Consider the following 144179-nt stretch of genomic DNA (forward strand, 5'->3'; position numbering starts at 1 on the left):
TAGAGAAGTTACTTTAACTTTATACCAACACATCTATTTCTCTGCGTTTTTTTCTGGGCTAGTAATAGTGAAGAGTTCAGCTGTCCAAACCTCCAGAGGGTCACTCTCCAAGCTTCCCCATGAAGACAGGACATGGCACTGCACAGCATGGGCACAGAGGTCTCTGCTTGTTTCTTATGGGGCTCCTGTTGTTAACTCTGTGTGTGAAACTCAGGAGAGGAGGCAGAAAAGGGTAGAAGATAAACGACGTGGAAGTGTAAGAAGGGATGCGGGGTTATTGCTTTGGGACTCAGATTTGTGAGGCAATATTTAACCCATTGTGAAAAATCAACCATTGTGGGGTCCTGTGCTTAAGTTCATTTACATATGAAGAATGTTACTATGGTACTTTTATACATGTTGACATTTGTGAAATGATAAGAAACCTATTTGGAGAGGCTCTACAATATATGAGGAAATTTCAAATATTGGTTACTTACGTTTCACAACCACAGAGAATAGAGGTTTTTTCATAGCTCTTCAGGACCCTGCTTTTCTTTCATGATGACCCGACTCAGGACAACATGAGTGGGGTTGAACTGCTATAATGGCTTTTACCTTGATAATCAGATTTGACTTAAAAGGAAGGCAAGGATTTGGGGAAGACTAATGAAGAAAAGGGACATCTTCCCTTTGACCAAATAACTTTCCCCTGATATATCGGGTGTTTATTCCTGGCGGAGTTGGTTACTACCAAAAATGTTGATGAACCCATTTTGAAACATCCTCACTTCAGATCACAATTGTTCAGACACAATTTTCTTGTTTTCCAAGAGCACTCAGCAAAGGGTATGACAGAGACATTTATCTGCCTCGTAAAAGAGAACTTCATCCTCTAGTAATGTACACAGAGCCAGTTAAAGTATCCTTGTGCACTCTTGTAGACCTTGGAGCAGGGTAAAGAAAATTTGGCTCAAGAGCCTGGTAAATACTTCAAATACTGCAGAGGAATACAATGGAATTGTTTTCAAAGTGATTGTGATTCATAATCATGGTAGAATTACCAAGAAATTTATATATTGACCTATTATGTGGTTAATTTTCAATATTGAAAAATGAGACGGATTATAAATGGAAGCAAACATTCTCTAAATATTTTCTGAATGATAATTATGTATCTACTTCTGTTGATCAAAGATAGGGTGGATATTCCTGTTCATCAAGGTTTGCATTAATGCTAGCTGCTTTTAAAACTCTTGCTTCAAATGAGATAGTACATAATTGTCAGGTATCTTTCCTTCTGAATATTATCTCAATGACTGTAAAATCACCTATGGCATGTTCTCTAACTCCCTTCTTTTATATGTTCTAGCTAATTTGATAAGTACACAATATTGTTGTATGGAAGAGAAATAAACCTTGAGAGGCAAGAAGAGTAAATTACATAACTTTAGAAAAGCTTACAAAATCAATTTTATAATTGTCAAAAGTATAAAAGTAAGACCTGAGGGGGAAAAATGCAGGCTTTATATGGTAATTTAATTTAGCTCCTTTATTTTGCAGAAAGTGAAATTACCAGAGGGATCCAAGGTGATATCACAAGTGATGGACGTTGTAGGATAGAGTCCAGTGATCTTATCTCTAGTCCAGATTATGTTTCTTTTGTTCCTCATTAGTGAACACCCTGAGTAGATGCAAATGAATTTTCCCAATTCTAATACCAATGTTTGACTTACAAAAAATTACAGAGGGCATGCCCTTAGGAAAGAAAGAATTATATCCTTCTTTTTTTAAAAAAATGCATTTTGATGCCTTTGTTTTTATCTATTTAGATACTTTGATTCATGAGCCAATAGTTATCTGGCAACAAGTAGAACTATCAAAAATGTTTTCGTTTAGTGTAAGAGTTGCCTAAAATATTTTACTATGGGTAATATTGAAACAAAAATTAATATCACTTCACAAACAAACTTATCATTCTTAGCATTTCATGATTTGCTCACTTAATCCTATGAAGTAGATGCCGTTATTAAAATTTTTGTTTTATAGATGAGGGGCTTGAGGATTCATCTCTGGAACTTAATTTCTTATAATTTAACTTACCCAAGATTGCATAGTTAAGACATGACAGACCAGAATTTGGATCTTTATCTGATACAGACTTCCACAGTCTTTACCAGTATGTAAAGTATATTAATTCCCCTAATTTTGAATCCCAAAATCTCATTGGCTATTTAGATTTTTAGATGTTGGATGCATGTTCACACTGAAACAATGTTACCAAGTCCTTTTAATCCATAAAGTTGCCTAAATCATATAGTTTATCGCGTTTAAAAAATAATTGCTTTAGGAACCAAAGTATTTTTGTCCTTGTTTTTAAGAGAAAATTCATTCTCTCTTGAGAAAGGAAAATTTGGTGAAACTGGAACTGTTCTTTGGCTGCAGGTATCACGTGCTGCTCTCAGTCCTATGATCACAGCTCTAAATCGTTCCTCCCCATCCCGAGGAACTTGGTTTGGCACGTAGAAGAAGGAAGAAGCTACATGAACTTCTTCCTTCCCTTGCTCACAGCCATTCCCACTACAGGCCACTATTTATGAGGACAGACTCATCATTGGACTAATCCTTTATGCACCTCTGTGAAGCACCTACTTGCTTTTAACTCCAGATAGCCTGTCTTCAGATGGGTCAGACCTCCTTACAGTGAACTTTCAACATAATTGAGGGGCTTTCATTGGAATATCAAGCATGATCCCAAGTAGCCTGTTCTTTATAATAGTAAGTCTAGAACAAATAGCCTTCTAGGGTGATGTCTAAATGGAGTAAATTCATCTTTTACCCTTGGATAGGAGGTCTGAATTTTTGGAGAATGTGTTCAATACATAGGCTGGAGTTCATATGCTCTAATAATAGTTACCCATTATAGTTTTTCTCAGCATACATGAATTAGCTGAATGCTGGATCATTCAAAATGCCATCTGGAATATCAACACTTTATAGGGATATTTTAAAAATGTATCTGTTCATTTTAATAGAGCTCAAACTCAATGCAACCTGTTTCTTCCAGTTGTGTGGACTATTTAACTTATTTAGTACACTTATATATTTTTTTCTTTCACATTTTCCCTCTCTATATAGTATTTTTCCTAAGCAATTTGGCTGTCAGGAATATTTGTCTATTAAGTAATAGACACTCCTGTTACAGGAGAGACATATCAAAAGATTAAAATAAAGCTTATAAGAATAGAGTATTTTCTGCTTTAATAGGGAAATATCTTTCAATTAATGTTCTTAAAACTATTTTTCCCCCTCCTCAAAAAACAAAAAAACAGAAATAAGTAAATGATAATTCTTTGCTGTAATCATTCTATAGGTGATTTATTTATAAAAAGTAAAATTAATTCATAAACCAAGTGCAACATGGAGATTTAGGTGAACATTTTGTCATAAATTCTTATCTCTCCGTGTTTGGAAAATTTGTTTTGTAACTGATTTTGTATCTCTTGCATCAGAATTCTATAAGTGAAATAAATAGACATTAGAATAAAAGGTGTTTTTTCCATGCTGCTGCTAAATACTTCCTGGGTGTATGCCACCAAGCAATGGGGCTCATAAACATAGTTTTCTAACTCTTCTGTTGATCTGTATAATTCAATTCCATAAACGTTTTTGGAAGAAGGCCCTACTGTGCACAAGTCATGGTGCAAGATGTTCAATAAATATTTGTAGAATAGCAAATAACTGCAGTGCAATAGCATAACCTAACATGCTACAGAGCATACATGACAGTAAGTTTGAAGAGTGGAAAATGGAAGCTACTGAGCTTTTCAGCTGATCACAATCTAATCAGAGCACATCAAAACAGCTGGTGTTCTGTGACTCAGAATCAATCAACCGGTTTTGAATCACCTCATACTTCTTTATTTCTCTTTACAGTTTCACAGAAGAGATTTAAACCAGCATATGTCCTTCCCATTTGGTTAAATCCATGCTTTGAGCTGCTTTGCTTTCACATTCTAATACCAATGAATGAAACTGACTGTAATATAAAAGAGAGAAAAAAAGAGGCTAACATTAAATGATTTTTAAAATGATGCCGCTATATTTGTGTAAAATAAACCATATGCTCAAATAAAATGCCCTAAAAGAAACTTAAAATTTTAAGGCTGTGTTATGGAATAAGAATAATTCTGCATCAGCAGTATTATGTAGTTTACAAATATGGCAATTGTTATTGTAAGTTTAGAAGTGTATAATTAATATTTTAATGATTATACAACAATGATATCTTGAGAAAATTAATAGTAAATTAGTAAATGGAAGCTAAATGTTTTTATGTGTTTTGGTTTCTGACACTAGCTCTTCTCTTTGTTCTGACAGGTACCTATTCCACCATTCTTTGGAGAAGGCTGTCCAACAGTGGTGACCTCTTCCAATCCAACACTCTACAAATTATTATCTCTGGACTCTCAGTTGACACCCTGCCGGAGGCAAGAGCTACTAAGCCAACTGGAACTGTGCCTTTTCTTTTGTCAAGGTTTTTTTCTTACACAGGAAAAAGAAAGAAAAAAAAAAAGATGAAGTTGGGCAAAGTGGAATTCTGCCATTTTCTGCAGCTAATAGCTCTTTTCCTGTGTTTTTCTGGGATGAGTCAAGCAGAACTCCCAAAGTCCAGATCAAAGCCCTATTTCCAATCAGGGAGGTCCCGGACCAAGCGCAGCTGGGTGTGGAATCAGTTCTTTGTGCTGGAGGAATACATGGGTTCAGACCCCCTCTATGTAGGAAAGGTAGGGCATCTGGGCTTTCAAAGTTGCAAATGATGTTGTCAGTGTCTATGGTTGGATGGTGAACTGTTGATTTTTGCTTTGGAGATTGAAAACACGAACATCATTCCTATGAAAGAGTTTATGAAGTTTTTGGCGTTAGCCACTCTGAAGTAGTAATCAAGATACTATCCAGTACAGTGAAGCCATAACTTAGGGAATGATGTTTCACTCCTAGAAACAGATTCTACAGGGCCTAGTTTACCATGATGGTAGCACACTGGTAAAACTGTTATTACCAAAATTAGAATAATAATATCCACTGATAAATAAAGGGTAGTGGGTTTTCACAGCCAGTTGACTTTTTAGTTGCCTTTATTTTAGGACACTGGGTAAATGAATTACATATGAACATTTATGCTTATATATCCTGATACTTGCAGTTTAAAAACTGTACAGTGAAATCATTGAGCCTAATGGTTCTAAATTATGAGCAATTCAAACCCACTTTTCTTAGCAGTCTTGGTTTGATGGAACTTTGGAGTGTTTTTGTTTTTTAAGTTTGCTTTTTAAAATTTCCTTTTGTTTAAAAATGAATATGAACAGAAGTCAATTAGAAGTGATATTAGATAAATGATGAGCAGTTCATGGTGCATTTGTTGGATGGCCAAGTGGTAGCTAAATTGAGATGTTTTTCATAGCTTCCTTCTGTCTGAATTTTTGGACAGGAGATTTCGATTCAAGGGCCTCCTGAACTGAAAAACACTTCAAGAAAGCATGGCCTTTCTCCTGTTATCCTCATATTTTGTTCCCAGTTTCCAGTCTCTTGAAGGTTCAATTATTTTCATATTTGTAAAGATTTCCTGAATTTCTGAATTTGTTGCTGAGTACTGGTGAAGATTTTCTAAGTAAGATATATCTGCAAGAAATCTCTACCTCTGTATTTCCACTTATAACTCTACCAGTTTTATACTTGTATTCCTGATAAAAATGAAGCACAGCTAACTAGTGAATTTATCCATAAATCAATTTTTCAACTTTGAAAGATTGAGGAAGAATCTCGGTCATTTTTTCATTTGCATGTACCTTAAATAGGGGTGAAAAAATATTTTTTGTTGATGGGCATCTGCATAAAACAAGGTAATCTTTATTATACTTATTATTTCCTCTCAATACCTTTATATTTTACAAATACTGACCGGTACCGTGTTGTAAACAAAAGGATTTTAATAAATTAAAGGTTTCTAGGAATGTGGATTAGGATTGTTTTTGGCCCAACCATAGCATTTTCCTGCTCTAAACTAGGATATGTAAATATGCAAGTGTTTTTGTATATATATATTTTTATAGCCATTCAGTTTTATCAATAGCACCATCATATATACTGTATATGTGCTAAATTTCTCTCTCACTTTCTTTTAACGTATTTGTTTCTTTGTGATAAAAGTGAAGGCAGTAATAATAATGCAGTGTTATTGACTAAGTATCTAGCTGTTAATTCCATGCATTTTTAATGGACATTTAACAAGTTCATCAAGCTTTCTTGAATAAACAGATCAGCAATATTCCACTCATTTATAGAGTCAGTATTTGTGGGGAAATTATGTTTTTGTGACAATGTAAAATTATCTAAAAACAGTAAAAATATTCCTATTAATTCAGTTCTAAATGAATTGCTTAGATGAGGTTGACATTTTAAAAATCAATACAATTTAAAAATTTTTTAAACTTCCTTATTTTTAATTTTATAATCTTCACATAATAATTTAAAATGCTTATACCCAAATAATCTTTGCAAGTCAATTTAAATTATGAAAATATCTCCTTACGGTACTTAAATTCCAAATGTGTATGAAGTTTCTGGATAATGCTGTTGCTATTTTTCTAAGAGAAATTGTGTGGTTCCTTGATTAGGTAACAGGAAATATTCTGTACTTACCTTTCAATTAGTCAAAGAAGATTGCTTAACTGATTTTATATGACAGGAAAGTATTTATAAGACAGAAGGTGTTTCTCTCTTGTATGCTGTATTTTGGGAGCTCAATATACCCGTTCACAGTAAAATTCTCAAGATAGAAATGGGTTAAAAAACATGTCTCTTAAGTGACTAAAATACATTATGAAGGCAGTAAAATAATTTGAAGTGGAGAGAGGATTTATAGACAAGAGACACAGATGCAAGGCCTTACAGGAGCAATTTACGTTTCCTTGGGAAAAGGTAGCAGAGAACTTGAGTACTATAGTGTTTATACATGAGATGATGAAATAATTCTTTTTAGGTTGGTGATCTAAAAAAGCAAAGATATAAAAATAACTTTCACCTTAGTACATTTTTGATCACTTGGGTATGTAATATAAATATACATATTTTTTTAAGTTTAGGCAGGTGATATCTATGATTGGAATTGTTTATAGGATAGAGAAAACTACAAATTGTAGACAGAGATGTGTAGGAATGGACAGGGAGATAATGATGAAAAGAAAAGGAAGAACCTAATCTATTTTTATAGACATATTTTTAACCTATGTTAGTTAGATGGCCACACTTAAAGCCATGGTGACAAAATATAGCTATTTAGGTAGTTTGGAAGACATAAGTGATGACTTTGATAAACTTTGTGGGTTAATTTGATAACATAATGCATAAGGACAGTGTGTGTCAGATTGATGTTGGTTTTATTGCTCTCTGCTACTTCCTACTAGTTGTATAACTTGGAGAAAGTTGCCTAATATTATTAAATTTTAGTTTCCTCATCTCTAAAATGGGAATAATGATATGTATAATTCAAGTCCATTACAGAATAAATGAGATCAAAATATTTTGAACCTACATCCAATTAACCTAGCCATTATATTTTTTACTTCCTTACATTTTAATTATAAATTAACTGAGTTATGGATAATCTATTGTGTTATGCGTCAAATGTTATATGTGTGATCCCTCAGATAAAAGCATCCAATACTTTATGTAATAAATAGTATTTATATTTATTCTAATTAATTAAAAATGGTCTACTTTGGGTGTGTTTAGAAATCCAGTATGCCTTGTTATATGTGATTAAAACCGTGGCAGAAATATGCTTAATGGGCAAAAAGTTTCAATCCTTAAACACAGGAACTTCAAATACCATAGAAATTATGTCTGTACATTTTTTTAGACCTTCAAAGTTGGAGACCATACTAATGGTTTGTGGCAAACAAGATAAATTAAATGACTGTACAGTAAATAAAATTTTGTCGTTAAGACTTCAAAGATAGTGAGGCCACGATACAGCTTTCCACCTTACTGTTTTAGTTAATTTACTGGGTTTGTTTGACATACGATAACCCAAGACCAAAGTAGGACAGTCTGTTGAATGGGGCCAGGCATGCTCCTAGAACCGTCATTGAGAAATCACCAGGGCACAGACTTCTGTGCTGTGTTAGACTCTGATGATGCAGCATTCATTATTAGCTTTCCACCATTTCCTTGTGATGAAAGTTGTTAAACTGCTGACCCCAAGTGTATAGACTTGAGGAAGGAGTTCTCACACATCACTCTCATGGAGCTCTGTTTTAAAGAATAATAGTGCACCTTTCCCTGATTGTATTTCTTAATTATCATCATGCCTGTTTTCTTATCCTTGCAAGGGGAAAATAAAGCGGAGAGTCCTTTCTTTTCTCCCTTTGACTTTATATAACCCTCCTCCCCTGACCTGGTTTATTTGCAGCACATAGGAGGTCACAGTTTCCACCCATCTCCTGGCATCACTCCATACTTTTCCAGCCCAGTCTTTTTCTTACCTTGGCATTTCTCACTTGAAGTCCCTTAACCATCTGACAAAAAAAATCTGTCTACAAAACCACCCAGCCTCCATTCCAGGTATTAAGTGTTTTCCATCTTTCCTAGCCGTAATGGGCTGCCAGGCGATTGCTGTGCTCTAGGCCATCACTTTCCCAGAAATGTGTGCTTCGTGCCTCTTCCCCAGTCTGCTTCCCTCGCTGTTAACGCCATTCTTGCTTTTTTTTTTTTTTTTTTTTGCTACTCTGCTTTCTTCCCTACTCATTCAAGGAAAATTTATACCTATTAACAGAATAGAAATCAAATACATAGAACTGTGGTTTGCAGGATTCACTAAGCCTGCTTGAAACTGTTGGTGAACATTTTTGATGCATGTAATTACACCTCAGCAGTATATTTCACCCAAATATTCTCTATCTCCTGATATCAAAAGATGCAGTCAGTGTTCCAGAAAATAAACTTTTATCTTGAAAATAGGTTATGTTAAAAAAAATTGAGTTAAAAATTAGATTTCTTAACTGGGAAATTTCCTATTAGATACAGAAAAAAGAAAAAGATGAATCCCAAATATTAATTACTTAGAGAAGAGCATATCTGTTATAGTAAAATTTACATTTTATAGATTTTGGTGGAAAAACAGGAAGAGTGTCCTCTAAATATGTAGATTGCCTGAAGACAGATCAAATATTAGGAGAAAACAAAGACAATTTGGGTTTTGGGGGGAATGTATAGAAAACTCATTTTCATACTGTCTTTATAACCAAAGTTAATTTGTGACGGCCCTTCTTTTTTTTTTGTTAGCTTGCTGATAGAAGTGTGGAACTCCTGGTGGTTTCAAAAGGAATTTGGACATGGATCAGCCCAGTGGGAAGCAAATAAGTTCAGATTTTTAGAAATACTTTTTGGCAGTTATTTTTAGCTCTTATAATACTCCAGTATAACTATAAGGTGTTAAATGCATTTTTCTCCACATAAAACCAACAGTTCAAAATTTTTGTTTTGTTTCTTATTCACCATATTGAAAATAAAATATGACAGATTATTCCACAAAAATGCAGAAACCCCTCATTAATTCAGTTTAATACCACTAATTCTTTTCAGAGTTATCTTGGGTTAGAAATGAAGGTTGTAATAATCAAAGGCTTTATCAAGTGAAAGTGTACAGCTGAACTTTGGAAGAGGTGAAGGACTTTTTGTCAAATACCTAATTATAGCCAAACTAGACAGTCTAGAATGGACTCTAATTCCTAATTGTCTATTTTGATCAAAATCATTTAAAAATGCTTTCTTCTTTAACGTTTGTTTGTGTTTATACACACTCTACTTGCCTCCTGTTTGATGATGGAAGCAGCAAAAATAAAGAGTAAAACGTAGTCTATACCAGTTGTGCTTTTACATTGTATTTCTCTTGAGGTTTTAAGTGCAAAATATAAGATATAAACTAAAATGATGATTTAAGTCTTTCTGTATTAAGTGCACTATAATTGTTTTGACAAGCTCTATGTACAGTGCTCACTGATACAGAATCACAGAATCTGCAGCAGTCTCTGTGACTCATCAAGATAAATGACAGAATTAGATAAGCACCAGGATAGTCACTGAAACTTTTCTGGTTTAAACATATCTAGGCAAGCACTATATTGGAAGACATTTAATCCTAATCATTTTGCATAATTTGTATTGATTATATGTCTCGGGTTGATTACTGGAGAGAAACACTACTTTGTATAAGTATGCTTAACATTGTATACAAAAAAATTCTCTTTTGCATGCTGTTAAACCTGCCCTCTGTATTTTTTCTTCCTCCTTCCCTCTCTCCTTTCTTCTTCAAATACTTATAAAATACTTACTCTGTGATAGATATTGTGCTAGATAGAAGAGAGAGAGACTCTTTCATAAAATTCACAGTCTGGCTGATAAGCCACGCAGGTAAACAGATTGCAATGGAAAGCAGTAAATTCTAATGCTAACCTACAGCTGTGGAGGTGGGTAACAGAAAGGAACTGACTCATGGATCCATGAGCAAATGCTAGCAGGAGGATACCTGGCATACCTTTGTGATTTTACGTCTTTTTTATATACAATCTTCAAATCAAATTTTAAAAAGAGATTTACCTTCTTTGAAAGCAGGACAGAGTCTTCTAACACTGCCTTGGGAGAAGTTTTCTTTAGTAGAAAGATCAGTAAGTAGAAACCCTAGGTTATAGTTGTAATTTTCTTATTTTGAGCAAGGCTCTGAAGCAATACAAATTGATTTTATGATCTGTAAAATGGAATTATAGGTAAAATTTTAAAACATTTTTTTACTTTGAAATAATTTCAGACTTACAAATAAGTTGCAATGTATGATTCCCAAATTTAGCCTTCTCACATGTTAATATCTTACAGGACTACAGTAGTTATTTAAACAAACAAAAAAAATAACATTGGCATAATACTGTTCACTGATCAACAGTTTGTAATCAAAATTTTTTCTAATTGTTTAAATTAAGTACTTTTTCTGGTAGGAACCAATTCGATATTACACCTTTTGTTTGTTCTGTCTCCTTAGACTTTTCCAGTTTGGGATAGTTCTTTAGTTTTTTGTTGTCATTCTTGACCAGCAATTTGGTAGACCGTCTTGCAATCTGGGTCTGTCTTGTGTTTCTTCTTAATGCATACATTTGAGGAGATGTATTTTTGGCAAGAATATTATGGAAGTGATGCTTGCCCCTTCTTACTGCACCATAGCAGGAGGTATAGGATGTGGTATGACTCATTCATAGTGGTGCTGACTTTGCTTGGTTAAGGTGGTGTCGGCTAGTTTCCTCCACTGAAATCTTGAAACATGTAAAAAAAAATATCTAGGCTGTCATTACAGATGGGAATAAATACTGCTGCTGGTTTGAAGGAGATGCAAGGGTTAATTCAGTACAGTACTTTGTCCATTTCTAGGATGAGGAGTGGGTTCATCTGAAAAATGGGTCAAATTTAAATCTTTAATACTGTTAGGTAATGTCCATAATTTTATGTAGTAATTGATAGTGTTTCTTAAAAACATATCAATTTAGGATGTCTCAGAAAAATTGATTTTGTTTTTTGTATTTCTGAATGATACGATAACATTCTTTATAGTCCAGGATTCCAAGAAGTTTTCTACTGATTGAGAGTTAAAAATGAGTTCCATCCCCCACTATTGCTTACAAAATATAAAGAATTATTTTACATTATAAGGGGTTGGGCCCCAAATACTTAGACATCATAATTATAAACAAAACTTTGTCTTGGAAAAAAATAGATGCTTAGATATCTATAAGTTAAAAGAATTAGCCCAATACAATACAGTCTAATGTCTTACATTTTAATATATTCACAGAGTTGAACTCTAAGCAATGAATATTTAATTAATATTAATGTTGAAAGATTTAGAGCCTGTAATATTTCTGTTTCATAGTCAATATTGATTAAATCTTCAGAAAGCTTTGTGAGTTAGAAAGAGATGTAATATCTCTTATATTTGAGATAAGGTAATAGATACACTTGGAAGTAAAGTAAATAGGGTAAGAAAACAGCTCTTCATTGTAAGAGCTATTTTTTGGTGGCTATTGTAAATAGGCAGGCTTTCTTGATTTCTCCTTCTGCATGTTCACTATTGGAGAAAAGAAATGCTACTGATTTTTGTGTGTTGATTTTGTATCCTGCTACTGTGCTGAAATCATTTATCAATTCCAACAGTTTTTTTGTAGAGGTTTTAGGCTGTTCGATATATAGGATCATGTCATCTGCAAACAGGGACAGTTTGACTTCATCTTTTCCAATCTGGATGCCCTTTATTTCCTTCTCTTCTCTGATTGCTGTGGCTAGTACTTCCAACACTATGTTGAATAGGAGTGGTGAGAGTGGGCATCCTTGTCTAGTTCCTGTTCTTAAAGGAAAAGCTTTCAGCTTTTCCCCATTCAGGATGATATTGGCAGTGGGTTTGGCATATATGGCTTTAATTATGTTGAGATACTTTCCCTCTATACCTAACTTATAGAGGGTCTTTGTCATGAATGAGTGCTGAACTTTATCAAATGCTTTTTCAGCATCTATAGAGATGATCATATGGTCCTTGTGTTTGAGTTTATTAATATGGTGTATCACATTTATTGATTTGCGTATGTTGAACCAACCTTGCATCCCTGGGATGAATCCCACTTGATCGTGATGAATAATTTTTCGTATGTGTTGCTGTATTCTGTTTGCTAGTATTTTAGTGAGGATTTTTGCATCTATATTCATCAAGGATATCGGCCTGTAGTTTTCTTTTTTCGGTTATATCTTTACCTGGTTTTGGTATCAGGATGATGTTTGCTTCATAGAATGAGTTTGGGAGATTTGCGTCCGTTTCAATCTTTTGGAATAGTTTGTAAAGAATCGGTGTCAATTCCTCTTTGAATGTTTGGTAAAATTCTGCTGTGAATCCATCTGGTCCTGGGCTTTTCTTTGTTGGGAGCCTTCTGATAACAGCTTCAATCTCCTTTATTGTTATTGGTCTGTTCAAATTTTCTACGTCTTCACGGTTCAGTTTTGGGAGCTTGTGTGTGTCCAGAAATTTATCCATTTCCTCCAGATTTTCAAATTTGTTGGCGTATAGTTGTTTATAGTAGTCTCGAATGATTCCTTGTATTTCAGATGAATCAGTTGTAATATCGCCTTTCTCATTTCTAATTTTTGTTATTTGAGTCTTCTCTCTTCTTTTTTTTGTTAGCCATGCTAATGGTTTGTCTATTTTATTTATCTTTTCAAAAAACCAACTTTTGGATTCGTTGATCTTTTGAATTGTTTTTTGGTTTTCAATTTCATTCAGTTCTGCTCTGATCTTAATGATTTCTTTCCGTCTGCTAACTTTAGGTTTGGATTGTTCTTGTTTTCCTAGTTCTTTAAGGTGAAGTGTTAGGTTGTTCACTTGCCATCTTTCTATTCTTCTGAAGTGAGCGTTTAATGCAATAAATTTTCCCCTCAATACTAGAAAGCATATCTAGATATTTATATCAAATAACTATCTTCATATATTTTCATTTAATTGTTCTATTTTTAGAACAATTTGAACTAAGATTAACACTAATTTGTCATAAAACCAGCCAATCATATTTTGAGGTAAGATAAAGTTTCAGTATTGTATTGGTCTGTTTAATCTTCTATAACAAAATATTAGACTAGATGGCTTAAAAAACAGAAATTTATTTTAGTTCTGGAGTCTGGGAAGTCCAAGATCAAGGTGCTATAAAGATTGGTTTCTCATGAGGGCTCTTTTTGTAGCTTACAAACAGCCACCTTTTCCTTGTATCCTCACATGGCAGAAGAGAGAGATCTCCTTCACTTCTTTTGATACCACCAATGCTGTGGGATTAGGACCTCAACTTTATGACTCTTTTAACTTAATTACCTTCTAAAAGCCCTATCTGCAAGTTCAGTTATATTGGGAGTTAGGGCATCAGCATATGAATTTGAGGGGTGGGAGTGTCACAATTCAATCTATAGCAAGTATCTAAATTCATCTTAATTCATAAGAAACTGATGAATAAATAGCACGTAATTTTTGATGATAGTTAATAATATTCTACAGTTTAGTGGTAGTAAATAAAAGTTCACATTGCAGTTTTAAAAATGTATTGGAAAAATGGGGTCACAGGCCAAGAGACTGAGAATTAACTTCTGTCTTGTCAGCACACAAACAAAAAAGAAAGAGTTGGAAAGTATGGGGGGAAAGAAACAAGATAGTATGGTGAGGCCATCTACATTTCTAGTTATGCTAGAATCCTTGTCTTCTGTAAGATAAATGCAGAAGAGTAATTTCTCAAGACGAAGCTGTGTTACAGGAATGGTAATTAAAGTACCAGCACCAAAATGATTAACATCATTCCAGCAAGTTGTGTGTGTAAACAGCACACAATTATCTGATAAGAATGCTTCCCTTAGAGTGTTTACTTATCTTCTTAGTTAAAATGCTGACATGTTTTAAGGTATTTAACTGAAAACACACAATCAAAATTTGGCCAACACATACATAATGTTCAACAGATGTGAGTTTGAAAGATTCGATGATCACTAGTGAAATGAGTCAAACCGTGCTTAAATTAGATTTTTCTGACTTGTGAGTCATTTAGGGGTCTACATTGGAGCAGAATATGTGCACAGAGTGAAAGATTACACATTCCACACTTGGTTCTTTGAAACGAAGAAGAAACAAGATAAAAATCGGCATTTTCTTTCCCATAACATATCTGAAAAGCTCAGTTCCGTATCTCTAATCCTCCATATCCCTGACACAGCTTACATAATTTTCTCAACTGAAGCATAACAGAGCTGAATTTAGGTGGTTAGCTGATATGTTTTGCTTACTTAGGAAAAGTAGATATTGGTGATCTCTAGTGATTGGGGTTCAATTTAATTATACCTAAGAAGATTGAAGCCATCCACAGTTGAAAATGATTGCTAAAGAAATAGATGAGAATTATCACATTGCCACAGCAGATAGTGTGAGATTATTTGGAAAACTAAAGTCATGCATAGAGTCTATAAAGGAAACACAGAGCCATGTCTAAAATAAAAATAACTCTGCATTGTAGAGTACATACACTCCTTGGAAAAGTATAGTTTAAAACTTGACATCGAGATTAAAAAGAGAAGCTTTATTACAAAGGATGCTATCTTTTTTGTTGATCCTTCTAACAACTACAAATAGACTTTTACCTGTGGCAGAACAGCTGTGTTCAGTGAATTTGGGAGAGTAGTTGGGGAGTTTAATGATCTGAAACAAGACTGTTTTTCCCATTGATTAGACCATTTGTGGGAAACGTGAGTAAAATTTATGGTGGTAAGTATATACAAGTGAGTGAGGATTCAGGGTTAGGGTCAGAAGAAGTATATTCTGTTTCAGATCCAATTAAGATTGCACAGTGGATGTTTATGATCAAAAACAATATTTAAACGCTTAATATCTTATTTTTTCTTAGTGCTCTTCTCTTCACACTGTCATATTGCTTCTGATTTATGTTTAAGTTTGATTTGTCCGTAATCTCTGGGCACACTGATAAAGTCTAGTTTTTCGCAGCACTTCATTTTTAGCTTTCTACTTACCCAGAGCTAAAGCACGAATGGGAGAAATAGAAACTTAAAAGAGGAAGGAGTTTAAGCTTCTTCAGAGGCTTCCACAGTCCTGTCATTGCTCTTTTTATTGTTTTTCCAAGCAATGGGTTCTCTTGGAATTTAGCAAAAGCCATACAGTATGTTATATAATTATGGTCATGGAATACATATAAATCATATATAATGGTTTTATCAAATTACATTTGTCCTTAATATTAAATCTAAATATTATATTAACATCAAATATTTTCATCAAAAAGAAAAAAATAGTATATTTTCTTATTATTGTATTTTTAATATTACAGCTGCTTAGGGCTTGAAAACTCATTTACTCTAGTCTTCTTCTGAATTTAGGAACTCTTTGTACAACATACCTGATGGATGATCAGGCAGTCTCAGGTCCATTCTTAGCAGGAGCAGGGATTATTGTGGCAACACATGTTTCATTTCACAGTCGTATTATCTGGGTTTTGTATGCTGGCTTCACAACCTCCAAATGATGTGATTTCAAACAAATAACCTATTTTCTCATTTCATTTACTTATAGAATAGGAACAACAATACTAACCTCACAAGGCTGTTGTAAACATACAAAAAAAGGGAATGATTATGAAAGCATAAAACAAAATGTAAAAGAGAGCGTGTATTTCTAAAAGTTACTGAGCTTCGTGAGGAAAGAGGTTGTGTTCAGTATAAGCATAGTGTCTGTACGTACTCCATGGGTGGTTATTAAATGCATGGAAGCTCTTCAAACCATGAGGCACTGTGAGTGTTACGAGCGGGTATTGAGTTTATTAGGACAATTCTAATTTTTAGAAAGTTGAATTACATTTAGCTTTTGAAATTTGAAGGCAGCAATTTTCCATCCCCCAATTTTAAGTGAATGGTGGAAAAGAATAAATAATTCTTGATCTCAAGTATTTCATATATGACATGATTTTCAGAACTGTCTTCATACTTAGCTGGGCTTGGTTCTCAATGTCCTAATTTATGATTAAACCTCAATAATCTGTAATAATTTATGTCAGGTAAAAAAAATTAAAAATCCAGAATTTTATTTAGCTTGATATTTGAAATGAATTCTATCCCTCTATTAACATAAGCCACAATTGCATAAATGGTTGTTATTACTGTTATTAACATTATTATTATCATCTCTGGAGGAAAACAATGTGAGAATAATGAACTATGAAAGCCAAAATCTATCTATTTGAAAAATATTAAATGTGGAGCCCAGTATCTTTTTTTCCCATAGCAAACTCTGAAGACGTCCTGCACAGACTGTTGATATTTGCTTTGCTGACCCTTCCCTTCAGCTCTTGCAGCACTCTCCTTTGGTTTTAAAAGTTAAAACAACTTTTTTGGTGAATCTTACGCTCTCTCCTCCAGGCAGTGAAACAACCTATAACACTGTAGATACTTCACACAGCTGTGGAGCCCTGACACTACTTTTTCCACTTTTTTCCATTCCCCCCCCCCGTTATTTATTTACTTATTTTTGATTACACATATTTATAGGGCACAGAGTTGACTTTCAGTATTTGTGTAGAGTATGTGATGATCAAATCAATATCATTAGCATATTCATCATTAAAAATTGTAATTACTGTTTGTGTCCCTTGCCCAATTACTCCCTATCCCCCCTCCCCTTAATAAAAGATATTTTTTGAACTTTTTAAAAATGAACATTCATGAGATACAAAGCTAATTGTTACCCCTTGTGCCCATGATGTGAGGGCCAGATTCATACTGACAGCATATCCATTACCAGAAATTACTTTTATACCCTGTGTCCCCCCCCCAATTATCCCCCAATATCCCTCCCCCTCCGCCTTTCCTCTCACTCCACTTTGTAGCCCTAAGAATGTTCCCTCCCTCTGTAAGACCAATGCACTACTGTGGTCTTTCTTTCCTTCCTTCTTTCTCTCTTAGCTCCCACATATGAGTGAGCACATGCAGTATTTATCCTTCTGTGCTTTGCTTATTTCACTCAAAATGTTTCTCCAGGTTCATACATGTTGTTGCAAATGGGAGTATTTCTTTCTTTTTTATGGCAGAGTAGTATTCCATGGTGTATATATACCATAGTTTCCTTATCCAATCATCCATTGATGGACATTTTTGATGAGCAGAGTGGATAGTAGTTATATTTATAAAATATTAGAGAAGGAACAGAATTTGTAACACATACACTCTTTTTTGGTAATTGTTGGTAAGTAATATATTTATATACACCAAAATGCTTTTAGGATTTAGCTGCTGTTTTAATAGTTTATATATTCAGCTCAAAGAAGATTTAAAATTACATAGGACAGCTTTTCAAACCACACATTTGAAGAAAGGACAGGATACAGACACACACGCACACACACACACAAACAGAATTGTTCTATTTTCAAATACTTTAAAAATCTTTAAAGCTAATGAAATCTTTGAGAGTTTCCCTGGAGGCAGAAGATTCCGGCACCATTAGTATTTTACTGAAGAAAAGTGATACTTAATGGAACTAGATAAATGGGATTGCTTGTTAATCTCTCAGTTAATTTTCTTTCTTTCTTTTTTTCTTCTCTTAAGACCATGCGTTAGGTCAGAACTTCATTCAGTTTGAAATCTGGCTTAAACCTATTGCCAGGCTTTATTGAACCTATACTACAAATTTAGCAACTGAGTTTGACTAATTCATTTTAGTTCTACAAATGGTAGCATTTGACTTAAGTATTTAGAATTAATACTAATTAATAACATTTTTGGAGTAGTGAAATTCTGACACTTGAGGGGAAAAAGTTAATGATAAAGAGACATTTTTTTCTTTATGCCTTTGGAAAGATAAAAAAGTAGAAAGCAAATATTTTGCAATTCTAATAGTGTTACCAACCTATAGAAGGAGGGGCATAGAGCGTTCATAAAGGTAGATATTGTCAGGCTTCTAGGAACTTCCATTTGCAAAGGAACCAGTTTGGGTAGGCAAGTGTTCTAGAATGTGATTAAAGAAAAATCAGAGGGAAAATGAAAACCAGAGGTCATTTTTTTCCTTTTTCTTCCATAAATTGAATAAAGTGAAATACACAATGCTGAAATTCATTATCCAAAGCGCATATGATTCAAGGGGAGGACGAGCTTCTTGAAATTCAATTCTATATCATAAAGCTCAAGATAATGCTAAGATAAGTATTTCTTCATGTACAAAAATGATGTCAGTTGACTATATCCAGATGAAAACTGCATGATTTTTAGGGCAAACTACACATTTGAGCACAAAAATCCTAAAGATTGCCTGATAAAATGAATGCTAAACCCACCCACAAGCTCACAGGAGACTTATGATCTTTTCAGTGAGACTAGCCTACAGGTGAGAAACAAAACTCTTCCTCCCTGGAGCAAATTTACCCACTCCGATGGATAAATTCATGTTTTCCCCATCCAAATATAAGCATCTGGTTGATTGGTTGGAGAGAATACACATCCTGGCATCACAAACTGTTCACTACATAACTTGGGATAATGTGCTCTTTTCCACTTCCTGACATCTTTTCCTTACTTCCTGACATTCTCACTTCTTACTAGTGAGAATTCTAGTAAGAATTCATGCTCTCCTTCTGCACGCCACCTAAGTATAACTATTATTTACCAAAGTATAACAAGTATATAACTTTTTTTAAAAAGTATACATAAGAATATGGTAATTGCAAGTGTCACTTTTGTTGGTTTTGTAACAGTATCTGCTTAGAGAAGCCAAATTCTGGACTCAGAGGTATCATCAGCCACTTTCTGATTTTAATCTGTATTTTTCAGAGAGTCGAGTTTTCATTTGTATTTACGCTGTTCTACAACAAAATGTTAAGTACGTCCATTTCTATCATCATTTTTACCAAGAACTGGTGCCATGCTGATTCAAAATCACATAATCCTAAATTTACACAGAATTATATGAACACAATGGATTAAGTTACAAAAACAAAACAGGAAAAACTGCACAGAGGAAACTGATTTATTTCTATTCCTAGGGATACACACTACCTTTCATTTTTTTCCACTCTCAGAAGTTGCATGAATCTCAGAGTGAGTGTCTCTTTTAATTTCCTGTCTCTGGCGCTTCACTCTTAAGAAAGCTCACAGTCCCTGAGAAACACAAGGGCAGGGTCAGCACTTGCCCCAAACTGAGATTGGGTTCGTCCTTAAATTTTGAACCTTTAACTGCCTTCTTTGCCTTACTTTCCTTATGGCCTTTTGGCAGAGAAGAGAATAAGAGGATTTTCTTCCCCAAATCTCTGACACTGACTCAGTTGCATGAGCTATAGTTCCATCTTCACTCGAACCACATGTGCTCCTCATCAATACTCTGAAGGCAACAGAGTCATAAAATACAAATTAATGTCTGCCCAGGATGGTGTTGGAGTACGAAGAATTGCCACTCTTTTTCAGTGCTTTAGAAGGAACATCTGGCCAAACTTGCATTTATTTGTGTCTCATGGCCACTTTGTTGCCAGTTTGTCAGAGAATTGACACTGAATCCTGAGAAAGGAAGATTCAGGTGGTGCTAACTGCCCTTTTTTTTTACATTGGCCCTATTTTACTTTTCATCTTGTTATATATTTCAGATATATTCAATTATGTCAACCACTGTTAGTAGACAATAAAACATGATTGAGGAGAAACATTGATTTAGATAAGAAATCAGTTTAACAACATTTAAAACTTATGTTTTAAATAGCATGCATATAATCTGACCATACTAAGAAATTACATGTCAATATGTGCCAATGTATATAAGATAACTATTTTTACCCCAAGCATTTTATACACTTGATTGTGGCTTTTTGATATGAATTTGGAGTTATTTCAATTGAGAAAAAATGATTTTGCAATTACAAATTAACATTTTAGACATTGTAAAAAGTGATGTTATTGGAAAGATAAGGGATACAAAAGAGAATATATACAATCCAAACTCTTTTTACTTTTATCTTTCCCACTTCCTTCCCACTTCCCTCTATCCCTTTTTTCCTTACCATTCTTCCATCACATTTTAATAGTTGCCTGACTCTTGATGGAGAGCTACTGTCTTAAATAGGGTAAGCTGTTTTGCTGTCTAACTACTTCATTGGTTGATTTCTACTTGTAGGTAGAAATGAAATTTAAAAGTAACAAAAGTGGGCTGGCTGGTTAGCTCAGTTGCTTAGAGTGTGGAGCTAACATTCTCTAAGGGCCAGGGTTTGATTCCTGTACCAGCCAGCCACAAAAAACAAAACAAAACAAAAAAGTAACAAAGTGTTAAAGTGGAGCAAAAATTTGTCTTTGATGAGTGATTATTTATGTACAGTTATGTGCAACTGACTCTCATAAATATAGTTATTTCTATAAAGTTGCCATGACCACTGAATTAGTAAATACTCAGCCATTGTTCCAAGGGGAAATATAGGATTAGATTCTTGCAGTCCTCTGATCTCAATGTTGTTGTCAGCTGATAAACCCTTAACCTTGTTTTATGTGTGTTTCTGTTTAAAGACACCTTATTTAATATATGTTGTTGATTAATGAACATTGAACTCAGCCAACACACTTTAACTCATGCCTGAATAAAGCTTATTTAGCACACCGATTTTTTTCCCTATGGCATGTCACAGCCTTTCAGCACCACATCTGAGGGCCATTTTAATCTGTAAAATCATGAAAAAAAAAAATAAGAAAAATGTGTCATGAAGATTACAAAAAGGGTAATTGTTTACAGTGTGAGAGCTGAAACGAGGTAAGCATGTTACCTTGTTCAACCTTATTGAGAATGTGTGAATCAGGTGACTCAAAGTTTTGTGCTCGATGTATTTTCACGAATAAACCACAGACAAATAAATTTTATCAAGTAGATGAATTCCCAAATACGGAATCCGTGAAAAATGAAGATCGACTATATTTATTTAGCAGAGAGAGTAAGCATGAGTCATATCTGGACTGCAATGCATGAACACTTTAACATTAAGTTATTAGGCAATTAATTAATTCCCCCCAAATAAATAAAAAAAACCAGAGAACAGAAAATTGATAAAGATAAATTAACAGTAAGATAATTATAAAGCAAGAATAGCAATAGTTGAAAATTCTGAAAAGCTCAAAACATCACTGATAATCCAGCATCCTTTCTGAAAACAAAGCTGGATTTTTCAATTCATTGCATTTATATGTATGATCTAGGAGGTTGGCAAAAGAATGCACTGTGTCATGGCAACTGTGTTTCCTGCAGGACTTTGAGTTAGAGCCTATAAATGATCATTGTTTTCTGTCTTTATGAATGCCAAATTTAGTCAGGTAATTGTACTAACCCTTAGCGGTACAAAGTGTTTCTATGGAAAATTTAGTGGTACAGAAATTTCTATGGAAATTGTGAGGACTTTGGTGGGCTGAAGAAAGCACCCTGGGGATCACTGACTTTGACTTTGCAAAGTATGTTCATGCATGCTCGATGCCATATTTTAGCAGTCTTTTTATCAGAAATCCTTGCTAGTGTTAGAAAACAGTCATAATGCCTGAAACTGAAGAAGGAGAAAGACACCAAAGGTATAATGGAGTTTCTATCCTAGTGAGGGTCACAGGCAAAATCAAATAAATAAAAATAAAGCGTGTAGTAGATGCTCATGCCTGCTGTAGAGAAAAATACGTAAGAGAATGGAAATAAAGGGTAGATAAAGAAGTTATAATTGAAAGAGTTTGTCAGCCTCACTGAAAGTGATAGTTTTACAAAATCCAGAGGGGAGTGCAGGAATGCATAGAGTGGACACCTAGGGAAAGTGAATTCAAAAGAGGAAACAGAGCAGAGAGGCTTAGGCAGGAGTGGCCTGGTATTGTTTGAGGAAATACAAAAGGCCAGTGTGGCTGGTTTGAAGTGAACAGCAGATGAAAGAGAGAGGAAAGGGTGATCAGCTTCTCATTAAGTTGGTGAATTATCTGACCCACAATATGATTCCAGTTAGTGACGTGTTCTTTGATATAATGACAGTGAACTGCAGTTAAAACATGGCATAAGAAAAACAAATCCTAGAAAACACATCTATGTGTTTGCTGTGCAGATCTTGCCCATGACCTTGTTAATTGCATTCCCCATATTATTTTCATGAATTCCTTGAGAAAAGTCATCAGGTGGTCTTAATATCAGGAATTATTACACTTAATCTCAGTGTTAAGTCTTTAAATCTCTAAGCTTCTCTTATTTGCCAGAATGCTTAGATCTTAATTTATTGCCCAACAACAACATATGTCAAGACATTCTGTGTATAGCATAACTCTCTGTTATTACTAAATTTTCTGTGTCTCCACATTTGCAATTCTAACATTGTCCTTGCTCTTCATTTATGGTATATGTTGTATTTACTATTAACATAAGCCATTATAATTCTCTTCTGGAAAAGGTATTCAGTAGATAGACGGATAGATAAAGAAATATATAGATAATCAGGAAATTGAACTTATGTTTTTTTAAATGATATTTGCAGCAACTACAGTTCAATTAATGTTTTTTGGATAGATCTTTAGTTAACTAGAATTTGATCAATTTATTGCAAGTGTCTACTAGCAAGGCAGTGCATTTAAACTATGATTTTGCTGCATTCAATAGATTGTATCTAACATAGTTTTTATGAAACTGATTATTGGAGAAACATGATGTGTACAAACCAGACATGTCATATAATCTGTGTCATATAAAAAATACATATTTGTGTTGGGTAATTCTCAGATCAAGGGAACAAATATAACATGGTTTGCATAGAGAAAGCATGAAAACAGGATTATTTCCCTAGGATATGCTGACAATATGGTAGAGAAGATTATATACTGTGTTAAGTGCGATTTAGTAAAAATACATCTGGTTAAAGTGATAGCATGAAATGAATTGTGTCATTGTTGAGGCAAATGCTGTTCATTTAACAAATCACGTTATCTAACTCAGAACAGCTCTACCCAATGTAGTAGATTATATATGTATGTGTTTTTATTCATATATATGTGTTTTTCGTTCATATACATATATATGTGTGTATATATATGAATGAAAGTGTTTTTCATTCATATATATGTCTCTGTGTGTGTATACATATATATATATTTAAATATATATGTATATATATAAAACGAATGAAAACCTGAAAAAGAAAAAAACTAAATGACAAGATTTAGTTAAAAAAAAAATCTAATGGTCTTTAGGGGACTTAATATATATAGTTTTCCTAAAGGCATTAGTTTTAGGGTTCATTCTATACATCACAGAGGGAGTGTTTATTAATTTTATTCTGATTTTTATACTAAGTAAAAACATGAAAATTATGATTATAAAATACTTTAATACTTTCATTTACCAGAAGTTTCTTTTTACACAAAGAAATAAAAATTATAAGAAAATTAAACTTTTTAACATAAGAAATAAAATTTGTAATCGTAAGAAGAGCGACAGTATTTTAAGTAACGTATTCTACTAGGATATTGAACATTCAGTTTAAAATTTATTATAAATACTTGTGGTGTTCATTACAACTGCATGTTTCTTCTACATTTGCATGCAATGTCTTTGGTTCCCAAAGCCCCAAGATGTTACCTGGGACAAAGTAAATGGTGGTGGCTGATCTGAGTTAAAGATGCCCATTAATGTGGTTATAACATGAATTGGTAATGATGATATTTTCACTGTAACATTCAACACATATTCAATTTTGTGTTTCTACAGTGAATGTGCCTGATTGTATATTGGAGATCAATGAGGAAGTACTTTTCAAGCTATTTGATTTGACATATGACATCAGAAGCATACCTGACACTTAAACTGATAACCAGAGACAGATATGTTTTGTGGGCTCTCAAGCTGACATAAAATATATGGGTTCTAAAGCTTCAAAAAATTGAAAAATTTATTTTGGACACTTCACAAAATTATGATTACATTGCTAAGGCTACCACATTCCCCCAGTTCTTGAGTCTTAAAAATGACCTGTGAAGTGTGAGGCTTTAAATTTTAAGCTGCATTAGCTTCAAAGTAAATCTACCTCTGCATAGCAAACCATAAATCTGTACTGATAATGTTTAATTGAATATATTAACATAATGTTCTTGATGGGATTGGGTTCCTGCTTAAACTGATGTCGTAAAAAGATAGATTTAAGGGTTGATAACTTTCTGGGTCAGAACATTTCCTTGGTTCCATGCCCAACGATGAGAACTTACTATTTCTGACACAGGACTGTCACATTTTCGTGTTTTAACCAAAACAAATTAAGGTCATAATCATTAGCAACATTTATTGACACATGTAGGCTGAAGGTCATGCATGAGATAGAAAAAATTTACCAAAAGTTATGTATTTTTATATTTTTGTAGAGATTTTACACGCACACACACACACATCTATGTAGAGAGAAAGACCTTTTCTGGAAAAACATTTTATTTAATTAATGTTTTGAATTTACTGAATTAGCAACATATATTTAGTGGTCACAGGTATAAGAAAGATTATTAAAACTTTGTTGGGGGTGGTGCTTATCAACTGTTCTGAATTATTGTTTCTGTTGCTGCTGTTACTGCCACAGCAGCTGCTGCTGGGAGAGGCGATTCTGGCATCAGTTCAATTTAATTTAACAGGGATTTACTGAGCATTTGCCACTCATTCTACAAGATATGACAGGAGTTCACTTACTTGCATAAGGATGGAGAATAGTTACCAAATACAAGTAACATACTTTAAGGAATTCTTAGCCTAAATTTTAGAAGATTTGGGCTAAGTACACAGGGTGTAGACAGAAAGAATGAAATTAGAGTTGCTTTAGTTTTGAATTCTGTATCCTGAAGGACAGGATGAGCTAGCCAGATATACAAAGGCAGGAACAACAGTGTGATAAGGCAGAGATGTAATTACCTACTTCATGACTCTTCTCTTGGATGAGAGTGGATCTGCCTTTCATTTTTGCACTCTCAGTGCCTAGCATATAATCTAAGTATTTCTTAAGTATATTACACAGATAAAATATAGCTATGAAACTACAGTTTCTACGTAGTCTGAAACTAATAAGCATATATTCAGTACATATATGGGTAATATATTTCCTGAAAAAGTTGGTGAAATTTAAGACAAAACAAGCAACCAGTTAGTGTGAAGAATGGAGAAGAATAAATCACAATTACTTTTTAGCACATTACAACTTAGTAAAATAAAAGCGGTGAAATAATGTCTTAAAATATTAGGCACTAGCTGTAAGGATTTTTTTTTTTTCATTATTTTTACTGAACTCTGTCCTTCCTTTGAACACATTCTGAAAATAAGCTTGTATAATTAGGGATTGATCCAGATTCAACAAGTGAACAGTTTATTAAACTGCTGAGCTCTGTTCACAGAGCTGGCTAATTGCAAAGCATGGGCTAAGATGGGCATCCTGACTATGCACCAATGACATGTGGTTCTCTGTTCTCAAAAACCTTCAAACCCAATGGACATTATTCTTTCTTAGAGCCATTTCTACTAAACTTTATAGCAATTTCTACATCACTGTCTGAATTCACCAATGAAGTTTACAGAAAAAAAAAAAAAAAACTTAAAAAACAGGAAACCACTTGTGGTCTTCTTCACTGAGACAGTTGTCTTTGGAGTGCTTTATCTAATCTGCTTATCCTAAATAACACACAGAAACCTGAAATTCAAGGAAGGAAGGGAAAAGAAAGGAAATGAAAGGAACTCTATTTGTCACGTGGTATGTGCATGTCATTGTCGCAGCTGTAAGCCATGCTGTGCGGTGTGAGCAGGTATATTTACAGATAATCACTTGCAGTGCAGAGATCATAGGGGCCATGTGCGGGTTTATCAAGTAATACAGGTGCTTGAGTCTAGTGGCTCACAGCCTTTTGAAGTCACCATCTCATTGACCACATAGACTTTTCTGACGATGCCACTTGTCAGACATTTGTACAATCCAAAGAATAGAATGGGAAGAAAGAGAAGTGGAGTTTTACCTGCTTTATCTAAGATGGAAGTCCTCAGCTTATTAGCCAATTAGTGAGAGTCAAAGTTTTTAATAAGAATCTATTTTGGGCAGGTCTGCCCTATCCAAGTTAGATTTTATCTGTAGCTAACACAGTCTGCCTGGATGAAAACCAAATTTATGGATTAAGGAAGTATAAAAAAAAATCCATAGTTTATAATGGTCTTATAAGAAACTGTATTATTATGAATATTTTTTAGAACATTCATTAATTTACTCTTTGAACAAATATTTATGGAGTATTTAGGCTGTACACCCATGTGACTGTGTACTAGAAATATAAATATGCAAAGAAATATTATTGCCCTTCCTGTAGGTTGTAATATAATAAGGAAACATACAAATAATCTCAGTGTTGTCTGATAGTGAATTTTATAAATGTACAATGGAAGATTATGAAAAGATCGAAATCAGCCCAGAAACATCAGGCAAGACATTAAAGAGGAGGTAGTATTTTAGCTGAGCCTTGAAGAATGAGAAAGTGGACTCTAAATAAATGAGACAAGAGGAAAAGATATTCTTTCCTAGAGGAGTACCTCATGCAAAGGCACAAAGACATGAGAAAATACAATTTGTAAGTGATTCCGGTGGCCGAAGCCTAAGACAAAAGAGAAACAGAGGCAGCTATAGAGCAAGAGCTTTGATATAAGAGTTTGATATATTGCTAAGGTATTTTTTGGTTTTTTGGTTTTATTTGTTATTTGGTAATTTTAAGTTTTGAGCCAATTTACATTTCAGAAAGGTCAATTCTGGTAGAGTCAAAGGCTATATCATCGAAAGGGTAAGACTGAAGTCAGAAAACCAATTTGGTGATAGTTAAATAGTCCAGGCAAGAGATGGTGGTGACTGAAATACGGTAATGGGATGAGGATAAAAGGATAAGATGAATGAGAATTATTTGGAAGTGGAGTCATTATGAGATGTTTAACATTTAATTGTGGAGCTGAATATGTTGTTTAGGATTCAGGAAAAGGGAAGAGAAGTTGTCTCTTATTCATTGTGGTATCTACAACATCAGCAAAGATACTTTCCACATACTGAGTGCTATCCCATGAATGATAAATCCCATGTTTCTGGCTCCAGGCAGGAGATATCAAGTTAAGTTGCAGTTTGGCCATGTTGAATTTGAAGTTGCCTGGGGTATATCCATGTAGATATGAGTGTAAAAGAAATACTCAAATCCCTAAACATGGAAGATATGTGGGAAAAACAGCTAATTGAACCTGGTTGGTGGTGAAGCATATAGTATTCAATGTCTCTCAAAGAAGAATGGACTTTTAAATTTGGTTATTAACAGGCCCCCTTGGAAGTGAAAGGTAAGAGCAAATACTCTACAATACACTGAATTTTGTATTCTTTCCTTTCTCTTCATTCTTTTTCTGTTCACTCAAATAGTCAGAAATACTTCTTAAAAAATATTGTGTTAAATAGTCTTAGTCATTTTTTGTAGGGAAACCATTGGTGTGGACCATTTATGAAAAGTAATTGACTGGTTCAAAATGTGTGCACTAAAGTATGAAGTAGATACTATTAGTCACTGTGTATGTACTAGTACATTATTTAGACACCTTGAATGGAAGAAAATCTATTTACTTACAAAAGGGATTGCAAAAACATGAAAAATGTCTAAAGATTTCATTAATGTTCTTGCTTATGAAGCAACCTTCCTATAAATTTTTAAAATATTTTAAGTAGTATCTAACCTGAATATTACGAATGGCACTTTTATCTTTTAGTCTCTGTGCTTATCATCTCCATTTGAAACGTGAAACACTGAGTGTATGTGTATGTATGTTTATATTTGTATTATATATGCATACATGCATATTTCTATATGTATATTTCAGTGTTACACATCTAATCAGTCAGCTCTTTTCATATATTTATACATACAAAAAGTGATATAGTTTGGTCTGAAACCCTGTCCCTTTCTATGTGGGTTCTTAATAAGTAGCATTAACATAATGAAAACCATATTTAGTATTATGTGGTTTTTACATTATGTCACTGGAGTCTTGCAAAAAGTGATTGAGGTCAGGGGAGGTGTACTTATCACTAGTTCACCTCTATATATGAGAAAGGTAAAGCTGAAAGGAAGTTGTATATGAGGGGTCTTCAAAATGTTCATGGAAGGATTCATATTATCTTTTAATTTTATTTTTCCACATTTTTTTGAAGTGCCCTCATACATAGATAATAAGCAGTCGAGCCAAGCCTTGGCCCCAAGCATTCTGTTCGTAGACCACGTTTTCCTTTCTACTGTTCACCACTGTCTACTTAATCTGCAGACATTCTGCAGACCCTCACTTCAGGAACCAAACCAATAACATAACAGCGTAGTGAGTGTATGTCAAGATTTATTTTCTGCTCTTTACAGATACAGAAAATGCCTTATAGAATTCTTAGGAGCCATGTTACATCATATAATATATCTAATAGTTTAATGTTCACTCTGGGATTCTGTTCAGTAAATCCTGTCACTAGTGTTATAATTTGTTTAAAATATGACAGAATTATTGGGGAAGTAAACACAACTTGACTAGTTCAGATTTCTTCTGCCCTAATGGCTGTATATTCTCCAGTGTTCCTAATCCTTCATCTGTATCTCTTTTGGCCTCTGTTTTAAATTGCTATCCCTGGCTTTTAATTAAATGGCATTTGACTAAATAAGCTTTCTCTTTTTACTATACTAATTTGATTATACTGTACTTGGATACTGAGTTTTGAAAACTACATTAACTGTTTATTTTATAGTGGCTTGTTAGATATTTTTCTTAAGTCTCCCTGAAGCTGACATTCTGTGCATTAAAAAATAGCTGTTACTAGTTCTAGCCTCACTCCATGGAGACCCAGAGGGGCTGCTGCAGTCTTTCCTCAAGTGACCAAACACATGGAAGACAGAATTTGGAAGAGGGAAGAAGAAAAGGGGAAGGGAGGGTTTTCTGATATCCATACTCTGAAAGAGTGAATTGGTGAGCCCTTCAGGCCTCAAAAGGAGAGACATTGGTCTGTTGACAAGTGTAAAGAATCAAAACACCTAAACCTTTAAAAGGCTCCTTTGTCATCCCCCTCAGAGAAGCTATAGGTGAAACAGCAGGCAGTATTCAACCCTACAGCTGCACCTGAGCCATTTTATGTTATGAGATTTTTCATCTTATATTTTAAAAAAAGGATAACAGATGGAAGAATATGTGTATCTTCTAAGATAATATGTGCATTAGTAATACTGTATTCTACAGTAATAAGTTTTTCAGCCTTTTTTTGCATATGGCTGGAGAGTTGCATTCTAATGTTGTAGTGCTGTGCTCTCTAGAGCAGCATAGAAGAGAAAACTATTCTTCACTCTTTTCATTGTTACCCATTTTCCAGAAGCCCTCAGATCCACGCAGGCTGATTCTATTTGGCATGCATCAAAACTCAGCTCTTTGCCAATTTCCATAAAAAAGTCCAATTACATCAAGCATTTTGTAACATTTAAAAAGTCATTAAAAACTTAAGTGAGGTGGTGGAGAGTACAACCCAACCTCCCCCTTAACAAATCCTCATCTGACGTTCTGTCCTGGGCTATCCCGATTCTGAGACCGTGGAGGGTCTAATAGTGTTTTCTTTATTCCTTCCTCTATGGAGTATTCAGCTACTGGTTTATGTCTCTCTCTTTTATTAGTGCAGAGGAAGTTAGTAATTATCCTTTATAAGGTGAGCATTTGTGTGGACACGGTGGGTGTCTCATACTCCAGCCCACAAAGTTTAGGAGACATTTCTTCTAGATAAATATAGAGATGAGAAATTCCAGTGAACATACTTATTTCCATTTCATTACAAACCAGAAATATTTCTCGTTGCATTGAAAGACTGTGAAACAGTATTATTATAGCCCGGTCTGAACATCGGAGTTCTAGAATTAGGTATGGTTTTTCTGTTAATGGTGGTGACTATAAATTGTGTACAACATCTCATCACACCGTAGTTATCACCAAAGTATGCTATCACTCAGTGTGATTGCAATGGAGATTTGATTTTGTAAAGAAAATAAGAATGAGGTAGTCTTAAAAGATGTTCTGAAGAAAACACATGCAGTGGTAGTACTAAACAAAACACTGGCATTTACTGAGGCTGTTGTCATCATATTTCTTTGAGCAACGTATAATATACATTGTTTCTTCTGTTCCTTACACTTTTATTTGAATTTCCTTGATTATTATTTTAGATAAATGTAAAATATGAATAAATTTGGTATGGAATCTGATGGATTTGATTGTAGGAAAGCTCTGGGCAATGTGTTCTTGCTTTGCAAATCCTGGTGTATTTCCAAGGCAGAAGAAGAAATGTAAAAGAATCGAGGAGAATTAGAAGTAGGAAGAAGGATATAAGAACCAAAAATAACACATGCTATCGATTAAAAGATCTATCTTTTTTTTTCTTCTTCTTCTTCACATTTTACCCTCAGAAATCAAGGTGCTAGTTACAATAAATTACATCATAAAATTTGAATATACAGGGCTTTTTTTCTTTTATGGTGGTATATAAGATTAGTGTACAGTATAGTCCATGAGCTCATACCGTTGAACACACTGAATGTTAAGCTGATCTCTAATATGGGAAGTTGTAGGGAGTCACCCATAATTTTGAGCTGGAGAGGAATAAAATTATTGTGTTTTAATAAGATGTATGGGACAATCATGTAATGCTATGTGTTAGAGAAGTTAAAAACAGGAGACTAGTTAAGAATCTGCATGTTTTTTGCAAGTTATAAATTGCTATGTTGCTAATCCATGTGAGAAATAAAGAAATCCTGATTCAGGGCAGTAATGAATGAATTGGAAACAAGGAAAAATGGAGTTGGTAGGCTATGGAGGTGGAATATTGGGAATGGACAACTGATTTGGGGTGGGATAAAAGGAAAGGGAGGGGTCAGAAGCAAAAACCTGAGAATTCAGTGGCTCTAAATTCATGATTTGCCTTACTAATAGTTGGATTTTTTATATGGGATAATTCAAGAATCCAAGTTCTTCCAGCTTATCTGTTATGAGAATAGATGATGGGAGTGAGAATGGGTCTATCCAGGAAAGGACAGTAGGTACGAATACAGACTTCATTGCTGGAGAGGCCTCCATTTAAGTCTGCGAAATTACTGCGGGAACTTGGGCAAAATCTCTAATCCTTTTAAATCATTATTTTCTCATGTGTATAATTAGGACAATAATACCTACCACAGAAGTTTGTTAGAGGAATTAAAGGCTCCTTTACCACAGTGACTGACACATAATTACACTCAATAAATATTAGCTGTTACTATTAGCTATTTGACTAAAAGAGCTATAAAACAATATGTGAACCAGAGTGGACAAAAGTTGAGGTTGCAAATGTACAGTAAAGAAGTGTAAAGTGAAAGAAATGAATAGAGGAGCTACGTTCTTTGATGGTACTAATGGGATTTTTAATTTGAGTGGATCAAGTACAGGGGGAAACTTTCTGTTATAATTTCATCATTATTAAAATGGTCTCATTTCACATAGGATTGCAATCTAGGGTCAACTAGTTACAGTGATTATTACTAATTTTTTGTATTTGACATGTTATAACACATACCCATTCAGGTACAGCATTTTTTAAAAATCATAAGCAATGTAAAAGAAAGATGATTCAGTCGGCCATTTTTCCCCCCACAGCAAAAGATGTTTTAGTTAATGGAACACCATTGATAACAGGGGAGAGACACCCACCCAAAATGATGCCCTCCAGGAATATTTCTCTGTATTAATATCCCTCAGTAACAGGCTTCTACCAGGAAATCATTATCATCTCAGTACTGCTGCAAGGAGTTTTGGTTAGTTCAAATTGAAATAGAATAATACATCTTAACCATGTATCTATAAGTGACAGGATGAAGTACAGAAAAAATGAATAACATTGCAAATCTTAGAAAAAGAAAGAGCAAATTGGTTTTCATATATTTGTAAATGATACTAATTGGATTTGTATATAAGATATCAGATAAATTATAAGTACCATTCATAATATGCCCTTTTAAATAAGTGCACTTGTCTTGACAGTTGCACATTTAGGCAACATATTATATCGACATACCCTTAAAGATATTTTATGTATGTTCTTGACATACATTTTTAAATCAAAAGCTAATTACTTCTGTTGAATTACCTTAACCAAATTGCAAGCAAGCTGGTATACACAAACAAACATGGATATTCACTCCCAAGTGTCCCAGAAGAAATGCCTTAATGACTTTCTTTCACAAGCCATTACTATACAGACATTTTAAAATTATAAAAAGGAATCTCACAAATAATTCTTTGGGATTTTTTTGAGGATACAATAGTCTGAACATGTTCTAAAATACTCCCAAGTTTCCCAAGGTAGCATAACTACACAATTCTTTTATATAATTTTATAAACTATTTTAAACAAAGGCAATATCACACACCTGGTACTTATCTCCCAATGTCTTGTGCAGTTCCTAGAATCTACAGTATACATTCAATACCTACTACATATTTATTGACTAGATGAATGATTATAGTTCACCTGTATTTATTTGGAGGAGATGTATAGTTACAGGGTTAGAAGGGACCTTTAAGACCCCTTCGTTCAATCTGTTTTGTAGATGAACAAACCAAAGTCTACTCATTGCCTCAGTTTGTCTCACCTCAGAGTGGCTAGCCGACAGATACCTAGGTTCTTGTCCCATGTCTGTATATCCCTATGTCAGGGCACTGGCTGACAGATCCCTACGTCTCATCCTATGTTGGGTGGTGGAGGCATGTATGTTTTGATACTACTCTACCTCAGTTTAATTGTGATCATGTTGCGGAAGAGCTTGTTTTATTCATCTTGAATCCCTGTTCTGTGAATTAATGGCTCTAAAAGTTGATACTCATTTTGAGAAAGAGTGAAGAATCATACTATGAAATGGCTGTTAAGAAAATAACCAGAGGACCTATTAACATTTTTAAAATATGACAAAAATTTATCAGTTTAAAAACTAAACAGAATTTTACAAAACTTAGTCTTAATCAAGCAATGGTATTGTTTATCCTCCCTTGCCTGTTTCTTAGCACTGTGATGCAATCACCTCTTTCTAGGTGGTACTAGTGGAGCCCTCCTATTAATACCAGAACAGCCTGCATGCAACGACTTAAAAAAATCATGGCAATCTCTACTAGGATATTAGCGATTTGAGGATGTCCCACCCTTGCATCAACCTAACTATTGACTTTGCTTTGTGGTGGTTTTTGCCTATCCCTTTCACCCTACTCTCTTTTTCCTTCTGTCTTCCTATTCATTCACCCATCTTATTATATTTGTTTATGGAAATTTTTATCATTAGGGCATTAAACACTGAAATCCAGATTGTTAGTGTGTAGGAAGTCAGGAGATTGAGGTCTCTGTGGTAGCACAGTTGTGTCTCTAAGAAGGCTCAGGAGAGATTTTGTTTCCTTATTTATTTCTAAATTATATTTTTGCTTAAAGGAGAAAACATCCCTTGGGTCTTCTGACATTACCTGAGCCCAAGTATGGTCTTAGTATTCTTTATATCTGCTATTTTTAAATTAGACAAATACATATCCCACAGAGGGTCCTGCCATGTGAACCATGTTTATTTTTCATTTAGGAAGCTTTAGTGTTTATTCAAATTATGCCAGAGATTTTTCAAGGTATGGTTTTAACAATGTGTATTGTCTCAGGCAATTATTGCCAGAATTTTCCAAACAGGCTTATTTTCTTTCTTTTATATCTAGTTAATAAACCTATTTCTCCTCTGTTGTTCAAAATTATATCAGTACATTGGAAGAACATTTTCCTCAGAGTTCCTTTGTGTTCCTTTCTTCCTTTTTAGGCCAGTGTTTTTTGTCTTGGGTGTATTTGTATGTTAGTTTGACCCAGGGTGATTTTACAAGTAATAAAACCTGGGCCCATGAATAAATTGATCAAGTCTGATTGAATTATTCCGTAGAGGGGTCTGAGCTCATACCACTTGAGTGGACAGAAGATGCTCACCCTGTGTGTGGAGAACTGAGAGATGCATGCAGATTGAGTCCCTGGGTTTACCGAGCTAAGGCAATTTTGCTTCTTTTTCTTCCCAAATGGAAAACATTATAGTGAATCCCTCTCACTCTGGGGACTGGTTTATTCACAGTATAAAGTTTCTACGAGTCAAACCGTTTGAAGCATGGAAAAAATAAGTGTATGTCCGGTGTCTACTGAAAGAAACAAGCGGCACTCTGCCTGAGGCTGCAACCCTTATGCATTTTGCCACCCTGAAGCTTCTGCTTCAGCTGCTGCTGCTTCTGATCTGCAAATACACATCTCTCAACAAATTATGCAAGTGTTCCTCTTAGTCACGTGTGCCCCTGAGGGAGAGAGCATGCTATGCATGAGGACAGAGGTTCACAGAGAGCGTAGCTCCGTCACTTATCAGGTACTGAGTTAGTAACGTGCATGCATGTTGCAGGTTAGGTTCCACAGGTGACAGACTTTAAGACGGGGATTTGCCTGTAGTGAATTTATTTGAGTACATTCTTGGAATAAACACCTGTGAGGGAGAGAAGGAGAAAGTAGGATTGGGCAGCAGGAGTTGAGCAGGACAACCTAGGACATGGCTGATCTTTTGGAGAGCTCTGTAGGAGGATATGGACTTCAGAGTTGTCCTAAATTAAGAGGCAGAGGAGCATTAATGGCCCACATCAGCCAGTCGTTAGATGTGGACTGCCCTCAAGAAAGAAAGCCACCTTGGTCAAGGGAGCTCTTTTCAACTGAGGACAATTTTTGGAAGCTTGTAGCTGAGAAGTGTCAGCCACCAACAGACCCACTGCTTCATTGGGTAGGATAGAAAGTGGGCCTGGGAGGCTGCCATGCCATGGCCTGAGTCCACCCCTTGCAGAACTCATATCCACTTGCTTCATGTAATCAGTTCAGGGAGGAGTCTCTGCAAAGACCTGTCAGGCTTCTTCTCCTGGAGGATATACGAGAATGTTAGTGGTTTCCAGGTTGCAACTGTCACTCATCATTTCCATCTCATTTCCGAGCCTTCCTCAGGCTGAGACTCTTGCTTGCCCTTGCCCATTTACCATCAAAATGAACAAGGAAGCATCATGAGACACTTAAGTGCTTGGATGCCAATCCTATTCCTGCCCCTGTTGTGTCACAGAAACCTGCTTCCTCCTGATGATCAAGGTCAGTTATACCTACCAGGATGCTGACATCTGTCCTTGTCTGCTGGTACCTTTGTGCTAGGAGTGCAAAGAGAATTGGGAAACACAGACATTGTGAGCCTGGTAGGATCACCGTGCTCTAGAATGGGAAGCACACATTCCCCAGTGGATCGGTGGTAGCGAGGTGGTTCTACCTACCCCAGGAAGCTGTGTGACTTTACACGAGGTGTCTGTCTTCAGTGGAGGGTGAGTTTTAGTACAGCAGGTGAAAATGTGCTGAGAGGTGATAGACGCCAGCACTTGGAGCAGTTAGGAAAAGAAGTGCTTTAGCACTTGGGTGAAGGGGGTGGTGGGATAGGGATGGTGTAGCACAGGACCTCAAGGTGACTTTCGGGTTTTGGAATAAGCACTGAGGGTTAATTGACATCATAAATATTTTTTTCTACTCCCACTTCCAATGTTTGCTTCAAATTTCCAACTTTTTAAAAACTTAAACGTACAATAATTGAAAATGTTATTTCTTTTGATCAGACATAAATCATCTCTGTGGGAAAAAGATAGTATACCAACACAGAGTGACATGGATACTGCTGCTCTTCATTCTTGCACTATGTTGATCATTCTGCCTCCCTGATCAATATTAACATCTGCACTGATCAATATTAATATCATGTAAAATATAAGCAGGGTATTTTGTTGTCCTCAGTTTACCTTTCTGTCCCTAGAGGGATGCTAAGAGCCTAAGAGCAACCCTGTCTCTTGATAATAGGAATCTGTTATATACAGAAAATGTGGTTTACATTAATAACACACTGTACCTCCAAAATGTACTCCCACCTAATACTCCCCAAATTATCCTCTCTGTCCTTTCAGGTTTTCTGAAACATGAACTAAGGCAAAAATAAAATTAAGTTTGCCTTCTCTCCCCCATGGAAAATTGAAATAATTTCAGAGTGATCTAGAATTTAAATATAGCCATTTTTTAAAAGTATCAACACATGCTATTTAATGGGTACCATTTGTAGCTAGAGAAGGGACAATTTCTTTTTGAGTAAAATATATAAACAAATCAAGACACAGAGTAAACTTTATTTAACAACGTTATAGAGAAAAAAATATAAATACAATATAATTACAAGTGATTAACTATTTTCAACGTTAACATTGTTGACGAAACAGGTATGTGTGAGTGGTTTTCTCTCTTAGACCAGAAGCTTTCAACCTGGGATGCTGGTTGAGAATAGATTCCTGGTCTCAAGTCAAAGACATTCTGACTCAGTAGACTTCTGGCAGAGCTCAGGAATTTGCATTTTAACCCACATCCCAGGTAATTCCGATACAGAAAATCTATATACTAAACTTCCCCAAAATAGTACCTTTATTAGCAAAACAATGGGTAAAGGTTAATAAACTATTCTGCAGTTCTGTAAAAATGTTTAATTATTTAAGCAGATGTTTATGGAATGTAGATTGTAATATATTTATGCTATATAGCCTCTTTTAATATGTCACATGCCAAAATTATTTTCTGTTATAAATTAGTGGATTCCATATATTACTCAGTCAAAATATCCTCAGTAGAGAATTTATTCCATCAGTCAGTCAATTTTCTTTGTGGAAATCAAGTTCTGCCTTTTATTGCCAGGCTAAATCTTAGTTATATTCTTTTTGTCTCAAATATAATTTCTTTAAAATGAACTTCCCCGAACACCTGGGCTTGGTTTGGTTTTCCTGCCATATGATTTCTTTGTGCTCTCTGGGTGTCTTTCTGAGATTATCCAAATTGCAACTGTCTGTTCAACCTGCTACTCTGAGAGCTTACCACACTGTAAGCTTGTGAAGACAGAGGCTACTTAGATCAACCCTTCAGGCTCCTCCTTGCTATGTCTTCTGATTTTCACCCGTACACACCACAAACCAGGCCTATAATAGATAGTCCATTCACATTTTTATTAGATGGTTAATATATGTTGAATGTGTACATGAAGATAGAAACAGTCTAGATTCATGCTACATTTAAGTTGTCAGGGCAATCCAGTTTGAGCACCAGGATCATGTCGACTGTATCCATCTAGTCCACATAATTAAAGTGGACTAGATGGTACTTAGTACTTCAAATGACAGCTAAAAGGATACATATAATGTGTAATTTTTATAAAGATGCCAGAAAGGACAAATTATACAAACACTAAATACCCAATAAAGAATAATCAAAACTAATCTTACTAGATAGATAATACCAAATTATAAATACATATGCATACTTAGTATGGATTTAGAGTTAGCTCTCAGACCCTCCTTATCAAGATCTTACTAATAAGTTTAAATGTTTAACGGCCAGATCCCTATCCTCCTCTTGGGCCAGCTCCTTTTCTCTCTTTACCCACCTCATTCTTTATTATCCCTGATATTCTGTCTTTGTGATATCTTTGTCCACGCACTGGTTTCCATTAGACCACACTGGACATATATTATCCTTGTAATAGAATTAAGATACTCTAGAGAATCTTCTCTTTAGATTATGTAGTGTTGAAATTTTACCCCCAAATGTAGACTTCAAAATTCTATTTTCATTGCTTTAACTATTATTGTTTCTATTTTCCGATGCACAAGGCAATGCAATGCAAAACAACTTTGCTCCTCAGATCACTCTTTGAAGAGTGCTGCTTTAGCTTCAGTTATGTATATTTTTTGCTCAGCCCTCCCCATTTTAGAAAACAAAATTAAAAGTTATCCTCCTGAGAAAAAAGCTTTCCCTTTCCCAAGGTTTGCTTTTAACTGCTTCTGGCCCGTTTCCTGGAGTTTACAACTAACTAAGCAAGGTCTGTCCTATCTGGTGAACCCTGACGTAGGCAACATGAAGTGTTCACAATTTTATTAAGCAAGGATGAGAACTTGGCTTCAGTTTTGATCATTAAGAATTTGACTCCAGGCAGATTTCTTAAGTTGTGTGAAAGTTTTGGTTATGGCCTGGAGATAGAGATCAGAAGTAGGACGAGGACAGTACTGTGGAGTATTCTTCAGGGTGGTGAACAGCTGTGTGGAATCGAGAATGCTTTTCTGAATCGCTGTCTCTTTGTCCCTCATTAAAAGGCTGTGGCTTTGAATGTGAATCTCTGAGACACCACTCCATGGGTACAGACGTACAACCTTTTCAAACGAAAGCAATATTGTTTTCCCTAAGGGATGCAGATAATTCTATTGTATGTCTATCTGTAAACTTACAAATAAGAATAAAAAGTTTGGTTTTATGGCAATATTTCCACATGCCATGACTTCATCCTCACTTGAACATCCCAGGCCAAGTGTACATTTGCGGGTACTGATCTATTTAGCAGGTGAATAAACAGGGATTTAAAAGTGATCAAGGCAGCGCAGTTATAAGCAGAGTGATGGCTGTACCCATGGCTCCTTTGCAATGACCTTGCAGTTCCACCATTCTGCTCCTACGTAAATGAACTAAGACCCCAGAATGAATCTTTATCACAACTGAATTACTGTGAACTATTTCTGAGAATTAAAACAGTCTGAGTACTCCCTTCTTTTTATTTAGTGTTAGTTTTTTTAAAATAAGATTTTCTTGGTAATTGTAACATTACATATGCACATCCTGAATTATAACCCTTTCCTTTATTACTCTATGTATAATAATTAATATCTATCCTTCTTAAACCACACATCTTCATGAAAGATGCTTCACAAGTAAATCGTGTTTCTTTACCCTGGACCACAAAGGTAATTATAAATTAGGAATGGTTCAACTAGAAAGAGATAACTCATACACTTATTTTCATCTATAATATTTCTTCAACAGCTTGATTATTGCAAGGTATCTAATGGCAGGTGGAAAATATTTATTAAAAGGCATTATGAGAAAAAAAAAAGTGTGTGTAACGTGTATCTTCACACAGTTTTATTTCTGCCAATTATTGTTTAAATCTACCCTCCATACTTACAATTTTAACCTTGTAAAAGTTTAATAAAAGTAACCTGCATGGGTTCTAATAATCTGGAGTATACACTTAAATTTTAAAAGTCAGGAATCTAGAATGAGTAAATCAATGGTAGAATATCCACTGTAGATGTTTTTGCTAATATTTCATACAAATCACTTTCAGATTAATTAACTTGCTGCTCAAAGGAGTACATTTTTTTACACTGCCTTTGTTACTCCATTTTTTAATTCAAGTGCACTAGCAGTATAAAGTTTTATTTATGTAACAATGCTTTTTGAATTTTTCTTATCCCATTGTTCATTATTAGGAAAAATTGTATACAAAACTATAATTATTGCCATCCTCATTGTACATAGGTCAATAGCCATCACAGAAACTTTGATTTAGTTAATTTAGTTTTATTTTATTAGTATCAAAACTTTCACAACAAATATTATCTCTTTCCCAATAGTTTCATCTTATGTCTGGTTTTGCTCTTTTTCATGAAATGAAAATTTAGTGTGTTTTTCAAGTGCAAAAACATTAAAAAGTGCAATCCTGATATTACAGTAATTTACCTTTATGAGTCATATTTCACCGTATCATCCCGAGTAGTGGTCACAATTGTTCAATGAAGTGCAGGTGTGGATACATTTATCTCAATTTTACAGATGAAGGAGCTGAGAATCAGAGTAACGACAAGATTATTAGTTAGATCAAATAATAAGCAAACTTTAAAAGTACATAGAGGAAGGAAAAGTTGATCTATGTACTGAATTTACTTATTTTTACTTTAGTCTGATGAACTGAGGAATATTTCCCATTTCTGGATGTTTCCTTAAGTAGATGGATTGAAAGTGCTAGACCAGGCAGTTCATATCAGGCCCTGTCTGGTTAAATAGATGTTAAGAAAATCATCAGAACTGCAGTGCATTACTCTGTTTTTAGTTTTGGTCTCTGCAAACCAAAATTAAAATTAAAACATAAATGGTAGATTAAATGAATAAATAAATGGTATGGAGATTCTGGCATCCAAGGACATGCAAAGGTCTTTTCCACCCTCCTTAAGTGAGAGAGAGAGAGAGAGAGTGAGTGAGAGAGTGAGTGAGAGAGAGAGAGAGAGAGAGAGAGAGAGAGAGAGAGAGAGAGAAAGAGAGAGAAACTCCTGTATAACAACTGGGGAAGCAGAGAGAGATAAGAAGGCATGTCTGTCTCTGAGGACTCTGTCCTGGGGAACACAAACAGAAGTGTGACAGTACAAAATACCATGCCAAGTGTTACCATGGGCATACGAAGTGAGGTGCCTGAGCCCTATCTAGGCAGTTCAGAGGATTAGGGAGAAGAAACCAGAGATATGGAATGTTTTTTGTTTGCTTTGTTTTGTTTTATTTTTGCCTAATGCTATTGAAATTTTAAAGCATAGAAATTGAAATAAAACAGATACTACTGTTTTTACAAAGTGGAATATAAATTTACCAAATTTAATACAATCGACTGTTTATTGAGAATGTGGAGTATGATGACAAAAAGAACCTAGTTCTTAAGGAGTTTATAAATTAAACAAGGAGGTGTTGGATATGAAAACAGCTAAATTAAATTTCAATATAAAGTAGAATTTACTGAATTCTGTCACAGAAATTCAAACAAGATTCTATGAAAAAAAAGGTAGGAGGATAGTAAGGCTTCAGTAAAAGAGAACTCACATTAAGCCAAATCATATGTTAGTTAGTGGGCAAGACAATGAAGGACGTGTTGAAAAGGATGGAAATGCTGACTATGCTTGGGTGGTGGGGACTATGGAATACTGGGAGCATGGAATACACTGTGAGATGTGGTGGCAAAGTGAGGATAGGAAGGTAGTATATGGCCAAATTGAGCCCCATGCCTAGAATTTTGGGTTAAACCCAAAGATCATGGGAAACAATTAAACATGTTTGATAAGCATGCTGAAAAAGCCAAAGAATAAGGTTCAAGAGTCAGTCAAGGAAATATTCTATTTACTTAGACCTTTGAAGAGGTGATTTCTCAGCAAACACATGCTTTCCACAGGTTATTGAATGAACCTAACAACAGCGACAGATGCTCCCTGAATTAGGAAGCCCCTGTTGGCTGGACCACTAGGTGGCCCTGCACCTTGCCCAGGTGCTCATCCATCAGGGGAGTCCTTAAGTGCCAATGATGCTGTACAAATGGGAGATACTTTCACATCTCAATATTATGTTTTAGCACTCACTAATAAAAATACTCAACATGCAAAAAAAAAACATGTTTGATGAGGAACATGATATCATTTAATGTATATTTTAAAGAGAATAATTTCTGACAAGTACTATGACAGCCTAGGCAATGTGAATTATTAAAAGTAAAGGAAAATTGAGGAGTTTGATAACAGCCCAAGTGAAATGTTTTAAGATTTTGAACTAGGATTACAGTTCAGAGAAAATGAAAAAGGATCGGATATAATAAAGACAATGGGGGATGGGTGCTCTAAAAAGCAGGGCACCATAATGGATTATTAAGAAATATATATATATGTGTGTGTGTGTGTGTGTATATATATATATATATATACACATATATGCGTATACACACACACACACATATATATATTTATATATATATATATTTTTTTAGGGTTTATATACAGTGTGTTTTGCATTCGTGTCCTGTGTACAAGAATACCACCCAGTTTGATATCTCTTTCCTTTTTCTATCCACAACAAATACTTTGAAAAAAAATTTAGGAATCCAAGCAGTAAAAGTGAGTTTTATCTGATGATTAATTAATTGAGTTTTTTTTGGTTATTGTTTAGACTAATCTCAGGATCACTTTTACAAGGGCATTTGCAAGTGAAATGGACAGAACATCAGTAGTTCCATCCTGCCTCAAATAGAGTGCAAATATTTGTTTCGGGTTGTGTTTTTCATTTGTTTATTTGTTCATTTACCATATTGTGGGACCAAAATTTATTTTCAATATGTTTTCACTGTGGAGAGCAACACTTCTCAGTTTTATTTGTAATAGCCAGTTATTTACAAAGGGGTGTGTGTGTGTGTGTGTGTGTGTGTGTGTGTGTGCGTGTGTGCGTGTGTGCGTGCGTGCGTGCGTGCGTGCATGCCTACATTGGTATGTATCGATTTGAGAATGTCATTTGCTCTTTCTTGGCTGGAAACATTTTTCATCTTTGCTGAACATTCTTTCTTAGCAGGGAGAGATAACAGTTTTTTACTAATGGCATGGGTTTCACTCATCTATTAAGATTAGTGTAATGCAGTCTCGCAGATTAAATGTCTGAATGCATCCGATAATTATGCATCTATCTTAACATTTCAAAGTTGGTCATCCACTTTTAACTGCAGATGCTCACACTAACCTTGCAAGGACACAGAGTTTAGACTCCAAGCAATTTTCTGCTTCAGTTTTGGCAGTGGTAACAAGCCTAGTGATGGTCCCAGCTGGGAGAAAACTGTCAGTGATGGGGAGAATGGCAAAATTCAGGGCTCCTGAAATGTGGTGTGGTGGTTGTGGTGGTGGTGGTGGGGTGTGTGTGTGTGTGTGTTGGGGAGACTAAGAGAAGAGAAGGAACTGGAGAAACAAGAAATTTGAACCTTTTACCTTTAAGCTCTTATGCTGTCAGTAATGAAGAACAACTAACATCACCATCATGTAAAACATAGCATCAGAGCTCAGGCTGAGGTACCCTGTCAGGACATAACATGTGTTTTATATTGAAAAGAAATGTAACCTCTCTCATATACCTGGAATCCCACAGGAACATTAGTATTATCATGCTAAGAAGATAGCTTTCAGTTGACAGGAATTAGTTAAAGGAATTATAAGGGCTGGTTCTATAAATGGGAGTCCTTATTTGATTCAGAGATGTAGAAACGTTTGATTAAGTACATGACCCGTGTATCACTGATGTTCTTTATGGCCATCTGAATGTTCCTCTGACGTTTCACAACACTGTTCACAGCAGCATGTAAACCAGTCACCACAAGTGCTACCCCATAGGAGCACAAAGGAGGGCAGGTTTAGGAGACTGGTGTTGAAAAGTGGCACTGTTGAGAGACTGGAAGGTAAAGGACAACTTATTTTCATCCACCATCTGCATTGCTCTCAGGATTCAAGTTTTTTGCTATGTGTTGTTGAGTGTGGTAGAGTTCATTGTTGTTATATAATGGCAAGAAAAGACCCTTCTGGTAAGTCATAAAATGCACTGCTGGAAATCTCCTGAAGCACTGAGCTTCCTGAAGGTTTGGGAAGTGATCAAGTGAGCTTGGTTGCATATACTGTTCATTCCCCAATTTCTCCTTTGCAGCAACTCTTTATGTTGCTACCGCACAGGACAGCAGCTCTACCCCAGAGGCAGGATCTCATTGTAGGGAGTGGGAACTTGGGCCTTACACCAGCCTGCCAGTTTTCATAATCCTGACACTGCCAGAGAGCTGGCTGGGTGACCTCAGGCAAGGTACTTAACCTTTCTCTACCTCGGTTTTCTCACCTGTTAATTGGATTCATAAGGTAGTTGCAAATATTGAATGAGTTTCTATGTAGAGAATATTAAGCATGGTGACTGAAACCTAGGAAGTTCTCAATAATTCAAACTATAAATCATTCTCATATTTCTCCCTTCTTAAATTAGAGGAAGATACATAAGGAAGAGTAACCCTGAGAATGACTTAAGAATATTGTCATTCACAGCAGTTCAAGAACACAACTTCCCCATATGCTGGATTAACCCGTGGCACAGTAGATAATCCCACACTGAAAAAAACTTGAATCATAACTTGCATCAGAAATTCATTTTTTGGTATTATTTAGGCCTGACTAAAAACTACAGAAACCAAAAAATAAATCAGGTATTTAAGTACTCTGAAGCAGAGTATAAACACAGCTGTTACTGTACAGTCAGTGGAAGAATCACTTAAAGAAATCCACGGTGCAAAAAGCTGTATCTTTAACAGTTCCCAGGGAAGGATGAAAATGTACTGCGCCCACACTTTCCTAAGTGATTTTCCATATTTATTATTTTTAGCACCTTATTTTTTAAAAATGCAAACATAGTTCTGTAGGGCAGTGAAAAGCCTTGTTATTTGGTAAATTGGGTTTTTATTTTTATATTAACCAAAGTCCAGAATGATGGCAGTTATAGGGGATGAAAGATTGCTGAAATGACAGATTGAGTAGTGTGTTTCTCGGGTTATGAAGTTCAGGAAAATGTGTAATTATTTCTGAGTTTCCTAAGGTTCCCCTGTTCAGCATAATGTTCTGACATACAGCAGGGACACTTCCTGATATAAAATGCAAATCAAGAGGTGCTGCCCCAGCTGCCGATGCTGGGGTTAATCATGCAAATTTAATGCAATTCTTGGTATTTCAAGAAAGGTTTTAGTTGAAGTCCCATGCACGTATTGATTGAAAATTTCTACCTTAGAGAACACTGTAATCTTTTTCAGCTTCAAATTTTAAACTATAGAACAGGATTTGGAGACATATTTAGTGACTGGACATCCATCCATACTTGTTAATCATGGAAAGGAATGTCAGTGGGAGGCAGAGTAGGAGGGGGGAGGGAAGGGCACCATTAAAGATTGTGGAGATTTCTAAGCATATTAAATGATATATTAGAACTGAATTTACAAATGTTCCATAGGAAGTCCCTTTTCTTTTCATAAGAGCAAATCAACCAATTTTATACATGTTTACTGATTGTCTGCTTTGTTCAAAGAAGATGGCTAAATCTGGCAAGGACAGACCCAATCAAAAATAACCCTACAACAAGTTCTTAACTTTGGGAATGATATAAAATACCTTTGGAAATGAGACTGTTTACAGGAAGAAATGAAATTGTCTTGCTCACAAGTGCAAGCTGACACATTCTAATAGCCTTTCTGCTGTGCACAATAAGCGTTCAGCTTATCTTTCCAAGAACAATAAAATTTCATGTACTGCTGCCTGACATAAGAATTATTTTTACATATCTCCATATCGCTGACTCTCTTGTAAGTTAATCTCATCTCACATGAATTTTTCACCAGCTTCACTCTGATGTTGATAAAGGAGATGGTTCCATCAAATACATCTTGTCAGGCGAAGGGGCAAGTTCCATTTTCATTATTGATGAGAACACTGGGGATATTCATGCTACGAAGAGACTGGACCGGGAGGAGCAGGCCTACTACACACTCCGAGCTCAAGCGCTGGACAGGCTCACCAACAAGCCCGTGGAGCCTGAATCTGAGTTTGTCATCAAAATTCAGGATATCAATGACAATGAACCCAAATTTTTGGATGGCCCATACACGGCAGGAGTTCCTGAAATGTCCCCTGTGGGTAAGTAAAGAACACTGCTTTTGCAGTGAGTGTCTGATTTTAGATTGCTTGCATTCAAAATTAAATCGTCATTAAGTACTAACAACAACAACAACAACAACAAAAACAAACTCGTTAGTATGTGTTTAGTAATTGTCAGGGTGAAGGGAAAGTTTGAGGTATGTTAGTAGCCAATACCCATTAATTCAACGCATTATTTTATTTATATGGAAAATTATTTTTTTTCTTTTAACTTGCTATCTCAATATCTTCAAGAAATAACTTAGGTCTTACATTTCCTTTTCAATTTAATATTTATTTATATTGTTTATATGATTACAATTATGCCTGAAAAGTTAGAAAACAAAATCTTTCCAGATGCAACCTGGTGATGATCTTTTACTTTTTTCCCCCATGATGACAGGATAATGCTTCTCTGTTCTAAGTATCACTCTGTGGCCAATGTATCAAGAATGCCACCTGTGGCTAGCCAGGCTAACATCTGTGTGTGCTGGTCTATTTACTTATATTGAGTGTGCTTGAGCCCATAAATATCCATTCATATGCCACTGCTAATCTTTTTGTAACTTCTCCAGAAACTCAAATGCATGAAAATTTATAGTGAATTTATAATAATGATAAGGTGACACCGTGTTGTAAATATATAAATAATAATGAAGGCCGTTTTACTCAAAGGCCTTTGGCATTGCTCTGTTACTAGAAAAATAGCAAGTAAAGAACTTCTAGTTTGTACTTCATATCAAATAATATAAATTCTATTTTAATTCCATTTATTCAGGTACTTCTGGAACAGTTTACAGCCAGTATGTAATTTAAGTGTGGATGATCTTATAAAATAATAAAGAAAAATTGTGGGAATGAAAAAGAGACCAATTGATTGATATGTTTATTTCCCGTTGTTTTTAGTATTGAAGGAGGAACTTTCTTTAAAACAATAATGGAATTTGTATTTTGACACGTGGGCATTTTAGCCAGTGTAATTTGTTTTACTTTAAATAATGAAGATAATTTCTTTCAGACAATCATTCTATTAAGACATCTACTACACTGGGGAATGGGTTTGCAAAGATGTGTATTATATGTGCCCTTTAGGATAGCACAGTTCAGTGATGCTAAATTTCTGTCCCAATCAGATGGGAGAGAGAAAATTATTTGAAGTACCATGACTCTAGCTGCTAGAGAAATACAAAATAACAGTGAGAGAAGAAGTGCTTGTAATCAGGAAATTTCTAAATCCACAATGGCCGAATCTCTCTATAGTTAGCACACATGTAAGCATTTCCATGACCAAACAGGCTTATTTTAAGGGCTCAATACTGCCCACATTTTTGAAGTGCCTCGAACTTTTATTGCTTAACCACCACCACCACAATAAAAGTAGCAAGCGGTATTATGGTAGTAACAAGATTTTGGAGGTTTTAGATACAAGGGAAGGCATATTTTCCTCCCCAAATTAGTAACGTTTACTAAAACAGGAATTTTTGAAGTGTGTTTGAACAATTCAATTCAACTACACAGTTCTAGTTCTCATGAGCATTTTGGGCATTCTTCATTGGCTTACTAAGGTTTTCTTTTCTTATGTAGACTGTAGCTATGCAAATTGCATATATGTGAACATTGTTTGGAGGCTGAATTCGGCACTGTAGTTTACATCCTGATGATACTACTCCAATATCAAACAGCATGATTATTATTCACACATGTAGGTTATTTTATTTCCTTGGTAGATTCAAACAGTTTCTAAACTATTTAGAAAATGATTTTCAAATGTCTTCAGGATTTACATGGTACTAATTCAGAATGCAATTTGAACTTAGAACAATGAATATCTATCCTACATAAAATATATGCATTTATAGTGAGTCATAGTTCATCAAATGTTTAATTCTAACCAAATATAATAATGTCTAAATAATATGGTATATATAATGCAGACTTTTGGTGTTTAATACTCAGATATTTTTTTTTCATTGGATGAAATTTAAAATGAGACTAATTTAATATGAGATTTAAAATGCATTAATAAGCCCTTAGGACAGTTTGTCGATTACCAGAATAGCATAGATAAGCAGGGAAACTTAATTTTTTTTGTGTGAATATGTGTGTGTGTGTGTATGTGTGTGTGTGTGTTTCTATTTATTAAATTAGTTAATAAACACTTCAGAAAAAAGGTATTATTATACAAAACCAAATTTACTGGTTTAGTTTTTAAAATTTTTTAAAAAATTGTTTTCTTTTAAAATTAAGTAGAAAAACATTTTTGCTTATTATCAGAATAAATGTTGCTATAAACATGGTGAGTTATAGAGAAAATAGAGAACAATAATGTAATTTATTATAGCATTTGAAAATATTCAAAATTAAATTTTTAAAAAGATTTCAACATATACATCATTCACCTTGTTGGTCCTCCCATGTGGCATTCCACAGGGCACAATCAACTAAATCCATCAAATAAAAAACTTTAGGATTTAAAAAATGGTGTCATACACATAACTTCAGAATTTCCACCCAATTTTAAAGAAATGGACTTGGTAAGAGAAATTATGATATAGAAAATGGAATGGATTTGTAGCAAAATGGGCATTAATCACTTATTTAAGGCATTTGTTAAGAAAGGTCTATGTAGGAATACGTTTTTAAAAGATGTTCGATTTAAAATGCCATACTCAGGAAATTACTAGAAACAAACTGGGATATTAGGAAATATGTAAAGAAAGGATCTTGTCCCATATCCATCAGAAAGGACATAAATTATATGTGCCTAAATATAAGAACTTAGCAAACATGAGTGTCCCTAATATTTTAAAGATTATATTCCAAATGGAAATAAAAAGAACAGATCAGAATAAATGCTTTCCATACTGAATAAGTGAATACATAGTAAAATAAACAATATGACATTCTATTAAGTGCAATAGAAAAAACCAACTTGTAATGCAGTTTTTAGAGTTGCCATACTTTTTCTCCTCTGAGAGGGTTTGGTTTCAATTTTCATTTCATGTGTGTTTTTTAAAAAAAATAATTAGTAGAAACAAATAAAAAGTAAAACAATTTTCAAGAAGGTTGGGTAGCCACCTCATATCCAGTTAAATGGATGAAATATTATTTATACAGTGAATGAAATTTACATTTCTGTCTGGCTTTAACGAACTACAAAAGTGAGATGCCCACAACGATTTGAGGGTCTGAGATGCTGTTACTTGTCATGCTGCCGTCTGGACAGTGATCAAGTCTTGTAGGGACTGCTCTTGATTGAAAAGATAAGTTAACAATTACAAATAAATCTAATGTAGAATCTGCAACATTTTGCAAGTTACTTTGTTTTGTGGAATTTGGAAGTTTTTAATTAGTGATTTTTGGATTGGCACCTAGGGACCTCGGTGGTACAAGTGACAGCAACGGATGCTGACGATCCTACATATGGCAACAGCGCCCGCGTGGTCTACAGTATTTTGCAAGGACAGCCATACTTCTCAGTGGAACCAAAGACAGGTAAAAATGGAAATGTGACACTTGTGAAGCCATCATTTATATCTTGGCTTAGAATTAATATTAGTTATTTTTGTTAAAGGTGGTTGGCACTGATAACAGACATATGTTTATTGTGCTCTTAAAATGTCTACTTTGGAAATAAATAGTGTATTATTTATAGAGGAGTTGTCACCTTTTAAAGAATATTTAGTTACATTTATGATATCCTAAAGTAAGCAGAATACTATATGAGTGGACTTCAAAAAGTTTGTAGAAAAATTGAATTAAAAGATAATACGAATCCTTCCATGAAAATTTTAAAGACGCTTCATGTTTTCAAAAGTATTTCAGCTTCTCTCTGCTGACTGTATAAGATAATTTTGATTATTTACCTTTAAATTTTATTTTGGTTTTGTTTTTCTAGTGAATTCACGTGAGAAATTATACACGGAAAACTTTAATCTCACGCAGAGAAATCTCTCTGCCATGCAGTAGAATAGGTAGTAGGTTCAGTTTATCCTTCTAGAGGCTGGTATTTGCAGGGAAATTAGTTTAAACATAGCAATTAGCATGATGATCCTCTAAATAAAAAGTAAATTAAAAAATCATATTTTAATGTTAGGGGAAAATTTTTTCTGTGAGTTGTAAGACTGTATAGATGGAATATTTATGTGGTTGATTTGTTCATTCTGTTTTGCTTTTAATCTGAAATAGTTTAGATTAAGTAAGACTATAACTTGGAGCATTGCTATCTTGGTTATAAAATGATATTTTTATCTATTCGGATTTTCTTGCTCTGTGTGTGTAAGGGAGAGATTGGTGGGGGTATAAATCAGTGGGTGTGTGCCACTGAATTTTTTCATCACCATGAAAATCCAAAATTTCTCTTTTTAAATGTAATTTTACTTTTGTCATGGAGTAGAATTCTTCTTAAAATATATACATTTTTGATTATAAATATTTGATAGTACCTATGATCCTAAATGAATCTTTTAATGCTATTGATCCTGTTTTCCGTATTTACCAAAAAAACACTATTAGTTTATGCTCAAGTCACTGTGGGGATAAATATTTTAAATGTCTTTTGGGAATGAATAGAGAAGTACATTCAATCCTAGCTCATTCATTATAACTTTCACAGAGACTGTAATGCATATTTTATTCCAAAGTAGTGTAGAGTTTGGAAATCACCTGCAAAGTCTAATACAGAAGAAACAGTTCTCCTTCAATTAAGCAAGAATTGAAGGAGAATTAAGGTATTTGATTTATGATATGAATACTGTGACTGTCAAAAACGTGCTAGTGTTTGATTTAATGATAGAGGTGAGAAGCCTAAATTTAAACCTTCCCTTTTTCTTATATATCTACTCTTCGCAGCCTGGAAAGACATTGACAAGTCTCTGATGATTTGCTCAGAAATTATGTACTCTTGCATTATATAACCTGTCCAAAAATAGCATGAATTAATCCCAAGGGTTAAATATTTTGCTGCAACTAATGATTGGCTTCTGGTTTTAACTTTGCTGTAGGATAACAGGATTTTTATACAACCTTGTGGAGGTAAAGCTTTACCATTTAATCTACTGGACAATTAGTATATCTCGTGGGATTGCATTAGTAGTACATCAAACTTAATTTTAAATTTAGAATCTAAAGGATTGTGTATTACAGGAGTTGAAGAATGTTTAGTTTAATTATTTTTGAATGCTGCAATCATGCTAATCATCAGGACTACTCACTCTATATTCATTAGTGCAGAGATATCCTGGTCATTTCTGTTCTCTGCTAAATCATACTATGTAGAATACACTTTTTGTAAGAAAAAAAATTGTATTTTTCTGACAAAAATGGAAAGTTTTCAATCTTTACGAGTGTTGAGAGCTATAAATCAAGGTTTAGTTAGTCTTTTTTCCTTGGTATCAGTCTGATTCTTATCTAGGTGAGAAATAACATTATTTCCCACTTCTCCAAATCTAGGGATTTTTTGAGAAGAAAGGAAGAGCAAAAAGATAGGAAAAATATTTAAAACATGCTAAATAAAAATTATGTTAAAATAGGCCCAGACAATCACTAGTAGGTGCATTTCTATAAGATTGTTTAACTTCTTAAGAAAGTAGCAAGGTTAAAGCCTCAGAACACATAGTTCATATGTAGCACTGTTTACAGGCCAGAGGGTAACGTATTTTCTACCTTAATTTCTCTTTCCACAAAACCAGAATGTGAGTAGTTACAAAACTCAGTGTTGACAATTTACTTCAACAAGCACACAGATGACACTAGAAACAAGATAACGCAGCATTAACAGCACTGTGAAGTTTCTTATCACCTGTCTTCATGCTGTCCACAGATTTACTGGGAGGCAGGATTATTCTAAAGTGTATTCACATATTCTATAACTTGGAAGCAAATAAATCCCATTTTTGGATCTATTCGATATATGACAGGACCGTTTACATCCTTTACAGTTCAAAATGAAAATGGGGATCCCTTGCTCTAAAATGATTGAGGATTTTAAGGCATCATCAGCAGAGTTTTAAACCAAGCATGGGGTCAGTGTGACTGCCCAGGTCACATGGCCTTGAAGCTAGTCCAGGAAAATGGACTGAGTGTTAAACATCACTTGTCTCTTAGGAGTTCTTTCTCAGATATAAGAGGTGTGACTAAGTGGTACGTACATTACATATTACAAGTGTACATGTAACATCCTAATTTTATACCATCGTAACAAACCATCCCTCCGAAGTATGCCCTTTACACACACGTTCCATTCTGTGGTATGGCTCATGTCATCCAGGGGCCTTCGTCCCTGTCAAAGCTTGCTGAGGATGGTCCTCACAGATGGCAATAGGAGTCCCTTCCTCAGTGACTCTTCATTTGCTGCCAGCTCTGGAATCCTTTAGTGTTCAGAAGCTTCCACTTTACTACTGTTGGCTCTTCTACATCTTATTATGGTTCTCTTATACGCTACATTTGCAAACAGACAGACCAAATAATACAGAGATTTGACACAAAATTTAGAAAGAAATGCAAACTTATTAGGAAGAGATTTGCCTTTTACATCTTACGTATAAAATAAAATATACCTCCAAACCATTTTGTGATTTCAGTTTTGAAAATAATTCCCCCCCAACCTCGTTTAACAGTAATATGCTTCTTCTCAGAGCCAGAGCTATGCATTTCCTTCATATTTGATTTACTACCAATAAATATGAATAATAAAAGTACCATGCTTGATTTTATTGCCTTATTTTATTAAACTTATTTATAATTAGTGTATATCAGTGTTTAAACTATTACCATCAAAGAATATTTTTAAAAGCAGAAAGCAAGTCTTACACATTTTTGCTCACTACAGTTTCTAAGTTTCTTTGAAATTTAACTTTCAAGTGTCATGAATATTTATTTTCCTTAAAAGTTGAAAATGTTTTATCCAGGATCTATTTTACCATGCCTCAGTTTCTGCAGTTGTAAGAAAGTGTGTTGCATGACCCTAGTATTTATTCATCTCTGTAATTCTACAAATACACAACACAATACTTCACAATTTAGTCACATAATAGATTATATATTTTTATGTACACCAGCATATTTATTTTCCAAATTCCGTTCAAGTCTCAAAAATCTACACACCTAAGAATGTTTGCCATCCCATTCTTCATTTGCCCTCTAATTTATTTTTAATTAACTTTTTATACTATAATGTTTTGATTTTTTTTCTTTTTTAGTTTCAATCATTATCAATATGTTACATCCCAGAATGAGTGATTGGGTTTACTATACCTGGCGAAATACTCCTGAAGGGGCTCTTCCCAGGAAAGAAGGTGGCAATTAGGAGTCTGAATGAATTTACAGGAGTGACTGTAGCTATTCAATCAGAATGTGCATGGGGAGTTCTTACTTTTCACTTCTAATATAATAGCTGACCATATTGAATTAAAATATGCAATTGTTTCTTTACTAGCAAAACATTGCATTGGAATTTTTCCTTAATATGCATTATATTTCTAAACATCATATAACATAACATTCATTGGTATAATGTAAAACAGAATAGGCTAATGTTGGTAATAAGCGTCAGTGAGATATTTTAAAATATTAATAATGCATACCGACAGAAACTGAATGCGTAAGTATATATTCAGCTCATTGGCAGTTGTAGAACACTAGCAATATAAGTTTTTGTTTTATATGTACAATTGTTTTTGTGAATGTGGATAATAAATAAGTTAAAAGTTCTGAGTTACCAGGCCAGATTTTTTCATCAATCTATAGAAAAATTCTTATTCAGAAAACCTAAAATGTGAGCCAGTGTCTTTTCTAAAAAGACAATAGATTTTTCTTTCTCACATAAATGACTTAAAATTATTGATTATTGAAGTTAAATAAGATTATTATCTTCCACAAAAATCTCACGAAACTGTAGGGATCCAATTAAACCAGAGTGGTCTTTTCCAGTTCAGATACAAAGTGTTAACAAAATACTCTGTGTGTGTGTATATAATATATGACAAAACACAATCAAGTCCAATGTATGAGATTATTTTCCAAATATAGTTTATACTTAAGAATAAAAGCTAAGAAAAGTTATACAACTAGAAATCTTTTACTACTGAATATCCTTATTTAAATTCAAATTTTCCCAATTATTCCACTCCTGTCAGAAATATATGTTTAATAGTTGAAGCATTTGGAAATTACCTTTGCCACCTGCATTAGTTTGCAAACTTTGTGATGATTTTTGCTTTGGAAAAGTGCTATTTACAGGATTGCTTGTAAAGAGACAATTAGAGGTGTAAGAAATAAGTGACTACCAGATTTCGATTTTAATGATTTTGTTTCCTTTCAAAAATAATGCCACTGAGCAAAACCATGAGGGAAGGAGGCTGTGATATTTCTTTTGCTGACGATTTGAAATGTTATGGACTTCTCTCCATCATAATAAATGTGCCAGGATGATAACTTATACATATTGATATTGGAAGGAAAAATGTGTAAGACATTTTTTCTTAAAAAAAACTCATTAATATTTTTTCGTATACATAAAACATATTTATTGGTCAAATGTTCAAATAAGCAATGTTCAATTTTGTTTTTAATAAAAAGGCTTACCAAAAATAAAAGGATGATTAACAGCAAAAAAAAAAAAAAAAAAAAAGAGAGAAGAAAAATGTGGAGATATGTAAGCCCCAGAACTCTTAGATAAAGATTGTTTATGTTTGATGACAGTTGAGTATTACTGGGATCAATGCTTGTTATGGTAGATTAGAGTTAACAGAAGTTTTGAAGAACAAACATTGAATATTCATAGAGTTATTGTGGTTCTAAAGAGAATATTTATGTATTAGACACTTAGTAACTGGATCTAATGAGTGGTAAATTACTGTGTCCCCCCCCCCATTTTCATTGTAATATTTAAGAAATTGTAAGTGTGTATCTATAGCCAAAATGATTCAATGAAGATGTTAATGTGAGCCTGTATTGCTGTGATTTTAGCAACAGTGCCCAATTGCAGTTATTATGTTGAATGAAGTGAGTAATGTTTAAAAAAAAAAAACCTGGCTTACTCAAACAAGTGTAATTTAAGTAATTATAATACAGATGTAGTGCTGATGTGTGTGTGTATTTGTGTTTGAGAGCTAGGGCTCAGATCTAAACAAAAATATAGTTGCATAAGATAGTTATGTGTTATTTAACTCTGAATATTGGAAATACAATTTTATAAATAATAAATTTTTATAAATTATTATAAGTTGTTGGAGAGGAAAAAAGAAAAGGAAAAGATATGTTTCTTGCTATGTACTGTTACAGCTGATTGCCCATTATTTTAGATAAGGCGTATAAATTTCTTATTTCCTTAACCATGTTTCCATGAAACTTAAAGGTAATTCTCTCCAATAGTGAGAAGACCACATTATGTCATTTTCTCTGTTTTGTATTTTTGTAATATTGCATAAAATTATCACATCTCTTTGGTCTTTAATACACATTGAAATTATTAAAAGTAAACAAACAAAACAACAAAAAGCAGTAACTGAAGAGACACTTGCTACTTCTATCAATGTTCTTGATTAGTATAAAGGCAGTGATTCATGATGCGTTTTACTGGGATTTGAAATTTTACAGGAGTCATCAAGACCGCCCTTCCAAACATGGATAGAGAGGCTAAAGACCAGTATTTGCTTGTTATTCAGGCAAAGGATATGGTTGGTCAAAATGGAGGACTGTCAGGAACCACATCTGTCACTGTGACCCTAACTGATGTCAACGATAACCCACCTCGCTTTCCTCGAAGTAAGCAATTTTGCTAAATAATCCAAGTGCAATAACTTTCATTGCCAGTCTATAAAACATATCTTAAAAGGAATTTTTTCAATTACTTCTAAGATAAATAATTCTCTTAGTGCATTCTTCCAAAATTGTACTTCACCAGGGACATAATTTTAATTTAGTAATATGGAATTATGAGGGTATTGAAAACAAATAGAAGCCATCATATACTTGTATTACTTCTATCTTTAATACAATTTGATTTTTCTTTTATTCACATTTTGAATACGAGACAATTCTTAATTGTGTTTGTGTATTTTCTAAGATTTATTTTAATACATTTTGTAAATTATGAGGTTGTTGTGAATTAGTAATATCCAAATACACCATATCAATTCTACACAATAAAAATATTGATTTATTTTTAAAGATTAAAAAAAGAAGAGTTATAAACATTTTTATTTTTTATTCCACACTTTTTTTTTTTAGCAAGTTAATGCAAACTGAACCTTCCTTTAGCAGTTCTACTGCATCTTTCTTGTACAAACACTCAGTGTTTCAAAAGAAATCAGTTGAAAGAACTAGAAAAACGCATGCCCTCAATTCAGCTTCTTTGACTTAAGTGGTTTTTGACTTAACAAAGAAAAAGGAAAAAAAATGTATATATATATCTGTACATATATATATGTACATCTCCAAGTAGAGATGTCCTGCTTGTAAAAACCATTTCATCTCTCTTTTTAGTTGCTTTTTTTGTTAGTGTATGTGACATTTCTTTAGAATACTCAAGAAAATAAAGATATTGTCCAGACTACAATGTCTATACAATGTCTCTAAAATCCTTGTCCAAAAGAAATGGGTAACTAAGCTCCCTATCAACAGAACTTAGAAGAGAATAATAAGGAAGCTTTCTGAACAAATATGAGTGCCACTATTTTTCCTTCCAATACGGTTTCTTTAGTTATTTCATTTTCATTTCATTATTATACAACAAACATTTCAATACCTCCTGGCAATATAAAGAAATGACCTCAAATTTAGCATTTTTAACAATTGAATCTATCCTTAATTGTGATCTTGATGGTTATCCTGGGGGAAAGGAAGGGCTTTTAGAATGAAAAATAGTAATGTAATTATCTTGGGCTCATAATAAAATTAACTGCTTCTCTTTTCTTTAAGCCTGGAATGACAAGAATTTATACTGAGAATTCTAGTAATTCCAGTTGTTATGTTCTGATAAGATAGAGCACAGGTTTTCTAGCTTATTAGATATTCTTATTAGATATTTATTAAAGTGAGGAAAGCCAAGGATATGACATTGAGATTTTCATTTTTGCTGGGATTTTCTCTGCCATTTAATTACTATCCTAACCTTGAAAAGTTTGAATTTTACTAAGGACACTTCTAGAAGTGTGAAAAAGGTCACTCAAAAATGATAAGCATATGTTGTAATCAATTTTCTAAAAAACAGTAACTATTCACAAACTTAGAAAATTGCAAATAAATATCAGCCTAAAACATAATCCCTTTGTATGGCTACATTTTTCTTTCTATATTCTTCTCAAAGAGAACCTTTCTTCTTTCATAAGAAAGTACAAATACACCACAGGTTAACAACCAAAAGGAAACAGAATAGATGCAGGAGGCAGGAAAAAGGAAATGATTAGAGAAAAATGGGGAAGGAACATTGCGTCCAAGGCATTTTCTAGTTTCTGAGTGACAGTTCATGTACTTTATCTGTTGTTTTTTTTTTTAGTTGAGGGATGGTAAAGAGGAGAAATCACAGAGGTTAAACAAAATTAAACTTTTTTGGTCTTTTTTGCTTCTGTTTCTTCCTGTTCAAATGATATTGCCTATGATCTTGTACCATTGTGTCCCAAAGCAGTTCTACATACAACTCACAAAAATAATTCTTATCCTTGGTAAATTTGTGAGCTAAAAGAAGACTAATATTGTCTTTCAGAGACTTTCTTGTCCAGTTTTCTGAAACTTTCCTAATAAATTTCCTAGGTAAATTCCAACATTAAGTTATCAGAACTATTTAGGCTTGTATTTGCTCATTTGAAGCCCAAGCTGTTCTATTTTTATTTCTTAATATTTATATTATATGATAACAATTATTCTACCTAATTATTAATATAATTAATTAATATTAATTTATTATAATTATAATTAATTATAATCATTAAATATGAATAATTAAATATAATTAGTATAATATAATATAATATAATGTATTTACAATTATTTTAAATTTATTTTTATTATTAAAGGTAGCATATTTCTTACCACTATAAATATAAAAATGGAGATCTCTCTCTTGCCTTTCCTCAAGCCATCTGTTTCTGCTATCCCGTAATAATCATTATCTAACTGTCCCCATAAAATTTCTTGAGGCTATATGAAAACTGTCACTTGTCTCATATTGCCTTAGAATCTTCTTTATTGAAAAATAAAAACAAATCAAGCAAAGATGATGCAAAAGAACCAAACAGTTAAATTTTTATTTGTCACCCTGATGTAAGGCTTTGTTCATTTCTTCTTTTGAATTTCACAGGGTCTTACCAATACAATGTCCCAGAATCATTGCCTGTAGCCTCGGTTGTGGCCAGAATTAAAGCTGCTGATGCAGATATTGGAGCTAATGCTGAAATGGAATACAAAATTGTGGATGGTGATGGATTAGGGATTTTTAAGATTTCTGTTGACAAGGATACACAGGAAGGAATCATTACTATACAGAAGGTAACTTTTTTGTTTTTATTTGTATGTTCTGTGAGGGCAGCATCACAGATTACTGAGAAGTCATGTCTGCTTTGATGGAAGAACGAACTAGAAAACTGAGTGGCTATTTGGAACCATTGTTATTTTAATTTTAGTAAGATGAGCTATGCATTATTTTTAGGTGTCAGAATCTTAGCGATTGTTTAATGACATTTGTAATAACACCCCATCAGTTCTATTCTCTGAGTAAACCCTTAGACCTTATATATGGCACTATAACAATAAAGCACACTGGTATATGTGCTGTTTTAAATGACTTACTGGGAGAGATGAATGTTTTATCTTTCTTGACTATTCCACTAGTAAAACCCTAAACTCAACCAAAGGGCTTTGTATGGAAACTAGATAGACACTATTATTTTCTTCATACATGGAAATAATATAGATAAAATGGGAAGTAGAAATCAAAATGGTAAAGACTTACTAAATTACAAATAATTCCTTGCTAAAATTTATAGAAACTGTAGGACTTGAAGAATTTGTGAAAATGAGCATGGAAAGTTGTGAAGATTATCATAATCTCTTAAATAGAAGTACAATAGATAGAAAGCCCATACAATCCAAACTGAAGATTATTTGCCATGGTATGTTTAAATTAGCTCCTAACACTGATTAGATAATGGGGGCAAATGGACTCTTTATTCCCTCTTCTATGTAGAAGATTTTCAGGGTCTTTCAGAAATGTTCAATTAAAAAAAGAAGGCAATTCTGTATTCCAGAATACAGTCTGATCTCAAATATTTGAAACAATAAAAATTTATAAAAATCCCCACTCTCCCAAGGTACTGGGATTTTTTTGCCAGTCTGACAATCCAGGTGTATAACTGTAATTAACACTCCTCAATAATTAACACATATCAATAAAGAAAGTTACATTTTTGTTGTTAGAGGAAAACATATGTTTGATTTTAGGCCAATGGGCAAACATTTCTGCAATTATTTCCAGTGGACAGCTGCTGTTTTAACTCAGCTGGTAACAGTCTGTGTACCAAAGTTTTAATAACTAGGATAGGCCAACTGTTGGTAAAATATTTTGTTTTGTTGTTTAAAATAAAAGGAAAGCAATAAGGTGCAATGCTGCTCAAAGATTTCAAAGATTCATGTGAAATCAATCTGCTCATTTTCAATAATTTGTTAATATTTAATATTTAATATTTTTACTGAACACATACATATATTTTATATATTATAATGGAGATAGCATGCTTCACTGAAAAAAATGTTTTATATGAGATATTTGATTCAGTAATAGAAAAATAAGTTTTTATCATCAATTCCTAAATATTATCTCTAAAAGTTTTAGAAAGTTAGTTGTTAGAAAGGAAACCAAAAAAATTGATGAAAAAATGTTTAAAAGCATAAAACTCATGAAAAAATTACAAGGAGAAATTTAATCCTAAGTTATAACAACAGAAAAACAACACAAATAATTATTGTTGTTGTTATAGGTAGTGTAAATATCTGCCAGGCTTTGTTTTGAGTAGTGTAAAAGGCTTTATGTTATTTGATTTCCTCAATCTCATGAAGGTAGTATTAGTATAATGAAAATATAGAAACATTGTAAAATGTCTGACAGTGAAATAAATGGTTAAATAATTTACACTATTGCCATATTAAGGAATCTTTTCACATCACTGAAATGATGTAATGATGTTTTCTTAGCATATTAATATGGGAAATGCTTACAGTAAACATTATGTAGAAAACATAGTATCCAAAATTTTGCAAACTCTGTGGTTCAAATTTTATGGAAATTGCATTTATACAAAATAAAAGATTGCAAGAAAAATGTCAAAATATTAATACATATCTGGATATTACCTTTACTGGTTTTCAATAATGCATAATATGCATTTGTTATTGTTACAGTTAAAATGTCATCAAATATATAAAAGTGTTATTAAAAGACTAAAAATCTAAATATGTCTCATTAACACCACTTTACAATCTACTTTGATTGACGTTGGGAACGGAAAGTCTTATTTAAATGCAGAAATAAGTCACAGAGATATCATTCAGTGAACTCAAATTTAGGGTATTGTTGAAGTGCTTTTTAGTATTAAAAAAGGCATTGTCCCTTGTGTAATAAATTGATTCAAAAACATTCCAAATATTATAAGCATTTTTCCTAATGGAATTTTATTTTTGATACTAGAAATTCCCTACCCATGCACAGCAATCTAAATGGTGCTTTGCAATTAATAAATACTCAATCATTGGTTATTAAAAATTCATCCATCATTCTATAAGTTCACTAAATATTTTAATAATTTCTTTGGCTGAATATAAAATCAAAACCGTGTTATTTTCAGTTGAGATTCTTGGCAACTAAAAATTAATTTTATTTTCTCCAGTGGCTTCTGATGTAGGAATACTCTCTAATTGCTGTTCTTTGTTTTGTTACATAATGTCAATTATTGTTTTGGGATAATTAAGCACACACAGTGTATAGGAACATCTTAAGAAACAATGATGTTGGAAAATTTCATAATTTTACTGCTGTGGCATAAATATCCAATAAAAATTTTATGTTTAATAAAGTCATTCTTGTTCATTCTGAACTGCTAAAGGGAATAAATAACCAAATTGACCATCTCTCTACCAAGACTCAAAAAATTACACTTAGGTTAAATGCAGGCATATTAAAGACATCCCCAGAAACCTCAGGTGTTGAATGGTAGGATAACTTTCTATATCATTCGGAGCCTAGTAAAACACACTGTTTATTCAAATAATAATTTAGACTGAAAAATTAGTAATGGTTTAATGCTTTTAATGATGGTTGCTCAAGCTTGCTTTAACTTTCCTAATGTGGAAGACAGACCTGATTTTTAAGATTTCTCTTGATGTGCAGAATATATTTACCACATTGGGGCAGAACCATTAGATTCTAAAAGCAAAATAATCTACAGCAACAGATAACAAGAGCCTAAGCAGTATAGTTCTGCCAAATTTTGATGATCCTTAACTCATCATAGTAGGATGCATGTGTGCTAAGACAGGATATCTGAAACTTTGCTATTTGAAATAGGTAAAATAAAATAAAAAACCTATGATGCTTATAAAGTACAGATAATATCTGCATGGAAATAAGTGGAAATAAAATATCAGTTTTATTCATGCTAAAAATCCTCAGTGTTAGCAAATGTCACTTCACACTTTCTTCCCACCCTCTTTCTTCTCCATGTAGTACTCCTTTTTTCCCTCTTTTTTTTAGCTATTTGGAAATGTTTGTTTTTAATTTTTTATTGGTTATGAATATCCATGAGATTCAAAAGTGATTGTCACCCCTCGTGCCCAAGATGTGAAGGCCACATCCATACTGGCAGCATGCACCTTACCACAAGTTGTGTTTGTACCCCATGTCCCCCACCCAGTTATCCCCAACCTCCCTCCCACTCCTCCTTCCCCCCCACTCCACTTTGTATCCCTAGGTATGTTCTCTCCCTCTGCAAGTCCAATGCACCACTGTGGTCTTTCTTTCCTTCCTTCTTTCTCTCTTAGCTCACACTTATGAGTGAGTACATGTGGTATTTATCCCTCTGTGCTTATAGTTCTGAGTAAATATTAGATACTGAGGCAATTACCTGGAACATATCAACCTACTTTTTATTTCCAAAGCTCCCTCTACCCCCAAACTCATTTTTAAAAATTGTAATTTTGTATTCTCTGCTTATATGTCCCCATGCCTAAGAAATCCAACTCAGAAATCTCACCCATATAGAAGCAAACAGACATAAATAGGGAATTTCTGTAAGAGCTGATTAAAAATAGTGGAAATGATGCATTCACTGTTCTTGCAATATAAGCTTGGTGATTGCAGAGGTTTTTCTTTCACTTGCAAAAACCGTTTATAGTATTATATTTTCATCTAGTTTTTAGATGATAAACTAGTATTAATCCATAATTTTTCATTCTCCATTATTTTTAATTTATTAAAAAATGTAATTCATGGTTTCTATGCAGATACTATGCCTCACACTGTACTAAGGCTTGCTTGTCTTGTTTAAATCTCAAATGAAGCTCATATTACAATTCCTTGTATGGACTTCAGAGTACTACTAGACCCATAGAATCATTCAGACTGGTATTTGTTAGACACACGTGCCACATTCCCCACTTGCTTTCAAAGATATAGAGTAGACACAAACTATATTTAATTCCTGGAAGCAACACAGGTCTTCTTCCAGCTCTTCAAACATTCCGCCTTCCTGTACGACTCCCTATGCTCTGTTTCCACTCCCCCTAACTCTTACCCATCTTCCAAGTCTGGAAAACAGCTCTCATTCTTCCTTCTTTAAACTAACCAGGTAAACAGAGGAAGTACAATTTTCTGTGAAATAATAAGTTTTTTTTTTCTTTTTCAAGGAAGGGAGTGTGTGTGTGTGTGTGTGTGTGTGTGTGTGTGTGTGTGTGTGTGTTTGTGTGTGTGTATCACTTCAATGGTAGCAGCAAGTCTAATGTAATATAGATGTTTTGGTTTCATAAATACCATGATTAGTTTTCATAGATTTAGCTGTGGCCACAAGGATTTGGGTAAATATCCAAGGCTCTGTAGAAGCATCCAAGACAGCTCAGGCCCCATCTGCCAGCCAACTGGTCAGTCCAACCGAGGCTCTCAGCATTTGAACATGGCCTGGGGAAGGAGTTGAATGGTGGACACATAAGACTGTTCCTCAGGGAGACAAGGGAAAGGCATGCTTTTTCACACAGGTAGCCACCAGTGCAAAGACTTCACTGTATGAAATAATATGTCAGGTTCAGGGAACCAGAGCTAGGACAATTTTACTGGAGAATAACGTGGAAGGAAATGTGATCACCAGATGAGGCGACATAAGTGCCAGGACTACTGAAGCCTCCTTCGCAAGGCTGCTGTTAGTACATAGGAACATAAATGCCCAGAGCTTCGAAAATAAAAATGGATTATGAATAATAAATGTTATAAAGTATTTTAGGTGCAGCTTCAATAAAAAGACTACCAATAGAAAATGAAAGTATTTGCTAATTTCTCTTGAACCCTTATTCTTGGAACTGTCTATGATAATTCTAATTCATTTCAAGCATTTTACTTCTTTGCAAAGCACTATTATAATGGTTATCAATGTTTATTTAAAAGGTTGTCATTTTACTGGTCACAGTTTAGTAGCACGTATTTTCTTTCTTTCTTTCCTCCTCCTCCTCCTTCTTCTTCTTTTATTTATTATTATTTTTTGTTTGTATAAAGGCATCAAGTCATTTTTAGTTTATTTTCTTGGCCCTTCCTGATCCATAATAGCTCTTGACTATATGTTTTCTCTTCCCTTTGGCTTTATCCTAAATGTGGTTATCATTGCTTCACTCCTAAGTTATTTTATAGCTCCTTAGCTCACAGCTTGCTTCTAGCTTTTCGTTCCTTAAATCTATCTTTTTTTCTTTTTTAAGAAATTGCTGTTCAAAACTCAACACTTTGTTTTTATTATTCCAAATGGTTTTAAAAGTATCTACCTTATCCTAAGGGAATAAGAGAGTCATGCAACCAACTGAAAGCAATCAGTAAAATAATTATTATAGAAAAAAGATTATATATATAGAAATTCTAAAATAATTTATTGAAAATTTGTTAACATTAATAAGAACTTTTATTAATGAGAGCTATAAAAGTAAGTTAAAAATCAATAGCTTTATTACATTCACTTCTTGAGAACATTTATGGAGCTTCTAGCCTTAAATCTAATCATAGAAGCTGTAAGCCACTAAAAGTTGTGTAAGGAATATCTACCCCTCTCTTTCACATTCCTATGGCCCTTCATCTTAAAGCATGTGGTCTGCAGGCCTAACAAAGGCAGACTTTAACCCCAAATCCAAGGATCTTTCCGTCGTGAAGCCAGCAGTATCTCTATTCTCAATTTCAGGAGTCTTTGCTTATATTTTTGCAACTAAAGTTTCTTTCCAGTGGTTTTCTCACAATGAAGTCTTTAAAATTTTCTCAGTCTGAACTACAAGTGTTTGTGGCCTTAAAAGGATGGGATTTTGATTTTCAATTCTACTTACAGAATTTCAGTAAACTTAGGGCCCACGTTACACCCTAGATACAACATCTCCAGAGATCCTTAACAGTTGAGTAGAGTCTGCAAAACAATGTATGAGTCCCTTGATTTCAGTATTCTTCATTTACTGGAAAGGACTATAATAGTCTGTGAAGTTTGGAATAGATTTTTGAATTCGAGTCACAGGAACATTCCAACTAAAACCAAGAAATTCTGAAAGAAGACAAAATGAGGCCTCCTTTCATTATGTCCAGAATATTTTTAAATTCTCACTAAGATAAGCAATAGAGTGCTATGGGCAGTCCACCAATATGAATCATTTGTTGGTACATCTTCTAGATTCTCCTAGATATAGGAAAACACCATCAGACATTGCTAGGATATTGACAACATTTTTTGTTAAAGACATAAATTTATTTGTTCTGATGGTTCCAAATATCTAAATATTACTTAGCATTTGAATGATAGTGTTCCAATGTCCTTTTAAATAGAGTCATTTCCATTGGAATTAGATGGGTTGATAATCACCTGAACTGATTTTCTATCTAGTTTATACTATAATAAAACTTTAGTTCACATCCTTTTTATAAACAATGTACTTACCATCATAGTTATAATGAGATTTATTCTGATTTGAGCAAATTATTATCATATTATGAAACATTTATCTGTGTTACACTCGACATAGAATAAACTTAGAAGTGAGGAGCGAAGAACAGAAAAATAATGTTTTTTTTAAAGATATGTTCAAATAAGAAAAATTAAGTAGAGAATTGTGAAAGACTACTTTCAATTATGCTGTTACTGTTCCAATGTCTTATGCAGAAAATGTTTATTAATATGACCAAATGTGCAGAATCCAGAGGTTTAAAGATTTATGTAGATGTTGTCATAGAGATTATTTTAATGATTTAACCACCCCTTTCTATACATTAAGAGTAAACATGATTGTATTGTTTAAATATATAACAATGATGAAACTGCAGTCTCAAACAGTTAGGCAATGTATATAGGCTATTTCTTGTTGATTTATGAGTGCTTCTGTGATAGCCTTTATCACCATTTACATAGAGCTTCAAAATACACAAAGTGTAAACACCAAGTTTGGCCCATGTGAGTGAAAACTATGTTTTTCATTCCACCTGGAATTCTTTATTTTTATGTTTCCATATCATAATTTACAATTTAGGAGTTTTAGTCTTTAATTTTTCCTTTGAGATATGACAATCCTTCCTCTAATGCATTTTAGTTTTCAATATAATTTCTGCTGGGATTAAGTGTGGAAATTTCTTCTATAAAATGCATTACTATAGAGTTACAGTACAGTAAAAAATGAGCATTTTCAAAATGGATTTCCTCTGAAGGATAACCACAACTCTAGTCTCAGCACATGGATGGCTTGTTGAGTGGCTCACAATGTCACATTATCAAGATAACATATTTGTTTCTCTTTAAGCCAGTTCTGCTGTGCTATCTTCATAGTCTCCTTATATCTATACTCTAGAAAAGGCTAAATGCAGTCAAAATAACAGATCATTGTTGTGGAGATATTGATAATGCTGCCTGCCTCCATTCACTGTGGGTAAAAAAGAGAATGTACAGTGTCCTTTCAACCCTCAACTCAGCTGCACAGATTTGTAATATCAGGGGTTTACTGTCTTGTGTTGAAATATATCCTTTGCATACTACTTGTAATAATAAAGGGCTAATCCCTATAGTAAAGGCGTGTATTTCAGTATTTCATATAATGTTGATATATGGTGGAGAATAAGCAAACCAAAGACATTTATGATTTATTTCTTTACTTCTCTTTGAAATTTTATTTTAAATATTTTATTCAATTAATCCTGCTGTCCAGAGTGCATGTTTCTTAAAATGGAGCCAAGATATTGCTCTCAGTGACTATGAAAGGGCATAAAATTTGGATTATTTTAGTTTTAAAGGCTGAGATATTGTAAGATTAATACACTTACTCTAATTTGGTGAACTTCTGAATTTTAGATTATGTTTTTCCATTTTATTCAAGCCATTATTTCTGAGAATAAGTAACAATGTTTTCACATTATTTTAATCATTATGCATGTGTATTTATGGATATATGCTTATTATCTGGATATTAAGGTATAAACTTACCCATGTTTGAGTAGTCAAGATTAGAGATGAATTTTGGGTTTTATACAGAAAAAAAGGAATCAAGATTCTTTGAAGAAAGTTGATACTAATGTACTTGTCAACACATGATAGACCTGACCAAAAGAGATTAAGACTTTGTTCAATTAGGGGTATTTTCTGCTTTTGTTGATTTTGACAGTTACCATAGCAATGTTCTCAGAATATGTGTATGTCAAAGATATTTTCCGGTGAGTCCATCATGACATTTATTTTGCTGGGTAAAAGTCACAGATAATGTAAAATTTTTCTTACTTCTGTCTTTTTCCATGATGTGTTGATTCATAGGTCAGTTTCAATGGGTAGGATTACAAGAAAGAGATATTTGAGAAATAGGTATGAGAGGATTTAGTGATTGTACAAAGAAGTTTAGGTAAAGAATTTAAAGACAAAACGAATGTTTCTAGTTTGAGTAACTAGATGAATGATTGTACTATTCCTTGAGAATGGAGATGTGGAGATAATCAGTATGACTTGGAACATGTTATGTTTTAAGTATCTGTAATATCCAGGCAAATATGCCCAGGAGGTCATAAATAAGGCTTTGAAGCTCAAGAAAGAGGTCTAGAGTATAAACCTAGGTCTAGAAGTCACAAGCACATGCAAGATGATCAAAATTAAAGGGATAGCTGAGAACATACATGGAGCAGATGTGAGGGGAAGAAGACTTTAGACATTCCTCGATGAAACTGAAAAGATTAAGTTAGCAGGACAGAGAAAGACTCATAGAAGTCAAACTGTTTCATTATTACAGGATTAAGATACTTAAAGAGAGTTTAAAAATAACATCAATAAAACTAATAAACAAAAAAATTCATATTCAGATACATAAAAAAAAAGAATTGCACATGTCAACAAGAGAGGAGAGAAGTGATGGATCCTGGAATCTCTGTTAAACAGAAAAGACAGGACATAATTGATGAAGAAAGGATTATAAGAGTCAAGGGACTGGAGATCTTATTAAGTTCAAAGAAACTCCCATGTCTAGGTCTGATTTCTCCCCCGGTATTTAATTTGGTCATTTTAAGTTTATTTTGGCTCATTTTCCTTAGATACGCTGCCATCAAATGTCAAAAACAGAAATCCTCAACTCTCATTCTCTTCCTCTCCATGATTGTATCAACTGTCCACGGCTGTGTAGTAAATCACCGTAAAGCCTGATGCTTTAAAACAACAGAATTTCTTTAGCTTATGATTTTGTGGGTCAACAATTTGGCTGGACTCAGCAGGGTAATATTTCTGTTGGTCTTAGGTGGGCTCACACATGTATCAGAGGTCAGCTACTGGTCCGGTTGGTGGCTTTGCCTCTATGGAGGAGGCTGTCTGTCTGCTAGGACAACAAAGGGGGCTGGATATGTGCCTCCCAAAATTCAGTGGCTAACCTGGGCTTATTCCAAGAATGGCAAGAACAGAAGCCGCGTGGTCTCTTGAAGCGGATATCCAGAATTCACACAGAATAATTTCTGCCATATTGTATTCTTTAAAGCAAGGCAAAGGCCAGGCCACATTCAAAAAATGAGAAGAAAAATACATGAGAAGAGACAGCTATAAAATATTGCGGACTTATGAGCTGGCCAGTTAACTCAGTTGGTTAGACCCAGCCTTATAACGCCAAGGTCACAGTTTCAGAGCCCTGGACTAGCCAGCCACCATTTAAAAAAAAAAAAAAAAAAATATATATATATATATATATAAAATATATATAGTGGACTCTGGGAAAGTAGAAAAATAGTATGAGTCTAAGCTCTACTCCAGAGAGACTAAGTAACCTTCATATTGCACTTACATGAAATGGCCAAGGCAAGACCGAACCTCACTTGGGTCTGCTGATTTCCACTGTGGTTGTCTCTCCCCTATCAGCCTAGCTCACAAAGCAATTGTATGGATCAAGATCAGTTAATTTTTGCTCCTATTTGATGCAAATTTCCAGGAAAATATATGCTAAACTGCCTTTGGGTCATAATCTTAATTCAGCTTTCCAGACAATGTGTAAGACTCTAGTATAGAAGTCATTGGGTACAGTCAGTAGTGCATGCCAGGAAATATAGACCTCAGCATGATAAAGGAATTGGCCTGAGCTTTAGTGTCAGCCAGGTTTTAGATGTTGGGCATAAATGTAGACATTTGCAGGGTTTGTTTTCTATTCTATGCTTATAAAAACAAAACAGACTATAGCAGGAGGATGTGGTAGACACAATAGGATCCCCCCCACACCACAAAAATAATATCTACAGAACCTCAGAATATTTTACCTTGTGTGGCAGATGTTAAGGAGCTTGAGGTGGGGAGATTATCTTGGATCATCTGATTTGGTTCATTGTAATCACTAGAGTTCTTATAAGAGGGATGGAGGATGAGTCAGAGTTAGAAAAAAGAGATAGGGTAACAGAACCAAACGCTGGAGTAATGTACTTTGAAGATAAAGAAAGAGTCTATGAGCCAAGCATATACGCAGCCTCTAGAAAATAGAAGAATTTCCCTAAAGCCTCCAGAAGGACTAAAGTCTCACCAACACCCCGACTTTAGAATTCTTACCTTCAAAACAACAAAATAACAAATTGGTGTTTTTTAACACTAAGTGTGTGGTAATTTGTTGCCATGGAAGTATTAATACAGAAGTCAATGTGGATCATTTCTGTGGGGGTGAAAGCTGATCCAGATAACAAAACATAAGAGAGAAAGAAGACATTCATTAACTAAGTATGGATAAGAATCTGGGTAGGCTGAGCCAGACATTCTGTACTCAATTTAAACTAACAGGTGATAGCAGTGGACATTCTGGTGATAACAGAATTTTTCTCAATTTTCTCAATTTTTCTCTCTCTTGAACTCACATCTCCAATTCAGACTGCTTGTTTTCTGCAAGAGCTTACCTCACTTTCTTCCTTCATCATCATCCTGGCATTCCCTTCTACTCTTTTTGTTTTAGATTATTAGATTATCTGCTTTATGCTTCCAATTTATTCTGATTTTTTAAAAAACATAATCTGTGGGAACACAGATGCTGGAATCATACTTCCAAGGTTACTACCTGTATGATTATGGACAAGTAACTCAAACTCTCCTTGACTCCACAGCCATCTGTATAAAAGATCTGTCAAAACCTGTATTGTAAGTTCTTGTAAGAATTAATGAGTTGTGAGCAGTTAATGAGTTAATATTGTAAAACTCCTAGAACAATAACCTACACATGGTAAGGACTATAAGAATATGTATTGTTAATGGAAAATATATTTAGCAGTTTATGATACTACCTTTTTGTAGGGAAGTCCAAATAAGAATCTGAAATTTGCTGTGCCTCTAGTTGGTAGTCATAGATTTAGAAAAGAAAATTATTGCAAAATGGAGATAGCATGTTATGATATCCACTTGCATTTTATTTAAATACTCAGGGCTCATTGTTAAAATATTAATTTAAGTACTTATCAAAGTCAGAGGAAACATGTAGCTAGATGATAGAAATTGTAATTCCTGATATTTATATCCTTATTTTGTACCTAATATCTTGACATAATTTAATGTTTTAGGTTTAAAACATTTCTGCAATTATTTTATTCATATATCTTTGTCCCAATTTACCTATACAGCACCAGGTACGTTCTATGTAATGGTAATAATCTGTTTGCAAAATGTGAATGTTTGCTCATGTAGTGTCCTGATAATCAGCTGTGTTAAAGCATAATTTTTAAAAAGTTAAAATAATGAATCTCACAGAAATATAAATGAATATGGAATCATCCAGTAATATTGCTTATTCTAAATGTGCTTAAAATTATTTTGCTATTGTTCAGGACATGCGTTTGGCCCTAGATGCTTTTGTTCCTTCATTCAATAATCAGTGAATCTCTATTATATTCAAGACAGTTGTTACCTACTTTAGATATGTAAGATAAATAATTTCAGAGTCCTGACATAAGAATTTCAAAGTCTTGTGCATTGAGACAGATATAAAAGGGTCAGTCCCTTGCAGAGGGCACACACAGAGCTGGCAAAACCTTCACAGCTTTTCTCCCCCTTATCCCACAGACCTCTGTGAGTGTATCAACAGGGTGCATCCCAATAGAATCATAGGATTTGTTTTTCACATATTTTCTTTCCCTTATCTTCTTCTCTGTTGAAAAATGTCTTGCTGAAATCTGGGTATGGGTTGCCTTATTCACAGAAATTTCAAGACAAATAAAGCCCTCTTGTATCAACTAAAATCACTTGCAGCTGTCAAAACAAAAATGGCACCAAAATTAAACAGGTAAGAAAGACTTTATTCAAGGCTACTGCAATAAGGAAGAGAGACTAGACTCAGTCTAAACTCAGCTCTGCTAAAAGAAAGGGAAAGAGAGTTTTTGAAAGCTGTTAAGTGAGAAGGGCTGGGAAGGACAGGGAGAGGGAATCATAGGCCATCTATGTTTGATAACTGGCTTTACTCAAAAAGGAAGTAAATTTTCTTCTGTTTTCATGACAGGAGATAGTTTTACAACTTGGATCAAGGTGTCTGCTGAAGTTGGGCTCCTGTCCTCCCACAGAAATTGAGAACTAAGCCTGCATCTTCCTTTATGGTTATATTTCAGGAATATATAACCTGCTTCTGGGGCCTTGGGGAAGACATTCCTGGGTTGTAAAAATTGAAAGAGGCTTTTAAAAAGATTTACATCTCAAAGGGGCAGAGAAAGGATTCACATTTCCAAGTTATCTAAAGTAAATACTCCAAGAAAAGGGAGGTGAGGGGCCTAGAGTCAGGAAAAAACCTGTCTGAAGTTTAATCAATGTGGTTTCAATTTGCATTTCCCTGATGCCTAGTGATATTGAGCATTTTTCATGTACCTGTTGGCTATTTGTATGTCTCCTTTGAAAAATATCTATTCAGCTGCTTTGCCTATTTTTTAATTGGGTTATTTGTTTTCTTACTGTGCAGTTGCTTGAGTTCCTTGTATGTTATGGATATTAATCCCTTGTCAGTAACCAATAAAAAAAATGTACTATGCAAGTAAATAAATAATTAAATAAATAAAGTTTAGTCAAGCTGAAAGGAACATTAAGGCCTTTTTGGTCACAACCCAGGGAAAGAAGAAAATAAAGACTATAGTGCAGTTGTGTATAATAAGGAGGGCATGTTTAGTTTTGGCAAGTACTTGGGAAATAACTTTAGAACTTTAGAATATAATTGTATTTAAATGTACAGAATTATTCTTGCTGAAATACCTTATCCAAGGTGGTAGGTGACTTTCAAGGTTCTGCATAGTATACTTATTTAGAATAAAATTATCATAAAGGGAAAGTCATAATTGAGAGTTATTTTTCCACAGGTATAATTTCATTTAAGCTCATTTACTTAGGAAAAAAATTAAGATTTATATTCATTTGATCAAGAAGTAGGGAGGACATTGAAAGCTACAGAATATGCTTTGATCTAAAAGACAGCTGGAATTTCCAGAGGAAGAAATGCTTCTAAAGATGACAGACGGTCATAGAATTTTTGTACAAAATCAACATTAGTCATAAGACATTAAATACATAGACATGCACATGCACACACACACACACTAACCAGACCAGATGGTACTATGCTATAGATAGAACAGAATGGAGAATTTCCAGAAGGATTTAACTCAGTTCACTTTCTGAAACATCAACAACAGCACTGGCCAAAGGTGAAAGGTCTAAAAGGAGGGCGTTGAGTTTAACCAAAGTATACCTGGCTGTATACCAGCAGCGAAGCTGTGTGGCAAAAGAAAAATGCAGTGCAAGGATTTTATTAAATGAATTCAAGATTCTATTTTAACTTAGGTTTTAGCGTGGAAAACCTAAAAATAACAGGGGAAACTACTGAGCACTATTTGTTACAGTTATTTTTTTTTAAATTCAATAATAAATATCATAAACTAAGTTTGCCAAAGACACAGACCTAGGTGCCAGAGAGGAAACAGATGAGAAAGCATGGTCTCTACTTTCCACTTGCTCACAATCTAGCAGGTAATAACAGTACTAATAATAACAGCATAATAGTAATACAGCAAATATTTATACAGTGATTACTCGGTGTCAGTCTCTGTTCTAGGTTCTGTACATTTATAAATAACTTACAACAACCCTGTCAGTTTGGTGAGTAGGCAAGTATCTAGTCATGATAATGTCACACAATATAAGGCACTGATTGCTCCTAGAGATTGAAGAATGCCTGCTTAGAGCAGAAAGGGAACGGGATGTGCAGGACCATGAGTTCGCATAACGTCTCTGCCCCTTAAACATGTACTTTGGAGCTCTTTGCTATTTAGTTTTTATGTCAGTTAATAATACTGTCACTCTGTTAAGGCTGCTATAACAAAAATACCACAGACTGGGTGTTTAAACAACAAGCATTTATTTCTCACAACTCTGGAGGCTGGGAAGTCCAAACTCAAGGCAAATTCGGTTTGTGGTGAGGGCCTTCTTCCTGGTTCATAGACGGCTGTCTTCTCACTTTATCTTCATGTTGCAGAAGGGGTGAGGGAGCTCTCTGGGGTCTTACTTATGAGGGCATTGATTCAATTTATGAGGGCATCACCCTCAAAATCTGATCATGTCCAAAAGGCCTCATCTTCTAATACTGTCTCCTTGGGGATTAGGATTTCAACATATGAATTTTTGGGAAAACACAATTATTTAGTCAAAAACAAATATTTATCTTGCATTTTTAAAAATGCATATTAAAGATATGTATAAAATTCCTTGTTCATTGTTAGCTTTCAATATAAAGAAGTTTTATTGCTTACATAAGGGGATTATGGAAACACTCATAATGAAGGTGGTGGTCCCTAAAAGATTTCAATAAGAGGAATGACAGACAAAGTTATATGACAAAGAAGGAACAGCAGATGACATGTGCTGGAAGCAATAAAATGTGCTGTTTATAGTGAATAATTAATTTAATTGTAGTGAAAGGGGCAGGAAGAAAAGGGATGAGCGTTTAGTCTGGAAAAATATTATAGATGCTGATCATAAAAGTCATAAGTATGAGCTTATCATTTTGGTCTCCTTAGATCAGAACAACTGCCTGCCTGTTTTTGTCCAGCCCACGAGCTAAAGATAGTTTTATATATATTTTTCCTCTTTTTGTTTTGTTTTTGTTTTCTTTTGTTTTGTTTGCTTCTGGCTGGTAGGGATCTGAACCTTTAACACCTTTAACAACATGCTCTGACCAACTGAGCCAAATGCCCAGCCTTATATTTTTAAATGGTTGAAAAAAATTCGAAAGAGAAAGAATGTGTTGTGACATGTGAAAGTTATACAGAATTTAAATCTCAGGGTGTATAAATGAAGTATTACTGGCATTAGGCACACTCATTCATTTACATGTGGCAGAGAACATGCGGCTGCAAAGCCTAGTATTTCCTGTCTGGCCCTGTATGGAAAAAGTTTTCAGACCCTTGCCTTAGCTATAATTTTTTTTTTTTTGATCCTAAATTTCATCATTCTTCATGACAACAAATTTAAAGAATACTATTTCATAGTTTGGGAACTAATATACCAAACAAGCTGCTTCTCTCTTTCAGTGTCTCTGATACAGATGTCACTTAAAGATCAAAAAGCAGCACCTAGAGGTCCTGGAAAGGCTCTATGGCGTCAATAGTTTGGGTCTGTGTGGGTCATATTTTATTTTAAGGTCTTCTTAATCCTACTTATTGCTTGATATTATAGTCTATAGCATGAGCAGTGTTTTAGTTAAATTTCCACATATGTGTAGTCTCCAATTGCATGTAGCTTCAAACATCGAAGAGAATATTTAGACATTACTTTTATTTTCTTCCGTTTGCTTCTCCAGTGTCTTTTCTCAACTGTTATTTTAATTTTTTTCAACTATACCTCTTATAATTAAATCTAATAGTTAGGGAATATATTGCTTATATAGAAATCAATAATGAGAAAGAAAAACAGAAATTAAAATTCTATTGCAGAAATGTTTTCTTCAATTCGTTTAACAATCCTATTCATTACCCTACTCTCCTTTGAAAACTAGACCTCTGGCTTATTCTGATATGCTCTGAAAATCATTTTTTGTAGCAATTCCTTTTGTCTGTAATCTTGATTCATAGCCTTTCATATGAATTCTTTTATTGCTTTCTTTTCATAATAGCTCTTAGGCAACCAATCATCATGAATAATACTGTGTTTCTTCATGACTTTGTAGCATCCAGATGTCTGTAGCTCATGTTGCTGCCTTTTAGACACATTTGAAAAATAAAAAAGGTGCTATAAAATAATTGCATTTATTTCTGTAGCAAGTTTTAAATTATTCTTTCATAAGTGAGACAAACTTTTACTTGAATACAGAAATATGTACTATCCCTTTTGGTAATGTTGAAAACCTGAAGGAATAAAGGTTGCTGTAGTTTTGCATTGATCTGAAAGGAGATGGCAAACAGGAATTTTTAACACATTCTATTATATATAGGCACCTAATATTTGAATATAAGGTTTCTCTTATAGTTACTCATTTATATATGAAGTATAAGAGCAAACTGAGAAGGTTATTATTCAAACTGTTTATGAGTGTGTTTAGGTTTTTCAGTACTTGCTTTTAGGTAGATAAGGATGCTTTGCTTTATTCTTAGTTCCCAAGTTAAATGTTGAATTTCATGTATAGGCCCAAGACAATTTTAGTGACTAGGGCAGATTTCTTAAAAGAAGATTTGCATCAAAATTACTGGATAAACCTTTTAAAAATAAATATGCTTGTGCCTCATCTTGGATCTGCTGAATCAAAATCCTCTCTGAAGGGGCCAGGTGAGTATTAGTAAGTTCCCCTGTTGGTTCTGATTCTCACCTTCGGTTGAGAACCATTGGGCTAGACCTAGTCTTAGACAATAAACAAACAAAAAATCCACTTCATAAAAATATCATTAAACTTGTTAATAAGATGTTATTTATGTCATTCTTTACCATTAAAAATGCCCCAATATCTTCCCCCATTTCCCACTTTGGCCATCAGGATTCTCTGGGTCAAAGGTATACTTCAATTTTAATGTTCCTGTGGCTCGGATATTTGTGTTGTAGTTTTTTTGGGTTTTTTTTTTTCTTTATAATTCAACAAGAATTTATTGAGACTGGTGAATAAGACAGATATTAAATAAACATTTCAATAGGTTCTCTCTGATCTAGATATTGTAAACTTATTTTGTGTATTGATTTATATGTTTTACCCTTGTATTAACTGGAGATGAGCCATGGAATCTCGTTATGTAATATTTGTATTTATGTGCAAGCACACAAAAATATATAGGTATGTAATGTGTATATGTAATGTGTATATTTTGTGTTATGATGGTTTATGTAAAAAGTAGTGTATATACTATATATGAGGGGTCATCAAAAAGTTCATGGGAAGATTTGTATCACCCTTTTAATTCTTTTTTTACACAAACTTTTTGAAATACTGTTATATATACTATACTATATATATATTATATATATAGTATAGTATGTATATATATATTTTTTATCTTATACTTATATAACTACATTTTTTAAAATAAATTCTGATCTACATCACATCCTTCATGGGATGAGTTGTAATGTATGCATACCTACATATGCATACTCACCTATGGCCATATACATAGTGGATAAATTCTAGATGAATTTGGACTATAGTTCTCCCTATTACATGTTAGCTCATTTTTCTTAACGTTTTTTTGTTAAATACCAACAATTAAATAAATATGTGTTATATTTGAAAGTGTTTCCGTCAACTTCTTAACTATTTTTAACTCTTTTTGTTTTATATCATTAAATGTAAAGAATATTTGGGGATAGTTTTTTATGGGTGAGATTGAGACTGAAATTCATAAAAACTATTACTCTCTGTATCCACTGAAGAAAAGCAGCATGTTATTGTCATGAGCAACTTCTACATCTTGTGTACATAGTTCCTTTTTTTCACAGATGGTGATTCACTAGTGCAATATGTAATTATTTTCACAGCGTTTTAAAGCTCTCATGTGGTTTCACTCGGTCACTATTTTTAGGGAAAATCTTAGAATGTTAGTACTCTTGGAAAATTAGATACAGAATAAAGATTCTGAGATATAACCTTTAATCATCTAATTTAAGTAAAGAGAGAGTTAGCATAAGTTGGTGGAGGAATACTGAAGGCAGAAATGATATGCTTTACTGAGAAGAATCAGCTGTGTTTTCAGACTTAACCTCAGTATGTCACTCCTGCCACTGCATTTTGAGCATCTGGGAGCTCAGGGTTCTTTGTTGTCCCTTAAATCTTTGACCTTTTAAATAATGAATTCAATGGAAAGTTATATTTTTCTTTCTTTTTACTGTACACCCCTGGGTAGTGTGATTAAATGACATGGTTGAGGAATATTACATTGATGTCACTGTTAGAAATGATTTTTATATCTGATTAGCTGTCTTTTAAGTAACATTCTAAAGACCTGCATCTGTCCATGCAATGTATGGCAGCAGAGTGAATTAAGTAACTCAAAAGCACTTACCACTGTTTATAAGCCAAACAAGGAGCAAGGATTCTGACTGGCATTATTATTTATTATTTTTGAATGCTTATGGTACATTTTCATGGCAGAGTCCTTTCTATGCTATTGACATTCATAAATGAAAAGGCTCTGCTTTGCTGACTATTTAATTGGTAATTTAATTTTCCTAATAACTTTCTTTATAGGAACTGGATTTTGAAGCCAAAACAAGTTACACGCTAAGGATAGAAGCTGCAAACAAAGATGCCGACCCTCGCTTTCTAAGTTTGGGGCCATTCAGTGACACGACGACCGTGAAGATAATTGTGGAAGACGTGGATGAGCCTCCTGTGTTTTCTTCACCCTTGTACCCCATGGAGGTGTCAGAAGCTACCCAAGTAGGGAATATCATTGGCACTGTAGTGGCCCATGATCCAGATTCTTCCAATAGCCCTGTAAGGTAAAAGCTCGTCTTTCTTTTTCTACAATTTTGTACCAATATGCCTTTAATTGACAACTTGTGTTCCTACATTGTGATGCTTTTTGTTCACAGCAAATGAAACCCGTTTTATATATGTATTGAGCCATAGGAGCAGAAGTAAAACAGAATCAGGACAACACAATATTTTACTTATCCAAAAACATCACCTGATTATTTAAGGCCATCATTACGTAGCAATATTTTTAGGCGTCCATTGTTATCCACAAGCCATAGCTGATGTTTCTGTTCAGCCAATTATCCTGAACTTCTTTCAAAGCAAACTATGATGAAAAATAAAGTGATGCATATCTTAGTTGTAGGTTAAGTTCATATGTCAGGAAAATACTTGCATTAGCAATTTAAATTATGGACTCATTTTTAAACAAATCATTTTTCACAGTGGCTTATTTGTATGCATGTGTTTGAGTGTGTGCACACACACATGCATGCACGTTATAAATTATCCTTATCTTTTTGAGTGAATTTTATGAATAGGATATACTTGAAAGAAAATGGGCATTGTAGTACATACTAATTTGGGTTTGTAAGATACTTAAATTTTCAATGTGAAAGTTTGATTTTGATTACAAAGTCGATAAGGTAAAAAAAAATCAATGGTTGTTTTATATTCAGATATGTTCAGCTTATTAACGAACCTCAGACTTTTAGATTTAAATGATATTTGACATGGTGAATGCTTTTGACCTAACTTTTGAGCTAAGTCAGGACATTGATTACAAAGTATCATGACAGTATCTATAACTTAGACAATGATTCTTGGTTAAAAAAAGCTCATATGAAAAGCTCATAATCACTTTTCTTTCTATAGTAATATTATATATACTTTAATTATTACATATAATATTTTATAAATCTATATACATTTTTACAATATGATATGTAATGTCTTAAACTCATTTTAATACAATAATTTATATGTATAGTTAGTGTTCTCCTTTCCTTTTTATTTTCCCTAACATTAGAACTTAGCAAAGAATTGGCATAGAATTAAAGTTATTTAAAAATTGAAGTCAGAACTCATTTTTTTCCCTACTTATACAACAAATTCAGGATTCATGGATGGCTATACTATTTTTAATGTGGCAATAATAAACCATTTCTAAGAGTACAATCTTCTGTGCACTAGAATATCTGAATCACAAATGTACAAGATGCAGTAAGACTTCCCTTCTTCCCTGTAATATCCTGGCCTTCATTTTTCAAAATGCTCCCTGTCTTAAGGTCAGCCCCACTCACGAGTCATATTGACTTTGGCAAACTTGAATTTGGGTTTTGTTAAACATTCCATCTCTTGCTGAACCACCTAAGTCTCCTGCCCTCATTAACCATCAACCACAGCACAATTGTAGGCAAAGAGTAGCTACTTGGGAGGGTTTGACTTCTGCTTAAATCATTTAATTTAGTGGGGAGAAAGAGAGGCATGCTTCCATGAAGCCGGGAATATAGAGAAAGACATAAACAGGCTAATCATAATTTAATGCTAAAATTCATGAAGAGATTTAAGAAAAGTTTGATTGATTACATTGATATTTTTATCTCGTTTCTTATTTTTCCTTTACCCACTGCTGTGTGTGCCATCCTGTTGAAGTCTTTCTGAGAAAATATTTTATTTTTGTGTAATATTTTGTTTGAAGAAAAGTAACAGTAGTATTATATTTGTGGATGGGGAAAGAGTAGTCCCAAGTAGATAGAGACTTGAGTTAGAGAGAGATGAATTGATCTTTGTATCTCTTCTGTAAAGCACGGAGATAGAAAGGACCAAATGCTAACTCTGTTGATGGAGGTCAGGATCTCCATGGCCTTTGTCAGTGAGAGAATAGCGGTCAGCAGCATATTTTTACCTCATTTTCATTTTCTTCAAAGTAATAAAGGTGACCTGAAAATTCATCTTAATACTACTTAACATCACTATCTCACAGATAGAGAGATACACTTTGTCCCAAGGAAATTAAAATATTATTTTGTATGTGTGAAATTTGTTTTAGCTTTTGTAAAATTTATTAACTTATGTTTAATATTTCTATACTTGAAAAATTTATTTTACACTATTTACATAAGATCAGCACAATCGTTCATTGATTATATTTACTTTTTCTGGATTGTCTGTCATATATTTCTCTTCTCTCACCATTTATGATATCCTTTAAGAGGCCAATCTCCTTATTTTATAGTTTGGTGATTATATGTTTACTTTGTGCATCCTCTGGAAGACTGATTCTCCAGAACTGCTATGCGTTGAGTGGCCTAAGGGATGTCACTTAACCTCCTAAGTTCCTATATAAGCCATCAAAAAGAAAAAATAACTCCCAAGTTTTTCCAACAATTAAATAGGAATGGGGAACTTATTATGCTTTTAAACTATGACTCATGACTTAAATATTAGTATGTGTTATCCTTATACATTGCTATTATTATAGATTGTGTTTTCATGCCATTTTTATTTCAAGGGCAATATAGTCAGTGAAAGGAGACATATTGCATAAGCAACCTTATCGGCAATCTATATTGAAGACTGTTTTATACTCACATATATTTCAATATATAGAAAATATTACATGGTTTTTTGATGAATAAGTACATGTGCTTGCATTGGGCACTCAAGTAATTATCAAAATGTAAATCCTCCTTCACCATATACCAGTAAATGGGTGGGTAAATAGCACTGTCTTCTGAGGTACTAGAAAAAGTGAAACTATAGATTGGGATGGAACGTCAAGAGTTTTAACAATTTTGAGCTTTGTGTTTCTACACCTTTAGAAATATTGTAGTTCTTTGAAAAAGCAGTATTTGTTTCATTGTAATTGTTTAAAATTAGGCCAATAGTATCTGATTTGTAAAACAGTGTGAGCAATTGCATAATTAGTTTTGAGTTTATTGACATCCTTTGTAGTAAAATACTGAAATATAGCATGTGTCATTTATATTTGAAATATTTACTGATATATGGGGCAAGAGATTAGAATTCTAGAAAGAAATGTATTTACTTGCCTCCAACAAGGCAAAATTGAGTTAGAGGGAGATGAATTGATTTTTATATCTCTTCCTACATGACCCCTGCCTTGCACAGCACTTTTAAAAATGTTTTACCTACTCTACTAAAGCACCACTCAAATGGTATGCATAACTCTTCCCTATGCATTGGCCCTTTCCTTAAAAGAAGACTGGAGCACCTACACCCGCCAATGGAACCTTACCATTTTGACTGTTTACAAGTATAGTAGTCACAGTTGGAAAGATGAAATGAACCTGGAACCCAGTTATTAGCCAGAACAAAACACCATTGTCAAATGTTACATCTTTATATAGTTTGCCCAGCATCCAGATAGCTTACTGAGACCAACATTTCATTTATACTTTGCTTTGCTCTTTTCCCATGTAGAAACTAAAATTGCAATAGCATGTAAAAATGGGGTAATACTTGAGATTACTTAGACAGGAGAGAGAGAGAGAGAGAGAGAGAGAGAGAGAGAGAGAGAGAGATTTTTTTAAAGCAACAGTGAGTAATTAAGGGCACACATGTTTCTGGCTTTTTTTTTTTTTTTTTTTTAGTAGTTGTCTACAATTTTATATAAGTTTTGGCCCTAAATACTAAATATCAAGCTTTATCTATTGAACTTGGAAAGACAGATTGTGGTCTGCTGTTTCTGATCACCATTCTGAATGGTAGAAACTTGACTTAACTCGTTTCTTATCCAAGATGGTAAAAAATGTAGGAGCAGCCTGGAGTCTAGAGGATTCTGGACTCATTTCTCACGTCAGCATTGGCAGACTGATCAATGACTCGACATGCATTAATTAAGAAGCTATTTTGTGCAAGACACTGAGGGAAATGCTGAAAAGAAAACAAAGATGAATAAAACATTTCCTCTGACCTCAAGGAATTTGTAATCTGGATGAAGTAATGAGACCCCATAAAAGTTAAAAAATATGAGGAAAAAAAATGCTAGTCCTGTAACATGGAAAATTGTGAGATAAATAATCATTCCAAGTTCACTGGACACGAGACTTCATTTGATAGCATAAGGAGGGATTTGAGGGACGGCAGGCTTTGGACAAGCCAATAAAACATGCAAAATATGTTTATGTTTTATTTAGTTATATCCTAAAAGTCTGGTACGAAATTATGAAATCAGCAAATGTATTTCTGTTGGCAGCACAGCAAGCCCAAGGTCCCTATGCTAAAAATAGCCAATGAATTGAAACACGATATTATTGCAAATAAGATCAAATATAAAAACAGGTGAATAAAAAGGAATAGCCATCATTTTCAGCATTTCTAACAATTCAAATATAGAAATACATTTACATGTATTTTCAAAGACACTTGGATAGTATTTACCTGTAGGCTCTTTTGGTATTTTCTTAGTATTGAAAGTCCTCAGATGAAACGTGGTAACATAATATCAGCAATTACATTACATAGTGTGACTAGTATAGACCCAATTGGGGTGTCTGAATAATTCACTGTGTATTTTTTAAGCAGACTGTATGCATGCATATATTTGTACATATTATTCTAAATTATTTGTGAATTCTTGATTTTCATAGGAAACTTAGCAAGCCAGTAATGTACAGAAAAATAAGGTTAGCAATAAACTAGTTAATTTAAAAGGTAGCAGAAATCTCCATGAGGATAACATGAGCTGTACTTTAATTCAAAATTCTGCTCATTTTAACATAAATATCACTGAAAATGAAAAAAAAATATATGTTCAGATATGGTAAAAACATAAAATGTGTTTTTGGTAGACTAGTGTATTTACTATTCAGAGATAATTTTCAAAAACTAAGTAGGAATTGCCTAATTTATTTCAGCCAATTTTTCTATCTTTTATTATATCATTCTAGAATTAGAACTTTGCTCTCAGCGCAAAACTTCCAAGTTAAATTTTTTGGAAGACTCCAGGTAAAATGAATTTATTAAAAATACATTCTCCCTGATTTGTTCCTCACAGTATTTTCCACAACTAAAATATTTAGTAGAAAGTCAGATTAGTAAAGGAATACAAAAATCCACAATCTTTTTGGTGTAAATCATAGGAAATTATACATGAGGTTGAAAGATTAGGGAGCTAATCCTTATTTATGTTGTACTGTCCTACTGGAATGCTTTAATAGCAATCAACAGAAATTGGCCACAGTTAATTGAAAAAAATAGGAATTTATTGAAATAATTTGGCATAGCTCACAAAATCAAAAGAAAAATTGAATGGCTAGTTCAGAAAAAAAGAGCAGTAAGATTCCTCTATAGATTTGAGTAGGAAGAATGAACAATCTCGTCAGGATGTGGCAACTGGGATGAATCAGCTTCAACCCTTCTCTTTCTTGTGGCCCCCATTTAAAATTTCCATTTCTTGAAGAGTTTTTGGCCTATCTTGATATACGTGCCCATGTCTTACACACAATGTTTTGGGAATCATCAATATGAGTAGCATCAAGATTGTATGAGATGGGAAATGTTTAAATCCCCAAACGAATATTGATTCGCCATTATCAGAAGAGGGAGTGAGATTGAAATCAAGGTATTTGCTCTCATTAAGTACAAAACTCAATAGTTTATTTTGAAGTAATTTGCTTCTCATTAAATCCCTATTAGGTCAGCATTATTATTCCTATGTTAAGAGCAAACATACACTTAGTCACACAGTTAGCAAATGTGGTTTCAGGATTTTAGTCAGGTCTACAGTAAACCTCTACGATACTTAATAGCAATACACACAAGCACACATACACACATACACACAAACACATGCATACAAACTTTATAATAGATAAGACTTCAAATAATTCAGCTATGTCTATTGCTCATATTTGTCCATGCTCATTTATCACATTACCTTTTGCCATTTTTGGAGTACTGATCATATATTTCTGTTAATCTAGCTCACTCACCTGCACATTCTATTTAGAGCAAGCGCTGACATGCAAATTGATAGCTGCTAATTAGAATGCTACCTGCATTTCAATTGATCTCCATAGCTTATCAAAGAGCAGCAGTGATAGTAACAGGTATTTATAAGGGAATTCGTTTTTTAACATATGTGCAGAACACTGAAGATACAAGATGTATAAGATACGGTCCCATGTCTTTTGTTATCTAACTATAGAAGAGATCTTACGTAAAAATTCATTTTTAAAAAATCTAGTGTTAAATCTGGAAATGAGAAATCATCTTGTAAAACTTTCTCATTTTGCAGATGAAGAAAAAGTAGAGTACAAATGGTGAATTAAAAGCCCCAATTAGCACAGGAGGTTAGAGGCAGGGTCATGGCTAGAAAAATTATCCTTTAACTCTCAGTCTGTGGTTCCTGGTGGTATAGCACAGGGAGTGTTTGATAAAGTCCATGGATCACACATACTGCAGGATTTCTGAAAAAGGCACCACTTCTGATGTAATTGGAAAGGCTTGCTGCTTTAATGCTAGTGGTTTGTCTTCAAGGAATAGTAGGACTAACATAATTGGAAAGGAGGAAAAAAGGGAGTACAGGATGGTCAACATGAGGAATGACACCAAAATCAGGATATGCAAAATGTTTTCATTCAGCAGTTAATACAGCAGTTTGGTTAGGAGTTGAAGGAGGAGAGCAGAGGGAAAAAACGAAAAGAAGCTGAATCCCAAAGTGTTGGTGGTAGAGACTCAAAGCTCATTTATAGGCAATGTAGTACACTGGAAAGACGCTCAGACAGACATGGTTCTGAATCTTGGCTCACCAGGAATCTTACCAACTTACTTGGCTTCCGAATCTTACCAACTGTGAGGCTTTAGTGTCCAGTACTGAAATACTGTAATAACAATACCTGCTTGCATTAGTTAGAAATTGTGCTTGGCTAGTAGCAACAAAGCTTAACACTAATGACTTACTAATGAGAAGTCTGGAACTATGCTCTCAAGGACTGATAATTTGGCAGTTTAATGCCATCAAGGCCTTGGCTTCTTTTATGAAGCACTTATTACCTCATATTTACAGTTTCCTTATGGATCTCTTTCCATTGTGTTCATGTTCCAGGTGAGATCAAAGGAGAAGGGGTAAAAGTCAAATACCAGGTGAATTAGCAACTGTCTTTCATTTTTTAAGGAGTTTTTCAATGAGGCTCTACCCAATAACTTTCCTTTGCATCTCATTTTCTAAAACGGAGACATCACATCTATAAGGAGGCCAACAAATGTAGTTTTCAGCTGGACATATGGCTGCCTCTAACAAAAGCAGTATTCTGTTAGTAAGAATTAAGGGGGAGTGGATATAAGCACACAAATAGAAGTCTCTGCCACACGTGGCCTTAAATATTTGTCTGAGAATTAGGGAAAAAAGGTAAACTATGTTTTAACTAATCAACACATCTTAAAAATGGGAAAGTTCACAAGGTAGTTTAGTTCTGGAAAAAGGTTGATCAATTTGCTTTTGGATATACTGCTTTTGAACTGAAGATGATGCATCTAGAGAAGTTTACAAAACCTCGAGAACAGGTTTGAGGCTGGATATTGACATATAGAGCTATCTATATAATAAGCACATAGGGCAGAAGCTTAACTGATGTTGCTGCAAAAATATGGAAGTGATCTCTCTAATTGGTCACTCCGACATACACTAAAGTAAGCCCAAGAATTTAGGATATAACTTGCAGAAGCTAGAAAGGTCATTGTGAGTCCACACACCACTAATGGTGTCAGAAGTTGCACTGAAGTTAATTTGGTTCATGATTAAGAAATGGCCACTTGCAGTTCAGCCTCCAATTAACTCAGGCAACTGCAGCGCCCAGCCAGCTGATCCCAAACTGCAAATACTGTGCTTCTCCAAACTTTTTAAAGGCCTTTCTTCTCTTGCAGCTCAGTCAGCCCTCCCAGATTCAAAGGCAGAGATATTTTACACTTGAATTCTAAAAAGTACCCATAAATTCTTCATTTCTCTTGTCTAAAGAATTGTTTATCTCAGGCAACTTTATACATTAGCTAGTGCTTCGTGCATCAACTCTACTTTTTCTGCTTCCCAAGTCCATGTCATTAAGAAACGGAATAACCACCAGGACCCTTCTGGATGATTTGTCTACATCTTGGCCTTGTCAAAGTCTCCCATCTCTTCTCAAGCCAATACCTCATTCTATCTCCACACCTGTCCAACTTCCTGCATTATACTGTACCAGAGCAACTTGTTGGTTTCCTCCTAAATATTTATTATTTATGTTTTTTAAAAAAATATTTGTTTTGTGTTTTTGTATTTATGTTTTTTTAAAAAAAAATTGTATTTATGTTTTTTAAAAAATATTCGTTGATATAATGTATTTCATGAAATAGACTGTCACTTGCAGGTTCTCAAAAATAATTGCTGAATATATGAATGAATAAAAGGAAGATATAAGAAAATTATAAGAAGTCACAAATTACTGTATATATGAAGCTGTGCTATTTAGTGAAGTCTAAGTGGGGATTACAGCTATTAAGAAATGCACACAATTTATAAGTGGAAGCTGCAGAGGTTATAACTTAGGAATGATAAATATTTGAATGATAGAAACTTCGGTTGCTCATGCATCATCAAAACATATAGAGGCCTAGGTTATAACTAGATTCCTAAATGATTAGTCATTTTTCTTTGAGGTGAATAGTGATTGGAGACATTTAACATATGAAACAAATTCTCAACTTTAACATCTTTTATTCTAACGCTGGAACCTTTGAGACTATTTATAATAGAGGCAAGTGTTTTAGTCATTGACTTTAGCACTGCAGGGAATTGCGTAAACTCATTTAGACACATGTATGTCAGGTTCAAGGCCTTTTTGCTTTTAAGAATATAAAAGCCTATTTTTTCATGAATATGCAAACATTATCTTAGTGATTATATGACAAAATTAAAAAGTCAGGGTTTTAGTATTGGCTCAGTTGATGCATGAGAGAATGGATATTAAGTTATAATCCTCTTATCAAACATCATCAATTGTTCTCTTACCATCGGATAAGTATACATAAATATATATATCTATATATGTATATGGATTGGATACATATATGTGTATGCATACATATGCAGTATATATGTACATCTATGTGTATATATATACTCATACACACAAATAATACTGTTCTACATAAGCACATTCCACCCTGATCCTCACACTGAATGCAGCTATAAAACCTACATAAAATGGAGCTATTCGAGACTTTGAAAAGTGAATATTAACAAGCAGTTTGGAGAAGAAGACCACTATGAAATGTATCTCCAAACATGTGATGAATTTACTATTATCTTCCCTCCAACATCCCCTTACCTGGAGTAGAAACCAGAAAAATATTAGCAAAAGTTATCTAAATTAAACTAAATGAATAAAGTAATAAAGATAAGAGCAGAAATAAATGCATTTTTAAATAATTAAATAATAATAATACAGAAATTAATGAATCAAAAGCTTGGTTTTTGAGTAAATCACAAACATTGATAAACCTGTATCAACAATGACAGGAAAAAAGGAAAAGAAACAAATTACAAATATTAGGAACAAAAGAGGAGATATCACTGCAGACCCTACAAACATAAAACGGAGGATAAGAGAATACTATAAACAACTCTACCTAAATAAATTTTATAATTTAGGTGAAATTTGGCAACTTAGATAAAATGGACCTATTCTTAAAAAAGTGTAAACTTTCAAAACTCACCTAACATGAAATAGATAACTTTTATAGTCCTATAGCTATTAAATAAATTACACTTATGGTTAAAAAATTTCTGAAGAATAAATATCCAAGCCCAGATGTTATTATTGGCAAATTCTACCAAACATTTAAAGAATAAATAATATCAACTTTTCACAATGTTTTCCAGAAAAAATAAGAAAAGTGAATATATTACAACATTATTATGAGTTCAACATTTATCTTCACTAGCAAAACCAGGCAAACATGGTACACTAAAAAAAAAAAAAAACAAAAAAAAAACCTCAGATCAATAGTCCTCATGCAAATATTTTCAATGAAATGTTAGAAAATTCAATCATACAAATAGAAAACAATAATTTACCAGGATAAAGAGGGTTTATCTCAGGAGCATAAGTTTGGTTCAGTATTCAATAATTAGTCGATGTAATTTACCATATTGAGACCAAAGGAGAAAAACCACATAATCAATCGATGCAGAAAAATGTTTGTCTAAATTTAACATTCATTTCTGATTTAAAGAAAACTCCTAGGAAACTAGGAATAGGATGGAATCTCTTCATCCTGATAAAGGATATCTAAAAAAAATACGGGCAATGCTATAATCAATGACAAAAGACTCAATTCCCCTCATCCCAAATTCAAAAACAAAAAATGGATGTCCACTTCATCACTTATATTCATCATTGTATGGGAAGTCGTTGCCAGTGCAGTAAGACAAGAAAAAGAAATAAAAGCCAAACAGACTAGAAAGGAAGAAGTAAAACTGTTCTTATTTACATAAGTCATAATTGTCAACTATGTAGATATTCCCAAGAAAATTTTTTGAAAAATCTCCTAGAACAGTAAGTGATTTACCAGGGTAGCAGGATACAAAGTCAATACACAAAAGTCAACTGTATTTTAATATGTTACCATGGAACAATTATAAACCAACTGTATAAATAAATAACAGTTTACAATAACTTGAAAACCAAATACGTTGGTATAAATCTAACTAAGCCTGTACAGGACCTGTATAATGAAAACTATAGAACACTAAAGAAAGAAATCAAGGAATGCCTAGCAGAGAGACATACTGTGTTTATGGTTTGGAAGATTCAATATGGTAATATAATTATCAATTTTTCCCAAATTCATCTATAGAATTAACTAAATTCTAACCCAAAATCCTGCAGTTATTTTTATAGATATAGTCAAGCTGATGCTAACATTTATATGGAAATGCAAAGAATCTAGAAGAGCCAAACAATTCAGATAAAGAAACATAATGTTGGAGAAATCGGTCTACCAGATTTCAAGATTTATTTTATGCAGGTAACTCCAAAAAGTTCATGGAAAAATAGAACTGAAAGATAATACAAATCTTTCAAGGAACTTTTTGAAATACTACCCTCATATAGCTACAGCAATTAAGACATACATAAATCAATGGAATGGAATAGATACACTAGAAATAGCTTCACATATGGCCAATTGATTTTTGACAAAATTACAAAGACAATTTAATGGAAAAGGACGAGCTTTCTAACAAGAAGTATAACAGTTTGGCAAGCATGTAAAAAAAATCCTGATTCAACCTTGCATTTTATACAAAACTTAACTCAAAATGTATCATTTACATAAATATGAAAAGCGAAACTATAAACATTTTAGAAAATAACATAGTAGAAAAGTTTTATCATGTTGGATTAGGCATAATATTCTTAAACATAATATCAATAGGACAGATATTTCATCAAAAAGGCTATGAGCATGGCAGATAATCACATGAGAGTGTGTGTGTGTGTGTGTGTGTGTGTGTGTGTACATAAAGGTTTGAGAGATTTTTGTCAAAATTCAGATAAGTATGACTGCTCTTGCTGTTAAATTAGAAGATATTATTTAAGTAGACACCAAATTAGGAATGCTTCTTCTACTCCTAAGGATCAGAATGTTTATGCCCTATATTTTATTCATTTTTTTAAAAGTTTCTCAAAGTTACAAAACTGTAAGTTAAAACAGAGCCTTAGTGTACTAAAATAGAGCTTGCAACCAGGGACTTTTGCTTGTTGCTTCCATTCCTAGGATAAATCTGCACTATAATAAATATCTTCAAATGCCAGCATCTCAGCTCAGAATTGTGGTCCCTAAAAATGTTTAGAAGCATACAGTTAGGATTTCTTATACTCTTTCTTAAACATGACACCAATAGGACAATCCTTAAAGGAAAACAAATAATATATTGGACTTCATCAAGATTTAAAAATGTGTTATTTGAAAGGTACTCTTAAGAAAATGAAAAGATAAGCTACATATTAGGGAAAATATTTCAATTACATATCCAATACAGGTCTTATATTAAATATGTATAAAGAGCTCTCAAAACTTCACATGATGGAGGCAAACCACCCAATTAAAAAATGGCCAACCTATTTGAATAGATGTTTCACCAAAGAGGATATGAATGTCGCAGATAATCACATGAAAATACAGTTAACATAATTTACTATAAGGAAAATGCAAATTAAAAGCACAATCTGGGGAGATTTTGGAATAACTGGAACTATCAAATGTTTGGTGAGAGTACAGAATGGGACAGCCATGCTGGAAAAAAAGCTTGGTCCTTTCATATAAACATACATGTATCGTGTGACCCAGTGATCTCACAGCCTGCAGAAAAGAAAACATATTGAAACAAAGCTTGCACATGAATGCTTATAGTAGCTCTGTCTGTGAATACTGGAACCGACCCAAATATCTTTCAATAGATAAATAGGTAAACATGCTATTATATATCCATTTGTTGGAATACTGTTCAGCATTAAATAGGAGAGGGCACAAAAGTTGGATGAATCACAATCATTACACTGAGTAACTGAAGTCAGTCTCAAAAGGCTGCCTTCTACATGATTCCTTTTAGATGACATTCTCAAAAAGATTAAATTACAATGATGGAAAACAGATCAGTGGGGAAGGTTGCAACTACTAAAAGCACAAAGGAGTTTTGTGGTGATGGACCAGTTCTGCATCCTTATTTCAGTACTGATTGCAGGATCCGCACGTTAAAATTCTTGGGATTCGTTAGATTTCAATAGAATTGTACACCCCAAATCAACTCTCTCATTACTTTAAAATTAACAATAAAATGAAATTTAAAAATTGAGTTCTTTCTTTTGATAATCACTTGCAGAAATGTATGAATCCATTACTCTAGATATCCTAGCTTTAAACTCTGAATCAGTAATGAACAGGGAAAGAGTCTTTTGCAGGCATTCTTGTTATGTTTAGACCCTAGCTTTAGAAATGCTACAATGTACAGCTTTATGAAACTCATTAACGAGGTTGCACTCATCAATTTTTCTTTGTTGATATTTTGAAGTTACTGTCCACAATATCATCTCTCTGTGCAATGCAATTTTTTTTTTAAGGCCTACTAGTTTTGTGCTATCCTGCTTTCAGTTTGGCTCCCAGTGGCCTATGTGGCCAATAGAATATGATAGAAGCAGTGGTGTATTACTTAAACGACTAGGTCATATAGATGTTGCAGCTTCCCCGCCACTTCTGATTTTTGGATCACTTGCTCTGGGGGAAGGCAGATTACCTGCCATGAGTACACTCAGGTGGTGTCATGGAGAGGAGCCAATTTGCCAGCACCAGCTTGTCATCTATACCATTCACATGTCACCCATGTGAACAAGACACTTAGGAATTGGATTCACCAACCCCAGTCAAATCATCAAATGACTGTAGCCTGAGCCAACAAGTTGACTGCAACCTCCTGAGAGATCAGGAGCTAGATCTGCCCTAACAATACACTCCCAAATTCCTGACTCACATAAACATGAAATATATTAAATGATTATTATTGTTTTAAACCATTAAGTTTGAGGCACTACAATACAATAGATATATACACAAGACATAATAATGAGGTTCATGGTACATAAATTGGTAAGAAAGAAGAGAGGAAATAAAGGAAGGGGAATTAATATTGAGAAAATGTTGATTGCATCAATAGATTGTAGGTCTTTGTCAGGATGAAGAATTGATGAAGTGGGAGGTGGTGGACAGAGAGTAAGACTCCTGAAGTGGAGTTTTCAACAGTAGTGCATAAATGAGAGCTGACAAGCCAACGGTATGTTCATAAGAATCTATGACTAACTTGGGGCAGAGAAACAGCTCACTGGAGTCAGGGAGACCAAGAAAGTGAGAGGATGGTTCATGGATGTAGTTCAACCAATCACGAATCATTATACCTAAAGTGGGTGTGTGTTTGTTTTTGGTTTGTTCTTTTGTTTGTGTAATTATTTGTTTTTAAATGACAGTCTTATTCTTACCTAATTAAAAAGACTGAGAGGAATTGAAGATGGTCATTAATAAGAAGAAGGTGAATTTGCATATGAAGCAAATAAGAACATGGAATGAAAATACAAGTGGAGCAGTAATTTTTCACTAATGTCTGGATTGCAGCTGTTTTGAGAAAGGCTTTTATATGCCAAAATAGACATACAATTTCAGGGGTTCTACTTCAAAACACATCTTCAGAACCCTGGTCAAGACTCCTAAATGAGAGATACAAAAAAATGGGGGTGGGTAATAGGTTGGTGTTATTGAAACAAAAGATGTTGCATTAGTCCGTTTTGTGTTGCTGTAACAAAATACCTGAGACTGGATAATTTATAAAGAGCAGAGATTTATTTGGCTTATGATTTTGGGACAGCTGCATCTGGTGTGGGCCTCAGGCTGTTTCTATCCACGGTGGAAAATTGCAGGCAGCTGGAGGGTACAAGCAGCTCACATAGAGAGAGAAAGCACGAGAGACAAAGGGGAGGTGCCAGGGTCTTCTTAAGCAGCCAGCTTTCGTGGGAACTAATAGAGGGAGAACTCACTAACTACCCATCTCCCAGGGCAAGCATTAATCTGTTCATGAGGGATCCGCCTCCCTGACTCATACAGCTCCCAACACTGCCACATTAGGGATCAGATTTCCACATGAGTTCTGGGAAGACAACACATCCAAACTCCATCAGATCTTAATAAGTATATGTGAATGGGCAAGACGTTACACACATTTCATTTTAGAGGATCCGATTACCATAACCAGAGCTACCAAATTTATTGTAAATGGTTTTCACGAGCCAAAATATAATAATGATAATAATGGTAATGATGAATTTGAAATTATAATAACATATTCAAAGCCACTGTGGAGATAACTGTACTACAATGTTCATTTTGTACTGCCTAACAGAAAAGCAAAGAGATTACTGACATGCAGGACATGAATCAACTATTTGGGCAAAGTTTTAAACACGGGATATATTTATAGGACTAACATGACAGATTATGGAGACAGCAGGATTTGGTGATTGGCTACAAAATTAATGGGAAATATTTTTAGCAAATTATAATAGAACATAAATGTTGAAGTTTTCTTTTTAATGTTTAATTAGGTATTCAATTGACAGAAACACAGACTTGGAGAGATACTTCAATATTGATGCCAACAGTGGAGTTATTACAACTGCCAAATCTTTGGATCGAGAGACAAATGCTGTTCATAATATCACAGTCCTTGCAATGGAGAGTCGTAAGTTGTAACGTTTAAAATTAAATTAGGGTGGAGGATGGTGAGGATAGAGAACAGGTTGTCATGAGGTTGTAATTTCAACCTGATCTATAATAGTTGCTTATTTGAACTGAACAAAAACTTGAAAATCCTGATTTTTCAAGCTGTAAAATATATTTACGTTCGCTAGCTTTATTTGTTAATATTTACAAAGTTAATGAAAAGAAAGGACTATAAAATAATGGGTCAGAATTACTTTCAGAGGTCTTCTTGTTTTCTGATCACAATTCATTTATTGCATTTATGCTGATAGGGAGTTGGTGAAATAGCTTACAATAATTAGTAAATTGATCTCTAACCAAGACACCCAGATTTGAATATTCTGATATGGATATAATTTTAGTCCCTCATAAGAAAACCATTGAAAAAATGTATAATTATATTCATTCATGCATATTATATATTGTATAATATATATGTATGTATAATACATGTGTTTATAATATCAAAGCATATTCATATAAATATGGGCTCTAGCGTCAAAGAACATTGAAATGCATGGTTTAGTATTCATTCTTTCAGCAACTTTCTTCTGAAGGACTAAAGAAGGTACACACATGTGTATACCACATGTACGTATATGCACACACACCACATATGCACATACATATATACGACATATATGTACATACTGCATACACAAATACATAAATAAATGCATGCATATATACATATATATGTTTGGATCAGATTATCTGTAGCTCTATTTAAAGGATATAGTGTTATGATTCTAGATTTCATTCAAGGCTTGGTCATTTTATTATTAGAATTGTGCTTTAGAAAGGCAAACATTTTTGGTTGATTCTGTTTTGAATATGAGTTTCCTGAGTAAAATGGCAGCAGAATAACTTTGCTATTGGAATAAATAAGACATTTTCTTATTTGTTAGAGAATCCATCTCAAGTAGGAAGAGGTTATGTGGCCATCACTATTCTTGACATTAATGACAACGCCCCTGAGTTTGCCATGGAATATGAGACCACCGTCTGTGAAAATTCCCAGCCAGGGCAGGTAAGGGTCTTCACAACACCTTGGTCCTAGTAATTTCTTTGAAAATATGCAGCAGCATTTGCCTTTGAAATTTTTCTAGCTTTAAGATAAAATGTAATTTGCTTGTCTCAGCAAAACCAACACTTTGATGTGTAGCATAAACTAATATTAAAGAAACCTTCAAATTCTGGTTTAATTGGGGTGATAAAAATTCCTCAGGAAGAAAAGGTAAACATTGTAAAAGCCCTGTTAAATGGTTAAGGGCTCAGTCTCCTTTAAAGAGAAATACAGCATATTAAGCTTGATTGAGCTGTTTCCAACATTGCACAGCAGAGTTTAAGCACCTTGAAGTTCTAAGAGTTCAGTTCAGCTCAATCTGAGTTTGGTTTGTTCATTTATATTGTTCACTGTCTTGTGATGTTTACTAGAATGTCTAATCAATTGGCACAGCTTATTTCTGAGGTTCACAAAGGTAAATTCAAACATAATCTTTGAAAACATGATTTGTTTTTCAGAGCACTTTTTTAGATTGGGTTCATATTAACATCTGATCCTTTCCCCCTGTTGATTTAGAAAGATAGTATTTATTATAAGGTGTAAAATTGCTCTGTCCTGCCTCAGAAAATGGCAGAGCACACCCATATGCTTTCATGTTTTACATTCTCTATTTCTAGGTTATCCAGAAAATCAGTGCTATTGATAAAGATGAGCCATCCAATGGACACCAGTTTTACTTCAGCTTAACAACCGATGCAACAAATAACCACAACTTTTCATTGAAAGACAATAAAGGTAAGGTATTGTTATTGTAACTGGTGGAGGCAGGAGGTACGGACTCTCTAAGCAGGTATTCTTTCTCCCTCAGGAATGCTGATTATGGATTTAGTTTGTAACAGCAAGGACATTAATTAAAAGGCAATGGGCCCCTCAAGTAATTTTTAACTATGGATTTGCTGTCATGAAAGAGAAGCTGCTATTTAAATCATTTCAGGCCTAAAGCCAAATAGTAGGAAAAGTTAGATCTGTCTCCCTCTTACTCTTGTTTCTCTTCTCCTAGACACTTGCTTCTTTATTTGTATACAAAGTTCCTTATTTAAATGACCTAGTATTTTGAGGGCCAGTTAAATGCCTTAATAAGGACTATGCTACAGAGATACAACTCGAGACATAAGGAAAATAATTGAACTTTGTACATTTCAACTTAAATCAACTTTGATTTAATATTTTCAATAATGACATGTTATTCATTTATTTTTACATAAAAATAAATTATTTCATGCAAATTATAACATATTATTAATATAAAATTTAAAATGTAAAGTAGAAAAGAACAAAAAATCTCCCTCTCACACCAAATTGCATTTCTCTATTCAAAGGGAAACACTCTTAGCAGTTTCATAAGTGTCATTATAGAAACATTTTTAAAAATACCTACATATAAATTCTGGTTTGGCTTAGTAATATGTATTGATAATTATAAACACTTTTAAAGAAAACATTAGAACTTTCTATTATCTAGTTTTGAATTTATATATTTGAACAGGTTTTTATCCAAGATACTTATTTTAGCAGAAGGAGAGAATTTGAAACTGACATAAAGGAAGAATAATATTCCCGAACAATATGAAAATGTAATTCTTTCTTTCATTTAGGTTGATTGTGTGCACTGAGTTTCAGAAAAAGAAAAAAAGGAAAAGAAAAAGAAAAAAAAAAGCTAGTCAAATACTGGCTTATCAACGAAGTCTTCCTTTCAGAAGATGAATATTATGAGGACTTTTGCCTGAGGCTATTACCTTTTTTAATGCAGAAAATCCAACTTTGGTCTTAAAAATTCAATCTGAAAATAATATTTTTCCCGATCCCATTTTCCGCTTAATGAGAATACTGTCTTGTCTCTTTAGTAATATGAAGGAAAGAGCGTCCTCTATGTGGGTCATCCCAAACTCTCTGACTTAATCATAGTTGGAAAGGATAATTCTTACCACTTAGATTGATCCAATAATGCAGACAGGGGAGTTTGTGACCTTCACAAGAAAAATGTGAATACATATTGCCAGAGTGTCATCATCCAATGCCACCATGATTGCTATACAGCACATGAACTAAAATGTTTGGATTTACAGCTCATCCATGCTCCCACACAAGTAAAAATTTCCAAACTGCATTAAGCCCATAGATTCCTAGCCTGTACTTTATAGGAAAACATACCAATAGGGAGAAATTCAATTCTTATGTTGTCTTCTGCATTAGGGAGCAAATAAAGAACATTATGAATTTTGTTATTTCTTTCCTAAACATAGGGGTCCTTCTCACATGCTTGGCACTTTGGTTTGTGCTCCACAATTCAGAGAGAGAGAGAGAGAGAGAGAGAGAGAGAGAGAGTGTGTGTGTGTGTGTGTGTGTGTGTGATTTTGATGTCAGTCATGTTAGATTACAAGTCAACAACTTTATGAGACTTTTGTATCAAATCATAAATGCATACAACATCTGAGTTGGTTGGGGGCAAAGGCATTGACCTGTGTGTTACTGTTCAAGCATACAGGAACACACTCAAGATAATATCCTTAAACAACTCTGTGCTTAGTTTTTCAGTGAGAACCTTCTCAAATTCATACATTTTAACATAAAAGATTTGTGTACATAAAGTCTTACCAGATGGAATCTGAAAATCAAACAGTTTTATTCCTATCTCCTCTATAATTGCAGGTAATACGTCTTCTGCAGTCTAATGTGAGATTGCTCTTTTGTGCTGATTGAGACAGGACAGATTTCAAGTGTTCTTTCATTAGGGTATTGTTAATTCTTTCATGCTAACATTGGTTAAATATCTTTAGACAATTTGTAAGGGAGATACATATAGAAGCACTCTGGCTAATACTATGGTTCTGATATTCCTTATTTTTCTTTATATTTTTAAAAAATTATATTTGCTTTAATTGCAGCAATATTAATTGCTATAGATTTTAAGAATTCCATAAGTTCTCAAATCAGTTAATAAAGGCAAGTTATCTGGAAAAATTCAGAATAGATAAAATCTATTCCTGATACAGAAATCGCAGATCACGGTTATGTTATATAGACTTATTTATCACTAAAATTTTCTATAATTACTTTAATTGTTTAGATAAAATAGAATATTGAATATAAATTAAACACAAATGACCTATTTTATCACTGACGAAATGTTTATATACACTTGGTTTTGGTAACTATAAATACCAATATAGACTATATAAAAACTATGCAATAACTTTTCTTCTGAATATCTATACATGCTTGGTTTAAATAAAGCCGGAGTAGTTTTTTTATGTTTTTCTATATTGACCTTGGAACTTGTCAAAGAAAGACTGGACTGGAAATTTCATCTGTGCTGTTTGATGATGCTGCAAAAATATTTAACCTATTTATTTTTACCATCCTCTCTATACGGATGTGGCTTGAAATTTAAAGTAAGCAAAAGTGTATACTACATGTAGTTTTCACAATGTTACACTTAATGTATCAAGTGATTCATAAACATTTTCATATTCAGTTTTACTTTTTAACTATTTCTTTGGCTATAACTGAATAGAATAACGTAAATATCTTAAAATGTACCTCTATTGAAAGGAACTTAAAGAGAATTGTTGAATAAGAAAGGTCTGTGACTCCAGAACTTTCCCTCATTAAGAAATAGAAAAAACAGAGTGACTTAAAGTTTGGAAAGACTGATTCCATCAGAAATCTTGTGTTACACATCTGCTTTCTTTATCCTAGACAACACAGCCTCAATACTAACCAGGAGAAATGGCTTCCGGAGACAGGAGCAATCTGTTTACTATCTGCCTATTTTCATTGTGGACAGCGGGTCTCCTTCACTTAGCAGCACCAATACCCTCACCATCCGAGTCTGTGACTGTGATGCAGATGGCATAGCCCAGACCTGCAACGCAGAGGCCTACGTCTTACCTGCTGGCCTCAGTACAGGAGCCCTGATAGCAATACTTGCCTGTGTCTTGACATTGCTAGGTAGGTACTGTTTCTAGTGCTTGCTCTATAAGAGCAGTCGTAACAATAACCATTTATCTTTTGGAGAACATCTGCAAATATTCTACTGAATGTGTTTTGCTGACTGAGTAACACTGTTATCATTGGGCTCACATTCCAGTGGTGTATTTAAAGTGTAACAAAACAAAACAAAACATCAATTTTATTTGCAAACCATCAGTAACGATAAATGGCTTATACTTAAGATTGAGATTTTTTAAAAATTTACCTTATTCTAGCTTTTTGTTTAGAATACTCCCCAGAGGAGATATGCTAAACTAGAGAGAAAGTTTTCTATATTGCTTTGATAATATGTTTATTTTAAAAACTATGTCTTTGTATCCTACCTTTTTCCAGAAAATGTTTAAGGTAGCTCTCTTAAATTATTTGCAAATTTTAAAAGATTATAATTCAACAATGCAAACATTGTAATCTCCAAAGAAGTATTAAAATATTTAATTGTACTTTTCCATGATTACATTATTATTTGGTTAAATTAGATTTGTAGCTCAAATTAGAATTACAGTTTCGTAAGAGATTCTGCAGTATTTTTTTAAAAATTGAGAGACATCCAACGTGGCCATTGGGTAATGGGTTTATTCCAAAGCAACATTTTCCTTCACCGTGTACCTTCCTGTAACAAGGACAACAAGAACTTAATATTGTACCTGAGACTGTGCTACGTGTTTTCTTGGGATTTAATAGAACTAGTAAAACAATTTATGACATATTTTTATAAAAGCAGCATTTACAATGGCAGTCAGCATTGTATAATGTTTAAAAACTAGATTTGTGGAGTTAGGTAAACCCAGCTTTCATTTTTGCTCCAACACACACTAGTTATTCACAAGGGGAATGTTAATTTCTCTATAGATGGCTTCTTACTCTAAAAGGAGAAAGTAATAGAACTAGCCTCATAAGTTGCTGTGAAAATTAAGTGAGATCATTCATGTGATGAACAAAATGCCTATCATATAGTGAACATCCAGTGAATTTTGTGTTATTGATGAGGCAAAAATTGTCACTCTATTAACCAAGCTAATGCCTAGTTACATACTAATACATTGTAAATGATCTCATAAAAAGAAAGTTATTATCTTCAATAACTTCAGCTAACCAAATAAATCTAGAAGGAAATAATTAAGCTATTTTTCATATATGAGGATACTTCAGAAGGTTCATGGAAAAATAGAATTGAAAGATAATACAAATCTTTCCATGAAATTTTTAAAATACTCTTATAACTTTACACAGGTAGTAAAAACATTCAGAAACTCATTAGACATGGCAAGTAATAACCGATTAAGTCTGACTAGAATATAAAGGACTTGAGTAAATTTTGAAAAAGGTGGAGCCAAAGCAAACAACTTTTTATTGCTCTACTGGGTTCCAAAATATAATAATAATGTAAATTGTCTGTTTATTATATAGTAGCAGAATAACCTACACACAAAAAAATTTTTTAAAAATTCCCTTTATACTTAAAATGGCTATGTCTTTAGCTTGAAAACACAGAGTGAGAAAAAAAAAAAGAGGATGGGCAGACGGTGTATGGACATCATTTAAAACTTAATTCGACCAGTTTATCACAAATAACTCAGATTGGACAGTACTTAAATGTGATAAGATAAAACTGTATTCCCCAAATTTTAATTATCCCCAATAGTTATTTACCTTTTTTTTTTTTTTTTTTTTTTTTTTGAGGCTGTCTGATGAAGCTTGCTTTACTTTTAGTAAACACTTTTACCTGGGATTTGGGGGTTTCCTACAATTTAATTTTTTGACGATCCAAATTAGTTAAGAACCGTCAGCTAACTATAACCAAACATAAATGAAATGGAGTTTTATTAGAAATTTTTCTTGTATATAATATATATATGAGTATTGTGAATGAATGTGTGTGTATATAAATAAAGGTTTTTTAAAATTTTTGCCAAAATTTAGATAAGTATGACTTCTCTTGCTTTTAAATCTGAACATATCGCCCAAGTAGACACCGAATTAGGAATGCCTCTTCTACTTCTAAAGATCAGGATTTATGCCCTATATTTTATTCATTTTTTAAATGTTTCTGAAAGTCTATAAAAATATAAGTCAAAACAGAGCCTTATTGTACTGAAATTCATTTTGAAACCAGGGGCTTCTGCTTGCACCCTCCATTTCCTCGTGAAAATGGAGTCTGCACTTAATCAGTATCTTTAAATGCTACATCTCAGTTCAGAATTGCGGTCTCTCTGTCTTATTTCCTAAGTCTTTAGAAGCATATAATCAAGAATTTGTATACCCTTTTGGCTCTGCCTCCTCTATTATTGACTCTGGATTTGACAGAATAGACACTGCAGCCAAAGATATTGTGTATTCACAGGGGGTGTGGATGGGGTACACAGCTTGGTGTGGAACTTGACTTCTATTGCACAAATGACACGGTCTTTACAACAGTTCGAAAAGTGGTGTAAATCTAGTTTGTAGACATTAGGTATCAGAATTTGTAACTAAAACCTTTTCAGACTTCTGAACAAATATTCTTAGAAAAAGGCAAGCTAAGGAGGTGGGAATGGGGAAGAAGAAATTGAGAATCAATTTCAATTAAGGATGACACTAAAGAAGCAACTGGGCTTTGGACTCTTACAGAAAGCATACTTTACTACGTGTTAAGTTTGTGTTCCAGTGATGTGACAAATTAAAGCTACTTGCAATAAGACAGAAAAAGAATGTTAATGCTGGAAGACATCACCCAAATAGATTGTAGACCAAACCTGTGCATTTTACAACATGGTAAATTGAGGTACAGTTAAGTTCAAGAATTTGCAGGAGTTCATATATTACTGGCCAAGATGAGATAAGATTTTAGGTCTCATTATTCTCAGCCATTGTTTCTGGGTTACACCACAAAGGAAACACACCTTGAAAATATTTTTAAAAAGTTACTCAAATATAATCCTTTCTTAGGATTTGAAATTCATGTTTTCTTAGGTTAGATTTGTCTGTTTTCACCTCTATCTGAATTCTTCTAACTTTATGGGTGAACTTTTTTCTGATTTCTCTCTCATTCTCAGTCTTGCTCTCATCTCTCTAATTTATTTGTACCTGAATTCTCTAAATGAAAGAGATAATCCAAAAATTAGAACATGGTGTTTCCTTTCTTTACACTGAGTACAACTTGAATGGGAGACATTATTGCCATATTTAAAAGTTATGATAAAGTAATCAATAAAGGTACCTTAATTATTTTTCATGCAGTAAAATTTCATTACTATATGGCGAGATGCTCCAGTATTCTAAAGCTTGAATACAAATTATGTTCCATGATTAACACCAACACCGATTTTAAATATTACTCATTTTAAACATAGTTAAATTCATGTTCGTTGACATATACAGGCATTTTTCCACAAAGCTAAAAGTACTTACTTTAACGAAAAAAATTCTATGAAGAACTGACACATTAAGTTATTTCAGTATATTTTTAAGAAATAGAATTTCAGCTGTTTTGCTTTCAAATATGGTTTCAATATTAAATATTACACATGTATTTAGAGAATATTGTGGCTAGATTCTTTCTGTTTCTCTGCACAAAGAAGCTTTTTCCTAGCACAAAAGCTGCCACTGAATTCACTATATTAAGTTTTCTTTTTTCCCTACTTGGACCCTGAAGTTCAAGTAATCGAAGTCCTGTAGCATTCCTTCAAGCTCTGTTCTTCAGACACATTTGGGATTACTTAGACTGGTCCAGCTTCATAAACTCAGGTTTAATAAGGTGTTTGTAGAAACTCACTGTTCACTGCATGGAATTCAAGCTCTTCTAGTGATGTCTAGGGTGTCCAACTTGACACTTAGCTGTCATGTTTCTTGCCATTTTTCTTCCCTGACCTACCAAGTACTAACCTACTATGTTTGGCACTGTTACTGTGAATCCTCATGAATTTGTTCAACAACAACAAAAAACTTTCCTGGTTTTGTAAGTGATAGTAAATATTACTGAGGTAAAATATATTAAATCACTGAGAAAAAAAATGGTAGCACTATGCAAAAAATTTATCCCCATTATAATCTATAACTACAGAACACAATCTACATAATAGTAGTCCTAGAGATAATAACAGGCAGACTACGGTTGGCTAAGTTATGGTAGCAGATGTGTTCCTCTTTCAAGCAAGCATGGGCATACTCAAAAATAAATTACATTTCATAAGCTCATACTATATGCTATACATTAGCCTCAGTGCTTTATAAGCATTATTTAATTTAATTCTCAAAACAGATTTCCTAGGCAAGTTTTTTTTAAAAATTATATCCATTTTATATATGAGAAAACTACAGCTTAGAGGAAATATGCACAAAATTATAGGGTAAATGAGTGTCAGAGTCAAGACAGAAACACAGAATAGCTGCCACTAGAACGCTCTTTATAGGGTATTTTTCCATATGTGTTTTCCAATATGAAAGACTCCTGTGTCTCTAAGAAATACCTATAGGTCTGTGGGTATCTCAGTGAAGGCACTGCCAAATTAGAGGCAGCAAAATCTTGGATCTGTTTCATATAGCAGCTTTATCATTTCTTTGGTTAGTTCTCTGTCCAATTCATGTTATCCTTCAATTACTTCTAAACCTGAGAGAACCATTTAGAATTTTGCATGTTATATTTCAGTACAACCAACATATCATGCACTAATTGTGTTTGTGCATAACATATTCTTTGTACTTAGGATAGTTTTTTTTTTTCCTTGTGTTAACTGAGACTCAAATAAAATCATTCTAATGCTCACATTTAAAGGAGAACTTTGTGATAAGTTTCACCTGTTTTGGGAAAAGAAAACATCTATTTCAGTGGTAATTAAACGTTTCTATCTGGAGAAATGGGAAGAATTATCTCCTTTATGCACATGATTTTCAAATCTCTGGATAGATAGTGGGTTTGTCTATATTCCTTACTCTATTGGATAGCTGAAACTAGAAAATTTCAATAGAAATATCAAATCCTGAACAATTTTCCTTTACTCCTGCCTCTTTTCCTGATTTAGTCTTTACTTATATATTTGTCTGAGTGGAATCAGTCAGCTTTCCTCTTCTCTCTGTTCCATCCCACATAGTCAATCAGTCCCCAGATATTGTTCATTTTACTTTGTTGCTTCTTAATCAATGTGTTTCTCTCCCTTGATATTGCACCTGATTTTGTCCAGAGTCCAACTTGTTCCTCCTGAATTACGGCAATCGTCCATTCTCTATCAGATCTAATTCATCAGTACTGCAGACAGAGTAAACTTTTTAAAAGCAAACGGGATTGTAACACACTCCAGCTGGAAAATAATGTTTCCATGACTCCCCATTGTCTACAGACTAAAATCGCAGACACTCTATAACCGGATTGTTCTTGCCCAGTTCATCCTTATTTCTCTCTACTTACATGTTGGACTTTACCAAATTGCATTAGTTGCTTTTCTTAGAGTCATCCTACTTTGTCTTACTTTTTCTAATTTGTCATGCTGCTTCTGCCTGGAATACTTCTCAGAATCCACAAGTGGCTCATTCCTCTTTGTATTTAATACTCACTTCCTTGGCTTCTGAGGCCAGGTTGGGTTCTGTTCTAAAGGGCCCCATAACCTTGTATGTAACAATCTTAGAGCATCCATCATGGGTGATTTGTGTGCTTCATTAGTCCATCTCCTTGTCTTTCTCCTCCAGTAAACTCTTGCTTTTGGAAGCAAAGACTAGCATTATTTTATCACTATATATGTAATGCCTCATAAAGTGTGTCTCTGACATATACAAGACATGCCATACATGCATGCTGAATGAACCATCAATAATTTGAACTTACTCATTAGCAGAAAGGAACATTTGATCTTATTTTTGCCATTATCCATGGAGTATCTCCATTGGACACTGATTTTCCCATTTCCTAAGATTCTACATTTTTCTGATTTTTTTTTTTTTAGATTCAGCCTATCTCTTCAACTTTTCAGGAAAACTTACATGACACAGGTGAAAAATTTTAAAATTATACTTAGGTTAATAGCCATGAAACTATATAAAGTCTCAAGAAAAAAAAATCAGAAAATATGACTAAAGAGAGAAAATATTGCAGTAGAGATTTTAAGGATACTTTATTTATTATTGATTTAAAATTTAGGTAAAAGTATTATAGCGCATATCTAGTTTATCTCACTTACTCACTTTAATTATATCAATTACAAATCTTTATCCTTTGTAAAAATAAGTAGTAGAATTGGTCCCTAAGTAGAAGCTAAAATTCTGGCCTTTTGTTACTGGGGATCCGTATGTACAAGGGTACTTCAAAAAGTTAATGGTAAAATAGAAATTAAAAGATAATAAGAATATTTCCATGAATTTTTTGAAGACCTTTCTTATTTCTGATTCCACAGAACATAGATCCAGAAAAAATGACCAGTTGATTTTTCCTGATCCTTCAGATCTTTGCTTAGATGTCACTGCTGATGACATCCTTTTCTTATCACAACCAGACTGTGCTGGTATTCCTGTATTTTTTTTTTTATCATTCACTTTTTAAAACACAAATTATTTTATTTCTTTGCTTGAAGCATTTCAGAAGCATCAAATGTACTAACATAAAATCCAAAGGTTTCTCATGCTCCACAAAGCAAGGCATGTTCCACCACCTGCTCACCTCTCTAAGGTATCAGGCTGTCTGATCCTTCACTCACCCAGTAGGAAGAGCCACATAGACTTTCTTTCCATTATTTTCAAACTTGTTATCCTTTTCCTGAAACATTCTCTTTTCATTCCTTTGCCTGTCAGGCTTAAATTATTTTTTATGCCCCAGCTTCAGTGTTATCTCCTCAGGAGAAATGTCCTCACCACCGTGATTAAATTAGGCCCCCATCCCACCCATTCTTCATCATAACACCTGTGTATTTCCTTTGTAGTAGTCACCACAGTTTATAAGTATGTATGTTTGTTTGCTTTGCTCAAACAGAAAAGCACCATGAGAATAATGATTTAATATCTTTCTCTTTCTCTCGTTTTTTTTTTAACCAGTATGTTCTTAGGGATTTCCAAACGCACACAAAAATATGTTTGAAAGAATCTGTGAATATTATTTATCACACTCTACTGTAAGTTTTACAACCTGTGTTGCATATTTTAATCCCCTCAATAATAGGCCCAGTCTCTCTCTCTTATTTATTATTCTACTATCTGATAGACTAGATAGAAAAATTAACTAAGTTACTAGGATGTCATCATAATCACATGTAAGTGTATGGGTGTCACACTTCCCTCTGTGTAACAGAGATAGAAAAAAAGAGAAAGAAAGAATCACTCAAGGTAACATGAATGAGGACTGGAGGGACTGCCACCCATCAAGGGAGCAGCAGCCCCGATCCAAAATCAGCTTTTCTTTTTATTGACAAGACAAGGATGGTTCACAAGAAAAATAAGTTGATTCAATCATCAAAGAAGGACATAAAAACAGGCAGTGTTATAGAAGGGAATTATAGCTAAGTATAGCTTTAAGCAACTAAAACTAGTAATAGCAGTAAAATTAACAATGTGACATTCCAGAATGCAATTTGTAAAAAGCTAAGTCAATCCACTAACAAACAGCTTGCCCTTAGTAAACATTTTCTTTTTCACATAATTCTTACAGTGATTTTTTCTTGTAGCATATTTAAACAGCATTCAAGCAGTTCCTTAACATATCTTAAGAACAATCAGTAGGTTAAATAGTCAATAGTCATTTAAGCTAGAATCAAACCAGCAACCTAAAACAGTCAAACTACACAATCCCATCCCTAAACAGTGATTAGAATTGATTAGATGGCTTTTGCCAGACTTATCTGTGGACTGTTGTCCCCTACTCAAGAGCCTTTTCACTAATTCATGCATTACCTAAAAATCCTATTCTAAGATCAAAGGAGAATCAAGATTTCTAACCCACTACATATGGGGAAGTTTACCTTCTGTGCACCAGTTATGTGACTCAAACTTTAGAAAAACCCAAAAAAGTAGAAACTAAATTTTATAAGGCTTTATTGTAGAATTTTCACAATATATGATGTGTTGTTGGGTAGAAATGTCAGGAAACTGTTTCTACTTAATAGCCTCCCTGTTTTGATGATCGTGCAGAACTCTTGAGGATGGGAACAGTGAAAAGGGTTTGAAATTGACCCTGAAAAGAGTGAGGATAGGATGTTTCTTCATCATGGTTGTTTCTAATCTGAAGCCAACAAAATTCAATTTCAATTCAAGATTAAAAGAAAATTACTAAAACTTAATTAGGGACTAACAGAGAAAATGTGACAGATTTTTAGTAAGTCTTATGCCAATTAACAGGATCAAAGAACAATAAAGAATTTAAAAAACAGGAAGTTATTGAAAGACTAAGTTCTACTTGCACATTAATGTGGATAATTATTTATAATAAATTATTGGACTTGTATACAGATTGCGCTAGCAGATTTTTCACTTAGATTAGGTTATTTTTTCAAGTAAAAGTGTCGATCGCAGTGTTAACAGCAATTTAACTGTTCAATATATCATTTGGCAGTAAGAATTTAAAGGAGAACACATTAAGACTGTATGCGACTAAGATTTTCCTAGTACTTCTGAATCTTTTGCTTAGATCAGCAATCCAAAATCCATTTATATGAGCCACCAGTGTAAACCATATAGGTAATTTTAAATTTTCAAGTAGCTTTATTAGCAAAAGTAAAAAGAAACAAGTGAAATAAATGCTAATATTACATTTTAAACACAGTATATCCAAACTATTATCATTTTAACATACAATCAATAAAATTATTAATATAACAATATTCTACTTTTTAAAAAATCAAATCTTGTGTATTTTTTTCTTAGAGTACATCTCAACTCAGAATAGCCACTTTTCAAGTGCTCAGTGGCTAGTGGCTTCTGACAGGGAAAATTTAGACAACTTTTTAATGGCTATTAAGAAGTTATGATTGTTTATAGAGACCACAGAGATGATAGTGTTTTTGGTGAAGGCTGACTCATCCTTCAAGTCATAGCTCAAATGTCGTTCCTTATGTGAGACTCTCTCTGAGCATCCTGGCCAGAAATAATCATTTTCTCATACATATTTTCTTAGCATATTTTATGTTGTTGTCTAATTTAATGCACTATATAAGTTAAGTGATTTTTTTCTTATAAAAAATGTTGAACTTATTGTAAAGAGCTATCTGCATATCTCTAGTCACAGAGCCTTCTCTGTATTTTATTAATTTATTTGACAAATGTTTATTAAGTGTGCAGTCACTATCACGTACTGTTCTTTGTGCTTAGGATAACTCTGTAGAATAAAATTTCTGACCTTATTGTGCTTACAGTTTTAGTAAATCAGTGCTCATTAAAAAATAATGCTGAATTAAATAAAATTTAGGCTTTAAACCTGTGGTAGTAGTCACTAAACAAGAAAGTGATATTTAGCAGTTATAAAGTCTTGCAATTTGATTTCCAAAAAATATATACAGAGTTTTAGGGTGGAAAGAACTGGTGTGATGGTAGTTCACATGACTGAGTCGTTTTAAAGAATGCCAGATTCAATATTTGAAATTCGTTAAAAAGAATAATTAAATGCATTAGTGGAAGTAGTTCTTCTATAATATAAGTACTGTTATTTTGCAGTGGTACCGTTTTGTGGGGAGCAGATCACATCTGCAGAATTCTGCCTAGTTCTGGGTGCCAAAATCTAATGTTGAGAATTCTGACATTTTCAAGCATAGAAAATTCAGAGCAGGGGATTCAGGATGACAGTGAGGTGTTTAACTCAAGAATAGCTGAGCACTACACTACACGTTCCTGTAGGATAAATCTGGATAACTTTTAAAGTGTCTGCTATATTTAAGAAGATATGATATTTGATAATAGAAGAAATTAATTGGAAAAAAGGGCCTCTTAATTGTGGAGACCAGGAAGAGATTGGTTAGGACCATAGGACTGAAGTGTTTTCAAGGTGATCCAGCAAAAATCATGTTCCAGTTTGAATGTGTAGATGTGTATTTGTCAAGGACAACTGTAGACTTGAGAATAAGGGGATCCACTTTATAGTATGGTGTGTGTTTTACATTTCTATATTTTTCTCCATCTTCCTTTCCTTTTATTTTTCTGATTTATGGGGGAACGATACTATTCCGGTCTGCATGCTTCTTTGCACTTACACATGTCTGTATCTTCCTACAGTGAATTGCATTACAATCTATAATGTATTTATCTGTGCATATATAGCTTACAACGTTTGAACTGCTTGCAAGTAGGGGCCCTTTCTTGTTATGATTTTGCCAGTATCTAGCACTATTTCCTACACCCTAGGATACTCAGACAATGTTGAATTGACTGTTATAAGACAATTCTAAAACCAGAAATGTAGGTCAGCATTGAGCTTTTACTCCTGTAATAGCATTCAAACTTCTTTTCTCACATCTACTCTCCCCCTCTTTTTATCCTGAGTCCAGTCAGAATAATTAAAAAAAAAAAAATCTAATCATACCATGTAGTCCTTAAGACACATTTGTTCTTGGGCCTAGAGGTTCTGACTCGTGCCTGCATCTCCAACCTTCTCTCCCTCCTCTTTCCTTGTCTCCCAGCCACATGGGCTCAAACTTTTGCTCACTGTGTTCCCTGTGCCAAGAAAGTTCTTCCATGTTACATCTCCACCCATCCCAGCCTCAGCCTGCAGTGATCCTCACTTAAGTTTTCCTTGTCTCCATTTACGTATATCTTGATAAGATCATGTTTCCCTCTTTTGGAATAATTACCACAGTTCTACTTTTAAATGTATTTATTTTTATTATTTGATTAATATGTGTCTATTCCATTTAATCATAATGTCTGTGAGGGAATATATTATATCTGCTTCTATATGCAGCATTGTATCATCATATTTAATGCATATAATAAATGTTTAACATATTTTTTGTTAAATGGATATATAAATTCATGAACAAGCACCATAGAAGTGTCACATGACTGGACTTCAACTAGATCTAAATCTTTTCTTCTGTCCCCACTCAGAAGTGTAGTCCGTATGACAAACAGGACAAATGATAAAACCTCTTAAAATATATAATTTTGTACTTACTCAGGCATAAAATATTCTTCTTAATACAGGGATTATCTCCATAGTCCCTGAAGAGCAGTTAATACTTGTTCTGTGTAAAGGTTAAAAATTATTTTTTATAAGTGCTCAAGTAGCTAGAAATTAATAATCTCCCATGTCATTGAAATGTTAAATCATCTAATCTTCCAAAACGCTTCACATTTTCTTTAGCTTCAAACAAGATTGGGAAATGGTACGAACATTGTAAGATATTAATATTCTTGTTGTGTATCCTACCTGTGTATGGATATACCCATGGGCACGCTAGGTTTTCACATTTACTGAAGACTTGAGCATCAAAAGGCAAGTTTGTCAGTAACATTAAATACATTTACAATAGAATATACATATACGTATGACAAAATTCTTTGTAATTATATGAAGGAAAGAACTGAGAATTTTGAAATGTTTGGCATACTTAGACATGAATTAAATTAAAAGAGCTTTTAATTATTCCATAACGCTTCCTCTCTTCACACCATCCCTCACTCTTACGCTCATCGTTCCTTACACCTGCTCTCAGTTGAACATTTCTCCCCTTCAGTTTTGCTATCCACTGTGTGTAAGAGGGTTCTCGCTGTAACCCGCCTGCCCCTGGGTACCCCATCACTACTCTCTCTCACACTCGCCTCTTCATTCTCTGCTTTGCTCAGTTTGAGTTCTCACTAAGGTGTATTACTGGTTTTTCTTTTTACTCTCATTACTTTTATTATGGGAGAACTGTGTGAAAAGTCTTAGCAACCAAACTTGTATATAAATCTAAAATAATTATGTTTATCATCTACATGTCTTAAAACTTACCGACATGTCCTTCTTTGACTGAGGAAATGCCATCAGAACTCTCATTCTTGTCACCCAGGGTCTTTGTTTCTCAATTGCCTTCTATGAAGGCACTACCTTATAGTGTTACGGAAAGTGCAGAGGCTTTGAAGGCAGCCTGGGATGGAGTAGGCCTCACCCCTTGTTACTGCATTTAATCGCAGTGACCATACACATGTCTTTCTGCATGTCTCACATGCAGAAGACAGCTGTCCAATGGGAGAATACCTACCCCAGAGGACAGTCATGAAGGCCACATGATGTGTCCTGTGTGCAGACCCTCCCTCACTTTTCGCCTTACCACCTTTTCTGTCTCCCATTTAATGTTTGGTACACATGCCCACCTATATATTTGGTACATCTTCTACTTTGTATGTTACCTAATCTTGCTCTTTTTTTTTTCTTTGGTTAAAAGAAAACACAGTATTTTCAAGTGCTGTGCTCATGGAATCTCTAATTAACATTCTTCTTAGGCCAGAAGATAAAAACGGGGGAAAAAAAAAAACAAAAAACACTCTATAGTGCACCTGTAAGTGCCTGAAATTATACTAACTCCTCGTACATTATTTCCAAATTTTTTTATCTCTTTAATCCACCCGGTGAACACTGAGGTTGGCTGTTATTATCATATATAGCTAGGATCAGTTAAAGTTGCTTGCACAAAAATCACACAGCTAATATGGGAACGGAATGAACTTCTATCCAAGGCCTTGACACCAGAGCAGAAGGCCCTTCTGTTGTAGAATTCTGGCATGAATCTTGAAAACCACGGGATTTGGAGTTGTAAAAATGCTGATTCTCAGGAAGGGATGATCCACTTTTCAAGGAAGGAAGGTGGGTACCAGACTACTTACGGGAACAGCAAGATAGGCAAACAATAGCTTTTGAACTATATATCTGGCATTTTGACGAAACCAGTTGAGAGCATTCAATGCGGTTATAGCGAATAGGTATATACGTGACTTTGTGACATGCGAAGATAGCTAGAAAGGCTCAAAAATGTATCTCAGTTTCTAACTGTTGGCTGTCTATAAAATATAAAGTTTACGGAGTGAACAATAGGCCAGGGTCAAATGGGAAAAGAAAGGAAAGAGTAACAAAAAACAATTATTTTCACAACTATATCTTAAGATCGTCAATAAAAATTTCTTCATTACTCACATTCCTGTTAATGATGGAAAAGCAGATAGCAGATGCATATTTAGAAAAGTGTATAATTTTTTATCAAAGATATAAATTTCTTTTATTTTAAATTAAATAAGTATTTAGACTTTTGGTTTTTGAAAATAGAATAAGGTGGAAGATGGAGTACGTCTCACCCCCAGTTACTGCAGTTAATTACACTGAATTGCACGGATGTCCTTCTTGGTTGTATATTTCTATTTTTAAATGTAGTCTTAATGCCAAAGTAAAATCTTTACAAGATATTTTGAATATAAATATTCCAAAGTCCTTTTAAAAAATATGGTGGAAGTTACATACCCCAAACAGTAATCCACTTAGTGTATATTTTGGACCTTTTAGTCCTTCTAAATACACTTAAGCCAATACAATAAAAACTGTTAAAATGTATTATTTGTAAATAGAACATTAAAAATAATTCATTAATTTATATATGTTTGAATTCCAAAATCCAAGAACAGCCTTTCTACTTTATTTAACTTAATTCAGGGGGCCATGAGGTCTAATATATTCCCAACTCCAGGTGCTTTAGTCACTCAGAAGCCAGAGCAGTCCCCTTCTTGTTAGTGTATTCTTATTGAAAACACACATAATGTATTCAGTTTGTTTAAGCCTAAAGAATAGCCAGTGTAGTCGTTCTCCTTTGCTTTCCAGTGCGGCCACACGCTTCATGATTTTAATATTAGTTTTGATATAGGAAGAAAAATTTCTGACTTTAGACAGGTGATTTATTTCTTAAGTCTATCTTCGGCAGATGCTGAAAATCTCACAACCTGTATTCTGTCTTTAGGTATAATGCATGAAGACCAAGTTCAGTATTTCATACATGAAAGTAGGACTCAATTTATTATAGAGAAGCTTTTAATCTTTGTAAATGGCCTGACATGCTAGATTTTATTTAACAGCTGAGTTTCACAGACAAGGACTAGGCATTTCTTCAAAGAACCTGACCAAATGCTGTAATCCATTTCCTTCTGAAATCGCAGTTGTTAAATTAGACACAAACATTTATGAATGTCACTTTGCCTTTCCAGCAATTAAGGAGTTCAAAAAATCCCTTTGTGTTTCATGGCTTTGAAATTAGTATATTAATTCTGAACTGGCCCTTCAATTTGTTCTATCGAATACTTTGGAAGTTACGTTAAAGAGAAAGACATCAATTTTAAACAGGTGTGGAAAAGAGTTTCTTCATGTATAAAAGTGTTCTATTTCAATGCTATTTTAGTGATTTTAACACGTCTACTGCTGTGAATTCCCATGTAAGCAGGCAGCCAATTTATTTCCCTTTAAAGGTGAGGCAATCTGCGTCGCCACCATCGGCCTGATTGCCCCATGGTGAGGGTCAGCTGGTGAGTTTGCTGAAACTTACCCTTTGCTGTCTCGTTGTTTCAGTGTTAATCCTCCTTATCATCACTATGCGAAGACGGAAAAAAGAGCCCCTCATCTTTGATGAAGAGAGAGATATCAGAGAAAACATCGTTAGATATGATGACGAGGGCGGGGGAGAGGAGGACACAGAAGCTTTTGACATGGCTGCGCTGAGAAACCTCAATGTCATCCGCGACACCAAGACCCGGAGGGATGTGACTCCAGACATTCAGTTCTTGAGTCGACCGACTTTTAAAAGCATCCCAGACAATGTCATCTTTAGGGAATTTATTTGGGAAAGACTAAAAGAAGCTGATGTAGATCCTGGTGCACCCCCTTACGATTCTTTGCAGACATATGCATTTGAAGGAAATGGCTCCGTGGCTGAATCTCTCAGCTCTTTAGATTCCGTCAGCTCAAACTCTGATCAGAACTATGACTACCTAAGTGACTGGGGGCCTCGTTTTAAACGACTTGCAGACATGTATGGAACTGGCCAAGAGAGTTTGTACTCATAGCCTTGGAACCTTAATAGGAAATGTACTGAAGGGAAAAAAAGAACAGCAAAAAACACCACATACAGAAAACAAAAACTCCACTTGCTAGAGGAAAATGGTTGTAAATATTTCTCCATTTTTAACTATTTAGGTTTCTGCCTTGATGAAGCTTATCTTCATTAGACTTATCCAAGGGACTGCACTGACCACAGACTCTGAGCATTTGAAGGTTTTTTGATAAAAAGAAATGCTCAGTGGTTTGTGAATAGATAGCAACTCTCCTATACCTGCAAAGGCACCTAACCTCTATGAGTAAGTAGTGCCCTGTGTTGTCAAGGAGGTGAGCCAAGGATGCCCTGCACATACCTTCACGGTACTGTCAGTGGGAGAAATAGAACGTGATGCACCATTGAGAAGTCCTGGAACTTCTAGCATATCAAAACATGGACACATTTAATTTACAGCAATGCTTTCAGCTTGCTATATTATAAAATCCAGCAGAATTTTTTTTTTGCTGTTGGTTAGCAAAAATATTTTATTTAGTGATATATAAATTCTCAGAAAATCCTTTCCAAATGAAAAACCTCCAATAAAAGCCAGTAAAATTTGTTTTAAGTCAACACAAACCATTGTTTATCCAATAAATCATGAAGTGTTCCAAAAAAAAAAAGGTAAATAATTTTTAAAGTTTGCAGTAGTTTTGAGATGGTTGTGTAGGTATGATAAAAAAAAAAAGTTGCTGTCTATTCGTTGATTTTTATTATGTCTTCTGATTTGTACAGGAGAATATCTTTTCCTTTTTTTATTTGACACATGGTGTTATATTTATGTTGGAGCTCCAATCTCCACTAAGTTCAGGTCCGTCTTACTGCCTCGTGGTATTAAACTCATCAGAACATGCCGATTTTTCTCCAGCCTGAGCTACATGAAGGAAATGAAGCATGGAAATGGAGAAATAATAGTAAAGCGATTGAGCCCTGTTGCCGTTCACATCTCAAAGAGGAGCACAGCTACAAGGACATATAAATTGTTCTTCTGAGCCATTAGAATGTCAAAACATTGAAATAAAATATTTGTATTTTAGAAAGACTTCAGAAAGAATTGAGATTTTCTCTGATGCAAGATTTATTTTTCAAGGTCATGAGTTCTGTATGCTCCAAAGACTTTCAAGAATCTGTTTCCTGACCTCTCCTGTAAACATATTGAATAAAAGACTGATTTTTTTAATATCTTAAAAATATAATGTTATAAATTTCAAAACCCATCTTTAAATTCGGATACAAACATGTCCTTCCAGAATTAATCAAGCAATGTATAATTTCTATAGTGGTTTAGATGTGCCAAAGTGAGAAGGAACATTGAAAATCATCATGTGTTTAAGTTTGAAATGGGCTTCTTAGAATAAGAACATCTTTATGACCATGTTAATGTTTCTATCTATTATTTTTCCTGATTAATACTAGATTAATGTGCATATATTCAAATAAGAATGGATTTCTTTTTTTTTTTTTTCTTCTTTTCTCCTTTTAAAAATAATTCATTGTTCAGTTCCTAATGAATCTACAGATAGTGGACACTGTGTAGGAAATTGTGCTCTAAAAGTGTTTCTTTCTAAAAAGCAGACACTGGAACTAGAGTATTAATATGTTGATTAAATGAAAAGAAACTATGTAGGACTATGTAAACTTGCAGCTCACCTTTAGGAGTGAAGTATGTGAAAGTGGCCTTCAGCTTCATGAAAATAAGTAATTCAACAAATTTGATTATCTGCAATTAGTCCTTTAATTTGAACAAAATTTTGTAGACATCATTTCGTGACTAGATAGATAGGCTTCTTGCTGTATCAAATGCATATATATGAAAAATCAATTTTATAACAGATTAAAAGATATTGCTCATGACTTTGTCATACATGCAAGTTTTTAAATAAAAAAAATAGTATCCTCACCCAGTTCAATAAAATTAAAGTATGATGCAGAATTATATAGATGTTAAATCAGCAATGTGCTGAAGAAACAGTTTTGTAATAATCCCCTTGTCTGCAAGAAGATAAAATAGTGTAGTACATTTGGATTAAGATGTCAAAACTGCTGATTGTTGCACATATCACTAAATGATGGTTTGGACGCATTTTAGAAAAGGAATATCACATCATTCACCTTGTTTTCTCTCCTCACAAAGTATATGTATTCTCCCTTTTGAAATTTTTTTTCATATTTACCAGTAATAGATTGGGAAAATAAAGGCTCAAATTTAAATAATGATATGAAATTCTTTCATATACCCAATTACTATTTATGTGTGGAAAATTATATCAATACAATATTGAAGTAGATTCAATGGTATTTTTTAAAAAATTGTTTGAGATGGCTGGAAGAATATGTCTACTACAGACAGAATTTATATGAAGTACTCTAAGCTTAATTGTAATGGTGGTGGATTTGTTGTTTTTTTATTTTAGTTTTATTTTTTCTTCTGAAATCTAATGCTATATGTGATTGTCTGACATAATACTTGAGAAATAGGCTTTGTTTTAAAACCAGAGGCTGAAACAATTGATAAATTTAATCATAAAGCTATTTAGAAAACTCTCCACAAGTAATTTATATTAGTATGTATCATCTAGTCATTTAAATTCAGTGTTGAAATGCAACCGGCTAGAACCAGCTCTCAAGAATCAGTTATGCACATCTCTTTCCAACTCCACTTAAGTGATATTATTTTGGTAAGTTTATGTCAGCCATGGTGGGAATATTTAGACCAATGTGGTAATCAGCAGATACCACTCTTTTTTCCCAAAGAAACGGACGTTAAACCCTCACCAGCACTCCACTGCTTAAAATACTCTTATTTTTAAATTAACGTGAATGAATAGAATATTTAATGATGACATGATAGGAACTTATGCTATATTTTACTACTAAATATAGACGCATGTGGTAGTAATATCCTGATATCAAAGGAAGGGACAGGATCACTGCATTATGGGGAGCGATGACTTAACAATTTCAGACAATAGTTCAGGAAGTCAATACATTTAAATATTTTCTGTCTATCCACGCTGGAGCACTGATAGAAACTCGAATTGTGAAAAATAATGCATATTTTGGACAATTTTGTTTTTTAAAGGATTAGCTGCATTTCACTCGTCACTGTCCATGTCAAGGAAATACTTCCAAGCCCCTATTTTGAATTATTATTGTTGCATAAGTTTAAATCAGCATAAAATATAAGAAAACCAAATCTTGTCAAGAAAGTGGACTTTCACAATCAAGCCTAAATTATCATCAATCTCAATGTACAGATCATTCTCTCTATTAAAACAATATTCCAAGATCAGCTATAGACCAAAATCAGGAAAGATACATCAAAAAACAGTTAGGCATGTGGAGGCAATGAGTAGATCCTTCTACAAGCAATTACTAGCTGGACCTGGTCAACTTTTTCCTTTGCCATGAGGCTCTACTGAGGCTGACTGCAGTTGAGGTTAGATAACTACAATGTACATGCAGGAAATAATAGTGTTTAAATGATAATGGCTGCCTTTTCACTCTGCCCTCTGAAAATGTTTTAAATTATTTTAACAACATGCACAATTACATTTACTACATTGGATGATAAGCCAACATAGGAAATTATTTTCATGTAAACTGTAAAGTTGTACAAGGTATGAGTGACATTTGTGATATGACCCACATGCCCAAAGAAATTTAAATGCAAATAGAGTGCTAGCATTTATATTCAAATGTAAAATTTAAAGAAGCTTAACATAAACTAAGTTAAATATATATTGCAAGAGGCAAAACAGTTTAAATATTTTAAAGTATTTAAGCACTAGCTGTAAATATTAATATTCAATTTTTCAATTTTAATTTGACATCTATTGACTTACAAACTTCTAATTACTCTAATTGTTTTTGAAGTCACTATTTAAAGGCTTATTTAGGGTTGATCTAATTAAATTAAACTTGATTAAACCTTCAATTTACTCTTTTAACTCTTTTATTCAGAGATGGCTGGAGGTGGGTGGAATATATATGACAATTCAAAAATAAACCAATTTATTTTCTGTTACTCTATGTTTATTTGATTTTAAATATGCAGTCAGTTATTTTTTAATTGTCAGTAATATATATTGTATGTATATATGATAGCATATGAAAATTTGGCAAGGAATCTAGTCAGCAGACTAGATAAAATAAAAAGCAAGAAAGGAGGAATAACATCTGCATTTTTAATGTAATTGAAATTGTTTCAGGTGAGTGGGATATGGTAACTTCTACTGGCTCAGAATTTAACCGAGAGGATGTGTCTGTGTGTGTGTTTGTGTATGCACGATTGGGGACATTGAGAAGTATGTCTGAAGCAACCTTTAAAAAGTGAGTCTAATATCACCTGGTTAATGCCAGTATATTACTGTCATTTGCCAAATGACTGTAATGCAATAAGAGTAGAAAATCTGGTACTGGCTGATTGGAGAAATATTTTATTTGCTTTAACTATCTAATTCAGCTTAAATTAGGAGAAGGATTTTATTAGCTAAGGGAAGAGCATTTAACTGAACTGTTTGTATAATTACCACATTTTATTTTTATTGTGTAGATGCGACCTCATTGTTAGCACAGAATATGAACTGTGAATTATTATGGAATGTCACTGGGTTTCGGCTTCTTGAGTATCAGTGTGGTGTATTAGGAATTACCTCTGGTCTGTGGTTATAACATTTAGGTCAGAAGCTCAATTTCAGAATATTTTTGCTTTGACCTGGATGCCATTCTAATTTTCTGAACTTCTATATTTTCATAATCAAAATTGAGTTAATGACTATTCTGTTTCAGAGGCTTGTGAGATGATTAAGTGAAAGTACTGTGTAAACTCTAGTAAAAATTAAGGCTTTATTATGGAAAATTATGGAAATTATGTGAAAAGGTTGATTATATTTATTGTTATATGATAAACACAGATAATTTCTGTTTTGAAAATTAAGCATTAAGGAAAAATACATGAAATTAGTATCCTAAATTGGAAAAGAGCATTCAAAGAGGCAATTGGCATAATTAATTGAAACCACTAGTTAAAAACAGTCATAAGGTCTTAAAAAGTTTGGGCCTAACTAAACCTAATTCAATTGTTTTTAAGAATTCAGAATATCAACATGAGCATGGGATTACAAATAATGAACAATTCTTTCCCATTTACGATAATAATTGAGTGGAAGATAAACGCCCTTAGATGATCATAGCCTCATTCAGAACACAAATACACCGGAATAGAGAAGGCTATTAAAAGAAAATAAAGAGTTCAAGCTAGGTGGTCTTCCAGACATCCAGAGTAGATAAAGACAGTGAGGTTCTAGAGAATTCAATAATTTTGTCAGTAATAGTGCCATATGTGTAATTAATAATTTATATTCTTCAAATAATTAGAATACAATAATACTGACTTAACATGAAAACCATCCTGAATGCAATGTACTGTTGTTCTGATGACTCACTTCCCATATTTTACAATAGCTCATCTTAGCTTTTTATAAATGGGGAAACTCTAGGAAACTAAAAAATAATATACACTGGATACTACTGTTTCTTTGTGATGTTCTACTCATATGATGAATGTTAATAAGCCCTGTTCTCAGCGTTAGCTATTAGTTATCTGGTTATTTGATGCTTATGTGAACAGACATTATAAACAAATACATTAATAACTATGTAACTAATGAGAATGTTGAGGACTGCATACTCTCTCAAAAACATTGACTTTTGCATTTTCACTCCATTAATTGATATAATTATGCTAATGGTTTATATTTTTATAAGCAGGAAAAATTATACGATTCACTACCCTACTACTTCATGTTGTATTTTTTTGTGAATATAAACAATATGTTTTTGTATATCAAAATCTAAAATATCTACTTGTATGCTGTACATGACCAGTACATCAAAAGTAATCAACTTTTTAAAACATTAGATCAGACAACTATATAACAATTGCATTTCACATGTAATAACTTTCAAGGCAAAAAATGAATGGAAAGGAAAAATAATTTGCTACACAAGTTAAATATACATAATGTATATTATGTATTTGGCATTAGATTACATAAGTGTACATATTTTAATATAATTGAAATTGTTTCAGGTGACTGGGATATGATAACTTCTACTGGCTCAGAATTTAACTGAAGAGGACGTGTCTGTGTGTGTGTTTGTGTATGCATGATTGGGGACACTGAGAAGTATGTGGACAGAGAGACAGCATAGGCACACACACACATACACACACACACACACACACACACAATTTGAGGCCAAATGTTGAAGCAAATGGTTTTTAACATTTTGTTTTTAATTTTTCAGATAATTATGGATGTCATATCCAAACTCTACAATTCAGTTATATGGACATACTGGAAAAAATACTGCACATTTGTAAAGCTTCTCTTTACTACTTATTTCAGAATTTCTTTCTCAAATTTAAAGAAATGATCAATCCATATAAGTAAAACACACAGGATAACTTTCAATGAAACTATTGCTATGTATTTATGAGATTCCATTATAATTACATTAAAAATTTGAATTCATTTTTTGCATTATTTTTGCTTACATAGGTCACTTGAATCAATAGTATAAAAAACATCCCCAAAATGCTCATTCAATTGTCTGCAGAACCGTTCCTAAAAATCCAGTTCCACCTAGCCTTGGAAATGAGACATTGAATAGAAACCTGGGATCAGAATGTATGTCAGACCTGAAGAGATCATTGTGGTTTAGCTCAGCACTACCTTTTAGGCCAATAGTCTCCTACAGTATTAAGTATTTGAGATTTTTAAAGCTGATATAGAAAATAAAGTACTGTTTCAGAACTATATGAGTGTAGAGCTGTATACAAAGTGTACAGTGAACATGAATCAAGTGTAGGAAACTAAGCCGTGACAATGTGAGATCTAATTTTATTGCCATGTTTTCTTGATGTGTGCTTTGCTGTGTTAGAAAAAATAAGGAAAAAAAAATGTTACAGATTATGATATTACAGAAAAAAAAAAATTTCCCAAAGTACTGATAACTCAAAAGACATGAGACACTGCAGTGACTACTTCTGTTGTCATTATTCTCAGCTGTGATGATAATGCCAATGCGGCTTCCAATTTATACCTCCTGACAGCTTGGTACAGAAAATGAGTATTATTGTAATTAAAGTTTGATGTTTTCTTCTAAGTGACTGATTTTTTTATATAAAATTATCATAATAAAATTTTTCCATAAATATGTCATTTTAAGTTCCAGAACATTCTAACGTAATATGTGATTTCAATTTTCATACAAGCCCATGAATTGCCCAAGTTAGGCATTATTATCCCCTTTTTAAAGAAGAAAAATTGAAGTCCAGAACAATCATGACTTATCAAAGGAAACGTGAAGTTAATAGCCATGAAAGAAGGAGAAAACCCCTTAAGACATTTTGCCCATTATCTTTTCTATTATCATAGACCTTCAAAAAATGGTGTTTTGGTTCAGAAGGATAAGAAGAGAGTTGAAGCTCATTTCAAAAACAGACTCTCTGATCTTAATATGCTTTAGTTTCCTTACAAAGACAATGAGAATTTTTTATTTATTCTTCCAAAAAAAAAAAAAATCCTAATTGGGAAAATGACATTAAATTCTGCATTTCAAAGTAATAAGAAAATAGAAATATTTAAGTTGTCATTAAGCTGGCACTTCATTGCTCTGTCCAAATCCATTTCTATTATCTCTTTGAGGTAGTCCATTGTCCTAAGAATGTACGATATCACAGCAATATGTCAGACTAGATTTCCTGAGGGTTAACCTCTGTGCAGATTCACAGAGTTTTGACTGGGTTGTTGGCTCACAATAGCATATGGAAAATCCCAACAAGTCCTTACCTTTGCCAAAAAAAAAAAAAAAGATAAAAGATAAAAAAGGAAAAAAAAAGAAAAGAAAAAGAAAATCTGAATCTTATGAAGTTGAGCTGTCAATAAAGAGGGTCACTGAAGTTGCCCTGGGGGCAGTTGTCAAGCCACTGGTGGGCCTTTGGAGGGCAGCAAGTAACCTGCGTTAAGCCAGGACCCATGAAAGCGCAAATGTCATTTGAGGACAGTTTCACTTCTATCTCCCTAGATTATTTTTGATTAAACAGGAATGATTAGTCAAAAAATCACCAAACACAGAAGATAAGCCACCATGAAGGAGACTGCAGAAATACCCAAGAACTTCAGATATTATAAATATCAGACACATAAAAAGAAAAAGTCATGTGTAAAATGTTTAAAGAAATGAAAAATAGAATAAAACATGAAGAATAATAAAGAGATTGTCAAAGATGCAGTATAGTTAGAAAAGAACCAAATAGTATACTTAGAAATAAAAGATATAATCTTTGAAGCTAAAAGTACAATGGAAAGAGTATATACTATGTTAAACACTGTGCCAGAGAAAACTTGCTAGACCAAAATATAGATTGGAAGAAATTAACTTGGCTGCTGCATAGAGAGAGAAAAAAGACAGTCTACAAGAACATAAGGTACAAGAATAAAATGTGAAGGTCTAATATGTCTTTAACTATTGTGGTCATCGCTAATCAGAATTTCAGTATAATGTTTCATTGCCTTATTTGACTCCTCTCTTTCAATAATCATTTAACTTTGCCCAAAGGCTCCCTCTGTCCCCAAATTTATAGCAAGCTGTACCCACTCTGCACTATGTAGTCTGATTTATTCAGCTTAATTATTCATTTAACAAACTTTGTTATAAATGTATGAAGTTTCAATTCTAGCAAAAATAGCGTACATTCACCAAAATTTATGGCACACCTATGAAAGATGATTGAGATGCCCAAGCAGTCTGAATTAAAGTCAGATAATTAAATATGGTCTTTGTGTTTTAATTTCTTTTTATTCTAGGGTGTTTTGGATCATTCCATCTGTGATCACTGAAGATCAAAGTAAAGCCCTATTTTTTTTTTTTTTTCGAATAGAATAGTGGTATATTCAGATCGGACAGAAAGGATACAACATAGTACTTGTAAGGATATAAGAAGCATAAGTCAAGATGTTTTTCTCTCCCTCTCTCCCCACCCTCTTAGCTTCCCCAAATCCTTTTGTCAATATATACTCTAGCCAGAATACACAGCCAGTTGAGAACTAGGTCAATTCCTTAGCTCTCAGGTGACACACCAGTCACTAATTCTGACATATACCACTTCTGGGTGGTCTTAGATATCTTGGTTTATAAATTTCATAAGAATAGCTTAACTGTGCTTTGTCATCTCGCGGTTTGTTAGTAAAGGGGATTCTCTCAGCTCTAGTTCAAGGTAAAGATTACTGTGTCCTATTTTTTTTCATTTGAATATCAAAGGAAGGTCAGATGTGAGCATGCTGTCATGGAGGACTTGTTCTCATATATTGCTCACAAGGCAGGTTTTATGACAGGCACAGGTTACTTAACCTCTGTACTTACAGGCATTTGTGTCCCTCATCAGAGGGGAGAATAAATAAATAAAATAGTCTCCTAGTTCTTGGTGTGCATATGTCTATGAGCATGTGGAAGAGACCAAAGAAAAGTCTCACTCATATAAGCCTAAAAAAGTTTTATATTCCACTTTCCTTAGTCTGAAAACTTACACTAATATCTAGCTTCCAAAATGAAGATAATTAGTGAAATAGTGGGTAAAAATTTTTAAATGAGAATATTTCTTATTAAAATGCATTAGTCATTATTACTTTTATTATGCATAATTATATCAGTAGCAGCTTAAATCACATAAATACTCCTTACCTGAAATTTAAGAAACTTATTTATATGAAGTATGTTTCACCATTACTGCACATATATTTTCTGAGGACATGCATTATTATCAGCATTTCTTCCACAAGGAAAGTGAAACTCAGATTGAATGAATTGCCAGTGCTGCATAAGCACCAAATGCTGGGGCAGGACCTTGAACCAGGCTAGGTCCTTTCTTTCTCAACATTATTATGATCACTCATAATTTGAAGCTTCATATCGTGATACTATAATTTCACCAATTAAATGTATACATATTGGCCATGAGATAGGTAGGTAAGTACAGGCAATGAAAGCTTATGGTTTTTCATCCAGATAAATATGTGGTCAGAGGGGGGAAAATACCTCTAAAATATTGTCCTTTAAGATCTAACGTGTCTAGGTGAGCAAATGTGAAATGTGGGTTTACGGTCACATTTGTGTAGGCAAATCTTTGTTAAATTTTAAATATTCACCCTTGAAACACCATATTGGTGTGTATGCAAATGAAACAGGAATGCAAAAAAATAGAGAGAGAATTTGGAAAATTGTAAAGCTTAAGAGTGGAGGACAGAAGCATTATGGGTGAGGGCTGGAATTAGAAGGTATGATTTAAATGTGAATACTCTGTATTGAACAAACTGATTTTAAAATAAATGCACCTACCAGAAACAGGAAAAAGTTTTGTTATGATAATTGCCATAACACATGTTTGCACTTGAAATCCTCCAGAAGACTATTAATATACAAATAGAAAAGTTGTCAATAATTCTTAAATTAATTCAAACTGTTAATGAGAGGTTTGGAAAATGTTGGCTGAAAGTAGAGTATTTATGGAAAATTATTCAAATTAGCCATAATTCATGTCAAAATCTCTCTCTCTCTTCAGTTCAGCTTTTCCAAATCCAACCATTCATTCATTAATTTTAAAAGTTCTTATTAAGCGTGTATTATGAGGTAGGTGCTGGTCACACAAGAGTGATTCAGACTGACATTATTCTACACAACTACTAGAGAGTTTTTTCTGAATGTGATTCCTGAATTCTCTAAATCATAGTAATTCTTACTAAGTAATGGCATTTTTGTTAAGAACGCATATTCCTGCAGACTTCATACTGTCCACTAAATTAGAATTTCTGGGAGTGGGAAGCTTTACATTTTAGATGATCCTGTTCTCCTTATCGCCAATTGCTACTGTAGGAATGTCCTAACAGGTACCTCTATAGATTCTCCACCGTGGAGACCAGCAAATAAAATTATTTTGCTAAAACTAACCAGAGCTCCAACTAGTCTCTACACTGGATGAGGGAAATTTTATAATTATCAGTGATTTTGAAGCACTTCAAATTGGCTTTTGCAATTTGACTATCAAAGTCAGTACTAATAGTATTGATTATAAGCTACTAAATAATAATAATAAAAAAATCCATGAGTCCATGATGGTACAAATGAATAAAAATTAAATTAGAGATCAATAAAGGCACTTCTTTGCTGTAGGATGCCTACTGAAGGGATTATGAAGCTCGGCGGTTATCAGACGAAGTTAGACTAGTATGTAATGTTTGATGATGAACATATTATTTACATATACTCAAGGCTTTTTCCTGCAAGATAGTTATAATAATAAAGTGAAAATAATAATTTTACAGTGGGTAAATTTGGCAGATATTGCCTTACTCAGTTAATTGGCTGATCACCAAGATTAGGAAAACCTGGTAAATGACTCCTGAGACGATACACTGATGAGGACACAACATCACGTTGATATTATTCCTGACAGATACGTATAGGCTGTTTCTAATCACGAGGATACATAATACAAGCCCAAAGTGAGGAATGTTATGCAAAAAAAATGAGCATGTATTTTTCAAAAATGACAAGATCAAGACATGCAGAAGAAAAGCTAGGGAATATTCCAGGTTAAAGGAAAATAAACAGGTATATAAATGTCATACCAGTATTTCCACAGTTAGAAAACACTTTTTTAAAAAATGCTTTTCTGAAACTACAAACTGAAGGCCAACTTGGCCTCTGCCAGACCACAAAGGGAAATCCCCCCTTTTTTTGTATTTAATAAGTAACAAATGGAATCTTTAATTATAGTAGAAATAGCATATTAGAGACACATTATCTTAGTCCCCAGGACAAATAAAAATAGATAAGTAGATAAAACATAGTAAGAAACTTGCACATGGCAATGCCAATGCAAACATGCAGAGTTGCAAGTAGTTTCTATGACTATTACCAAGGGCTGCTAATCATTATTTTTTTCTCATATGACAGAATATTTTTTGTTGTAAAATTCTAAAAGATGATTTATAAAGTATATATATTCAGCAATGGAATATGAGTTGGCAATAGCTAATTTTCCTATAAAATAATTAGTTTTAAAATCAAGGTTTATAAAGATTATAACAAATATGGCCATTGTTTTCTATGATGTGAATGACAGAGTATCTGATTGGTTTCATATAGATTCACTTGGTGGAAATCTATGTTTTCATTTGAAATTAGAATTTTTCTTTAGAAAATATTAACTGTGAAATGATGGCTACTACAACAAACTTCATAAAGTATTTTTAAGTGGTCTATTTAGCATTCATTGTACTTATTAAGAACATGATAGATGCCCTAATGGTTTGAGCCATGGCTAAGTAAGTGTTCCATTATTTGCTATCAAAAACTCTAACTGTTAGAGTCAGAGTATATTAGAGAGCATTTTGTGTATTAAAGTTTTTTAAAGAAATTATTATCATTATATGCAACCTAAGGGTAAAAATGACAAAGTACATTCCAACAAAATAAAATGGGGGGTGGGTTTAGTTAATCTGTTTTAAAGGCTGGTGTATTAGTCTGTTTTGTGTTACTATAACAGAATACCTGAAACCGGGTGATTTATAAAGAAAATGAAATATACTGCTTTCAGTTTCTGAGACTGGGAAGTCCAATGTCCTTCTGGTGGTGGTGACAGTGACCCAGGGGTATCACATTGCATGATGGTGGAAGCAGAGAGAGCAAAGAGAGAAAGAGAAAGACAGACTCTCCTCTTCTTTTAAAGCCCTTAGAACCATGCCCCTGGCCACCAGTTCTAATCCTTTCACTACTGCATGATCCTAAAATCCAATCACCTCTTCAAGGCTCCACCTTTCAATTACCATAACAGGATTTCCTACCTTCTTAACGGTCACACTGAGAGCTAAGTTTCTAAGACATAAAAATTGGGGAACATAGTTCAAGCTTCAGGGAGTTTTGGGGGGACATAATTCAATCCAGTACAGCTGGCAAAAGACAAGATATAATTACTATTTTATATGTAATTAATACTATTAATATCTTTAAATATCTTTCACTGAAGGAGCTTAAATTATCTCTTAACCCTTGTTTAAATTATCTGTGTATATAATGAACTCAATGGCTTTATCTTTCCTTTACTCCTTCTGCCTTCTAGACAAGATTTATTAAGCTATGCAATCAGAGAATTATCCTCACTTACCAACAGCATCTAATTCAGAACAAAAACCTGCTTTCTTAAATCTCTCCCTAAATCATTTAAAATGAGCTCTAATAATATGTCTTTTCTGACATCCCCTTACCGAGATGCCCAACAACTCTGTGTTGTGTGTTCTCCTTTGCTGCAAAGAGCAATTCAACCCAGTGCTGTTCAACTATAGGTCTACTACTGGTGTACTTTGGCTGTAGGACATTGACAGTGGTTGTACTGCAAAGGTTGGTAGAGAGATGAAGTATCTGGTGGATAATGTAGGGTCAAAGGAGTGTTTTCAAAGACAGGACAATAGTATGATATTTCTGTAAGCTGATGCAGGAGAGAATTTCTGAAGTGATATCTCTCAGAAGATGAGAGGAAAAGAGCCTAGTGCATAAGGGTTGGTCACAGGTAGGAAAAAGAGTAGTCCATAAATAGTAATATAAAGGATGATAGGGCATATTGACACCCATATAGGCAGCTTAACGGATGTGGTAGCAAGAGCTAGTGGAAGTTCTCTTCCAATTGCTTTAATTGTTCTCTCTGAACAGCAGAGGAAAATCATCAGCAGAAAGTGAGTAGGGGAAAACAAATCATAATGGCTGCAGGGAGAAAAAGTATAAAGTAGATATCTAGGGGCATGGAAGAGTGAAATGTAGTAGATCCTCTGGCAGCAGTAAGAGCTCAGCACCTTTGTACTTAGTGATTACAGTTGGAAATCAACTAAAACTGTCCCTACACTCCTGCATCCCAACACACTGTATATAATTTTTAAGCATAGATGGGCATTGGCCCTCTAATTTCAAATTTACTAGACTTATCAAGCTGTTCGCACACACACTCACACACACACACAGGAGAGATTGCATGGCACCATGTATAGCCACTAGTACTAGACTGCTTGGGTCCTAGGCTATGTATCCTCTGACTGATTCTTGGCAAGAGAGTTGCTTCTCTGTGGCTCTGTGGCTCAAATTTTGTACCTATATTGTGGGAATAACAATAGAATCTACTTTGTATGCATGCTAAGACAGTTAAGTGTGTTAAAACTTAAAAAGTACTTAGAAAAGTAGCAGGCACTGCATTTGCTAAATAATCAGAATTCTTACCAAACTAAAATGTTATATCATTTTTTCCTGGATTGCTCTGAAAAAACAAAGTCAAGTGGTGAACCAATAAAAATAGCCTAAGGTGGCAGAATAGAAGGATAGATTGTTGTAGTCTCTTCCACAAAGATGGAAAATACATTCATTATGCAGCTACACTTGTATGAGAAAAATGACACGAGAGAGCTGGAACAGAACAAGGGAGCAGCAGAGACATTGGTGAGTGCAGAAACTCAGGACAGTCTCAAAGACAATGTCAGAAAATTACCAGCCACCACCACCCTATTCCCCAACCCAGAGCAGCAGAGATTCAGGAGAGCTTCTGACCATGAGAAGGTGACCAGGCTGGCGGGTTAACCCACTGGGGCATCTGCGCTGCACTTTTGGTGACACACTCAGTGTTGGGAACTGCTGCAGGCACACATGGCTGCATTGTCTGGGGAAGGACACATGCAGAGTAGGTGTACACGCCCTCCAGACTCAGAAAGCATCCTATTCAGGCCACAGCCATGGCCAGTGACACTGTGTATGTTGGCAGGACACCCATATAATACTTACATCTGTGAGGAGGGGGAGGATAACTGTATTAGTTCGTTTCTGTTGCTTATAACAAAATACTTGGAATTGGGTGATTTATAAGAAAATAAAATTTATTGCATACAGTTTCAGAGGCTGGGAAGTCCACAGTGCAAGGAACACATGTGAGGAGGGTCTTGGTGGTGGCAACAGTGATGCAGGGTATCACATTGCGAAATGACTGAGCAGAGAGAGGGTAGTTCCTCATGTGCTCTCCTTTTAAAGCCCCCAGAATAACACCCTGACCACCATTAGTAATCATTCACTAGAGCATGGTCTTACAATCTAATCACTTCTTCAAGGCCCCACCTTTCAATGAACATAACAGGATTTCCCACCCTCAACAGTTACAGTGGGGATTAAGTTTTGGAGGCCATTCAAACCAAGGCATTCCATCCCCGGCCCCCCAAAACTTATGTCCTTTTCACATACAAATAAATACGTTTCATTCCCAAAGCCTTAACTGGTTTCAACTCAAAAGTCCAAAGTTCAATGTCCCATCTGTAAATTCAAAACAACTTATCTACTTCCAAGATACAATGGTGGGACAAACATAGAGCGCATATTCCATTCAAAAAGGGAGAAATAGGCCAAAAGAAAGGTGTAATACATCCCAAACAAGTCTGAAACCCAGGAGGGCAGGCAGAAATCTTAGAGCTAATGAATCATATACCTTGACTCCATGTTTTACAGCCTTTACACATTCGTGCAGGGTTTGGCCCTCAAGTCCTCAGGCAGCTCTGCTTCTATGGCTTTCCTGGTCTCAGGCCACACTTCAGTTCTTCCAGGCTGGTGTTGCACTCTGGTAGCTTTATAATTCTGGGGTTTCTATGGTGGTCTCACTCTCCTGGCTCCATTAGGCATGGTGCTGATGGGGTTTCTCTGCTGCAACTCTGACCCCACATTCCCTTTCTGCATAGCTCTAGCGAAGACTCTATGTGACGAATCTGACCCCGAGACTGATCTCTTCCTGGGTCCCCAATCTTTTCCATATATTTTTGAAATCGAGATGGAGGCTCCCAAGCCTTCAGAGCTCTGGCATTCTGTGAGCCTACAGACCTTAACACCACATGGATGCCACTATGGCTTCCAAATTGTATTTTATAAAGCTGCAGGTCTAGCCACACCTGGGGCCAATTTAGCTCCAAATGAGCAAATTCAGCAAAATTGCAGAATACAAAGTCACTACACAAAAATGAGTTGTGTTTTTATACTTCAACAACAAACTAGCAGAAAAAGAAATGAAGAAAGCAAGCCCATTTACAATACCCACCAAAAAGAAAATTCTTAGGAATAAATTTAACCAAGAAAGTGAAAGATCCCTACAACGAGAACTATAAATACCTGCTGAAATAAATTTAAAAGGATACCAAAAGAGGAAAAGACATTCCCTGCTCATGGATTGGAAGAATTAACATTGTGAAAATGTTCATATTGCCCAAAGTGATTTAAAGATCAATGCAACCTCCATCAAAATACCAATAACATTCTTCACAGAAATAGAAAAAAAAATCTTAACACTTATATGGAACAACAAATGACCCTGAATAGCCAGAGCAATCCTGAGCAAAAAAAAAAAAAAAAAAAAAAAAAATTAAAAACTTAAAAAAAATAAAATTGGAGGCATTATGCTACCTGACTTCAAATTATACTACAAAGCTGTAGTAACAACAACAGCATGGTACTGGCATACAAACTGACACGTGGATAAGTGGAAAAGAATAGAGAACCCAGAACTCAATCCACATACTTACAGCCAAATGATCTTCAATAAAGGCACCAATAACATACATTAGGGAAAGGACTGCCCCTTCAATAAATGGTGCTGGGAAAACTGGATATCCATGTGTAGAAGAATGAACCTCAACCCCTACCACTCCCCATATACCAAAATCAACTGAAAATGGATTAAATACTTAAATATAACACCTGAAACTATAAATTTCCTAAAAGAAAACATAGAGGAAATATTTCTGGATGTAGGCCTGGGCAAAGATTTTATGAATAGGTCTTCCAAAGCACAGGCCACAAAAGAAAAAAGAAAATCAACAAGCAGGACTATATCAAACTAGAAATCTGCACAGCAAAGGAAACAATTAACCTACAGAATTAACCTCCAGTTAAAAGACAACCTGCAGAACAGGAGACAATATTTATAAGCTATATATCCAGTAAGGGATTGATATCCAGATATACAAGGAACTGAAACAATTTAACAGTAAAAAAACCAAATAATCTTACCAAAGAAATGAACAAAGGAACTGAATAGATATTTCTCTAAGAGAGATAAACCAATGTCCAACAGGTACATGAGAAAATGCTCAATGTCACTAACCAACAGGGAAATGCAAATCAAAACCACATTCAGATATCGTCTCATCCCAGTTAGACTGGCTATTGTCAAAAAGACAGATAATAATAAATGCTGGCAAGAATGTGGAGAAAGGGGGACCCTTCTACACTGTTGGTGAGACTGTAAATTAGTACAACAATCATTATGGAAAACAGTATGGAAGTTTTTATACTACAGATAGAACTACCACACAATCTAGCAATCCCACTGCTGACTATATACCCAAAGGAATGGAAATCATCATGTCAAAGGGATACCTGCATTCCAATATTTATCACAGCTCTATTTAAAATAGCCAAGTTAGATCCCCAGCCTGGCCGAGTGCGTGCCGATGAGAGAGGCGCCCAGCTGGAGGGGCCCAAGACCCACAGAGATCATGGGCCCTGTGGTGCCAGTGCACGACCCAGCAGATAGGTCTCACTGCCACCGCCCAACTCCATTCCCAGCCCGGCTGAGTGCGTGCCAATCAGAGAGGAGCCCAGCCGGAGGGGCCCAAGATCTGCAGAGATGACGTGCCCTGCGGTGCCAGCATGTGAACCATCAGGTAGGCTTCACCACCTCTGCCTAACTCCATTCCCAGCCCAGCCAAGTGCATGCTGATCAGAGAGGCACCCAAATGGAGGGGCCCAGGATCCATGGAGACCATGTGCCCTATGGTGCCAGCCCGTGACCCAGCAGGTAGGCCTCACCGCCACTGCCCGACTTCATCCCTAGCCCGGCTGAGGACATGCTGACCAGAGAGGTGCCTCCCTGGAGAGGCCCAAGAACCGAGGTGACCGTGCACCTGAGGCACCAGGGGGCAACCGAGCAGACACTGAGGCAGCTGTGCCAAATTGGCAGCCCAAGCAGCATCCTAGCCAGATGATAGTGTCAAGCCAGTGGGCCATGAAATCCCCTGCCACAATGACTAAACATCAAAGGAAAGTTACCAGAAATATGAAAAATCATGAAAGTACACTGCCAAAGGGTAATAACTCTCAAGCTCAAGATCCTATAGAACAAGAAGCCCTTGAAATGTCTGAAAAGGAGTTTTGAGTGATAATTCTAAGGAAACTAAATAAGATACAAGAAAACTCAGCTAGACAACATGATGAAACAAGGAAAAGTATACAGGACCTGAAAGAAGAAATGTACAAGGAAATCAATGCCCTGAAAGTGAATGTAGCAGAGCTAGCTGAGATGAAGAATTCATTCAACAAAATAAAAAACACAACAGAGAGTTTAACCAGCAGGCTTGCAGAAGCAGAAGAGAGACCTTCTGACCTTGAAGATGGGCTGCTTGAAATAACACAGGCAGACAAAAAAAGAAAAAAGAATTTAAACATTGAAAAAAATCTAAGAGAGATATCAGAAAACCTTAAGCGCTCAAATATCCGAGTCATGTGTATTCCAGAAGGGGAGTAAAAAGGAGATTGCATTGAAAACATATTCAACAAAATAGTGGCAGAAAACTTCTCAGGTATAGGAAAAGACACAGATCTTCAGATTCAGGAAGCTCAAAGATCCGCAACTGTATTCAACCCAAAAAGGTCTTCTCCAAGACATGTTATAGTTAATTTGGCAAAACTCAAGAAAAGAGAGAATCTTAAAAGCTACAAGAGAGAAACATCAAATCACCTATAAGGGAGACCCAATCAGACTAAAATCAGACTTTTCATCAAAACCCTAAAAGCCAGAAAGGACTGGGATGATATATTCAAAATACTAGAAGACAGAGATTGCCAGCCAAGAATACTCTACCCTGCAAGGCTATCCTTCCAAAATGAAGAGCAAATAGTATATTTCTCAGATAAACAAAAACTGTGGGAGTTCACTACCACATGAACACACTTACAAGAAATTCTTAAGGGAGTACTGGGTTTGGTACCTGAAAAATAACTACCACTGCCGTAAAAACTCAAGAAAAATCAAAACCCACTAGTAAAATAAAAATGCCAACAATGAAGAGGGAAAAAAAGTTTATCTGCAACCCAAGGAACCAACAAATACAGAAGACAAATAGTAAATCAGAAAGAAAGGAACAAAAGACACTTAAGACATCCAAACAAAAATCAATAAAATGCTAGGAGTAAATCAACACTTATCAATAACAACTCTTAATGTAAAAGACACATACTGGCTGACTTGATTAAAAAGGAGGACCCAACTATATGCTGCCTTCAAGAGACCCACCTCACCTATAAAGACTCACATAGACTAAGAGTGAAAGGATGGAAGAAGATTTACCATGCAAACACAAATGAAAAACGAGCTAGAGTAGCTATTCTTATATCTGATAAAATAGACTTTAAACTAAAAGCCATAAAAGGAGATGAGGGACACTACATAATGATAAAAGGATTGAGCCATCAAGAAGACTTAACAATCATAAATATATATGCACCCAATGTCGGAACAGCCAGATTTATAAAGCAAACTCTATTAGACCTAAAGAAGGAAATAGACACTAATACCATAATAGCAGGGGACTTCAACACCACAATATCAATACTGGACAGATCATCTAGGCAGAGAATCAGCAGAGAAACACAAGATCTAAACAACATACTAGACGAATTGGACTTGGCAGATATCTACAGAACATTCCATCCAACAACCTCTGAATATTCATTCTTCACATCAGCACATGGATCATTCTCCAGGAGAGATCACATGTTAGGTCACAAATCAAGTCTCAACAAATTCAGAAAAACTGGAATTATCATATGTATTTTATCAGATCACAATGGATTAAAATTAGAAATTAATAACAAAAGAAATTCTAGAAACTATACAAACAAATGGAAATTAAACAGCATTCTACTTAATGACATATGGGTCCAAGAAAAAATCAAACAGGAAATAAAAAAATTTATTGAAACTAATGAAAACAATGATACATCATACCAAAACCTGTGGGATACGGCAAAAGCAGTACTAAGGGGGAAATTTATTGCATTAAATGCTTACTTCAGAAGAATGGAAAGATGGCAAGTGAACAACCTAATACTTCTCATTAAAGAACTAGAAAAACAAGAACAATCCAAACCCAAAGTGAGCAGACCAAAAGAAATCATTAAGATCAGAGCAGAACTTAATGAAATTGAAACCCAAAAAATGATACAAAAGATCAATGAATCAAACAGTTGGTTTTTTGAAAAGATAAGTAAAATTGAAAAACCATTAGCATGGCTAACTAAAAAAAAAAAAAAGAGAAAGAAGATCCAAATAACAAAAATTAGAAATGAAGAAGGTTACATTATTAAAACTGATACCTCTGAAATACGAGGAATCTTTCAAGACTACTATAAACAACTATTTTCAGCAAATTTGAAAATCCGGAGGAAATAGATAAATTTCTGGACACACACAAACTACCAAAAGTGAGCCAAGAAGATCTAGAAAATCTGAACAGACAAATAACAATAAAAGACATTGAAGCTGTTATCAGAAGGTGTCCAACAAAGAAAATCCCAGGACCAGAAGATTCACAGCAGAATTCTACCAAACTAAAAAAAAGGAACTGACACCAATTCTCTACAAACTATTCAAAAAGATTGAAACAGAGGCAATTCTCCCACATTCGTTCTATGAAGCAAACATCACCCTGATACCAAAACCAGGTAAAGATACAAATAAAAAAGAAAACTACAGGCCAATATCCTTGATGAATATAGATGCAAAAATCCTCAATAAAATGCTAGCTAACAGAATACAGCAACACATACACTAAATTATTCACCATGATCAAGTGGGATTCATCCCAGGTATGCAAGTTTGGTTCAACATACACAAATCAATAAATGTCATACACCATATAAATAAAATCAAACACAAGGACCATATGATCATCTCTATAGATGCTGAAAAAGCATTTCATAAAATTCAACACTCATTCATGGTAAAGACTCTCTATAAGTTAGTTATAGATGGAAAGTATCTTAACATAATTAAGGTCATATATGATAAGCCCACCACAAATATCATCTTGAATGGGGAAAAGCTGAAAGCTTTTCCTTTAAGAACAGGAACTAGACAAAGATGCCCACTCTCACCACTCCTGTTCAACATAGTGTTAGAAGTGCTAGCTAGAACAATCAGAGAAGAGAAAGAAATAAATGGCATCCAGATTGGAAAAGATCAATTCAAGCTGTCCCTGTTTGCAGATGACATGATCCTATATATTGAACAGCCTAAAGCCTCTACAAAATAACTCTGGAGTTGATAAATGATTTCAGCAAAGTTGCAGGGTAAAAAAATCAACACACAAAATCAGCAGCACTTCTATTCTCCAATAGTGAACATGCAGAAAAAGAAATCAAGAAAGCCTGCCTATTTACAATAGCCACCAAAAAAATAAAATACTTAGGAATTGAAATTGAGTTAACCAAGGATGTGAAAAATCTCTATAATGAGAACTACAAACCACTGCTGAGAGAAATTAAAAAGGACACAAGAAGATGGAAAGGTATCCCATGTTCTTGTGTTGGAAGAATAAACATAGTGAAAATGTCCATACTACCCAAAGTGATATAAAAATTCAATGCAATCTCCATCAAAATTCCAATGACATTTTTTTCAGAAATGTAAAAAAAACTATCCATTTATATGGAATAAGAAAAGACCACACATAGCCAAAGCACTTCTGAGCAAAATAAAAAATAATAATAAATAAAGCAGAAGGCATAACACAACCTGACTTTAAACTATACTACAAAGCTATAATAACCAAAACAGTATGGTATTGTCATAAAAACAGACACACTGATCAGTGGAATAGAATAGAGAATCCAGATATCAACCCATACACCTACAGCCATCTGATCTTTGACAAAAGGCACCAATACTATACACTAGGGAAGAGACTGCCTCTTCAGCAAATGGTGCTGGGATAACTGGATATCCATATGCACGAGAATGAAACTAGACGAATACCTCTCACCATATACTAAAATCAACTGAAAATGGATTAAATAATTAACTATACACCATGAAAAAATAGAACTTCTTAAAGGAAACATAGGAGTAACACTTCAGGAAGTAGGACTGGGCACAGATTTCATGAATATGACCCCAAAAGCATAGGCAACCAAAGGGAAAATAAACAAATGTGATTATGTCAAACTAAAAAGCTTCTGCACAGCAAAAGAAACAATTAACATGGTAAAAGGCTACCAAAAGAGTAGGAGAAAATATTTGCAAAATGTACATCTGACAAAGGATTAATATCCAGAATATACAAGGAACTGAAACAACTTTACAACCAAAAAACAAGTAACCCAATTAAAAAATGGGCAAAAGAGCTAAATAGGCATTTCTCAAAGGAAGATATATGAATGGCCAACAGACACATGAAAAAATGCTCAACATCACTCAGCATTCAGGAAATGCAAATCAAAACCACACCAAGATACCATCTCACCCCAGTTAGGATGGCTAATATCCAAAAGACTGCGAATGATAAATGCTGGTGAGGTTGCGGAGAAAAAGGAACTCTCATACATTGTTGGTGGGACTGCAAAATGGTGCAACCTCTATGGAAAATGGTATGGAGGTTCTTCAACAATTGCAGATAGATCTACCATATGACCCAGCTATGCCACTGCTGGGAATATACCCAGAGGAATGGAAATCATCAAGTCAAAGGTATGCCTGTTCTCCAATGTTCAACTTTAGGTTTGGATTGTTCTTGTTTTTCTGAATCTTTAAGGTGAAGTGCTAGGTTATTTGTTTGCCATCTTTCCATTCTTCTGAAGTAAGCATTTAATGCAATAAATTTCCCCCTTGAAACTGCTTTTGCAGCATCTCACAGGTTTTGGTATGAGGTATCATTATTTTCATTAGTTTCAAGAATTTTTTTTGAATTCCTGTTTAATTTCTTCTTGGACCCATATGTCATTAGGTAGAATGCTGTTTAATTTCCATGAGTTTATATAGTTTTCAGAGTTTCATTTATTATTGATTTCTAATTTTAATCCATTGTGATCAGAAAAAATATATGGAATATTTCCATTTTTTTTGAATTTGTTAAGACTTATTTTGTGACCTAACATGTGTTCTATCCTGGAGAATGTTCCATGTGTTGAGGAAAAGAATGAATATTCTGAGGTTGTTGGGTTGAATGTTCTGTAGATATCTGCCAAATCCAATTGGTCTAAAGTATTGTTTAGATCTTGTGTTTCTCTGTTGATTTCTTGCCTAGATGATCTGTCCAATGATGAAAGTCGGGTGTTCAGGTCCCCCACCTTTATGGTGTTAGTGTCTATTTCTTTCTTTAAATCTAATAGTGTTTGCTTTGTAAATCAGGCTGCTCTGACTTTAGGTGTATATATATTTATGATTATGTGTTCTCGATGGGTAGATCCCTTTATCATTATATATTGGCCATCGTTATCTCTTTTTATGGTTTTTGCTTTAAAGTCTATTTTATCTGATGTAAAAATAGCTGCTCCAGCTCTTTTTTCATTTCTACTTGCATGATATATCTTTTTCCATCTTTAGTCTATGTGTGTCTTTACAGGTCAAGTGAGTACTTGGAGACAGCATATTGTTGGGTCCATTTTTTTTTTTTACCCCAGTCAGTCAGTCTGTGTCTTTTGAATGGGGAATTTAGTCCCTTTACATTCAGAGTTATTATTGAAAGGTGTTGATTTACTCCTAGCATTACACTGATTTTTGTTTAGATGTCTTAAGTATCTTTTGTTCCTTTCTTTCGAATTTTCTGTTTGTGTTCTGTATTTGTTGGTTTCTTGAGGTGATAGATGAACTATTTTTTTTTCTCTTTTGTTAGCATTTTTGTTTTGCTGGTAGGTGCTGTTGTTTCTTGTGTATTCATGGCAGTGATGGTTGTTTTTGTGTTATCAAACCCAGTACTTCCTTGAAAATTTCTTGTAGGGCTGATAGTGTGGTAGTGAACTCTCACAGTTTTTGTTTGTCTGAGAAATATACTATTTGTCCTTCATTTCAGAAGGATAGCCTTGCTGGATAAAGTATTTTTGGCTAGCAATTTTTGTCCTTTAGTGTTTTGAATATATCATCCCATTTTTTTCTGGCTTTTAGAGTTTCTGATGAAAAGTCTAATGTTATTCTGATCGGGGCTCCCTTATAGGTGACTTGCTGCTTCTCTCTTGCAGCTCTTAAGATTCTCCTTTTGTCTTTGAATTTTGTCAGTTTGATTATCACATGTCTTGGAGAGGACATTTTTGGGTTGAATGTGTTTGTTGATCTTTGGGTTTCCTGAATCTGGGGATCTGTGACTTTCCCTACACCTGGGAAGTTGTTTGCTATTATCTCATTGAATATGTTTCCAATGCCATTTCCTTTTACCTCCCCTTCTGGAATACCCATGATTTGGATAATTGAGCACTTAAGGTTGTCAGTTGTCTCTCTTAAATTTTCTTCAATATTTTTGATTCTTTTTTCTTCTTTCTCGTCTGCCTGTGATAATTCACACAGCCTGTCTTTGAAGTAGGAAATTCTCTCTTCTGCTTGTTCAAGTCTGCTGGTTAAACTCTCTGTTGTGTTTTTTGTTTCGTTGAATGAATCCTTCAGCTCCACAAGCTCAGCTACATTCTTTTTCAAAGCACTGATTTCTTTGTACAGTTCTTCTTTCAGATCTTGTATATTTTTTCTCATTTCACTGCATTGTTTCACTGAATTTTCTTGTATCTCATTTAGTTTGCTTAGAATAGTTACTCTAAATTCCTTGTCTGTCATTTCAAAGACTTCCTGTTCTATAGGATCTAGTGCTTGAAAGTGATTAATTCCCTTTGGTGGTGATGTACTTTCCTGATTTTTCATATTTCTGGTTTTTTTTTTCCTTTGGTCTTTTGCCATTATGGCCAGGGGTATCATAGTCCACTCTTTTCACCCTGATGTCTGGCTTGGATCCTGAAGGGATTGCTGCTTCTGGAGAGCAGAAACTAGCGTGGACCAGAAGTCTCACCCCACCTGCCTTCACCGGCTCATCTAGCTCGGGGTTTGGGAGACTGGAGCCTCTTAAGTCACTCATGGAGATGGGACAGCCTGTGTTGGAATTCATGCCCCAGCCTTGCCTACCTTCTCCAGCCAGCAGGCTCAAGGCATGTGGGCCCAGAAGCTTTAAAGTCTCTCTACAGAGTGGGGAGCAACCTGAACTGGGGTCCCACAGCAGGCAGCTCCTGTCCACTCTAGCACAGATTTTGGGTCCTCTGTCACTGCTCTTCAAAAGCTGCAAATTGGTCACTCTGTGGGACAGAGCTACATCAGGAACTGACTACTCTGCCATCTTGACTGGAACCCCTATCTCCAGGCTGTTGGTGAAGTGGGCTTCTGACCTTTATTCTTTTCTCAAAGCTGCTTGTGTGAGTTAATACCTGCACATAATCACCTGTCGAAGAACACACAGATTCACATTCTGTACTGGAACTAGGACTTAATTATTTTAATTAATAATGTTATCTTAAGTTGTAGTCATTATGTTATTAAAATTACCAAGTTTATTCTTCAATAAGCCATTTTTCACTAATAATCCAATTGGTGATTTGAAGATTTAATAAAATAGTAATGATAAAAAATGCAAGTTTAACAAAAGTAAAAATGACAATGACAAAAAATGATGTAAAATTGCATTTACAAACTACCCTCTGTTAATTGAATATGAACCAAGACAAACTCTCCAAGGCAGGCCATATAGCACAAAGTAGTTACTGTTGTAAATGCAATAAAGTTTCCATGAAGAACCACAATAAATCTTTGATTTCAATTTGTGAAATGAATGTGAATTTTTATGTAAAACTCTTGAAATTGTAAACTAATCTGTAGTGAAAAAAACATCAGTGGTTTCCTAAAAGATGCTTCGGAAGGGGTCAAAAGAAAGATTATAAAGGTTATATTTAACATAAACACTTAAGCAATTAGTTTCTCTCTTGAAACTGCTCTAACTGCCCACAATAAATTTCAAAATGTTGTTTTATTATCATTCACCTTAAAATATTTTCTAGCTTCTTTTTTGATTTTTCTAAATCCATAATTTATTTAGTATTATTTTCAGTTATATGGAGCTTTTCTGGATATCTTTTTTAAAAAATTCTCATTTAATATTATTGTGGTCAGAGAGCACACTCTTTAAGATATCACTATTTTGAAATACATTGAGCTTTGTTTTGTGACCAAATACATCCTCTGTCTTGGTGGACATTAAATGTAAACCTGAAAAAAATAATGTTGTTATGTGTAATCTACAGGTATTATTTAGGTTGTTTTGGTTTATATTGTTGTTTACATTTACTACTGATTTTTTAATTGTTAAAATCTTCATCTATTGTTGTGGATTTGTCTCTTGCTAACTACAGACTCTTCAGTTTTATTTTATATATTCTAAAGTTCTAATCAATATACATGTTTGATGTTATATGTTCTTGATGAATTGATGTTTTTATCATTATGAAGTATCTCTTTATCTCAGGTAAGATTTATTGCTTTGAAGTCTGAATTTGTTGATACTGTATTAGTTTAACTGAACAAGCCTTGCAAGCAGAAAGTTTGCATGATGTATCCTTACCCATATTATTAATTTCAACCCCTATCTGTTTTTATATTTAGTGTGCATCTTTTATACACAGCATATAGCTATTCTTGCTTAACATAGATTAGAAATTTCAGAATATATAATACAATCACATTGTTAACTATCTCTAGAGTATTATTAAGACTAGCCCATAGTTTTTGTTTTGTTTTATTATTTTCACATCATGATATTTATGCTAGATCTGGGATTCATTGCTACGATATTTAGAATTGAATGGATCTTTAACAGATCACTCAGAATGTTTATAAAAATTAGGTTAATATCCTCACCTCTTATTTTTCTAGATTTCAGTTGTATGCTCCATGCAACTCATAAATGTCTTCATTTTTACCAAGTGAAAGAAGATACAAGAAAAGACATTTTCTCTTTCTTCAAGAAGTTTATCATGTACTGAGTACAACATGTTAAACTAACTTCAGATTTTTTAACCTGGTAATAAATTATATAATGAAAATACAGATTTACTGGTCATAAGGCTTAGGAAAGAGGATAATTTGTATCTTTAATTTATTATTTTTTTCTTTCATTATTCTAAATTAAAGCAGTTTTTAAAGCTAGAACTCTTGAAGACCACTCACTAGTTAGAATTTTGGTAGTGCAATTTAGAATCCATGCAAACAATACATTTAAAAATTCTTTATAAACTGAAATAGAGGCGTCAATTCTCTCACAGAGATTCATAGAGTATCTATAAAGCCGCTGAATCAAAAGTTCATACTTTTCAACATTCTGCTCCTCACATGTGTTCATTGTTTTACATGTGTGTGTGCTCAGAAAGAGTATATGGTGTAGTCCATAACCACTTTGGGTTTTTCTGTTAAATGAAGGTAATCATTTCTTGTCTAGTAAAATTATTTTGATTAAAAAAATGAGAAAAATACTCAGTATACATACTATGTGTTCACCTTTTGTACAATATCTAGATAGTTAAACGTTATTACATGGTGATTATCAGAGAGCTAAATCATTTGCATGGACAAATAAGTTTAAAATATTTTGTCCAGAATAGAAGTATATTTGATGAATACAGCCCTAATCTGAAACACTCGGTTTTCCACTCTGAAAGAATAGAGTGACTTCTGAACTATTCTCTTCACAATGTTTGTTAGGATTTTTCAGGTGGATGTGGATTTCTTCTACGTGATTATCTGATATGTTTATACTATTACACTCACGCAAACACTGTTTCAGAATAGAATTTGCATCATGCATCAAACTCAGTTCCTCTTTAACACATTTCATAGCGTGAATATGAAACTTATTTCAAATTAACTTAGCTTTTCACCGAGACTGGAGTGAGAAAATTCCATATAAAAGGTAAAGAGCACAAGACAGAGCAAAAAGAAATCATGAATCATGTGAATAATCATATATTTTGAGTTGCTAAGGGGGCAGACAGCCTTGTAAAATGCTGAGGAACTGCTAGAAATTGCCCTCTAAATTGTCTCTTTTCATCCGCCTGTGCATTATACGCTTATTTTAAAAGCTAGATTTATTTGCTTGCAGAATATGATTTATATTTTAGTCTCCTGTGTTCAATTTTACATTTTTCAAAGTTCACTCAATTTAATAAATCTAAGTTAACAGTTCTCAAATGAGTACAGGAAATTGTCAATATAACACAACATATTTCTAAGCTGTACAGGGTTTTGGCACATACTCTCTAGACGCATGACACTGTGGCTATACAAACACATTATTCATAATGTCTTTCTGTTGCTCACAAATGATGTGGAATTAAAAAAAATAAAACATTTACTTTTTTATGTTGGCGTTAAGTGTAGAGTTGGAAAAGTACAGAGACATTTTGAAATTTAAGGTTCAAGACTAAGAATATTTGCAGAAATACTCAAAGAGAAATATTAATATATCTTCAAATAACTTTATTTTATGAACTCCTGAATTATATCCTGTTGCTCCACACAAAAGCATTGATTATACTACTTGAAACAACATGTGCTCTATACAGAACAGAAGTCTTAAAAAGTGAGCCATAACCACGGCTTCAAAACAAACTTGCAAAACAATAGAGGAATTTCTTCTGTATTAAATTAGGAAAGCACCCAGAAAAGTAAGTATTTATGTAAGGTTTTTTTCAATGTGGTATAAAAGTTTGTCTCTAAAGATTCAAAAATACTAATAAAATTAAGTGAATTTCATGGTTGTCATTAGATTAAATCACTTTTCTAGGAGTAAAAAGTGTAAGATATCTTCAGGGACTTTTTAACAGATTTTGTTCACATAAAGCCTGTTACACTCATGTGACCAGTTTCAGTAAAATGGAGTGTAAGTTTGTTTTATTTTTCCTGAACTAAAAGTAATTCAATTATCATAGCAAACTGTGAAGAGAAAATAAACTTTCCCGGTGTAAAATATTTCATTGATTGCTATTCTAATTTCATAACATGTGAGGGGAAGCAAATATGCAGGTATCAATATCAAATATTGATAAAGAAATAAAACTAATATCAATACCCGTATTTGATCACTAAGTTATGGTAATGTGAAGTGAATTTTCCAAGGATTGTCTTTAAGTCTTTAACAACTTATAAACAGAACACAAGCTACCTGAGTCAGTACTAACTCTTGGAATCCAACTTGAGTATAATGGCAAGATGCGTACATATATACATACATAAGTACATACATATATACACATATACATAGTACACACATACATAAGGAGTGAATATTTGACATCTAGCTTCTTATTCAGTAGTAATCCTGATGGTGTTTAAAACATTAAAAAACTTCCTAAATCCAGTGTTTTGCATAATTTGAATAAGTAAAATAATACATTGATTCTTTCAATATCTGGAGGATAGAAAAATAAAACTAAATCTCAGTATTAAATATTTGAAACAACTTCTTAAGTTGGCTTTTACTTCTTTTTTGAGATGATATTTCCTATTTTTTAATCTAATTGTTTTTCAGAAAAGTGATTTTGTATAGTGTAGAAAATATTTTTTCCCTTGTAGACAATACCCCCAGTTCACATACTCTCGAATGGTTTGGGGTTATTAAATATTTTTATTCCCGTATTTCCACCTATTTATCTAATTAATCCATATTTACTCTAGGCATACAAAAAATGAATGAATAAATAGTGAGAAGTTTGAAATAATGTCTTCTTAATACCTATGCCATTATCTCAAGCCTTGGCTGGGACATAGGCAAGGAAGAGCAGAAACAGACAGATACGGTTCAAACTTGTATTTGTTCTTGGAAAAAGAGACTGTTTTAAATTTTCACACAATTCACAAATCTGTACACTAGCCTTGAATGTAACATGCAATGTAATATCACACAGAGCGACGTTCATTTCTCTGTGGGTATTGCCTGTAAAGCAAGGCAAAATTCTTTGAGAAGCAAAAAGAAACCACTGAATAGCATTTTTTAATGTCAGAAGAACTCCATCACTAATGCTTCCTATCGAACGCATCTCCAAAGAGAGTAATGAATCAGTACAGTTAAGTGGCTTGCCGTATTTTAACAGAAACTTATTTCTCCTGAGTGGATCTCTGCTATTCCTCGGAAGCTTCTAGGAGTTCTTAGGCACCATTCTTTGTCTTAACGCTTTGCTTCTGAAATAGCTAGATTTGGATGACTTAGATTATTGCTCTCCCCAAAAGCTTACTTTATCACATAATGTTTTACTTTTTTCAAGAAGTTGTAGTTATTTAGAATGCCAGAGTCAATAAAATCCCTAAGAGAACTTATTTCTCTTAGAAGTTTCATTGTATAGATTTCACAAAGAATTTTTATTCAACAGACCTAGACTTCTCTGCTTTTCCTAGAAACTGTGAACACAGATGTTTTACAAATCTCTAGCAATACAACAACAAATATTTAACCATAAAAGGCATTAAATAAATATCTCAAAAATTTATAACATTAGAACAGGAGCAGTAGGATAGTGATGAGTACTAATATAGGTTTTCACATTGGGGCTTCCCTTTGAGATCTCACAATAATCCTTAAAAACATCTGAGTTAAGTGAACACATTCAAAATAATGTGTCCACAGAAATAAGATATTCTGTTTTTAAGGGGGCTTTTCTTGGGTAGTAGTGAGTGTAGAGTTATTGGACAACACTGTCATAGGATCTGGTATGCTTTCACTCTTTCCCTCTCTGATAGAAATTTTAAAAATTAAGTAGGGAAGGATGTGTTTCTCACCCTTATAATTGCCACATTACCATGGTATTAATGCTTGGCAGGTGGAAGGAGTGCTTTCATTCATGAGCGGCTTCATACTTAAATAATGTAAGCCACTCAGGTATGCAAACCATAATCTAGGCCACAAAGACTGTCCCAGATGACTACCAGAAT

General features: G+C 34.0%; 1 protein-coding gene across 1 annotated transcript; it reads left to right on the forward strand.

Moving 5' to 3' along the window:
* Positions 1-4556: 4556 nt before the first annotated feature.
* Positions 4557-113018, forward strand: CDH7 (cadherin 7). Its single transcript, XM_063076837.1, has 11 exons — positions 4557-4766; positions 45787-46081; positions 49457-49576; positions 55679-55846; positions 58380-58567; positions 77465-77718; positions 92845-92981; positions 93910-94031; positions 94685-94802; positions 97767-98018; positions 112525-113018. Exons 1-11 carry the CDS (start codon positions 4557-4559, stop codon positions 113016-113018), a joined length of 2358 nt encoding a protein of 785 aa, XP_062932907.1.
* Positions 113019-144179: the final 31161 nt, after the last annotated feature.

The sequence above is a fragment of the Cynocephalus volans genome, chromosome 13 (assembly GCF_027409185.1).
Source record: "Cynocephalus volans isolate mCynVol1 chromosome 13, mCynVol1.pri, whole genome shotgun sequence".
In the NCBI taxonomy this organism is placed as follows: domain Eukaryota; kingdom Metazoa; phylum Chordata; class Mammalia; order Dermoptera; family Cynocephalidae; genus Cynocephalus; species Cynocephalus volans.

Bases quoted from the DNA above. Each gene is read 5' to 3' on its own strand.
- CDH7 (XM_063076837.1), top strand. From the start codon at position 4,557: ATGAAGTTGGGCAAAGTGGAATTCTGCCATTTTCTGCAGCTAATAGCT. The intron at 49,577-55,678 runs GTAAAAATGGAA...GAAATTTTACAG, and splicing joins CTCAGTGGAACCAAAGACAG to GAGTCATCAAGACCGCCCTT. The intron at 92,982-93,909 runs GTAAGTTGTAAC...CTTATTTGTTAG, and splicing joins AGTCCTTGCAATGGAGAGTC to AGAATCCATCTCAAGTAGGA.